The sequence below is a fragment of the Oncorhynchus mykiss genome, chromosome 30 (assembly GCF_057628025.1).
Source record: "Oncorhynchus mykiss isolate SJ-2025 chromosome 30, ASM5762802v1, whole genome shotgun sequence".
Classification (NCBI taxonomy): Eukaryota; Metazoa; Chordata; class Actinopteri; order Salmoniformes; family Salmonidae; genus Oncorhynchus; species Oncorhynchus mykiss.
In genome coordinates, this window is record NC_143051.1 from 39,207,953 (window position 1) to 39,352,131 (window position 144,179).

Here is a 144,179-nt window from a genome sequence, read left to right on the forward strand (position 1 = left end):
AAGTGGCGTTAATGTGTGTGTGGGGGGGAATTATATAATTTTTTAACCCGATGCCTGTTTATTCATAAAAAGCAGAAGATGGAAAATAACAATTGCAATGGCTAGCCTATGCAAAACATTAGGAAAACAAAAGCTTATTAATAGGAATACATTTAGACTAATTGATAACAAATATGATATGGGGAAAAGTCAGGATCCTAGTCAGGGTATTGTTTGTCAAATCCAGAATAAATATAGTTCTTCATGTGTATCAAATTTGTAGGCGATTGTGGGCTAAAGCAGTGACAAACCGCCTGAAATGTTCAGCCTTCATCATGATCTGTGATCAAAACAGGCTGGGTTGTTTTCAGTTCCGTTTAGGCTAAGGTTATGCGTAAGAACGCAACTGCAAATGAACAGCCTGACTCAATGGGACTCTTTTGAATAAATACGTTATAAGCTGTTTGGTCTATGCATAGACCCATACCGATTCTATCTTCTTGGTATTTTGTGGTAGGCATAGCCTACCACTAATTTTCTAAATTGCAGAGAATATAATAAACCAACCACAGATTCCTGTGATGTTGAGGCTGAGCAAGACCTTCGATGGGCTAGTAGGCTATGCAGATATGATTGTTATAGCCTAGATCGCTTTATAAAATCTGGACCGTTGTTTTTTCTAAGGCTAAGCAAACAAGGGGTAGCATATGCTTTATGCCACTCTCTATAACACAGGTTAGGCCTATGTCCTCACATACCACCCTCATTTCAAGCGCTGCTGTTAAACATAAGACATCTCCACGGAAATGTATAGCCTAAGGATTGCATGGTGACAGTGACTGTGTCTGTTAAACCTGGGAACCCAGGGGAAAAAATTAGGTAAAATCATGACATCAGTGATTTTCAGGTTTGAGAAAGATGATTTTCTCTTAAAATGTTTTAATATATTTTTATTTCAGTCTGAGCTCCAAATTTCCAGTTGTCTTGAACTCACCGAAGACGGAAGTCAGAGACCACTTATTTCTACCAGAGACGGTTCTGAATAGGGCTGCCTCCAACAAAGAAGCCCTTGTGTCTGTATTGAAGTGAAAAATAGGCAAATCTACACAGTAATGGTGGCTGGATGCGATATCAACTAGCCTAATAATTTTTGTATTGAAGTGATATGCCTATTTTAGCTAAATCTACAAATGAAATTGATTAGATTACTCTGGCAATGAATTTTTTTTTCAAAATCATGCACATATAGAAATTTGTAAGGCGATCACGGTGGATCTTTAATAATAAACTAAACATGAGACGCGTAACACATGTAGACGTTTTGAAGGCGTCGGTGCTAAGGTCGTTCATAATAAACTTACAAGTGAAGTGTCAGTGCCACGTTACGTGACGTGAACACTACGTGCACGTGTCACGAACGTGACGTGAACGCGTCGGCCTTAGACTGTCAATGGACCAAAGTTTTTTTTCGATGTTAATTCGCAGTATTTTATGGCGCTAGGAAGATGTTAGCTGACTTCGTGAGAGGTATCAGTAGATTTACAAGGCTTAATTCTGGCGCTTATCACCCCCCATACAGGACCTTTGCCTTCCTAGCACACGTGACCTCCCTCCTGAAGCGTTTAACCAGTAACCGCCACACAAAAAACTAGAGGAAGTGGAGACACTTCAAGCTGAGGAGTAAGTTTCATACATCCCCATGTGCTACATTCACCCCTCAAATTGAATCAACAGCGAACCCAGTATTGAGCTTAGCGCAACTGTAGATCCGGCTCACAAGCACCACTGTACGGGTTGTCGGAATTACTAGCTTGTACTGCTAAGACTGCCTCCTTTTGAAGTTGCCATCATGGCCCTTCATTGGGCTGTGCATTGTATAGCTCTGCCCTGCTCCCTTGTGGGGCTTTTTTCAGTTACTGTTTCCTGTGTAAATCAATGGTTAATTTACAGTATAACTGTCATATTGTCAATGTGGCTTACTATTCTAATAGCAGTTTATTATGTTACGTCAATGTAATATTGTTTATTGCTATAACCTGACATTTACTAATTAGAATTCCTCTTCATTCTGTACTTTCAGAAAACCACACAAACACACATTTAGAACCCCCTGTGAATATAATTTCTAATGGACTTTTTCAACATTTTGTTATGTTACTACCTTATTTTAAAATGTAGTCCTTTACTAAATGTAGTCCAGTCCTTTACTGGACTTCCGAGTGGCGCAGTGGTCTATGGCATCACTACATACTCTGGTTCGATTCCAGGCTGTATCACAACCAGCTGTGATTGGGAGTCCCATAGGGCAGTGTCAATGTAAATATTCCAGGTGGCCATTTGATTAATTGTTCAGCAGTCTTATGGCTTGGGGGTAGAAGCTGTTAAGGAGCCTTTTGGACCTAGACTTGAAGCTCCGGTACAGCTTGCCATGTGGTAGCTGAGAGAACTGTCTATGACTTGGGTGACTGGAGTCTTTGGCAATTTTTGGGGGCTTTCCTCTGACACTGCCTAGTATGTACAGTACCAGTCAAAAGTATGGACACACCTGCTCATTCAAAACTATGAAATAACACATTTCAGACATCAACTATGAAATAACACATGGAATAATGTAGTAACCAAAAAAGTGTTAAACAAATCAAAATATATTTCATAAGTAGCTTCAAAGTAGCCACCCTTTGCCTTGATGACAGCTTTGTACACTCTTGGGTAGTCACATGGAATGCATTTCAATTAACAGGTGTGCCTTGTTAAAAGTACATTTGTGGAATTTATTTTCTTCGTAATGCGTTTGAGCCAATCAGTTGCTTTGTGACAAGGTAGGGGTGGTATACAGAAGATGGCCCTATTTGGTAAAAGACCAAGTCCATATTATGGCAAGAACAACTCAAATGAGCAAAGAGAAACGACAGTCCATCATTAATTTAAGACAAGGTCAGTCAATCTGGAAAATTTCAATAACTTTTAAAGTTTCTTCAAGTGCAGTCGCAAAAACCATCAAGCGCTATGATGAAACTGGCTCTCATGAGGACCGCCACAGGAAAGGAAGACCCAGAGTTACCTCTGCTGCAGAGGATAAGTTCATTAGAGTTACCAGCCTCAGAAATTGCAGCCCAAATAAATGCTTCAGAGTTCAAGTAACAGACACATCTCAACATCAACTGTTCAATGTGAATCAGGCCTTCATGGTTGAATTGCTGCAAAGAAACCACTACTAAAGGACACCAATATGAAGTAGAGACTTGCTTGGGCCAAGAAGCATGAGCAATGGACATTAGACCTGTGGAAATGTGTCATTTGGTCTGATGAGTCTAAATTTTATATTTTTGGTTCTAACCGCTGTGTCTTTGTAAGACGCAGAGCAGGTGAACAGATGATCTCCGCATGTGTGTTTCCCACGGTGAAAGATGGAAGAGTTGTGATGGTGTGGGGGTGTCCAAACTTTTGACTGGTACTGTAGGTCCTGGATGGCAGGAAGCTTGGCCCCAGAGATGTACTGGGCGTACGTACTACCCTCTATAGCACCTTAAATTCAGATGTCGAGCAGTTGCCATACCAGGCGGTAATGCAACCGGTCAGGATGCTCTCGATGGTACAGCTGTAGAACTTTTTGAGGATCTGGGGACCCATGCCAAATCTTTTCAGTCTCCTGAGGGGGAAAGGTGTTGTCGTGCCATCTTCGTGAATGTCTTGGTGTGTTTGGAACATCATAGTTTGTTGGTGATGTGGACACCAAGGAACTTGAAACTCTCGACCCGCTCCACTACAGCCCCGTCGATGTAAATGGGGGCCTGTTCGGCCCTCCTTTTCCTGTGGTCCACGATCAACTCCTTTGTCTTGCTCACATTGAGGGAGAGGTTGTTGTCCTTGCACCACACTGCCATGTCTCTGACCTCCTCCCTCTAGGCTCATTGTTGTCAGTGATCAGGCCTACCACTGTTGTGATGTTAGCAAACTTAATGAGGGTGTTAGAGTCGTGCTTGGCTATGCAGCTGTGGGTGAACAGGGAGTACAGGAGGGGACTAAGCACACACCCCTGAGAGGCCCCAGTGTTGAGGATCAGCGTGGCAGATGTGTTGTTGAGTTGATTTTATTTTTACAGGGACAGTGCACATTAATCAACATTTCAGTAAAAGTGCTGGTTTTAGCCAGCCGGCTCATTTTCAACCGCAGTTCCTGGGCAGGTTGCCTACCCTTACCTCCTGGGGGCGGCCTGTCAGGAAGTCTAGGATCCAGTTGTAGAGGGAGGTGTTTAGACCCAGGGTCCTTAGCTTAGTGATGAGCTTCGTGGGCACTATGGTGATGAACGCTGAGTTGTCGTCAATGAACAGCATTCTCATGTAGGTGTTTCTTTTGTACAGGTGGGAAAGGGCAGTGTAGAGCGCGATTGATATTGCTTCATTTGTGTATCTCTTGGGGCGGTATGCGAATTGGAGTGGGATTCAGATTCTAGTTTTAGGAACAGAACACTGTATTGACAGATTCTAGTTTTAGTACAATTGTCATTGATTGATTGACAGATTACACCCGTATTCAATTAAGGTAGATATTTAGCCATTATTATGACTATAATAATGGTGTCCCAGTTTATCTAACCTGCTATCCCGATTTACCAAACACCAACTGAAAATATGGTTTTGGCTTAGTGTACAGATATTACGTCCGTCCTCTCGCCCCAACCTGGGCGCGAACCAGGGACACTCTGCACACATCAACAGTCACCCTCGAAGCATCGTTACCCATCGCTCCACAAAATCCACGGTCCTTGCAGAGCAAGGGGAACCACTACCAGCGCGCACCACCGCTAACTAGCTAGCCATTTTGCATCGGCTACATACACAAATGGGTGTATAATGCCTTCTGTGAATATATCATCAACATTAGTCATTTTTGTGTGATTAGGAAACATCTTGAGGATTTCAGAAATGCCTCATATGTTGATATATTGGATAGATGTAGAAAGAAATTACAGAAGACGGAAATGCAAAGTGTTCCACCACATAGATTTGCTGTTTTAATACATTTTCATATTTAGGGATGTAAACAGAACAATCAGTGTCACAATCACTCATTGTGATCACTCACAATCAGAGCCATGTACTCTCAGTGGAAAGTTTATTAGGTACACCCATCTAGTGGGTCTCCAGAACAGCCTGCATTCTTCATGGCATGGAAACATTGCTCAATTGGTATCAACAGACCTAACGTGTGCCAGGAAAACATTCCACACACCATTACACCACCGCCACTTGCCTGTACTGTAGACACCAGGCAGAATGGGGCCATGGATTCATGCTGCTTACGCCAAATTCTGGCTCTGCCATCAGTATGCTGCTCCAGGAATCAGGATTTGTCGGACCAGGCGATGCTTTTCCACTGCTCAATTGTCCAGTGTTGGTGATTGCATGCCCACTGGAGCCACATCTTGTTTTTAGGTGATAGGAGTTGAACCCAGTGTGGTCATCTGCTACAATAGCCCATCCGTGACTAGGATTGACCCGTTGTGCATTTTGAGATGCCGTTCTGCACACTACTGGCGTACTGCGCCATTATTTGCCTGTTTGTGGCCCGCCTGGTAGCATGCATGATTCTTGCCATTCTCCTTCGACCTCTCATCAATGAGCAGTTTTCGCCCATAGGACTGACACTGACTGGATGTTTTTTATTTGTCACGCCATTCTCGGTAAACCCTAGACACTGTTGTGGATGAAAAACTCAGGAGAGTGGACGTTTCTCAGATGCTGGAACAGGCGCGCCCGACAACAACTATCATACCATGCTCAAAGTCGCTTAGGTCACTCGTTTCTCCCAATCTAACATTCAGTCGAACAGTATCTGAATGCCTCAATGTCTGTCTGGCTGCTTTATATAGCAAGTCACAGCTACATGACTCACTGTCTATAGGAGCAAACCATTTTTGTGGTGTACCTAATAAACTGGCCACTGAGTGTGTATAAAGAGTTAGGCGCATAGCCATTGCTAAGTGATAATTAACGCTTCCGAGTTGTGCTGTTTATATCTGATAGTTTTCTAAACATATGAAGATGTCAGATATACAATTTGTTGACACTACAACACAGTAAAGACTTGGATATAAATCAATAAATTAAATTCACTGCTCTTTTTTGCTTGTTTACAGCGGTTCATTTCATAGGGAACTGTTGGCGGCACTCTATTGTTACTCTATTGTTACATCACCAACATTTCAAGAATAAAGTTGTATATTTATTTATTTCACCTTTATTTAACCAGGTAGGCTAGTTGAGAACAAGTTCTCATTTGCAACTGCGACCTGGCCAAGATAAAGCGTAGCAATTCGACACATACAACAACCTATTTGAACAGTTATTTTATTGCATTGCTTAACATTTTCTTAACATTTGTCAAAACTAATTTAAGAAATCAATTTGTATCCGCTCTCGTTGGATTTCAGCTGCATATTTTCTGCCATTTTCTTCAACTCTGAAAACGTTGTGAAGCCACGCCCACTTCCGAAGAATTGTCTTATGGGCCTTAAAAGTACGGAAATAGTGTCTACCTCGTGTATACTTCGAATTTTTGCGAATTACGTCTGACATCCGGGAACTTTTGGCATACTAACTATATCCATACTACGATCGATAACTATACTAGATACTCAATTCACGTCCGAAAAAGTACGGTTAGTATGAGTATTCGAACACAGTTTACGTGTTTTGACCTTACAAATATGTCCACCAACCTCCTCTAATTCACTCACTTCCTGTCGGTGCACAAAATGAGCGTCAATATGAACCCCCTGTTTCCGGCAATGCCTCCTTTCCGGCAGCGGCTATTTCCTCGCCAACATGCCAGTGAGTACTGGAGCCTGACATAATTGCGATTTTAACCGTTCATATGGGGCTTTAGATGCCAATACTGGAGTCAGTAATGCATAATAATGCGAGTACTGACTGTTGTGTGTTTTAGCTCTGTCGGCCTATTCAGTGCCGATGTGTTGCTATTATAATCATTTTCATACTCGCGCATTGTGATACAAGATGGCGGCCTGCATATCGCAAACATGGAGAAAGAGTCACCTGAAAATGAAACATTGTCTAAATATATACACGTGCAATAGCGGCCGCTGTTAAACATACAGTTGCCTTGTGTACTAGTAGATTTATGTAGTGCCAGTTACTGCTCAAATCCCAAGTGAACATGTTATTATTTTGCCTCGGAACAATGGTCAGCGTTGACGTTACGTAATCCAGTGAGCAAGAGTTGTGGTAGCTATGAGGTTTTGGATCGCAAATTCATTACAGTTCCTTGGCAGTATCACTCGCAGCAATTTTCCTATTTTGATGTCAATTTCAACAAAGCTTGAGTGGTTTATATGTGATTCGATTTCAATGTAATTCAACTGGCTGTGAACCAACACCCATTGTGGGTTGTGTATCTGACATAACTAATGGCTGATACCGCGATGTAGCTTTCTCTGGATAGGGGGGTCTGCTATTGACAAATGTTAAATGCACGGTCTGTCGTTTGTAAACAGAAGTCCTAACTACTCAAACTAAATAATGTTTTAAGCAGTCTTTTGTCCACTCTTCTGCAGCTCGCAAAAGACTTGTTGCACCCATCCCCTGAGGAGGAGAAGAGGAGCCACAAGAAGAAGCGTCTCGTCCAGAGCCCTAACTCCTATTTCATGGATGTTAAGTGCCCAGGTAGATCCAGCTCTTTCCTTCATTGGACTCATGTTTGAAGGGGCCACCTTGTCTATCTGAATGCAGTAGCTAAATGATTCAGTACTTACATTGTATTCATTAGGAAGCAAATGGGGAGGGGCCTATTAGTATTTGTCCAATAAGAAACACTCGTTTTAGTTTCTTTGCTACTATGTACACTATGAATACACCTCCAGGCACTAATGACGTTGATCTTCAGATTGTGTGTTTAATATTTTTTATTTTTCTCTTTCCCTCAGGATGCTACAAGATCACAACTGTGTTCAGCCACGCTCAGACGGTTGTGCTGTGTGTGGGTTGCTCCACAGTTCTGTGTCAGCCCACTGGCGGCAAAGCACGTCTCACAGAGGGTCAGTAGTCTCAGCATTCTGTCACCCCCTGGGTTTTCCAACTCATGTTGGAGAGTGGATAGTCTAATTTAATATCTGTGGAAAAACTCAGTAGTAGCAGTTAAGTACATCATGTCAATATTTATTGATGTAGTTGGTCCTATGTTAATGAATAGTAATTTGACTGGCTGATATTGGCACAGATTAATTCAGACTTGTCACATTCACTGTAGATGTTAATGGCTCATATCTTTATCAAATTACCTAACTGCACTGTCAAGTGACTGGACTGCCACCCCAATGGTTGTACTGTCTCATTCCAGTGCCAGATGATAGATCTCAGTTTGCAGAAGGGTAGGGCTAGACCACTGGCTCTCCCCTTTCGAAGGCTGAGAACAAGATGCAAGTTATGCTATGGTGCTACTTATTATTTAGGTGTTGCAGTACACTGGATTCCAACATTGCTTTAGCAGATCTTAAATTATTGTTTTGGCAGTGAATGCTTTCGTGCCATGTAGACTGTTTAGCACTAGATGCTGTAAATATGCAACCAAATGAATGAACACTGTCCCGCTACTCTCTAATCATTCAGATTGTAGTGGTAATGCCCCCATTGTCTGTGGCCTGACTGTCCTTTTCTCTTTCCATCAGGGTGCTCATTCAGGAGGAAGCAGCATTAGTTGTACCCCCGATGCCCTGGTAGAGATGTAAGGGAGAGGGGTTGGACAGGTTGATTTCAGCGACTCCAGCCTTGACACAGCAGTCCCTGCATCCAAGAAACAGCGGATTGATCTAGAAGTGCTCATGACATCTGGACGCACTCTGTGATAGTCCACTTGGTTGCTGTAACTCAACCCTCCAACCAGTCTCTTAATAAAATATTGTTTTGGCTAAAGAATTGGGGTGGTTTGAACTTTTGTTCCCTTTTCCATTTTTGCCTATGATGGCATGGAAACACTGTTCTATAGCACAGTTGTCTGACTTCATTGCAGACGTATGCCAGAAATTACAACGCCGGGATCCGTATTTAAGATATCTGCTGAACACATGATTAAGCAATCTGATTCCCAACTGTACGACGTGGCACGCAACACCTGCGCATGTAGTTGGGCAGGAACTCGACCACTGGCATGTGTTCATAGCCTGTTACAGTAAAGCGAGTGTTTGTTTTTTCAAGAAAATACATAAGGAACAATATGTAATTAACTGACTCGTGACAAGAAAGATGTAACTTTATTAATGTTTACTGTAAATTATACAATTCAGTAAAACAGATTTGGTTATTACTGGACATGGTTTTATACTGTACACCACATACTACCATGACAATACATTAGTTGTGACGCGCAGAACATTCAGTGCACATGCTGGCTAACAACACATTTTTTGTTTAATTCTGAGAATGTTAAAATCAAGACTAGTATCACCAAGGTTTTTTTTTGGCCAGTATGGGTCACTTATCAGTACTGCATATAGTCTGGATGTTGGCTCATCGTAATTCTAATAAAAAATAAAAATCCATCCCTTATTGCTTTGACACATTCTTTACGTACACTTTGAACAGTTATTCCTATAAAGTATCTTTTGAAGATCCTCATCCCAACTCAGCCCATCAATTTCTTTCTACCTTTCCCTGTAACAATACACATTGCATACCTCTTGCCATCTTACTTATCCTGTCCTGCCATGCTCCATGTCACTGCCTGCTCCTCCCTCTCCCTGAGCAGGTGGCGGATGGAAGCATTTTGTGTGGCGAGGGTGCTAGAGAGGAGGGGCATTAGGGTCCTAAAGCCTTCTCTCAGCTCCTCCACATTCTGCTGCAGACTGTTTGTGTGTTTTTCCAGGTCCCCTCGGCATCCACTCACCTCTGACAGCACGTCATACATCAGATTCTGCATCTACATGGGGGAAAAGGTGCAGAGTGGTCTGAGAATGTGATAATGTTTAGAAGATTGTCGATTGCTCCCTTCTCTAGAATATTGGTCATATTTGGTTATTGCAACAGTAGTGGCCTAGCCTGGACTCAGATCTGTTTGTGCTACCATGTCAACTCCTCGTCACTCATTTGGCATGACAAGGAGTTGACATGATAGCACAAACAGATATGGGTCCAGGCTAGTAGTGGCAACTAGAATATTGGTCATATTTGGTTGTTGCAACAGTAGTGGGTGAACCTAATGGGTAACCGTGCCTGTCTCTCACCTTGCAGAGATCCACCAGCGTGTTGGCCTGGTCAGCTAATTTCCTCCTTTCCATCTTCACATCACGCAGCCTGGGGTGAACACAGAGGAAGATTTCTAACATTCAGACATAATCACAGGACAGGTAAAACAAATTGAAAATATAATTCACGATAAACAGAATGACCATTTCTGTATTACAGTCGAGGCTTTCACAAGTTCTAGAGTTCTAACACCTCTGTGCATGTGGTGTAAAGTGTAACCTCATTGGCTTTTCAGAGGGGAATATCTAAGCTGATTGGTGGGTTACTTGGGGAAGTGTGTTTTGAATGGTGCTTTACCGGTGGATTGCGAGCAGCAGCTTCCTCTGGTGCATGCGCACTCTGCAGTGGTCTCTCTCCCTGGCCAGCTTGGTGTGTTTGTAGATCATCCAGGTCTCTCTCAGTACATTTGCTGCAGCAATTTTTATCTGGAAGAGAACAATTGCTTCCTCATCCAACACTCAGTTTTCAATGTGTGCATCCCAAATGGCACCCTATTACCGGTGCACTATATATGGAATAGGTTGCCATTTGTGAGACAGTCCATGATTCATACAACTTTACAGGTCAACATTGAATGTCTCACATATGTTAAGTCAAGGTTCCAAAGACCACTATTGAATACATTCACATGCTAATTAAGTCAGGTGAGTTTTACCCCTTTTGTAAAGTGGGAATCCATCATGAAGTTGTGGACGTGTTTCTCTGCCCTGGTCAGCTCCAGTTTCCTGGCAACCACGGCAACCACCAGCACTGTGCAACCAGCCCCCTTGTGTGTGTATGACAGAGAGAGAAATAAACAAAACAAAAAAGGTTAAAGGCCCAGCGCAATCAAAATCTAGATGGTCCTGTTTTATTTCCATACTAGGAGTTGGAATAGAACTATGAAATTGTGAAAATTATGATAATGCCCTTTTAGTGTAGGAGCTATTTGAAAAGACCGCCTGAAATTTTAGCCTGTTTTGGTGGGATGGAGTTTTGGCCTACCCGGTGACACCACCAGGCGGTAAATGAGTTAATAGACCAATAAGAAAGAGATTTCCAAACCAATAACAGCTAGTTTTCAGTTTTCCCCTCCCCACTCAGACTACTGCCAGACAGTCCTAGCTAAATTCTTGCTTGGGATATTGGTCTTGCTAAGAAGTCAATTTTGTTAAATTTTCACTATTTTAATTGAGAACAATCACAGTAGGGTACTTAATTGTTAACCAGAAATGATTTGATATTGAGATAAAAATGGCTGCATTGGGTCTTTAAGGAAAAGAAGACAGTATGCTAATGACCACAATTACAATGATTCCCACCACCTTCTCTTTTAAAGATTTCATCAAATTATTCCAAGGCACCGGCAACAAGCCAACTCAGCTGTGCGATTGCCTTTCCTATTTCGCCGAAGCTGCTTACCATGATCCCAGTGAGTAGACAGATGCTGCGGCCACAGTAGGTGTGGGGAACAACATCCCCATAACCAATGGACAAGAAGGTGACCGAGACCATCCACAGGGCCTCCATGTAGTTACTGCTCAGGTCCTTATAGTTGTGGTGTCTAGAGGACAAGGGAGGGATGATGGTTCAGATTTTCCTCTGTCTTGTCCACTCTTACCATATTAACATTTAACAAAAAACTAGTTTCTGTCTAGGAGTGTGATATTTGACTGTATTTTTTATATGACTGACTGAGCTTATGATGGGCCCATCTGATATTAGTCACAGTACAGGTTGGTCCAAGTAATATACAGTGGGGCAAAAAAGTATTTAGTCAGCCAACAATTGTGCAAGTTCTCCCACTTAAAAAGATGAGAGAGGCCTGTAATTTTCATCATAGGTACACTTCAACTATGACAGACAAAATGAGAAAAAAAATCAAAAAAATCACATTGTAGGATTTTTAATGAATTTATTTGCAAATAATGGTGGAAAATAAGTATTTGGTCAATAACAAAAGTTTATCTCAATACTTTGTTATATACCCTTTGTTGGCAATGACAGAGATCAAACGTTTTCTGTAAGTCTTCACACACTGTTGCTGGTATTTTGGCCCATTCCTCCATGCATATCTCCTCTAGAGCAGTGAGGTTTTGGGGCTGTTGCTGGGCAACACGGACTTTCAACTCCCTCCAAAGATTTTCTATGGGGTTGAGATCTGGAGACTGGCTAGGCCACTCCAGGACCTTGAAATGCTTCTTACGAAGCCACTCTTTCGTTGCCCGGGCGGTGTGTTTGGGATCATTGTCATGCTGAAAGACCCAGCCACGTTTCATCTTCAATGCCCTTGCTGATGGAAGGATGTTTTCACTCAAAATCTCACGATACATGGCCCCATTCATTCTTTACACGGATCAGTCGTCCTGGTCCCTTTGCAGAAAAACAGCCCCAAAGCATGATGTTTCCACCCCCATGCTTCACAGTAGGTATGGTTTTCTTTGGATGCAACTCAGCATTCTTTGTCCTCCAAACACGACGAGTTGAGTTTTTACCAAAAAGTTATATTTTGGTTTCATCATGTTACCATATGACATTCTCCCAATCTTCTTCTGGATCATCCAAATGCTCTCTAGCAAACTTCAGACGGGCCTGGACATGTACTGGCTTAAGCAGGGGGACACGTCTGGCACTGCAGGATTTGAGTCCCTGGCGGCGTAGTGTGTTACTGATGGTAGGCTTTGTTACTTTGGTCCCAGCTCTCTGCAGGTCATTCACTAGGTCCCCCTGTGTGGTTCTGGGATTTTTGCTCACTGTTCTTGTGAACATTTTGACCCCACGGGGTGAGATCTTGCGTGGAGCCCCAGATCGAGGGAGATTATCAGTGATCTTGTATGTCTTCCATTTCCTAATAATTGCTCCCACAGTTGATTTCTTCAAACCAAGCTGCTTACCTATTGCAGATTCAGTCTTCCCAGCCTGGTGCAGGTCTACAATTTTGTTTCTGGTGTCCTTTGACAGCTCTTTGGTCTTGGCCATAGTGGAGTTTGGAGTGTGACTGTTTGAGGTTGTGGACAGGTGTCTTTTATACTGATAACAAGTTCAAACAGGTGCCATTAATACAGGTAACGAGTGGAGGACAGAGGAGCCTCTTAAAGAAGAAGTTACAGGTCTGTGAGAGCCAGAAATCTTGCTTGTTTGTAGGTGACCAAATACTTATTTTCCACCATAATTTGCAAATAAATTCATTAAAAATCCTACAATGTGATTTTCTGGATTTTTTTCCTTCTCATTTTGTCTGTCATAGTTGAAGTGTACCTATGATGAAAATTACAGGCCTCTGTCATCTTTTTAAGTTGGAGAACTTGCACAATTGGTGGCTGACTAAATACTTTTTTGCCCCACTGTAGTCACTAAGGCCGGGATTAAATCGAAGGCACGTCCCAGCACTACAGACAATGCGTCTTTTAAAATGCCATTTCCCCGACGTTTGCAATGGTAAATGCTACGGACGTCGGCTGAAGTATCAAATTACCTTTAAAAGGCGCATTATCTGTAGTGTTGGGACGTGCCTTCGATTGTAGTGTAGTGTAGTGTAGTGCCTTTGAATCAGTGTTAATTTTGGCCCTTTTTTTAAATGTAGTCTAGTTTTAGACAAGGATATATTTGTCAAAATTACTTAAGTCACATTTGTCATTTAAATCATGATTTAGCCTAGTTAATCAAAATGAAAAAAACGTTTTAGTCAATTAAATGCCCTTTAATTTTAGTCACATTTTAATACACACATAGGGTATTCAGAAAGTATTCAGACCCCTTTACTTTTCCCATATTTTGTTAAAATGGATTAAAAATATATTCTTAATCAATATGCACACAATACCCCATAATGACAAAGCAAAAACGGGTTTCTAGACTTTTTGTTACATTTATAAAATAAAAAAAGCAGAAATTTTACATTTACATACAGTTTAAACTCAGTTTTTCACAATTCCTGGCATTTAATCCTAGTAAAAATTCCCTGTCTTAGGTAAGTTAGGACCACCACTTTATTTTAAGAATGTGAAATGTCAGAATAATAGTAGACTTTTATTTCTTTCATCACATTCCCAGTGGGTCAGAAGTTTACATACACTCAATTAGTATTTGGTAGCATTGCCTTGAAATTGTTTAACTTGGGTCAACCATTTTGGGTAGCCTTCCAAAAGCTTCCCACAATAAGTTGGATGAATATTGGCCCATTCCTCCTGACAGAGCTGTTGTAACTGAGTCAGGTTTGTAGGCCTCCTTGCTCGCACACACTTTTTCAGTTCTGCGCACACATTTTCTATAGGATTGAGGTCAGGGCTTTGTTATGGCCACCCCAATACCTTGACTTTGTTGTCCTTAAGCCATTTTGCCACAACTTTGGAAGTATGCTTGCGGTCAATGTCCATCTGGAAGACCCATTTGCGACCAAGCTGTAACTTCCTGACTGATGTCTTGAGATGTTGCTTCAATATATCCACATAATTTTCCTTCCTCATGTAGCCATCTATTTTGTGAAGTGCACCAGTCCCTCTTGCAGCAAAGCACCCCCACAACATGATGCTGCCACCCCCGTGCTTCACGGTTGGGATGGTGTTCTTCGGCTTGCAAGCCTCCCCCTTTTTCCTCCAAACATAACGATGGTCATTATGGCCAAACAGTTATATTTTTGTTTCATCAGACCAGAGGACATTTCTCCAAAAAGTAAGATATTTGTCCCCATGTGCAGTTGCAAACTGTGGTCTGGCTTTTTTTTATGGAGGTTTTGGAGCGGTGGCTTCTTCCTTGCCGAGCAGCCTTTCAGGCTCGTTTTACTGTAGATATAGATACTTTTGTACCTGTTTCCTCCAGCCTCTTCACAAGGTCCTTTGCTGTCGTTCTGGAATTTAATTGCACTTTTCGCACCAAAGTACATTAATCTCTGAACCAAACTTCTGGAGGTCTACAATTTTTTTCTGAGGTCTTGGCTGATTTCTTTTGACTTCCCCATGATGTCAAGCAAAGAGGCGCTGAGTTTGAAGGTACGCCTTGAAATACATCCACAGGTACACCTCCAATTGACTCAAATTATGTCAATTAAACTATCAGAAGCTTCTAAAACCATGACATCATTTTCTGGAATTTTCTAAGCTGTTTAAAGGCACAGTCAACTTAGGTTATGTAAACTTCTGACCCACTGGAATTGTGATACCGTGAATTATAAGTGAAATAATCTGTCTGCAAACAATTGTTGGAAGAATTACTTGTGTCACGCACAAAGTAGATGTCCTAACCGTCTTGCCAAAACTATAGTTTGCTAACAAGATATTTGTGGCGTGGTTGAAAAACGAGTTTTAATGACTCCAACCTAAGTGTATGTAAACTTCCAACTTCAACTGTGTGTATTCATTTACTCAGTACTTTGTTGAATTACCTTTGGCAGAAATGACAGCCTTCAGTCTTCTTGGATATGACGCTACAAGCTTGGCGCACCTGTATTTGAGGAGCTTCTCCTATTGTTCTCTGCAGATCCTCTCAAGCTCTGTCCGGTTGGAAGGTGCACAGCTGCACAGCTATTTTCAGGTCTCTCCAGAGATGTTAGATCAGGTTCAAGTCTGGGCTCTGGCTGGGCCACTCAAGGACATTGTCTTGGCTGTGTGCTTAGTGTCGTTGTCCTGTTGGAAGGGGAACCTTCGCCCCAGTCCTAGGTCCTGAGCACTCTGGAGCAGGATTTCATCAAGGATCAATGTACTTTGCTCCGTTCATCTTTCCCTTCGATCCTGACTAGTCTCCCTGCTACTGAAAAACATCCCCACAGCATGATGCTGCCACCACCATGCTTCACCGTAGGGATAGTATTGGGCAGGTGATGAGCCGTGACTGGTTGCCTCCAGATGTGACTCTTATTCCATTTTCTCTACATCTAAAGGCACAACCTAGAATCGAGCCAATGTCTTAAGTAGTTGAACATGTTATTACTCCAACCTCGTGAAAGTGACAAACTAACATGTTTTCATTTTTGTCAAAAACAACTTTATATATACTTTTATAACCTTTGATTTGATGGCCTTTGTGAAATATATTTTCCATAACCACAAATATTGTATTTTCAGCCATTTGAAGCTGGTGTACAAAACCAAAAGAAATAGTGCACATAGAACAGATCTACCGCTTCTTAGACTTGCTTACAATGAGCATGACAGATCTATAACTTACGTTTCTATATGAATTTGTTTGGGTTGCCCAAAAAGTTACATATTGCAGCTTTAACTCAAAATAAAGTTCTTTACCCAGTCAGATATAGTGTAGTGCAAGAGGAATTTAGTCAATAAATAGTTTGCTATCCCTTTTCTTTTCTTTTCTTTCTGTTCTTTCTGTGCCAGCAAATGTATTTATTTACTAGAAATTTATCAGGATGAAATCTCTTGAGATGCACCATCTCGTTTTCAAGAATGTCCAAATCAAAAAACAAACAAACAATAGTTAGTAAGGATGGATCGAAATTTAAGGAATGGTAGCTGGAGGGTCATGCTTTTTCAATTTTGGTCAAGGGGAGGGTTTAGTATTTAATCTAGTCCAGGGGAGGGTCATGTAATTTCTAATTCATGAAAATTAGACATTTCTCAGTGTTTTAGAGTTAGTTGCTTATTAGGCTATACAGTGCATTTGGAGAGTATTCAGACCCCTTGACTTTTTCCAAATTTTGTTACGTTACAGCCTTATTCTAAAATTAATTTGTTTTATTCCCCCACATAAATCTACACACAATATCCCATAATAACAAACCAAAAACAGGTTTTTAGAAATGTTTGCAAATGTGGGGGGAAAAAGTATTTAGTCAGCCACCAATTGTGCAAGTTCTCCCACTTAAAAAGATGAGAGGCCTGTAATTTTCATCATAGGTACACTTCAACTATGACAGACAAAATGAGAAGAAAAAAATCCAGAAAATCACATTGTAGGATTTTTAGTTTATTTATTTGCAAATTATGGTGGAAAATAAGTATTTGGTCACCTACAAACAAGCAAGATTTCTGGCTCTCACAGACCTGTAACTTCTTCTTTAAGAGGCTCCTCTGTCCTCCACTCGTTACCTGTATTAATGGCATCTGTTTGAACTTGTTATCAATTTAAAAGACACCTGTCCACAACCTCAAACAGTCACACTAAAACTCCACTATGGCCAAGACCAAAGAGCTGTCAAAGGACACCAGAAACAAAATTGTAGACCTGCACCAGGCTGGGAAGACTGAATCTGCAATAGGTAAGCAGCTTGGTTTGAAGAAATCAACTGTGGGAGCAATTATTAGGAAATGGAAGACATACAAGATCACAGATAATCTCCCTCGACCTGGGGCTCCACGCAAGATCTCACCCCGTGGGGTCAAAATGTTCACAAGAACGGTGAGCAAAAATCCAAGAACCACACAGGGGGACCTAGTGAATGAACTGCAGAGAGCTGGGACCAAAGTAACAAAGCCTACCATCAGTAACACACTACGCCGCCAGGGACTCAAACCCTGCAGTGCCAGACGTGTCCCCCTGCTTAAGCCAGCACATGTCCAGGCCCGTCTGAAGTTTGCTAGAGAGCATTTGGATGATCCAGAAGAAGATTGGCAGAATGTCATATGGGCAGATGAAACCACAATATAACTTTTTGGTAAAAACTCAATTCGTTGTGTTTGGAGGACAAAGAATGCTGAGTTGCATCCAAAGAACACCATACCTACTGTGAAGCATGGGGGTGGAAACATCATGCTTTGGGGCTGTTTTTCTGCAAAGGGACCAGGACGACTGATCCGTGTAAAGGAAAGAATGAATAGGGCCATGTATCGTGAGATTTTGACTGAAAACCTCCTTCCATCAGCAAGGGCATTGTAGATGAAACGTGGCTGGGTCTTTCAGCATGACAATGATCCCAAACACACCGCCCGGGCGACGAAGGAGTGGCCTAGCTAGTCTCCAGATCTCAACCCCATAGAAAATCTTTGGAGGGAGTTGAAAGTCTGTGTTGCCCAGTAACAGCCCCAAAACATCACTGCTCTAGAGGAGATCTGCATGGAGGAATGGGCCAAAATACCAGCAACAGTGTGTGAAAACCTTGTGAAGACTTACAGAAAACGTTTGATCTCTGTCATTGCCAACAAATGGTATATAACAAAGTATTGAGATGAACTTTTGTTATTGACCAAATACTTATTTTCCACCATAATTTGCAAATAAATTCATTAAAAATCCTACAATGTGATTATCTGGATTGTTTTCTCATTTTGTCTGTCATAGTTGAAGTGTGATGAAAATTACAGGCCTCTCTCATCTTTTTAGGTCGGAGAACTTGCACAATTGGTTGCTGACTAAATACTTTTTTTGCCCCACTGTTTAAAAAAAAAAAAATGAAATATCACATTTACATTCGTTTTCAGACCGTTTACTCAGTACTTTGTTGAAGCACATTTGGCAGCAATTTAGCCTCGAGTCTTCTTGGGTATGATGCTACAAGCTTGGCACACCTGTATTTAGGGAGTTTTTCCCATTCTTTTCTGCAGATCTTCTCAAACTTTTCAGCTTGGATGGGGAGCATCGCAGCGCAGCTATTTTCAGGTCTCTCCAGAGATGTTCGATCTAGTTCAATTCTGGGCTCTGGCTGGGCCACTCAGGGACATTCAGAGACTTGTTTCGAAGCCACAACTGCGTTGTCTTGGCTGTGTGCTTAGTGTCATTGTCCTGTTGGAATGTGAACCTTCACCCAGGTCTGAGTTCCTGAGCGCTCTGGAGCAGGTTTTCATCAAGAAGCTCTCTGCTTCGTTCATCATTCTCTCGATCCTGACTAGTCTCCCAGTCTCTGAAAAACATCCCCACACCATGATGCTGCCACCACCATGCTTCACCGTAGGGATGGTGCCAGGTTTCCTCCAGATGTGACGCTAGGCATTCAGGCCAGACTTCAATCTTGGTTTCATCAGACCAGAGAATCTTGTTTGTCATGGTTTGAGAGTCCTTTAGGTGCCTTTTGGCAAACTCCAAGAGGGCTGTCATGTGCCTTTTACTGAGGAGTGGCTTCCGTCTGGCCACTCTACCATAAAGGCTTGATTGGTGGAGTGCTGCAAAGATGTTTGTCCTTCTGGAAGGTTCTCCCATCTTCACAGAGGAACTCTGGATCTCTGTCAGAATGACCATTCGGTTCTTGGTCACCTCCCTGACCAAGGCCCTTCTCCCCCCGATTGCTCAGTTTGGCCCAGGTGGCCAGCTCTAGGAAGAGTGTTAGTGGTTCCAAACTTCATACATTTAAGAATGATGGAGGCCATTGTGTTCTTGGGGACCTTCAATGCTGCAGAAATGTTTTGATACCCTTCCCCAGATCTGTGCTTCTGTGTCAGAGCTCTACGGACAATTCCTTCGACGTCATTGCTTGGTTGTTGCTCTGACATGCACTGTCAACTGTGGAACCTTAAATAGACAGGTGTGTGCCTTTTCAAATTATTTCCAATCAATTGAATTTACCACAGGTGGACTCCAATCAAGTTGTAGAAACATCTCAAGGATGGGGCGGCAGGGTAGCCTAGTGGCTAATCTCCCAAAAATATTGTCTAGTCCATTTAGTAGTCAGATTTTAGTCACAGGGATAATTTTGTAAACTGAAAATATATATGTATTTGTTTAGTTATATTTTTTTCTGGGTCTATTTAGTCAGTTATAGTCTCATTAATTGACACTGAAAAATAGGTTTTTGAATAATATTTTAGTCACTGTTTTTGTTGATGAAATTAACACCACTGAATGAATCCCGGGAAAAGTCTATTGCATATGTCACTCCTCCTCAATCTCCTCCTTTCCCTTCTTACAGGCTGACTACATCGCTAGCGTTGCAAAATAAATGTAGAAATCTATGTTATTCAATTATTGCATCCACACTGCCCGCGTGCGTGCCAACGATGCATTGCCAAGGGCTAAAATATACAGTGCCTTGCGAAAGTATTCGGCCCCCTTGAACTTTGCGACCTTTTGCCACATTTCAGGCTTCAAACATAAAGATATAAAACTGTATTTTTTTGTGAAGAATCAACAACAAGTGGGACACAATCATGAAGTGGAACGACATTTATTGGATATTTCAAACTTTTTTAACAAATCAAAAACTGAAAAATTGGGCGTGCAAAATTATTCAGCCCCCTTAAGTTAATACTTTGTAGCGCCACCTTTTGCTGCGATTACAGCTGTAAGTCGCTTGGGGTATGTCTCTATCAGTTTTGCACATCGAGAGACTGACATTTTTTTCCCATTCCTCCTTGCAAAACAGCTCGAGCTCAGTGAGGTTGGATGGAGAGCATTTGTGAACAGCAGTTTTCAGTTCTTTCCACAGATTCTCGATTGGATTCAGGTCTGGACTTTGACTTGGCCATTCTAACACCTGGATATGTTTATTTTTGAACCATTCCATTGTAGATTTTGCTTTATGTTTTGGATCATTCTCTTGTTGGAAGACAAATCTCCGTCCCAGTCTCAGGTCTTTTGCAGACTCCAACAGGTTTTCTTCCAGAATGGTCCTGTATTTGGCTCCATCCATCTTCCCATCAATTTTAACCATCTTCCCTGTCCCTGCTGAAGAAAAGCAGGCCCAAACCATGATGCTGCCTCCACCATGTTTGACAGTGGGGATGGTGTGTTCAGGGTGATGAGCTGTGTTGCTTTTACGCCAAACATAACATCTTGCATTGTTGCCAAAAAGTTCAATTTTGGTTTCATCTGACCAGAGCACCTTCTTCCACATGTTTGGTGTGTCTCCCAGGTGGCTTGTGGCAAACTTTAAACAACACTTTTCATGGATATCTTTAAGAAATGGCTTTCTTTTTGCCACTCTTCCATAAAGGCCAGATTTGTGCAATATACGACTGATTGTTGTCCTATGGACAGAGTCTCCCACCTCAGCTATAGATCTCTGCAGTTCATCCAGAGTGATCATGGGCCTCTTGGCTGCATCTATGATCAGTCTTCTTCTTGTATGAGCTGAAAGTTTAGAGGGACGGCCAGGTCTTGGTAGATTTGCAGTGGTCTGATACTCCTTCCATTTCAATATTATCGCTTGCACAGTGCTCCTTGGGATGTTTAAAGCTTGGGAAATCTTTTTGTATCCAAATCCGGCTTTAAACTTCTTCACAACAGTATCTCGGACCTGCCTGGTGTGTTCCTTGTTCTTCATGATGCTCTCTGCGCTTTTAACGGACCTCTGAGACTATCACAGTGCAGGTGCATTTATACGGAGACTTGATTACACACAGGTGGATTGTATTTATCATCATTAGTCATTTAGGTCAACATTGGATCATTCAGAGATCCTCACTGAACTTCTGGAGAGAGTTTGCTGCACTGAAAGTAAAGGGGCTGAATAATTTTGCACGCCCAATTTTTCAGTTTTTGATTTGTTAAAAAAGTTTGAAATATCCAATAAATGTCGTTCCACTTCATGATTGTGTCCCACTTGTTGTTGATTCATCACAAAATAATACAGTTTTATATCTTTATGTTTGAAGCCTGAAATGTGGCAAAAGGTCGCAAAGTTCAAGGGGGCCGAATACTTTCGCAAGGCACTGTAAGTAAGTTCTATTTCTGACGCAGATCGAGCTGCAAGTCCTGCCTCTTCCATCCCCTCATTGGTTTATAGAAGCAGGTACCCACATGCCATCTCCTCATTGGTTATACCCACGTGGGTGACTGAAAGATGAACGAGGTCAGTGGCGAAAAAGCCTGGAAGGAGGAGAGAGAACTAGAAAGGATTTGGTTGACTGTTTTATGTGTGAATTAATTGTCGGAGTAGAGGACCTTATGCATTTCAGGTAAAATAACAACTCAATGTTTATATCCCAGGACAAATTAGCTAGCTAAATAGGACAAATTAGCTAGCAAGTGCAAGCTAGCTAGCTAAATTGCCATACATGTTTAATGCTTTTTCGACCGGTCCCCAAATTAATATAATCGGTTCAGAGTTTGTTTTGATATTTTAACCTGCGTGTCGTGATTGTGTTTGGTGTGGGGGACAAAATACATTTATACACGATGGCGTACGCACGCAGCCGGTTCAGGTTCCATGTTAGTCACTCACCTCTCACAGACATGAAGGCCCCATGCAGCGATGAGCCACAGAGAGACGCTGAAGATCATCAACACAGTGCCAGGGTAGATGGTCATCAGCGCTTTGACCACAAAACGGCTGTTGAAGTGGATCTGGATACAAGTAATAATAATATTCATATCCACAGTAAGAATGGAGAGGTTTGCAAAGCCAAGCGGGAAGTTCAAGGTCATCAGTTTGATCAGTGTTAAAAAAGCAATAACATGGGAAGGAATTACAGTGGGAGGATTTGGTAGAGACTCAGGAGAGTGGGAGAGGGAGGCGGGTTGCGGGACAAAGCAGAATGTAGTGTCACTGTCATAGTAGTGTCCCCAACAAACTCAAGTTGTACAAAAAAAAAGTAAAATAATTACAAAAGCATTGTGGAGATACTGCACAACGGTTGTGTAAACATTTTTGTGCCTACAAAATCTCGACATCAGTAGTAAGTATCTTCTCATTCAAGTGGAATTTGGGATATGGCTTGAAAACGTACAGTATCTCAATCCAAGGATGGAAGGTGTAGCTTTACTTCTAATTATCACATATCGAGAAGATTTAAATACTTTTGGTTGTTATTAAATTGCCTTTTCTGTTAACATGCTCAGCTAGCCAATGCTAAAGCAGACCATTGGATTCCATGAAAATGCAACACCTAGCAATGGGGTGAGTATCTGCTGGAAGTGTTGTGGAATCCAATGGGCAGCTTTAGCATCGTATCATGGTACTTGCTACTGAACTTCAAGTCAAAATCATTTTGGCTAATGTACAAACTGAGTGTGTACAAGTCCATTAAACCAAGTAACTAAGATTTGAGGGAGAGGTTGCACCACTTGCATGGTGACCAATGTTGACCCCTGACCTTGTTGAGGGCGCCAATGCTCCGCGAGGCCGTGTCTGTGTAGAGTCGGCTGTGCAGCATCAAGGCACGACCGAGGAGGTAGAGTCGCAGGAACATGGGCAGAGCCAGCACAATCTCGAGCTCCGTCTCTGACAGCGTGGGGGACATGGCTTGCCATGACAATGGGAGACCCACCGGGAACGGATGCACCACCGCTACAAACAGCTCCAGGGCAATTAGAGTCACTCGTTCCATTGTCATGGCGATTCGCCAGTCCTCTGCTCCGTTATCGTGGATGTAGAGCTTTCAGTGATGAGAGTATGGGTACAAAACCATATCCGAGTTAGAGCATAGACATAGTACAGTGTCACTGAGAGTGTAGTCAAAGTGTAATAAATGATATAACGAGAGGTACCAGACAAGGTTGCCCTCTGTCACCATCTTCTTTCCAGGTTAGCAATAGAGCCTCTACTATACTATAGTCTGGCATATAACAAAAAAATTGAAGAGTAGAATGACTGAAAATAATTAAAGCCAAGGGATCATAGCTTGTTTAAAATAGGGAGATATGGGCAGTATATTTAGTAGTCAGAGAGGTGAAATTACCTGCACCTCACAGATGTGGTAGGCAATGATCAGGCCCAGCAGGATAAGAGAAGACAAGCTGATAATAGACTTCATAGCCACGGAGTATATGGAGCTCTGTAGGGGAACACATGTAGTGGACTCACTCATCTTAACATACATTGGGCAAATATGCCTTCTTTTAACATACAGCTGGGATTCAATCATAGTGCATTGTAGCGCGCTTGACATTTCAGATTGATACAATCTTCGCGAACATGGGAACATTAAAAGGCATGTTGTCCACAGCGCTCTACAGTACAACGCGCCTCAGACTGCATCTTGGCCACAGTAACCTTCATTCAAATATGCCATCTTCAGCAACAAACACTGAAGACCTTCAAATACATTTCTCTGAGTTAGAACTCATTATTTCTCATTAATTACCCAGGTGTCCCCCGTATTTCAAAAATGTGATCTGTGCCTGGTTGAACTTGCCTGGCTTAGTTAACCTACAGAAAAGACCCAAAACTGCAAACCCCTCCCATCTGGCACTCCAGGCAGACTCAAGCAAATGCTCAAAGTATACAGAAAAAAAATTAAGCATTGGAACCCAGATCTGTACCCAAAGACTGACCTTACTGTAGACGCTCCAGGAGAGCTCTGTCTCGGTGACCATGACCACCACTCCAAACATCCCCACAGCGAGCGCACAGTCATTCAGCCTCTGCCTCCTCTCAAACAGCGCCCTTCGCCGGACCAGCCTATGACCGATGCTCTGGGTCTTCTTGTGAGGGCAGTCATGAGGACCATCCTTGGGCTCTGCACCACTGCTCTCCTCACCTCCACCATAGGTGCCCTTGGCCTCAGATTTGGTGTGATTCTTGTCAGAGCTGGATGTTTGATTGGAGTCCTTTGGCTGGTAGTCGTCTTTGGTTGTAATGATAATCTCAGGTAGACTCTGGCGGATTTGCATCTCCATTGATGTGGGCTCTAGCCTTTGACCTCCTTCACTGGGTGGCCCACTTTCTGTCTCCCTTAAGTCCATACGAGACATGCGGACTCTGTTGTAGGGTGACTGAGTGGATTTCATGTCCTGCTGGCGCCTCTGTGGGCTTGCCTTTTTGGTTTTACTACCCCAAATCCGTTCCTTGTGCCCAGCATTCTGTTCATTTCCTGCTGGCTTCTCGCCTCTCTTTTCCTTGCGCACCTCCTTCCCCCTAACCTGTTCCTTATCGTCTCCCCTTCGGGGTGAGGGTGGGACATATTGGCAGCCATTGTAATATTGGAGGGTGGGTGGTGACTGGGTTCCATCGAGCCACACTGAGTGATCTTCCCCTCTTTGACATGAGTGGTTCCTTCTGCACTGGTTGCCAAAAACAGGAGGGAGAGGGACCACTTTTGATTGAAGGAGGGGATGTTGATCCTCCTCATTCTGCATTGTCAAGTTCATAGAGGGAGAGGGCTCCATCTAGGGATTGATACATATTGAAATATTTTATGGGGTTTGGAAAGAGACAAAAGTGAGTTAATGCAGCCAGTCGGAGTGAAAACAGTAAAAATGTATAAGAGGGAAGCATATAAAAACACAAACTCTATTGTAAAAGAAATCTGAGGTGATATGCCTGCGGAATGCTAAGAGATTCACAGAAGACATTCATACCATTCACAGTTCACATGTAAACATGAACACAAATCTTCCTCTGTGATAATGGTTGACAATATATTGACATTTCTCTATGCGGTTTCCATTGAAGATAATATGATAAGACAATGGAAACCTGTTGGAAAAACTTATCTAGAAACACTAGAATTATTGAAGTTATTGCAGCACCTGGTAATCTTACCATGTCAATCATCAATATTCTTGCCAAATTACTATTAAAACCTAGTTGTTTCCGCTCAGTCTTACCTTTCCACGTATTTCAGTTACTTCCAAATAAGTTTTCAATTCCACCGTTGTTGGATAAGAATGCCCCTGTTCTTTTTAAATTCCTTAAATTGTCCTTTAGTCAATATCCTCAAAGTCAACACAAAGGAATTGAAGCATCAGTTAAATATATCCTGGATATTACCTAAGGATAATTAGGTGACAAAACTACAAAAATATATTCAGTTTCTCTAGTCTCTCAGAAATAACTTTCTATCAATCCAGCTCCCCTCCCACAGACACAAGTAAAGGTTATGAACTATAATCCATATAGCAGCATATGAACCATATGTCCATGGATATCAATTGTATTATGACTCCTTTATTTAATTATTTTCCACTTAAGTTATGTCCATCATGACATATTCATTTAAACTAGGCTTATGACTGACTAAGATCCACAGTTTCAGTTGTCCCCCCGGTTGCATGGCAAAGTATATGTCATCTGACAGAATAATTCATCAAGTTTGACAGTTCTTTCTCCTGTTTCTCCTTTTGTGTGTGTGTGTGTGTGTGTGTGTGTGTGTGTGTGTGTGTGTGTGTGTGTGTGTGTGTGTGTGTGTGTGTGTGTGTGTGTGTGTGTGTGTGTGTGTGTGTGTGTGTGTGTGTGTGTGTGTGTGTGTGTGTGTGTGTGTGTGTGTGTGTGTGTGTGTGTGTTGAATAAGGGAAGAATAGTTGACAATTAGTTTTATTGAGTGATAAGAATGACTATTTTATTGGGTTTTATTTTTATTATGGTCATGGGAGCTCGCCAAGCTGGCAATTTGGATCCTTTCCCATTTAATCTAAGAGAGTGCGTGATGGTCCTGTGTATGAATGCAGGGGAGGAGATTATAGAAATATGACAGATTAATCAAATTGGTTTGAGAGTCAGAGATCTGATACTTACGGGCTAATGAAATATGTCACCCTTTAGCCTGACAATGTGGAGAGGGAAATGGTTTTGGAATTAAAGTCATAACAATGACATTCACCAACATTTAATTCCATCTATTAATACTTGACAGATGGGGCTCCAGTTAACAGAGGAAGTCAAGGAGGGTTGGAGAGAGGAGGATAAAGACAGGTATTGTAAAATCAAAATACAACACATTCTCAAATCGAGATAGTAGCCTACTAGAAGTATGCAATGAGACAGGTGAAAGGCATTCGTCAAAAATGTTCTATCAGGAAAAGGCTACTTTGAAAATGCCGTAGATACAGTTGAAGTCAGAAGTTTACATACACCTTAGCCAAATACATTTAAACTCAGTTTTTCACAATTCCTGACATTTAATCCTAGTAAAAATTCCCTGTCTTAGGTCAGTTAGGATCATCACTTTATTTTAAGAATGTGAAATGTCAGAATAATAGTAGAGAGAATGATTCACTTCAGCTTTTATTTCTTTCATCACATTCCCAGTGGGTCAGAAGTTTACATACACTCAATTAGTATTTGGTAGCATTGCCTTTAAATTGTTTCACTTGGGTCAAACATTTTGGGTAGCCTTCCACGGAGCTGGTGTAGCTGAGTCAGGTTTGTAGCCCTTCCTGCTCGCCTTCCTTCTATACGATTGAGATCAGGGCTTTGTTATGGCCACTCCAATACCTTGACTTTGTTGTCCTTAAGCCATTTTGCCACAACTTTGGAAGTATGCTTGGGGTCATTGTCCATTTGGGAGACCCATTTGCGACCAAGCTTTAACTTCCTGACTGATGTGTTGAGCTGTTGCTTCAATATATCCACATAATTGTCCTCCCTCATGATGCCATCTATTTTGTGAAGTGCACCAGTCGCTCTGGCAGCAAAGCACCCCCACAGCATGATGCTGCCACCCCTGTGCTTCACGGTTGGGATGGTGTTCTTCGGCTTGCAAGCCTCCCCCTTTTTCCTCCAAACATAACGATGGTCATTATGGCCAAACAGTTCTATTTTTGTTTCATCAGACCAGAGGACATTTCTCCAAAAAGTACGATCTTTGTCCCTATGTGCTGTTGCAAACTGGAGTCTGGCTTTTTTATTGGTGGTTTTGGAGCGGTGGCTTCTTCCTTGCTGAGCGACCTTTCAGGTTATGTTGATATAGGACTCGTTTTACTGTGGATATAGATACTTTTGTATCTGTTTCCTCCAGGATCTTCACAAGGTCCTTTGCTGTCGTTTTGGGACTGATTTTGCACTTTTCGCACCAAAGTACGTTCATCTCTAGGAGACAGAACACGTCTCCTTCCTTAGACGTATGATGGCTGCGTGGTCCCATGGTGTTTATACTTGCATACTATTGTTTGTACAGATGAACGTGGTACCTTCAGGCGTTTGGAAATTGCTCCCAATGATGAACCAGACTTGTGGAGGTTTACAGTTTATTCCTGAGGTCTTGGCTGACTTCTTTTTATTTTCCATGATCTCAAGCAAAGAGGCACTGAGTTTGAAGGTAGGCCTTGAAATACATCCACAGGTACACCTCCAATTGACTCAAATTATGTCAATTAGCCTATCAGAAGCTTCTAAAGCCATGACATAATTTTCTGGAATTTTCCAAGCTGTTTAAAGGCACAGTCAGCTTAGTGTATGCAAACTTCTGATCCACTGGAATTGTGATACAGTGAATGAATCTGTCTGTAAACAATTGTTGGAAAAATGACTTGTGTCATGCACAAAGTAGATGTCCTAAGAGACTTGTCAGAACTATAGTTTGTTAAAAATAAATTTGTGGAGTGGTTGAAAAACAAGTTTTAATGACTCCAACCTAAGTGTATGTAAACTTCCGACTTCAACTGTATGATTATATACTTGTTATTAATAATACCCTATTAAGTGGGAGTCGTCAGCGTAGTATAATGCCCTAATCCAATCAAGAGAGTAATTAAAAACACACAGCACAATGACTAATTATGTGCGTCCCCAAACGGCACCCTATTCCCTGTATTGTGCACTATTTTGACCAGAGCCCTATGGGCCCTGGTGAAACGTAGTGCACTACATTGGGGAATTGGGGTGCAATTTGAGATGTAGCCATGGTTCCATTGTGAGAGGCCGGGTAGCACTCAGGTATTCAATGGGATTAACTATTCTTCCCTAGTGAAATCATCGCCAGCAGCATCCACGTAATCTTCATAATGAAAATTATTTTATTTATTCAGCTTCCAAATCAATTGTTTTCATGAGCAATTGTTTTACAAAAGCCACTACTCATTGTTTTCATATTCTTTATCATTCTCTTGATCTTCTCCTCCTCATTACCCTCCTCCTCTCCTCTCCCCTCACCTCATTACAGGTTGGTCAGAAATATTTATCTTTACCCTGAATGTAGTTCTTGTACAAACCACCAGATGTCACCCACACCCTAGTGGCTGACACGCATATTTTTATGAGGCATCCTGGTTTTGATTTTGGCACAATACAATAGTGCGTAATAGGACAGGCACCATATTTGACACCATATTTGAATCAGACTTTAGTTAATTCTGTACACATTCTAATGATGGAGGTATGTAGATTCAACATGAATCTTCTTACATAGCCTATTACAGTTTTGCACCATACAGGTAACTGCTAAAATAAAGGAAATACTTGACAACATCAGGGATACAAGGTATATTGAAAGCAGGTGCTTCCACACAGGTGTGGTTCCTAAGTTAATTAAGCAATTCAAATGTAAACATCTCAAAAATGCCCTGTTGCCCATTATTTTTGGATGCCATGGCTAGAAGAAGAGATCTCAGTAACTTTGAAAGAGGGGTCTCAAAAGAGCATAGGGGGTTTAAAGGGTGTGTGTGTGTGTATGTCTCAGTCATCAGATCTCAACCCAATTGAAACACTTACGGGAGATTCTGGAGGGGTGTCTGAGACAGCGTTTTCCACCACCAAAACACCAAATTATGGATTTATTTTGTGGAAGAATGGTGTCGTATGGTTTAAGACACTTGTAGAATCTATGCCAAGGTGCATTGAAGCTGTTCTGGTGGCTCGTCATGGCCCAACGCCCTATTATGTTGCCGTTTCCTTTATTTTGGCAGTTACCTGTATATCCTTGTTGTTTCATGCTTGGTGCAGTTTTCTTTACTTAACCGATACCGATGCTTTCCTCCCCCCATTCTACGGGCCATTCATTATTGTGTGCACCCATGCGTGAATATGTGCCTCTAGGGCACAGGAGAGGCCTGACAACTCCCCATAAGCCATGGATAGCGAAAAGCAGCAGAAGTAATAGGATATTCTATTCTACAGTCCCTATCTTTCTTTCCCCCTCGGTTTCTCTCCTCTTCCCTGCATCAGCACTACATGAGGACGAGTGAGGAGTGGAGTCCAACTATGCACATTACTGGGCCCCCATGCAGAGCCCAGCACTTTCTCAATTATACAAGTCCATCCCTCCTGCTGATTCAACTCCCCCTGTCCCCCTCATTGACAGAGCTACTTCTCCACCACATCACACACAACCCAGCCAAATCACTCACCTATCTATCACCTCGCTCACTCACACAGGATAGTTCTCCTCTCCATCAGTTCTCTGCTCCAGTAGACTGTGTATATCACTGTGCAGCACAGACAAATCTGGAGATTGGACCCAAGAGGAATGTTTGTACACACACACGGAACTAATGGAATAGATACAAATATTCTGTAATGTTGTCAATTAAGATGTTGACACAAATCAATCAGGTCGGACTATTTTTCTCAAAAAGGTCAGTTGAGGCTCCCCCTCTCTTTTTCCACTCTTCCACATCCCTCATTTCCTCTCACGGTTTCCTTCTAGACTCCACCTCCCAGGGAAGCAGAGGGACACGGTAAGGGAGGGGGTATAAGGAGAGAGAGCAACAGAGAAAGAGAGGGGGGGGGGCTGGCTTGTGTAGAATCAGTTGTTTTTTTCCTCCACTCATTCACTGCATTTTTCCAGACGGCGTGTGCAAACTTAGGCTCCGTACCTCACTGCCTGCCACCCATATCTCTGTCTTTCTCTCTCTGATTCAATTATTAATTCCTTCTGATGCTTTGTGGATGCAAATCAGGGATATTCCAGCCTCTGAATCCAACCCTCCTGTCCGTGCCTCTTCTCCTCTTATCCCTGTCTCAGCTGCACTCTTCTCCGATTCCTATCCATTAGAAATGTGGTGCTCTGTGGTTCTGGTTGTCTGTGGATTCTCTGCTTTGGTCCAGGGTAGGTCTGCCTCTCTATCTACTCTCTCTGACTACATTGAAAGAATAGAGTTACAAAGCCAGAGGGAAAGACTAGGAAAATATCACTGTAAAGGAGGAGAGGACGAATGAGAAGTGTCGGTGTATTTTTGTGTGAGTTTGTTGTGTTCGGTCAGTGTTTGTGCTCTTGTTTTATGTTTGTCTGCGTGTACATGCCTACCTGTGTGCATAGTTAATACAGTAGTCTACATCTGTTATTCAGAGCCTGATGTGACGTGGTGCTCAATGTAAAATACATGTTTATCGCAGGGACAGACATAAAAAGAAAGAGAGTCGGTTTATAAATTGAGAGAGATGGGGATAAATGCTTTACTAGGGAAGGATTTTATGCTGCAATCGTAAATGTAAAAACCTTGATCCCTCACTCTCCCCCCTCTATTTTCTCTGTTGACAGAAAGTGCAGTATTTATAGGATTGAACCAGCAGGGAACAGACAACTGTCAGTGGTGTTCACGTCAATTGAATGGTGTCATTTCAATTGAACACCATTATAGATCTGGTTCGATCTTGCTCCCTTGTTATGCTGTTATGGACATGTTTCTGTAGTAGAGAGAGTAGATGCGCTGTAAGCAGAGGAAGAGATAGGTTACTAAGGGAAATTAAAGGTATTACTACAGTATATCAGAGGCTGCTTACCCTGGAATTAGATAAAGAGACAGTGAACTTTCCTCTCAGTGCAAAATCGTAAATAATTTCCAGACCGCAACCTTTTGTAGAGATTCTTGATACTTTCCCGGTGATACCCGATTCTCCTTTGGCTATTGACACACAGTGGTAAAGGATAATAGCGACAGCTAGAAGTACACAGACCACTGAAAGCGCTCTTAACGTCCATTTGTACACCAAATGGATCTGAAACGACACACAACAGCAACACACATATCGGGAGAACATAACAACTACGGTTATGGGCCTATGAGGTTAAAAGCTAACAGCAAATACAGCTGCCAAAACCATTCACAACAGCTAGAAGCTGCCAAAAGATGCTAAGTCGACCTCAAAAAATATTTAATACCCACAGACTTGAGTTAGAAGCATACACAGCAGTAATACATCATAACGCACGTTCTAATGCAGTGCAAGATGGTGGTCCTACAGTAGTTGAATGCACAGGAGGCTACTGAGGGGAGGACGGCTCATAATAATGGCTGGAATGGAGTCAATGGAATCAAACTGATGGAAACCATGTTTGATGTGTTCGATACCATTCCATGAATTCCATTCCCACCATTACGTTCAGCTCGTCCTCCTAATTTGAGTAATAAAACAGAAACGCATCGAAGATATAATCGTCAGTAAAATTCTACATTTCTAAATGAGTCACGCAACACTTTCTTGAAACAAATCCTTAGCCTGCCTTATTTAATGATTCACACTACATACATTTTTAGTGCTTCAGGGGTTTTACACAAAACTGCTTTATTATTCATTAATTAGGTGTGCTTGCTGAAAGCAAAGCACAACTTTAGAAACTGTTCATACTTATTATTATTCTCCTTCCGCTCCCATAAAAGCTACCAATACCAAAACAACTTTACAACGTGCAGGCTGACTGTCCGCAGTGTGCTTGAAAGAAACTTGTTGATACTACCAATACTTTTCACACCACAACAACATTTGCATCCCAATGCATTTCAATGGCCATGCATTTCAATGGCCACAACGTAAAAGTTTGCATCGTTCAAACTTTAAAATGCGCTGACCAGCCTGGAATGGTGTGCTTGTCAACAGCTTTTTGATACAATTTACACTTTTTGAACTATAACTGTTTCAAATGTGCATAAAAGCTCAATAAGCTTGAATGGGAAGTATTTGGATACGCAAACGTTAAAGCTACCAACACCAAAACTACTTTATAGCATGCAGACTGGTCCTGGTACTGTTGCTTGAAAAAAACATTTCGATACTAATGAGACTTTTCCCACTACAATCATATTTGCATAAATCTAAATGCATTTCAGGAGCCATAGACTTGAATGGGAAAAATTCCGGTTCGCTACTACAGTAGTCTTCAACCGTTTAAGCTAGAAATGCCATTCAAACTTTAAAATGTGCAGACCAGTCTGGAATAGGTTACTTGTATGCAGCTTTTTGATACCTTTTATTTCTGTCACCTCTCTTCTGAAATCCCCTGCTCTCCTTTTCCTTCCATCTCCCTCTCCTCCGTTCTTCTCTCAGTGTCGGTGCAGGGCCCTCACCAGAGGACCCTGTTGAAGAACCTACTGAAGGACTACAATCGTATGGAGAGGCCGGTGGGCAACGATTCACACTCCCTCACCGTCTTCTTCTCTATCAGTCTGATGCAGATCATGGATGTGGTAGGGATCAATGTTCAGATTACATTTACGTTATTTTATCGGTCTGCGCCTTCGGCAATACCTGTGCCCACCTGCCTGTCTGTAAAAGTAAATCATCCACTGCACCTATTTATTTTTAAATTTTTTATACACAATTCTTTGAGTTAAGTCTCTCAATATACACTAGGTCCTCAGAATAAGAATTTACTTAAAAAAGGTTCACATCTTACAGGATGAGAAGAATCAGGTCGTCACCACTAACATCTGGCTTCGGATGGTAAGCACGGCACAGCTTCAAGTAAGAGTATACAGCTGTCGAAGTCAGAGTAAATGTATCTCAGGGGACCTTCTGTTATACACTGAGTGAACAAAACATTAAGGACACCTGCTCTTGACATGACATAGACTGACCAGGTGAATCCAGGTGAAATAAGGTGATCCCTTATTGAGGTCACTTGTTAAATCAACTTCAATCAGTGTAGATGAAGGTGAGGAGAGGATTTTTAAGATTTGAGACATGGATTGTGTATGTGTGCCATTCAGACGGTGATTGGGCAAGACACAAGATTTAAGTGCCTTTGAACGTGGTATGGTAGTAAGTGCCAGGCATACTGGTTTGTATCAAGAACTGCAACGCTGCTGTGTTTTTCATGATCAACAGTTTCCCATCAATATCAAGTGGTCCACCACCCAAAGGATGTCCAGCCAACTTGACACAATTGTGGGAAGCATTGGAGTTAACATAGGTCAGCAGCCCTGTGGAATGCTTTCGACACCTTGTAGAGTCCATGCCCCAATGAATTGAGGTTGTTCCGAGGGCAAAAATAGGGGGTGCAACTCAATATTAGAAAGGTGTCCTTAATGTTTTGTACACTCAGTGTATTTTCTGTTCACGTTGAAATCAATTGCCTTGTCCAATATATCCAGTTTGAGTCTGTCTTCCAGAGCTGGTTTGATCATTATCTTCAGTGGAACCAATCTGAATACCCTGGAGTGAAAAACCTTCGGTTTACAACTGACCAGGTGTGGACGCCAGACATCCTCCTCTATAACAGGTAATACACCCACAGTGCCTTGCGAAAGTATTCGGCCCCCTTGAACTTTGCGACCTTTTGCCACATTTCAGGCTTCAAACATAAAGATATAAAACTGTATTTTTTTGTGAAGAATCAACAACAAGTGGGACACAATCATGAAGTGGAACGACATTTATTGGATATTTCAAACTTTTTTAACAAATCAAAAACTGAAAAATTGGGCGTGCAAAATTATTCAGCCCCTTTACTTTCAGTGCAGCAAACTCTCTCCAGAAGTTCAGTGAGGATCTCTGAATGATCCAATGTTGACCTAAATGACTAATGATGATAAATACAATCCACCTGTGTGTAATCAAGTCTCCGTATAAATGCACCTGCACTGTGATAGTCTCAGAGGTCCGTTAAAAGCGCAGAGAGCATCATGAAGAACAAGGAACACACCAGGCAGGTCCGAGATACTGTTGTGAAGAAGTTTAAAGCCGGATTTGGATACAAAAAGATTTCCCAAGCTTTAAACATCCCAAGGAGCACTGTGCAAGCGATAATATTGAAATGGAAGGAGTATCAGACCACTGCAAATCTACCAAGACCTGGCCGTCCCTCTAAACTTTCAACTCGTACAAGGAGAAGACTGATCAGAGATGCAGCCAAGAGGCCCATGATCACTCTGGATGAACTGCAGAGATCTACAGCTGAGGTGGGAGACTCTGTCCATAGGACAACAATCAGTCGTATATTGCACAAATCTGGCCTTTATGGAAGAGTGGCAAGAAGAAAGCCATTTCTTAAAGATATCCATAAAAAGTGTCATTTAAAGTTTGCCACAAGCCACCTGGGAGACACACCAAACATGTGGAAGAAGGTGCTCTGGTCAGATGAAACCAAAATTGAACTTTTTGGCAACAATGCAAAACGTTATGTTTGGCGTAAAAGCAACACAGCTGAACACACCATCCCCACTGTCAAACATGGTGGTGGCAGCATCATGGTTTGGGCCTGCTTTTCTTCAGCAGGGACAGGGAAGATGGTTAAAATTGATGGGAAGATGGATGGAGCCAAATACAGGACCATTCTGGAAGAAAACCTGATGAGTCTGCAAAAGACCTGAGACTGGGACGGAGATTTGTCTTCCAACAAGACAATGATCCAAAACATAAAGCAAATTCTACAATGGAATGGTTCAAAAATAAACATATCCAGGTGTTAGAATGGCCAAGTCAAAGTCCAGACCTGAATCCAATCGAGAATCTGTGGAAAGAACTGAAAACTGCTGTTCACAAATGCTCTCCATCCAACCTCACTGAGCTCGAGCTGATTTGCAAGGAGGAATGGGAAAAAATGTCAGTCTTTCGATGTGCAAAACTGATAGAGACATACCCCAAGCGACTTACAGCTGTAATCGCAGCAAAAGGTGGCGCTACAAAGTATTAACTTAAGGGGGCTGAATAATTTTGCACGCCCAATTTTTCAGTTTTTGATTTGTTAAAAAAGTTTGAAATATCCAATAAATGTCGTTCCACTTCATGATTGTGTCCCACTTGTTGTTGATTCTTCACAAAAAAATACAGTTTTATATCTTTATGTTTGAAGCCTGAAATGTGGCAAAAGGTCGCAAAGTTCAAGGGGGCCGAATACTTTCGCAAGGCACTGTATAGCCATATCACGTCGTCATGCATCACATTTACATGCATGCGTTTTCTGCTTTAAACACTACAGTTTAGAGATCGATCCACCCTTTCCTCTCTCCTTTCTCAGTGCAGACGATGACTTTGACTCTACCTTTAAGACCAATGTGCTGGTTAACTCCAGTGGCTTCGCAGAGTATCTCCCTCCAGGTGAGTCTCTTTTTCTCTTTCCCACTCTGTTTTTTTTTATATATATATATTATGTATATATATATATATATATTATGTGTATATATATATATATATATATATATATATATATATATATATATATATATATATATATATATATATATATATACACACAGTTGAAGTCGGAAGTTTACATACACTTAGGTTGGAGTCATTAAAACTCGTTTTTCAACCACTCCACAAATTTCTTGTTAACAAACTATAGTTTTGGTAAATTGGTTAGGACATCTACTTTGTGCATGACACAAGTAATTTTACCAACAATTGTTTACAGACAGATTCATTCACTTCTAATTCACTGTATCACAATTTCAGTGGGTCAGAAGTTTACATACACTAAGCTGACTGTGCCTTTAAAAAGCTTGGAAAATTCCAGAAAATTATGTCATGGCTTTAAAAGCTTCTGATTGGCTAATTGACATATTTTGAGTCAATTGGAGGTGTACCTGTGGATGTATTTCAAGGCCTACCTTCAAACTCAGTGCCTCTTTCCTTGACATCATGGGGAAATCAAAAGAAATCACCCAAGACCTCAGAAAGAAAATTGTAGACCTCCACAAGTCTGGTTCATCCTTGGGAGCAATTTCCAAATGCCTAAAGGTACCACGTTCATCTGTATAAACAATAGTACGCAAGTATAAACACCATGGGACCACGCAGCCGTCATACCGCTCAGGAAGGACACGCATTCTGTCTCCTAGAGATTAACGTAATTTGGTGCGAAAAGTGCAAATCAATCCCAGAACAACAGCAAAGGATCTTGTGAAGATGCTGGAGGAAACAGGTACAAAAGTATCTATATCCACAGTAAAACGAGTCCTATATCGGCATAACCTGAAAGGCCGCTCAGCAAGGAATAAGTCACTGCTCCAAAACCGCCATAAAAAAAAGCCACTGCACATGGGGACAAAGATCGTACTTTTTGGAGAAATGTCCTCTGGTCTGATGAAACAAAAATATAACTGTTTGGCCATAATGACCATCGTTGTGTTTGGAGAAAAAAGGGGGAGGCTTGCAAGCCGAAGAACACCATCCCAATCGTGAAGCACGGGGGTGGCAGCATCATGTTGTGGGGAAGCTTTGCTGCAAGAGGGACTGGAGCACTTAACAAAATAGATGGCTTCATGAGGGAGGAAAACAATGTGGACATATTGAAGCAACATCTCAAGACATCAGTCAGGAAGTTAAAGCTTGGTCGCAAATGGGTCTTCCAAATGGACAATGACCCCAAGCATACTTCCAAAGTTGTGGCAAAATAGCTTAATGACAACAAAGTCAAGGTAGGCCATCACAAAACCCTGACCTCAATCCCATAGAACATTTGTGGGCAGAACTGAAAAAGCGTGTGCGAGCAAGGAGGCCTACAAACCTGACTCAGTTACACCAGCTCTGTCAGGAGGAATGAGCCAAAATTCACCCAACTTATTGTGGGAAGCTTGTGGAAGGCTACCAAAAACGTTTCACCCAAGTTAAACATTTTAAAGGCAATGCTACCAAATACGAATTAATTGTATGTAAACTTCTGACCAACTGGGAATGTGATGAAAGAAATAGAAGCTGAAATAAATCCTTCTCTCAACAATTATTCTGACATTTCACATTCTTCAAATAAAGTGGTGATCCTAACTGACCTAATACAGTGGATTTTTACTTGGATTAAATGTCAGGAATTGTGAAAAACTGAGTTTAAATGTATTTGGCTAAGGTGTATGTGAACTTCTGATTTCAACTGCCTATATATATATATTCAACTGCCTATATATATATATATATATATATACACTGCTCAAGAAAATAAAGGGAACACTTAAACAACACAATGCAACTCCAAGTCAATCACACTTCTGTGAAATCAAACTGTCCACTTAGGAAGCAACACTGATTGACAATAAATTTCACATGCTGTTGTGCAAATGGAATAGAGGTGGAACAGGTGGAAATTATAGGCAATTAGCAAGACACCCCCAACAAAGGAGTGGTTCTGCAGGTGATAACCACAGACCACTTCTCAGTTCCTATGCTTCCTGGCTGATGTTTTGGTCACTTCTGAATGCTGGCGGTGCTTTCACTCTAGTGATAGCATGAGGCGGAGTCTACAACTCACACAAGTGGCTCAGGTAGTGCAGCTCATCCAGGATGACACATCAATGTGAGCTGTGGCAAGAAGGTTGGCTGTGTCTGTCAGCGTAGTGTCCAGAGCATGGAGGCGCTACCAGGAGACAGGCCAGTACATCAGGAGACATGGAGGAGGCCGCAGGAGGGCAACAACCCAGCAGCAGGACCGCTACCTCCGCCTTTGTGCATGTGTCTGCTCAAACGGTCAGAAACAGACTCCATGAGGGTGGTAGAGGGCCCAACGTCCACAGGTGGGGGTTGTGCTTACAGCCCAACCCCGTGCAGGACGTTTGGCATTTGCCAGAGAACACCAAGATTGGCAAATTCGCCACTGGCGCCCTGTGGTCTATAAAAACGTGGTCAGATGAAGCAAATGCCAAACTACAGGAATGTTTTGCTATCACAGTCTGGAACATGTTCCGGGATTCTTCCGATGGCATTGAGGAGTACACCACATCAGTCACTGGCTTTATCAATAGGTGCATTGAGGACATCGTCCCCACAGTGACTGTACGTACATACCACAACCAGAAGCCATGGATTACAGGCAATATTCGCACTGAGCTAAAGGGTAGAGCTGCCGCTTTCTAGGTGCGAGATTCTAACCCGGAAGCTTACAAGAAATCCTGCTATGCCCTGCGACGAACCATCAAACAGGGCTAAAATTGAATCATACTACACCGGCTCCGACGCTCGTTTTATGTGGCAGGGCTTGCAAACTATTACAGACTACAAATGGAAGCACAGCCACGAGCTGCCCAGTGACACGAGCCTACCAGACGAGCTAAACCATTTCTATGCTCGCTTCGAGGAAAGCAACACTGAGGCATGCATGAGAGCATCAGCTGTTCCGGACGACTGTGCGAACACACTCTCAGTAGCCGACATGAGTAAGACCTTTAAACAGGTCAACATACACAAGGCTGCGGGGCCACACGGATTAGCAGGACGCTCCGGGCATGTGCTGACCAACTGGCAGGTGTCAGGCACATTGGCTAACCGGGCTATCTGCATTGTGTCCCGCCACCCGCCAACCCCTCTTTTACAATACTGCTACTCTCTGTTCATCATATATGCATAGTCACTTTAACCATATCTACATGTACATACCACCTTAATCAGCCTGACTAACTGGTGTCTATGTAGCCTGGCTACTTTTACCGCCTCGCTTCTGTATATAGCCTGTTTTTTTTTACTGTTGTTTTATTTCTTTACTTACCTATTGTTCACCTAATACCTTTTTTTGCACTATTGGTTAGAGCCTGTAAGTAAGCATTTCACTGTAAGGTCTACTACACCTGTTGTATTCGGCGCACGTGACAAATAAACTTTGATTTGATGGCGGCCAGTCAGAAAGTCCAGGACTCAATTGCACAGGGCGGGGTTGAGACCTAGGGTCACCAGCTTGATTATGAGCTTGGAGGGTACTATGGTGTTGAATGTTGAGCTGTAGTCAATGAACAGCATTCTTACATAGGTATTCCTCTTGTCCAGATGGGATAGGGCAGTGTGCAGTGTGATGGCGATTGCATCGTCTGTGGACCTGTCGGTATGCAAACTGAAGTGGGTCTAGGGTGGCCGGTCAGGTGGAGGTGATATGATCCTTGACTAGCCTCTCAAAGCACTTCATGATGACCGAAATGAGTGCTATGGGGAGGTTGTCGTTTAGTTCAGTTATCTTTGCCTTCTTGGGTACAGGAACAATGGTGGCCATCTTGAAGCATGTGGGGACAGCAGACTGGGATAGGGAGCGATTGAATATGTCTGTAAACACACCAGCCAGCTGGTCTGCGCATGGTCTGAGGACACGGTTAGGGATGCTGTCTGGGCCAGCAGCCCTGTGAGGGTTAACACATTTAAATGTTTTACTCACGTTGGCCATGGAGGAGAGGGAGGGGGTGGGGTGCAGTACTTGTAAGCAGGCCGCGACGGTGGCACTGTATTATCCTCAAAGCGGGAAAAGCAGGCGTTCAGTTTGTCTGGAAGCGTGACGTTGGTGTCCGTGACGTGGCTGGTTTTCTTTTTGTAGTCCGTGATTTCCTGTGGCATACATCTTGTGTCTGAGCCGTTGAATTGCAACTCCACTTTGTCCCTGTACCGGCATTTCGCTTGTTTGATTGCCTTGCGGAGGGAATAACTACACTGTTTATATTCAGCCATATTCCCAGACCTCATTCCATGGTGAAATGCGGTGGTTCGCACTTTCAGTTTTGCGCGAATGCCACCATCGATCCACGGTTTCTGGTTAGGGTAGGTTTTAATAGTCACAGTGGGTCCACATCTCCAATATACTTCTTTATAAACTCACTTACTGAGTCAGCATATAGATTGACGTTGTTCTCTGAGGCTGACTGGACTATATCCCAGTCCGCGTGATCAAAACAATCTTGAAGCGTGGATTCTGATTGGTCAGACCAGCACTGAATGGTTCAAGTCACTGGTACATCCTGTTTGAGTTTCTGCCTATAAGACAGTAGAAGCAAGATGACGTAGTGGTGGGATTTGCGCAAGGGAGGGCATGCATCACGGAAGTTAGAGTAGCAGTGATCGAGTGCATTACCTCCGCGAGTAGAGCAATCAATATGCTGATAGAATTTAGGTAGCCTGGTTCTCAAATTTGCTTTGTTAATATCCCCAGCTACAATAAATGCAGTCTCAGGATATATGGTCTCCAGTTTACATAGAGTCCAGTGAAGTTCCTTGAGGGCCGTCTTGGTGTCTGCTTGAGGGGGAATGTACAAAGCTGTGACGATAACTGACGAGAATTCTCTTGGGAGGTAATATGGCCGGCATTTGATTGTAAGGAATTCTAGTTCGGATGAGAAGAAGGACTTGAATTCCTGTATGTTGTTACGATTACACCATGAGACGTTAATTATGACACATACACCCCCACCCTTCCTCTTCCCAGAGAGGTGTTCATTTCTGTTGGTGCGATGCATGGAGAAGCCCGGTGGCTGAACCGATTTCGACAACATATCCCGAGAGCCATGTTTCCGTGAAACATATAATGTTACAATCTCTGATGTCTCTCTGGAAGGCAACCCTTGCTCGAATTTCATCTACCTTGTTGTCAAGAGACTGGACATTGGCGAGTAGTATACTTGGGAGCGGTGGGGGAAGTGCACATCTATGGAATCTGACCAGGAGGCCGCTCTGTCTGCCCCTTTTGCGGTGCTGTTGTTTTGGGTTGGTTTCTGGGATTAGATCCATTGTCCTGGGTGGTGGTCAAACAGAGAATCCGCTTCGGAAAAGTTGTATTCCTGGTTGTAATGTTGGTAAATTGACATCGCTCTTATATCCAATAGTTCTTCCCAGCTCTATGTAATAAGACTTAAAATTTCCTGGAGTAACAATGTAAGAAATAATACATAAAAAAAATAAAAATACTATATAGTTTCCTAAGGACTCGAAGAGAGGCGACCATCTCTGTCGGCGCCATCTTGCGGAGATGGCGCCGACATCACTGTATTTCACTGTAAGGTCTACCTACACCTGCTGTATTTGGCATGTGACAATTACAATTTGATTTGATTTAGTTGGAACAAAAACTTGCAGTACTCTAGTAACAGGGTTGCTTACCCCTGCCCTACATAGTGCACTACTTTTGACCAGACCCCAAAAGTAGTGCACTATAAAGGAAATAGGCTGCCGTTTGGGACAAACACTAAGGGAAAGGAAGGAAATAGGTTTTTGAAGGCTGGGGTGATCCATCTTGTTTCCTGTGTAGAGATTGTTTTTCAAGGGAGTTTTAAGATATATTTTTCGACAAGTTGCAGTTTGAGGATATTTTGTGTCAAGGAATGTTGCTTGTCGGATCAGCTTTTAGAGTAACCTAATTGTTAGCTTAGAGGACCTGTTACAGGGCTGCAGGAGAGCAGTGAATTGAAAATGGAGGTAAGTGTAGCTTTTAGCTAATCAGTTTAGTTTTAGGTTTAATGAATTTAGAGAAAATAATGAGTTATTACAATGGCCTTGCCACAGAGCAAAGAGGTGCAGTTGTAAGTAAATTGCATGAGTTTTGGAGAGTTGTAAGTTGTGTTTTGGACTGTTCATTGTTGACAATTTCCTTGTCACATGCCTTTATGGCTCAGCGGGAAACTATAAATCAAATCAAATTGTATTTGTCACTTGCGCTGAATACAACAAGTGTAGACCTTACCGTGAAATGCTTACTTACAAGCCCTGAACCAACAATGCAGAGGTTTTTTTTGTAAGTAAGAAAATATTTGCTAAAAAAATAAAAAGTTAAATAAACAAAATTACATAAAAAAATAATTAACAATAACAGGGGGTACAGGATCGAGTCAATGTGCGGGGGTGCAGATTAGTCGAGGTAATATGTACATGTAGGTAGGGGTAAAGTGACTATGTATAGATAATAAACAGCGAGTAGCAGCAACAGAATAAAAAAGGGGGTCAATGCAAATAGTCTGGATAGCCAATTGATTAACTGTTCAGCTGTCTTATGGCTTGGGGATAGAAGCTATTAAGGAGCCTTTTGGACCTAGATGTGGTGCTACAGTACCACTTTCTGTGCGGTAGCATAGAGAACAGTCCATGACTTGGGTGGCCAGAGTCTTTGACAATTTTTAGGGCCTTCCTCTGACACCGCTTTGTATAGAGGTCCTGAATGGCAGGAAGCTTTGCCGTACGCACTACCCTCTGTAGCGCCTTGCGGTCGGATGCCGAGCAGTTGCCACACCAAGCGGTGATGCGGTCGGATGCTGAACAGTTGCCATACCAAGCAGAGTATGCAATTGAGATTCTCCCAATGAGTACTGTATAGTTCAGGAGAAAGGGGATATATTGGGAGGCACCCAGAGAGAGCCATATATATTGGTACGCACCCAGAGAGTGCCATCTAACCACTAGGTTACCTGGGGCGACAGGTAGCCTAGTGGTTAGAGCATTGGGCCAGTAACCCAAAGGTTGCTGGATATAATTGCCGAGCTGACAAGGTAAAAAATCTGTCATTTTGCCCCTGAACAAGACAGTTAACCCACTGTTCCCCGGTAGGCCGTCATTGTCATTAAGAATTTGTTCTTAACTGACTTGCCTAGTTAAATTACATTTATTAAAAACATAGAAAGAGAAAATACTGATCTCTACCCTGGAGATGACATTATGTGTGATTTCCCCCCCCAAATAAATCTTGTATTAGACATTTTATGTTTATGTGATGACTACGTTTTATAATCAATACTGGATTTAATTTAGTATTGGTTTGATCGTCAACTTCTGGTTGCATTTTCGGAAAATCAGCTAACCCATTCAAATTGCTTTTCTAACCACCTGGCTGTCCCTTATTTGCATGACTTGTGTCTCATAATTAATGTTTTTGAGTGCTGTTTGGCTACTATGGCATTGTGGTTTTGTGCTCTACTGGAAAACTCAATAGGATTGATTTGTCATTTCAGTAATTGCTTTGCTTAAGTTTGCCAGCAATCTAAACTGTGTAGTACTTGGTGTGTCATCTCTGTGTTTCCCCCTGTGTGCATCAATAATGTAGTACTTTGTGTGTGTTTCTGTATAATGAAAATGTTGACTGCAGAGTAGAGATCAGTGTCACTCTCTATATCGCACTATATTTCCGTTCTCCTGAAGTGTACTCATTGGGAGAATATCGCATCCTCTCTCCTCACCTAATTTTCAAAACCCATTGGATGAGAAAGCCAGAGGTCCCGCCCATCTGACCTTCTCCTCCAATGGGTTTTGAGAAGGAGGCGAGGAGAGAGGACCCGAGGAGTGTGCAATTGAGATTCTCCCCCTCACTACTTCCCAAAAATCTTAAAGTATTAGATTGGTGGAGAAAGTCGAGCAAGCCAGGACCGTCTCCTAAAGTTGATTCAGCTGCGGGATCGGGGCACCACCAGTACAGAGCTTGCTCAGGAATGGCAGCAGGGAGGTGTGAGTGCCTCTGCACGCACAGTGAGGCAAAGTCTTTTGGAGGATGGCCTGGTGTCAAGAAGGGCAGCAAAGAAGCCACTTCTCTCCAGGAAAAACATCAGGGACAGACTGATATTCTGCAAAAGGTACAGGGATTGGACTGCTGAGGACTGGGGTAAAGTAATTTTCTCTGATGAATCCCCTTTCCGATTGCTTGGGGCATCCGGAAAAAAGCTTGTTCGGAGAAGACAAGGTGAGCGCTACCATCAGTCCTGTGTCATGCCAACAGTAAAGCATCCTGAGACCATTCATGTGTGGGGTTGCTTCTCAGCCAAGGGAGTGGGCTCACTCACAATTTTGCCTAAGAACACAGCCATGAATAAAGAATGGTACCAACACATCCTCTGAGAGCAACTTCTCCCAACCATCCAGGAACAGTTTGGGGACTTTTCCAGCATAATGGAGCACTTTGCCATAAGGCAAAAGTGATAACTAAGTGGCCGGGGAACATAACCTCGATATTTTGGGTCCATGGCCAGGAAACTCCCCAGACCTTAATCCCATTGAGAACTTGTGGTCAATCCTCAAGAGGCGGGTGGACAAACAAAAACCCACAAATTCTGACAAACCCATCAGTGTGGCCCAGAAGTTAATTGACAGCATGCCAGGGCGGATTGCAGAGGTCTTGAAGAAGAAGGGTCAACACTGCAAATATTGACTCTTTGCATCAACTTCATTTAATTGTCAATAAAAGCCTTTGACACTTATGAAATGCTTGTAATTATACTTCAGTATTCCATTTTAACATCTAACAAAAATATCTAAAGACACTGAAGCAGCAAACTTTGTGGAAATTAAAATTTGTGCCATTCTCAAAACTTTTGGCCACGACTGTATATGCATAGTACATATTTTCTTAAAGAGTATATGTGGACAAAAAGTAAAATGTCTCTCATTCTCTTCAAATCGCCCTGTGCACGGGAAAGTGTCTATATTTCTTATACTTCACTCTTGCCTCCCTTTTAATCAATCTCTTTCCACGTCTGTTAGGGATTTTCATGAGCACATGTAACGTGGACGTACGTTGGTTCCCCTTCGACATCCAAAAGTGTGAGATGAAGTTTGGCTCGTGGACGTACGATGGCTGGCTGATGGACCTACAAATGAATGAGGCCGACATCTCCGGGTACATGTCCAACGGGGAGTGGGACCTAGTGGGTCAGTGGGGTTGGAATTGCCCTCCTAAATTTCTGTTATCAATTTCTCAACTTCATTGTCAACTCAACTTCAACTTTTATAAAAAAAATATTTATTCTCTCCTTTACTCTTTTTTTACTCTCTCAAGGAGTGCCAGGTACTCGTAGCGAGGTGTTCTATGACTGTTGTAAGGAGCCCTACCCTGACGTGACGTTCGTTGTAACCATCCGCCGGCGCACTCTCTACTACGCTCTAAACTTGCTCATCCCCTGTGTGCTGCTATCCTCCATGACCCTGCTCATCTTCCTACTGCCTGCCGACTCTGGAGAGAAGATCTCTCTGGGTGAGCAGAGAGGAGAACATGATCCAAGAGTGATAGAATAGACTAACCTTATTTTTTCTAGAAGGAACACAGAGAGGAGAGGATGAGAGGATGGTGGACAGCAGCATGGAGAGGAGGAAATGCATTAGAAAGTATAGGGCGGAAATAAGAAAAGGACGTGGGGGAATAATGGTGACGGGGAAGAAAAGATGACAGGAGAGGGAGAGTAGATTGATTCTAGAAAAAAACAACTAAAAAAGTGGAGGAAAACAAAGAAGACCTAGAAGAACTTTGGGGATGTGAAACATTTTAACCTAATTTGAGGCTGCATTACGCTGCATTGTATTACACACCACAGCCAATTAACATATTGATGTAATTAAGCCCAGGAATTGATTAGGGAGTGAGAGCATACACACAGCCTTCTAGGAATTCAGCTTGACACCAGGTTTTAAGGAATTAAGTGCCAAGATACAATATAGCCTGGTATCAGCCAGGCTGTACAACACAAGCTATGTACCGAATACCTATCGTAGTGTGGAGAGGCTGTTTTCTTAACTCTAAATCGAGTCTCATGATAAGGGTAGAAATGCTCCCAGTTTTGTGCTTTGGCACCGATTGGTTATTACCCCCCAAAAAATGACCCGAGGGGCATTAAAAACTCTTGCTATTTGGATTTGAAAACAAGCAGTTGTAAAGCAAGGGGTCAGCGCTCACAGCCTATTTGTGTGTGGGGGTGTTACAGCGAGAGAGATGTAGGAGTGGAACAAACCAGTGTAAAAGCACAGCAACCTTCATTATTGAGGCTCTATCTGCATCCCAAATGGCATCTCATTACCTTTATAGTCTACTACTTTTGACCAGGGCTCTGGTCAAAAGAAGTGCACTGTATGGGGAATAGGGTGGCATTTGAAACGCATTGATTGTGCCAACAACATCAAAGGAGCCTCCCCAGCCGCTCACGTAAGGAAGACTTGGGAGTTTGGTATCAACCAGGCTAGCCAAGATAAGCATATTGCTTAAATGAAAGCCACTGTCCATTTCTTACTTTGACATTCCTAAAAGTGATTTTCTGATTTCCTCTCAACCCTTGAAGGGACATTCGTTTTTTTTATCTATAGAGCGAACAGGACTGACTCACTTGACAGACGTTTGTTTTATCGGCTTGCTTCTGGACGGTACCAGTTATGCCAAGAAAGCACTTGTAAAATGTGGGTTTAAAAAAAAAGTGGGACAGAGGTAATGGGAGGAGATGAAGATTCAATCTGATGAATGAAGATGGAGAAGGGAGGGAGTTGGGGGGGGACAGAGACAGCTGGGGCAGATGGATTGCTAATATAGGGTAAGCATATGTGTGGGTTAGAAGTAAGGCTTTACTAAGGGCAATTGAAGAATAGGAATGTAGTAAAGTAATTTCACTTTGGGTACATTACTCTGTCACACTTTGCAATTTGCATCAGATCGAACCAAATCGAATCATAGTCAATTGAAATGAATAACCATTGGCTTGATTGGTAGAGACCATAAAGTATTTGTCAAACGAGATGCCTATAAGAAAGTTTATCTTTACAAATGTGGATTTCTGTAGGCTTGTCCGGGATCAAAACTGAGGCACTGATGTTAATAAATGTGTGAGAAGCGTGGGGAAGTAGTGTGTGTTATAGTTGCACTGAGTATTTCAAAACCCAAGAGCCTAGTCAGTTATGGAGATGGTGCTCAGCATCCACTCACTGTTTTATACATTTTTAATATCTTCCGCTCTCTTTTCAGGTATCACTGTGCTGCTCTCTCTCACTGTCTTCATGTTGCTGGTGGCAGAGATCATGCCAGCCACTTCAGATTCCATCCCTCTCATAGGTGTGTGTTCTTATATGCGTGTTAGAGTCTAGAATGTGTGTGTACGTGCACTTGAAATAATTGTCCCAAATGTTTGTCAGGCCCTGGTGATCTAACCATCTGGTTGTCCTTAAATGTAATTGGCTAAATAAATCTGAAAAATTCGCTGCTGGAAATTATGTACGGTGAGCTCCCTGTAGCCAGACAGATGGCTACTAAAACACAAATGCAGTCCACTGAAGCCCAAGAAAAATGCCAAGTCATGATCAGCAAGAACCACTGTTAGCATTGTTATTACAAATGGCTTCCTCTCTCTACTCTAATTGTTTTGTCTCGTTCCTCCTTTTTTGCCCACCTTTCAGGACAGTACTTTGCCAGTACTATGATCATTGTTGGGATGTCAGTCATAGCTACAACGGTGGTGCTGCAGTATCATCACCATGACCCAAACGGAGGACAGATGCCCAAATGGGTAAGGCCAGAGCTCATGCAGTCTACTCCAGCCAAAGACAGTTACATTTTAGTCATTTAGCAGACGCTCTTATCCAGAAAAACTTACAGGAGCAATTAGGGTTAAGTGCCTTGCTCAAGGGCAAAGACAGATTTTTTTTACCTAGTCGGCTCAGGGATTCGAACCAGAGACCTTTTGGTTACTGGCCCAACGCTCTTAACCGCTAGCCTACCACCAGTCATTACAAACTATTTAGCATTTCCCGTTGGAAAACACGTCACGCTTCGCTCTATGCGCTCACCTGCCAATCCCTCCGTGGCTGGTCTCCTGGTATATCACAATGCTACAGTTTTTCCCGTTACGGTTAATGCTAACAAGCCAACTATTTTTGTTTGCCACCCTCCTTTGGTATAGCCATTTCCTCTTTGCTGCAGCTAGCAAAACACTTACGGTTCGTTCTTGAATTGCAGTGGCATTTTGGGCATGGCATTTTGGAATAATTTTTCTAGATTTGTATTTTATTTCAAATGTATTTGGGTACATCTTCCCATTGTAAATCAACTAATGTGGTAGCTTAATGACTTTAAATCATTTGTACCACTATAATAACACTACCACCAGTAGGAGTAGTAACAACGATGATGTAACACCATTGACAAATTTGAGGTAATTGAGGATTTTCTTAAATGGAGGCCACAGATGCTCAAATCCAAGGTCATTAACCCTTAAATGTTGTTACCAAAGTAATATGATTAATAATTTTTCTTCATTTAAATTGAGTAACACCAATAACGCTTTGTATTTAGACACACCAAATGATCAATGGAGTCCTCAAATGTAAGACATTAAAGGGAGGGAATGCTTAAGGTCCATTTATATCTTTGTAATGAGTGTTTTACAAGCAGGTAACATTGACATAACATTTTTAAACTTTACGTTTATTTACTTTCTAGCATTCTAAATAATCGATAGATATCTCTAAATCTCAAAAACATGTCACTACAACTATACTCATCACTAGTGGGACAAGCCAATTTGCTTTAAACAATTTGCTTCAAACAATGTATAAACATACATTTTTATGCAGTATAAAGAACTTGCAGTGAGGTTTATCATTGATAAACAGTTCAATTAAAAAACAGAATGATGTGATGTGCAACTATTTGTCATTTTAAAGCGTTTTTCTTTTTATGGTCGCAAAGGTGTAAGGCGCAAATCAAAAATGCCTGATGCAATACCTGCCGCCATGCTACCTTCTACCCCTTAATTGCTACCCTCTTTATCTGCCCTTCACTCCAACTGTAGTAGACTATTCTTTCAATGCCTCTTTCTATAGTTTTCTCCATCTTTTCATCCTTCAATCTCTAATTTTCACATCCCTCTGTATTTGTCCTTCTAAACTACTTATACTAACAAATCACTATACATCTCCTCACTCCTTTGCAGTCTGTCCAAGTTCAGATCAACAGTACCATACCTTTCGGTTGGACCCAATAATACATTGGGTCTGTAGGCTTGTGCCTGACGTAGATTCTAGATCTCAGTCTCTCACTTTGTGCAATACTTTGAAGCTTTTCCAAATGCATCTCTCAGCTTCCCCTGTTTGGCAGCTACAGCATTTACAGATTTATTGATGTCATCAACTCAGAGAATGGGTTTAGTGAAGGAGAATGGATGGGTTGAAGATGCTTTATAGATTGGTGCAATCTGCAAGGTCTTCCCACTGATAAATGGCCCACTTTGGGTAGTCAGCTGGCCAATTAGCAACATAAATGATGGGGGTTCAGAGAAGGGCATCGAACGGCAATGTTAATAATTGCACAACAACAACAGACACTATAGAGGCCCACAGTGGAGGTGTCATAATACCCATAAAACCTAGCGGTCAAATGGGGAAATGATTCCAATCATTTTTCCGCCATTCATTTTTCCAATTGGGAATTTTAGAAACACTTAAAATAAGGGCTGTGTTTCATGTAGGCTTACCCTGGCGTTTTGATAATCATGTAAATCTCTCTCGGAGTTGACTTTTATCAATATATTCACGGCTCTATTTACTCTCAGATTCGAAAATGCTATTTAGCGTCAAAGTACAGTGCATTCGGAAAGTATTCAGACCACTTCACTTTTTCCACATTTTGTTACGTTACAGCCTTATTCTAAAATGGACTAAAATAAAAATCAATCATCAATCTACACACAATACCCCACAATGACAAAGTGAAAACCGGACTCTCAGACCATGAGAAACAAGATTCTCTGGTCTGATGAAACCAAAATGGAAGTCTTTTGCCTGAATGCTAATCTTCACGTCTGGAGGAAACCTAGCACCATCCCTATGATGAAGCATGGTGGTGGCAGACTCATTCTGTGTGGATGTTTTTCCGCAGCAGGGACTGGGAGACTAGTCAGGTTTGAGGGAAAAATGAATCGCAATGTACAGAGAGATCATTGATGAAAACCTGCTCCACAGCGCTTAGGACCTCAGATTGGGGTAAAGGTTCACATTCCAATAGGAGAACTACCCTAAGCACACAGCTAAGACAATGCAAGTGGCTTCAGGACAAGTCTCTGAATGTCCTTGAGTGGCCAAGCCAGAGTCCGGACTTGAACCTGATCGAACATCTCTGGAGAGACCTGAAAAAAGCTGTGCAGCGACCCTCCCCATCCAACCTGACCGAGCTTGAGAGGATCTGCAGAGAAGAATAGGAGAAATTCCCGACATACAGATGTGCCAAGCTTGTAGCGTCATACCCAAGAAGACTTGGGCTGTTATCGCTGCCAGAGGTGCTTCAACAAAGTACTGAGTAAAGGGTCTGAATACATATATTTACCGTTTTTTATTGTCTAAAATCCTGTTTTTACCCTGTCATTATGGGGTATTGTGTGTATACTGATTAAATTGTGTTTTTTCTCATCAATTTTAGAATAACGCTGTAACGTAACAAACTTTGGAAAAAGTGAAGGGGTCTGAATACTTCCCGAATGCACTGTAGACATCATGCAATACTACAAATTCTAACAAGCTCCTGCACATCATCTCAATCCGACACTTTTGCTAACAGGTAGTGTGTCAATTTAAAACTTGCACCAGACAATTCACAGAATTGTCAATTTAAAGAAATGTAGCCAATTGAATCATTATTACATTTAGATAGTTAAACCAAGATAGCAGTGCAGACCAGAAGCAGTGGACTTGTGTGTGTTTGTGTCCTCAAAAGTTGCAGTGGGCAGATGATCTGCTGTAACTCATTCAGAACGAAGATCGTCATTTCGTCTTTTTTTCCCTAGCCTCTCTCCACTTGTGGAAGTATTATATGCACATTGATAGCTTGCTAGAAAACGTCTTCACCAACTGATTTAACATGCGAGGAGAAATTGCTAGTGAAATGATCAAGCGATGAAGAGCAAGTGAATGGAGAGAATTACATGCCAAAGTATTACTTTGAAGTTTTGTGATTGGTTCACCCAAGTGAGCGTCATCCCAAAGCTGGGACTTGTTGAACGTCCCGGTTTTCACAGAGCCGTAGGCAGAATTTTTAAAGAAAATACCTCAACAATGACTATTTCTCTTGGCGGGTTTTAATGTACAACATTTTTGACCCCCTACTGCTTTCAGATATAAAGAAAAGACGGTATAAAGTCAGGTTTTTGTCTAGATATAAAAGGGATAAAAGACACCTAAGGGGGAGACAAATGGCGGTGTCTAACTTTAATTCCATGGTTAGAATTTAAATGAAGCTTTATATAAAGGTTTCCTGCCTTAGGTGATTTTCTCATTCTTGTGCTCATGAAAGTAGCGTTGAATACAAAAGGTCAAGTTGAACATACCAGCATCTGCACACACCACCCACTGAGTCAAACTTTTACCAGCTGAAAGGTTTTCCCCTAGTGTATTGTCAAGTGCACTACCCTTTTTAGGTGTAGGTGTATTCCTCACTAGATGTGTTTACCTCCCTTGCTATGAGTGTACAAAACATTAAGAACACCTTCCTAATATTGAGTTGAAGTGGATTTAACAAGTGACATCAATACCGGATCATAGCTTACACCTGGTCAGTCTGTCATGGAAAGAGCAGGTGTTCTCAATGTTTTGTACACTCAGTGTATATTATAACACCCTTCTCTGATTGATTCTCCTTTCAGGTTAATGTGGTCCTACTGCAGTGGGTAGCATGGTTCCTACGTATGAAGCGCCCAGGGGAGAGTGATGACCCAGAGCGACCACCCTGCGCCCCCCACCTACGGCGCTGCTCCTCAAGCTCCCAGAGCGGTAGCATCGCTAACCCTCCAGACCCCACACTCCACCAACTCCACCCCCAGAACCTGGTCCCTCTCCAGGCTGGCCCCCAGCACTTGGGTCATCCCCATCTTCACACCCAGTCCAGCGCCAACAACAATGGAAACCTGCTCTACATTGGCTTCCAGAATCTGGACGACCCCCCACTGCTCCCAGATCACATCCAGAATTACAGCATCTCGGCCGGGCCTCCTCGAGTAGCAGGCAGTCCCCCTCCCCATCTGCCCCCTCCATTCTGCAGCCCTCCGCCACCCCCCACCCCCAACGCGGACACCGTGGGCTGCCCTAGCACCATTTCCAGTGGCGGAGTTTTCGGAATGGGGGGTGGAGGACAGTACTCAGCAGGGCGTATAGGCGACCCCCAGCTCCAGGCTATTCTGGAGGAAGTGCGTTACATGGCGGACCGCTTCCGTGAGCAGGATGAGACGGAGAGCGTGGCCGACCAGTGGAAGTTTGCGGCAGCAGTCATCGACCGGCTCTGCCTGGTGGCCTTCAGTGTGTTCAACATCATCTGCACCATCGCCATCCTCATGTCCGCTCCCAACTTTGTGGAGGCCGCCTCCAAGGACTTCTTCTGAGGAAGAATAGGATGGGGCAGAGGAGGAGGAGATATTAAGAGTGAGAGGAGAAGTAGGGGAGAAAGAGCAGGATGTGGAATGATTTGGGGCTCAGTCTAAGAGGGCTATTGTCGGGCACAACAGACTCTCGTGTCAAGATGAGGGGGGTTCTTTGGAGATGTCTAAAGTACATCTCAAGATGGTCTATTGAAGTCTATCAAGGACCTCTGATGAAATGGAACAGGATGGGGAGGGATGAGTTTATGGGAGAAGACTAAAAAAAGGCATGGTTCAAGGACTGTAGAGGGTGAAGTCAATTGTATTGAACTATAAGGCTTTCTCAAAGACCTATAAGAAGTGAAGGTGAGCAGGATGGGCAATAAGAAAAGTGGAATATGGGATAATTCAACCTGAGATTGGGAAGATTGCAGTCCCTACAGAGAGAAACAGAGAGGAACATACAGATATATAGGGCTGTTTGATTTACTGGCAGAGAGAAGATAACCCTTCACTCTCAAGTCCCAGAAAAGGCAAAGAAAGACGGCATCATTTACTGAAAGGGGGGACCGGGAAGGAGGGGGAGAGACTGACTTTTACAAGGAGAGACAACAAGGAATGAGTGTGTGAACAGACAGAGGTATTCTATGGTGACAGCGAAGGAGGGAAGGTCCAACAAACTAAACTGGGCAGTGTTAATGTGAACACTTAGATCTCCAGGATAAAACAGAAGAACACATCAGATGAGAGGAATAAAAATAATCTCATCTTTCATTCTGTCTCGTTTGTTTCATGGGCATCAAATTGCAAGGTCTTAAATAACATGGGGTATTTTTCGATCGATTGAAGCACTAAATGAAGCCCCACTTCCTTCCCCAGGCCTGATCTGTCAGTGGGTTGCCAGTGTCTACCAATCTCCTTCAGTGTGCAGGGCTGCTTGTGATTGGGCAACTGCATTAGTGCGTAATCATCAGTGTAATTGTCAGTAATTGTGTTACAGTGGAGGGTTGATCCAATAATGACCCATCAAAAAGTCACTTAATAGAATTTGGCAGGTCCTAATAGAGAAGGCTCATCTCATTGGCTCCAAAGTGAAAGCTTAAAAGGAAAATACCACTCAAAAACTTTTAAGTGGTCTTTTGGTATTATCTTTAATTAGTCTACTGTTGACATATGCAAAACATTTTGAGACTGTCAGCAGTCAAGTTTTGAAGATATAGGATTTTCAAGAAGCAATGTCACATCATCATGATGTGGCAAGTGACACTTTGCTTCTTGAAAGTCCAATATGTTGAAAAGTCGACTGCTGACATGCAAAAACATTCGTTGCTGTATTAACAGTAGAAAACAATACCATAATATAGTTTGAGTATTTTTCCTATAATATACTGTATGTGAGGAACGTGAAGGAAAGAGTGAGCCTCAAACCTCAAGATGAACACACAAATGACTTGATTTAAATGACACAATTGTCATTTTTATATTACACAATATGGTTGATCATTTATAGGAGTTAAACATTTTCAATATTTTAATTCTTTCCAAATTCAACGTATAGCTACTAAAATATATTTCCTACAGTTATTTTTAAGACCACAGAGCTCCTGGAAGATCTCTCACTCCATCTCTTTCTCTCTATAAACTGACAGATCTCCTCCCTTCAGGGAAACTTCAAGTTGGGAGTAGGCGGACTGACTTTCTCCGGCACAAACACAAGTATAGAAATATTTCTCATCCCCAAATAAAATAACATTTTTATTTTTTTATTACTATCCTTGCCTTCCTTTCCTCAATGGACACCGGTGCTGTAATACATAAGAGAAAAATGACAGAGGGGCAGAGAAAGTGCTGACACGCAGCGGACAGGGTTTTAATTGATCACGTCCAGGAAGAGAGGGAAGGGAAGGAAGGTTAACGGAGGAGAGAGGTCATGCTCGGTAATTCTCTGAATTTATGAGAAAGGACCAGGGGGATAGCCGCTCGACAAAGCATAACTCAAGTCACACAATACACTAGTGCTTCCCAACCCTGGTCCTCGAGTAACCCCCCCCCCCCAACAGTACAAATGTTTATTGTAACCCAGGGCAAACACACCTGATTCAACTTGTCAACTAATCATCAAGCCCTCAATGAGTTGAATGAGCTGTGTTTGTCAAGGGCAACAACGAAACTGTGTACTGTTGGGGGTACTCGAGGACCAGGGTTGGGAAACACTGCAATATACCACAATGCAAAATATGTGGTATATTACAGTGCGGGTCACCTAAGCGTTATTTTGGGGTCGCCTAATGCCACACAGGGTAAACTTAAAACGACTAAAACCAGATTTAAAGTATGTAAAGAACATAAGGGACGTATATATTTTTTATAATATAAACTTTGAGAACTAATAAATCACCCAAATAAAAGCTAGACAGTCAGGGAGAATTGAACATTTCAAAACCAATTAATTTAGCAGTATTCATTTTGTTATTGTTTGAGCAAAAGAACAGCATTATCCATGTCAAAAATACATTTTGTTGCAGGAAATTAAACTGAGCAAAAATATAAACGCAACATGCAACAAAATGTCAATGATTTTACTGAGTTACAGTTAATTTAAGGACATCAGTCAATTAAATAAATACATTAGGTCCCGAATCTATGGATTTCACATGACTGGGCAACGGCGCAGCCATGGGTGGGGGAGGGCATAGGCCCACCCAATTAGAATTAGTTTTTCCCCACAAAAGGGCTTTAATACAGACAGAAATACTCCTCAGTTCATTCAGCTGTCCAGGTGGCTGGTCTCAGATGATCCCACAGGTGAAGAAGCTGGATGTGGAGGTCCTGGGCGGGCATGGTTACACGTGGTCTGCGGTTGTGAGGCCGTTCTGCTAAAATCTCAAAAACGATGTTGGAAGTGGCTTATGATAGAGAAATTCAAATTAAATTCTCTGGCAACAGCTCTGGTGAATATATCCTGCTGTCAACATGCCAATTGCACGCTCCCTCAAAACTTGAAGAATCTGTGGCATGGTGTGTGACAAAACTGCACATTTTAGAGTGGCCTTTTATTTCCCCAGCACAAGGTGCACCTGTTCAATCAGCTTCTTGATATTCCACACCTGTCAGGTGGATGGATTATCTTTGGGAAAAGAGAAATGCTCACAAACAGGGATGTAAAAACAGTTGCGTATGGAACATTTCCGGGGTCTTTTATTTCAGCTCATGAAACATGGGACTAACACGTTACAGTTTTATTTTTGTTCGGTATATACAGTTGTGGCCGAAAGTTTTGAGAATGACACAAATATTAATTTCCACAAACTTTGCTACTTCAGTGTCTAGATATTTTTGTCAGATGTTACTATGGAATACTGAAGTATAATCATAAGCATTTAATAAGTGTCAAAGGCTTTTATTGACAATTACATGAAGTTGATGCAAAGAGTCAATATTTGCAGTGTTTTACCCTTCTTTTTCAAGACCTCTGCAATCCGCCCTGGCATGCTGTCAATTAACTTCTGGGCCACCTCCTGACTGATGGCAGCCCATTCTTGCATAATCAATGCTTGGAGTTTGTCAGAATTTGTGGGTTTTTGTTTGTCCACCTGCCTCTTGGGGATTGACCACAAGTTCTCAATGGGATTAAGGTCTGGGGAGTTTCCTGGCCATGGACCCAAAATATTGATGTTTTGTACCGAGCCACTTAGTTATCACTTTTGCCTTATGGCAAGAGGTGCTCCAAGCTGGAAAAGGCATTGTTCGTCACCAAACTGTTCCTGGATGGTTGGGAGAAGTTGCTCTCGGAGGATGTGTTGGTACCATTCATTATTCATGGCTGAGTTCTTAGGCAAAATTGTGAGTGAGCCCACTCCCTTGGCTGAGAGGCAACCCCACACATGAATGGTCTCAGGATGCTTTACTGTTGGCATGACACAGGACTGATGGTAGCGCTCACCTTGTCTTCCCCGGACAAGCTTTTTTCCGGGATGCCCCAAACAATCGGAAAGGGGATTAATCAGAGAAAATTACTTGACACCAGGCCCTCCTCCAAAAGTCTTTGCCTCACTGTGCGTGCAGATGCACTCACACCTGCCTGCTGCCATTCCTGAGCAAGCTCTGTACTGGTGGTGCCCCGATCCCGCAGCTGAAACAACTTTAGGAGACGGTCCTGGCGCTTGCTGGACTTTCTTGGGCGCCCTGAAGCCTTCTTCACAACAATTGAACCGCTGTCCTTAAAGTTCTTGATGATCCGATAAATGGTTGATTTAGGTGCAATCTTACTGGCAGCAATATCCTTGCCGGTGAAGCCCTTTTTTGCAGTTCACTATTATTCTACAATGTAGAAAATTAGTTAAGACATCAAAACTATGACATAACACATATAGAATCATGTAGTAACCAACAAAGCGTTAAACAAATCAAAATATATTTTATATTAGAGATTCTTCAAATAGCCAACCGTTGCCTTGACAGCGTTGCACACTCTTGGCATTATCTCAAACAGCTTCATGAGGTAGTCACCTGGAATGCATTTCAATTAACAGGCGTGCCTTGTTAAAAGTTAATTTGTGGAACTTCTTACCTTAATGAGTTTGAGGCAATCAGTTGTGTAGTGACAAGGGGGGTATACGGAAGATGGTCTTATAGTAATAGGGCTAAATCCATATTATGGCAAGAACAGCTCAAATAAGCAAAAATAAACGACAGTCCATCATTAATTTAAGACATGAAGGTCAGTCAATACGGAAAATTTCAAGAACTTTGAAAGTCTCTTCAAGTGCAGTCGCAAAAACCATCAAGCACTATGATGAAAATCGCTCTCATAAGGACTGCCACAGGAAAGGAAGACCCAGAGTTACCTCTGCTGCAGAGAATAAGTGCATTAGAGTTACCAGCCTCAGAAATTGCAGCCCAAATAAATGCTTCAGAGTTCAAGTAACAGACACATCAACATAAACTGATCAGAGTAGACTGTGAATCAGGCCTTCATGGTCGATTGCTGCAAAGAAACCACTACTGAAGGACACCAATAATAAGAAGAGACTTGCTTGGGCCAAGAAACAGGAGTAATGGACATTAGACCGGACTAAATCTGTCCTTTGGTGGTGACTCCAAATGTGAGATTTTTTGTTACTACCGCCTTGCCTTTGTGAGACGCAGTGTGGGTGAACGGATGATCTCTGCATGTGTGGTTCCCACCGTAATGCATGGAGGTGGTGGTGTTATGTTGTTGGGGTGCTTTGCTGGTGACATGTCTGTGATTTATTTCGAATTCAAGGCACACTTAACCAGCATGGCTACCACAACATTCTGCAGCGATAAGCCATCCCATCTAGTTTGGGCTTAGTGGGACTATCATTTGTTCTTCAACAGGACAATGACCTAACACACCTCCCGGCTGTGTAAGGGTATATTACCAAGAAGGAGAATGAGGGAGTGCTGCATCAGATGACCTGGCCTCCACAATCCCCCGACCTCAACCAAATTGAGATGGTTTGGGGATGAGTCAGACTGCAGGAGAGGAAAGGAAAAGCAGCCAACAAGTGCTCAGCATATGTGGGAACACCTTCAAGATTGTTGGAAATGCATTCCAGCTGGTTGAGAGAATGCCAAGAGTGTGCAAAGCAAAGGGTGGCTATTTGAAGAATCTCAAATCTAAAATATATTTTGATTTGTTTAACACTTTTTTGGTTACTACATGATTCCATGTGTTACTTCATAGTTTTGATGTCGTCAGTATTATTCTACAATGTAGAACATAGTGAAAATAAAGAAAAACCCTGAATGAGAAGGTGTCCTGAAACTTTTGACCGGTAGTGTGTGTGTGTGTACATCTCCCTCTCTCTCAGGGTGTGTGGTCAGTGTTTGAGCTTCAGTGTGTCAGACAGATGGGGGGCTATACTTATAGCAGCTGTTCTTGTACTGTAGGCCTGTCTGACTGGGTAATTCTCTCTTTTCGATCCTCTCACTTTCCCTCTTTCAGAGGCTCTTGGGTTGGCAATGTGCAGTGTTGGCACTCTCAGCTCTCAAATTTACTGGGTTCACTCGGATGGAAAAAGAAGAGAGTAGATAAGGGGAGTGTGTGTGTCCCGTGCTGTTGTTTGTGTGTGTAGAGGAATGCATATGTGCATGCTTCGAATCAACCAGTTCTCGCTCATTCTCTCTCTCTCAGTTAATGAGCAAGTGCGTAGCCAATGCACTCTCCACACCAAGAGACATTTCTCCAGGCGGCCAATTGAAGAGTACCCGGCTGGAAACATTACCCCTCAGACTGTTTGAGTATGTGTGAATGGGCACTGCAATTTTTCATTAAAATCTACATTACTGCAGAGCAAAGGCAGAATGAAAACCTACAGCTCGATTTGAGACAACCACATGCCTGCGGCAGACATACACCTGTTAATACTGAACACACAACAAACACACCATTTACATAGCACAAAAACATCCATTACACACACCGAATAAATACACAAGGCTTGTAGGTCCACATCCTTATTTTTATTTTATTTTTAAATACAGCCTCTCAGAACCCCCCCACCCCTACAGTTTGCTCTGTTGTTTCCCTCGGACCATATTCCCGATGTGCGGATGATCAATACCTTTTAATTACCATTCGGCCGGGAGCGCTGGTCGATAGAGCTGATGTGAAGCAGAGTGAGAGAGACAGAAAGAAAAGAGAGAGAAGAGAAGAGTGAGAGGCAGAGACCTGCTCCGGACTGTGATTGATGCCCGTACTCGCCTGGTCCCACCTGGGGACTGCCTTGATTAAAGATACGTCCCAAATGGTACCCTACATCCTATTTGGGCCCATATGGCTCTGGTCAAAAGCAGTGCACCAGAGAACAGAGTGCCATTCAGGACGTAGACTAAGCCTGCCAAGCCACATTCACTCACCATGCTGACTGTCATTCAGCTGTCCCAAACCTCTGCGGTCACAAGATTAAGTGGTCAGCTGGTTGTGGGCGTTTAGTGGGCCAATGAGGGTATTCTAGTCTGGCCGTAAATCAAGGTTGGACAGTTTGAGGTGGACCGAAACATGGGTCAGCTGACTTTTATACTGGGTCTTTATTGATTAAGTCCGGAACATCATTCTTTGAGTAGAAATGGACTTGGAGATATAGAGAGAGTCACCTGGAACAGCTAGGTTGGTCAGGGTTCAAAGTGCACGTGGGTTGAATTGAATTGTAGCTCAGACTTCCATGATCAATGGGGGAAAAAAAGAGAATTAATTAACATTAATTCATGAACAATGTTGAACTCAGACTAAAGACAAAAGTACCTTTATCACTAGTGCGATTAACTGACATTTTCATTATTAAATAAGTAATTGATGTCTGTTCAATTATTTCAAATCAAATGTATTTATATAGCCCTTCGTACATCAGCTGATATCTCAAAGTGCTGTACAGAAACCCAGCCTAAAACCACAAACAGCAAGCAATGCAGGTGTAGAAGCACGGGAGAGATTAGAGAGATTAGATGATAATATACACAACTGAAATATGTAATCAAAGTAACGTGAATAAATGGTCATAAGTAAGGGGAAGACACTACCATCATGGGACTTTTATTAATTGTTTTATTCTGTGTTACAGCATTCAACCCACATGATGCATAATGATATATATATATATTTTTACAATTGTTTATACCAACCTCAAAAGGCACTAATCGCTCAGCACTATTAATCACTGCTAACCTAAAAATGTACTATCAGGTAAATGGTAGCTATGTAATTCCCTATATAGTGCGCTACTTTTAACGAGGGCCCATTTAGGCTCTGGTCAAAAGTAGTGCAAAATGGCTGTTTAGACACGCAACCCAATTCTGATCTTTTGCCTAATTATTGTCAAAAGATCAGAATTGGCCAGTCTGTGTAAACACAGCCCTTGTAGGGAATAGTTTGCCATTTGGGACTCAGCCGGGGACTTTATTGGGGCCCATTACCACTGGGGTGCCAGGTTTGACATACAGCTGCAGCCTCTCGAAGATTAGAGCAGTCAGAAGTGCAGCTCTAATCAATTGGCCCCTGAGCCCTATATAAATTTACCTGGACAAACCGAATTCCTCTACCATAATGAGAAATCTAAATAAGCCATTTGTTAAGGCTAAGGGGGAGCGAGCGATTAAGGATCACATGAGCAATTCTGGATAATTTGTGTAACTGTTTTTTTTTTTTTTTAGTAACTAACTCCATTTCATCTGTGCTTGTGCTAGGCCTAACAAGCTGCCTTAAGTCATAGTGCCATCACAGAAACATGGTAATGTATGACTGACTGACAGCACAATGACGGTATAATAAAGACCTTTGCAGGGAGTGCCCATCGAAACTTTAATGTTTTGTCAGTGTTCCCTAATACAGTTTTTTTAGGGCACTATTCTGACAGGTTTTATAAATCTGACTTTTTGAAAGAGCGATCAAATCAAATCGTCCCGGGCATTTCTAACACACCAGCCCATTTTTTCTCTTTTGAGGCCCCCACACCGACCCCCAAAACTAGCCAAATAATTACAATTTTGCCCAAAACAAACAAATAAAATAAATATATAAGGCCCACTGGGCTAAAGATGGACCAGCCCATCTGGCATTTTCCAGAATTGCCCTTTGGCCAGTCCATCCCTGCCCAGGAGGGTAATGAAGACTTCACAGAAGCAGAACCAAGACATCAGTGATATCCCTGTGGAGAATAACGGTCCATGCATTGATAAGAACCACCTGAGTACTTTATCAAAATGACAGGAGGAGGTAATGAGTTGTTCCAACAACAAATTGAGCTAATTACCAACTTCACATTCAGCATGCAAGGGTGTGTGACCACAAACAATTATAGTCTTTGCCCTAGGGGTGAAAAGAAAAGTACAGTAAAAACATAGAACACCATTTTTCTTCAATATATAATTTTATTTAAAATAACGTTACAATGTTTCTCTACATGACATTTCCAAACCTGTAATATTTTTTCCATTTTTATATTGGTAATTAAACCTCCATATATTTTATATTTTTAAAAAACTTTCCATTTTGTGTTTCAGTATCAGTTGTTTATTCGTGTTTTTAGTTTTGATAAGTAAATCCAACACTGCTTAACTTCCAAAACTTGACTCAATGTATATTTTAGTTAGGTCTTGCTTCCCCAAATACCCTACAGTAGTACTAGGACACCACACTATGGTTTCCCACAGCTTTAATAATTTGCTGAAATAAATTAAAGTTTTCAATTTTGAGAGAAGAGAGGAAGAGAGAGAGAGAATTTTTATCCTAAGGACATTTTTTAGGAATCATTTACAAGTTATGCTGAAGACAAAATATAAACATGTCTAGGTTTTTAATGTTACCTACTGTACTTGCCATGGAACAAAAGCCCTGCTCATCTGAAACGTAAAATAACAGAAATCCATGTTTTACCTACACAAAGAAGGCTAACAGTCAGAAAACAGCACTTACGTTAGTTAGTCGTTTAGAATGCCTAGCTCAAGTGTTAAGAAGCAGGTGCCATCCTTTAATGCCGGGGTGCATTCAACAGGGCAAAACATTTTGGAACGTTCAGATATAAAAACAGTATGTAGAACAAACACCCCTTTCGACATGTAGAATAAGGAGTTTGGCTACTGAACGTGGCCCCATTTTTTTCAATCTTATGGTAATGTAGTGGTGGCCGAATCTACAACAACAGTGTCAAGCTGCTATCAGAGGACACTGACCTTTTAAATAATACCGCAAACAAAAAGGTAGGGGTGAAAGACCTTTTGAAATACATTCGATCGGGGAGACATGATCACTCTCTTACAACTGACATTATAGAGATGCAGCAAAGTACGCACAGGTGACTAGCGTTATTATAGCTCGGAACAAATGAGTCACAAAGACAACATCTTAGCATCCCCGGCATCTCACTGGCTCCTACTCCCTGTAACCATGACGATGGACCACTGACAACCCACTCCACATACAAGTGTGTGCACCTGTGTATGCGAATTGGTATGCATGCGCCCCTGTATTTCCAGGGTATAAGAGCCAACAGACAGCACCTGCTACAGCCTAGGGACATAGACCGAAGTCTGTCAAAGGCTTTTTTTTCTCTCACAAGAACAGATACCATCGCGACGACATCAAACATTAAAGAACATTAACATGAATACGTTATCAGGGTGGGTGAGTCAGTTTTGTTATGCTGTCTGGGGCGAGACTGGGCATGCTCACACAGCGTAGTGCTGCTAAGGCAACCACATCTAGTCTGATGGCAGACCAACCTGGAGTGGAAGAACGGAACACTGGCACGCAGAACGGATGCGCGCGCGCACACACACACACACACACACACACACCTGCTCATCGTCTCTCTCCCCCCTCTCAAAATCACACACACGTTCTGGTAGAGCATCTGCTATCTTTGTCATCCATCTCTAAGTTGGCTATTACCCTGGCTGTCAAAACAAATAGGCAGCACCTCAATTGCACATCTTTAGCATTTCTTTCAGGATGCAGCTGTGGTGTTTATAACAGAAATGCTAGTGTATCGGTTGTCATTGGTTATTCTCCTTTTGGAAGGCAAACAGTGCAGAACCATTCAATTAAGAATGGTCAAATGTTACACCTGTCAAACTTCAGTAATATCCTTTATTTCAACATAGTTTCTGCTACAGAGAGGGAGGAGCGAGAGGGGCTGAGGCATGGAAGAGGTGTGAGCTAACCTTACACAGCTTGAAAAGGCTGCAAGGAGGGGAAATGCCTCCCATCCATCTATCTGCACAGCTGTCACCCTGCACAACCCGCTCTGTGGTGCGTCCCAAGTGGCACTGTATTGCCTATGTAGTGCACTACTTATGACCGGAGCCATCAAAAGAGGTGCACTACATCAGGTCTGGTCTTTATTTGCTGCCTCAAAACCTAAACCCCCACATATCACATCCTAATCAAGCCTACAGCCTTAACAATACTGAGAGTAACACTGGGGTGTCTTCATTACAGAGACCATTTCCAAACCAAAACAGAGATATATATCTATGTACTAATCTTTCTCTCTATCCACCAAATTCAGGTAGGTCCCACTCAGTTTCATTCCGTGTAAGACAGGTTTTGCAACAGAATTGGCGTAACGAATACGCCCCATGCTCACACCCCCTTAATACTGTGACCGTTTGGTTAGACAAGGTGCAATGAGGGGCAGAGAGACAACATGCATCATAACTGTGGCCATGGTCCCACTTATATGCAGACACACACACGTACACTGGTGCACACACACACGGGTAATGGTCAAACTGTAGAGCAGTACTTAGTGGTTGATTTACAGAGCCCAGCGGAGCAATCTCTGTCACGTCTGTTCAATACTGTCTCAGTAGTACATAGTACTCTACCGCTCTCTGCTGTCTGCAATATGCACTGCACCCAACACACTACTTCCATCCCGGTCTGTTTGTTCATCAATACTCAGAGTGGGGGAAATATTAGCTGGTTTCTAGTTTCTCTGAACGTTTAGTTCACAAGGTCAAACCCCGACGTCCTTCAATAGATGGCAACACTACTTTGATGAAAAACACAATTTTACCTCCGAACTTGGAATTTCTGCTGAATCACCACAAACATTTTAAGGTGATAAAATGTTCAATCTTTTGGTGAACTGCCAACAGACATCATTCTAGACTAGTGTGTTAGCTAGGTTAGAAAATGTGAAAAATAGAGCAAGAATGAGAAGCCAAGAAGGAAGCTTTCCACACGGTTAGAATACGGAATTAGTTGAGCTCTTATATTAATATATCACTTTAGCAGATTTTTCTAAAACATAGCTGTATTGTTTTAATGAACAAAACACAATAACCCCTTGCATCTCCAGTCAGTTACTTTTGTTTCCTATGCTTTTGAAAAGCATAAGCTGGTGCCCAAAAAGTTAGAAGATGTGCTGACTAACGGCGAGTAAACTATAGGCTATAAAAATAGAGTTGCACACACATATTGGATAAGCTGCCAGTAATTTGTTAGGTTAACCACACAACTAATTACTGGGAGTTTTAATTGTGCAACAATTGTTTTTATAGCCTACAGCTTTTGACAGATAACCTTTTGTTTCTTACCCCCCTTATCCAGAAAACCCAATCCATCTAATAATGTCCAGCATCAGGGAAAACCATTGCCAGTGACAATGGTGTCCCGCCCACCCTCCATTTAGTTTCCCAGCATGTCAGCTTGTAGTTCAGTAGACCAGAGGCACATTGAAAGCATTGGCCAAGACCAAACGTGTGGCAGAGCTGGCCGTCACAATCACGTCGCAGATGTCGGCTGGCTTCCTCGCTGGCGTTTCATCGGTTGATCGCATCAAGGAGTTCCCTTCGCCCAATGGTGCCGCAGACTGGTGTGAACCATGACCAATCGAACTGTACTGTTCTGTTTCTTCAACCAGTGGGGTGGCAGAACTCAGCTAGTGTCCCGCCCCATGTCGGAGGGGTGATGCATGGAGGAAAAAGTATATGCTATTCTATGAACATCTAGTAATGACATTAATGTTTTTTTTCCTTCATTGCTCGTCGTCTATCTGAGAATTCCTGGGTTTGTGTGATTTTAAAATCAGTTTCCAGTTGTCATTTGGGGAGTGGATCATCTAAGTTCTTAGTTTTTTTGTTTCTTTTGCAGATGTCAACCTCGGTTGTGGCTGTGATGGCGTGAGTGGACCGATTCTGGTTCTGGGAGTATTTAGGATGTGGCGATCTCGCCCCCTAGATGGCGCCATCCCTTCTGTGTCTCCAGAGCAGGGAGATATTCTAGAATAGAGAGAAGGTTCAAGACACCAAACTCAACCACCCTCCCTTCCTGACAGTGAAGCTGCAGATGTAACAAACAGAGCAGACATAGTGTCCAGTGTCCACGCTACAATTCTGCTTTTGCTGGTGACTTGCTGCCCTTTACCTTTCCTGTTCATTTGCTATTCACATTCCTTTGCTGTTCACTTGTCTTTACTGGTCACTTTGCATTTGCCATTCATATTACTTTCATTTGCCTTTGCTGTATGACAGTCTCCCACAGGGTAAATAGCTGTCAGTTTGGGTTTATTCATCTTTGTGCCTGGGAAGGAAGTGACCTGTATATGTGCTCCTGTACACCTCGCCTCAGGAGATGATCAACTTTGCTCTGTTCTTCACTCATTCTTACCTACTGGGAATATTGGACGGGACGGGGGGGACGGGACGGGGGGTGCTTTAAGCTTTCATTTCACTGAGTATAGTGGACTGTTAAAACTCGTGAAATAAGTAGCCTCTTATCAGCAGCATTGTGACCGGTTCATGTGGTTTATGTTGGACAACAAGGCTTTCCAGAGCACACTTACCGTTGTTACTGCAGTTCTGGTTGTCTTTGTCAGAGGCCTCCTCTTCAACCTAACATGTGGAGAGGGAAAGGAGAAAGAGTTATTTTTTTAGAAAATAACCATTGGCGTAGAGAGAGGGAAATGGACATTTAGAGCACCTAATGTTGTAAAATCCATAGTCTAAAACTCTTACAATGGTGAGGGCGGTAGGTAGCCTAGCAGTTAGAGCGTTGGGCCAGTAACTATGGTTGCTGGTTTGAATACCTGAGTCGACAAGGTTAAAAATCTGTCAACGCCGCCTTGCACTTAACCCTAATTTGCTCCAGGGGCACCATACTACTATGGCTGACCCTGTAAAACAACGCATTTCAATTCACCTATCTGGTGTAAAAACATAAAACATGTATTTTTTTATTTAAACAACATTGTAAGACAATGGAATTGTACTGCCATTGTAATCTTTGGGTGGGTCGCTTAAGTCGAAACAGTAAAAAAAATAACAATTAAAAATATATAAAGTATGTAGAAAAGATAATGGACCAATATATTTTTTTCATACTACAATCTTTAAGAACTAATAATCACCAACAAAAAAGCTAGGCAGTCAGGGAGAAAAATAATAATACTTTATAAAAAAATGAATTGAGCAGTATTAACTTTGTTGTTATGTTTGATCAAAAGAACACTGCATTAGCCATGGCAAAATGCATAGAATTGCAGGAAACTCGCTTTAAAACTAGGGATGTTAATGGTTGACCGGTCATGCTCATCAGTCTATAGGTACATTTGCATAATTTAGTGGAATTAAATTGCTTATCGCCAGCGTGAGAGCACCTCAAAAAGCTGGTAGTGAAACATGCTTTTATAATTTATATTTTTTATTTAATTAGGCAAGTCAGTTAAGAACAAATTCGTATTTACAATGACAGCCTAGGAACAGTGGGTTTACTGCCTTGTTCAGGGGCAGAACGACAGATTTTTACCTTGTCAGCTCGGGGATTTGATCCAGCAACCTTTCATTTACTGGCCCAACGCTCTAACCACTAGGCTACCTGCTGCCCGATCCGATAAAGTTTCAGTTGGTCACATACTTTTACTGTTTGGATAAAATGTAACCATTTGTTGACCGGTTAATAGGGGCTCTTGTCAAATGTTGTGCACTATGAAGAGAATAAGGTGCCATTTGGGATACAGACAATTAGTTGTGTATTGGAGGAGAAGGAAGGGTGTGACTCCTACCCGTTTCCTCCACTTGAGCTCACAGAAGACCCTCTCGAAGCACTCGTGCATGTAGTTGAACTAGGGAGAGACGACAAACACACTTTGTTAGAATGAACTCTTCTACATGCACTTAACAAAAATATAAAAACGCAAGTTACACCATGCCCAAACCTGTGCGTCCACGTGCGCCAATTGATTTTGTTCCCCCACACCAAACGCGATCTCGACACACAGGTTGAAATATCAAAACAAACTCTGAACCATTTATAATCATTTGTGGACAGGTCGAAAAGCATTAAAAATGCACAAGGTCATCTACTCCGACAATTAATCCACACATAAAATGGTCAACTGAATCGTTTCTAGTCATCTCTCCTCCCAGGCTTTTTCTTCTTTGGACTTTATATGACGATTGGCAACTAACTTCCATAATAAAGGTGTATTACCACGACCAACCAACCTCAGTTCATCTTTCAATCACCTACGTGGGTTTAACCAATGAGGAGATGGCAAGTGGGTAATATGCTTGTATAAACCAATGAGGAGATGGGAGAGGCAGGACTTGCACTATGTTCAGCGTCACAAATAGAACTGACTTTAGGGCTATTTTAGTGCTTGGCAATGCAGACGCTCATTGGCGCGCACGAGCAGTGTAGGTGCAATGATTGAATAACATGTATGGGTACATTTATTTTTTAATGCTCGCGCACCTTGACGCAAGCGGTGTGGTCTGCATGTTACAGTTCATAGAAGGAAATCAGTCAATTTAAATAAATAAATTAGGCCCTTATCTATGGATTTCACATTACTGGGAATACAGATACTTATCTGTTGGTCACAGATATCTTAAAAACAATGTTGGGGCGTGGATCAGAAAACCAGTCAGTGTCTGGCGCGACATCTCCTTTGCATAGAGGTGATCAGGCTGTTGATTGGAATGTTGTCCCACCCCTCTTCAATGGCTGTGCAAAGTTGCTGGATATTGGCAGGAACTGGAAAATGCTGTCGTACAGGTCGATCCAGAGCATCCCAAACATGCTCAACGGGTGACATGTCTGGCGTGTATTAAGGCCAAGGAAGACCTGGGACATTGAGCTTCCAGGAATTTCGGACAGATCCTTGCAACATGGGGAGGTGCTTTATGCTGAAACATGAGGTGATGGCGGCGGAAGAATGGCACGACAATGGGCCTCAGGATCTCATCACGGTATCTCTGCATTAAAATTGCCATCGATAAAATACAATTCAGTTTTTTGTCCATAGCTTATGCCTGCCCATACCATAACCCCACCATCGTGCACTCTGTTCACAACGTTGACATCACACTTCTCCAGCGTGCCAGTGGCCATCGAATGTGAGTATTTGCCCACTAAAGTCGGTTATGACGTCGAACTGCAGTCATGTCAAGACCCTGGTGAGGACGACGAGCACGCAGATGAGCTTCCCTGAGATGGTTTCTGACAGTTTGTGCAGAAATACTTTGTTTGTTTGTTCAAACCCACAGTTTCATCAGCTGTCTGGGTGGCTGGTCTCAGACGATCCAGCAGGTAAAGAAGCCGGATGTGGAAATCCTGGGCTGGCGTGGTTACACGTGGTCTGCGGTTGTGACGTACTGACAAATTCTCTAAAACATTGAAGGCGGCTTATGGTAGAGAAGTGAACATTTAATTATCTCGCAACAGCTCTGGTGAACATTCCTTCAGTAAGCATGCCATATGCATTCTCGCTCAAAACTTGAGACAAATGTGGCATTGTGTTGTGTGACAAAACTGCACATTTTAGAGTGGCCTTTTATTGTCCCCAGCACAAGGTGCACCCGTGTAATGATCATGCTGTTTAATCAGCTTCTTGATATGCCACTCCTGTCAGGTGGATGGATTATCTTGGCAAAGGAGAAATGCTCATTGATGGCTGAATATATTAAAGCAGTGATTTATGGGAGATGTCCTAGTGTATTTTGTCTGTGTATTGTAAACTCACGTATGGTGTGAAGATCTTGACCCAGCGAGGTTTCTTCTCTCCCCTGGCGTACTCAAAGCAGAACGCCATGCCCTCCTCGTCAGTGTCCCAGCGCTGCATCTCCACCCACTCAAACGCTATCACCTGGTTCTGATGGGGCGGGAGAGAGAAATACAATTTGATTTGATTTGAGAATGGTAAGTACATACACAGAGTATGAGCCAGAGTATACACAGACATACACTAATGTTTTTCCGTTTGTTCTGTATGGTGAGAGAAGCACGGCACACACAATAAAAGTCAGTGTACACACACACACACACACACACACACTCCAATCTCACTCACTCACCTCAAGCGTGCCGTCCTCTGTGCAGGCGTGCAGTTTGAAGTGGTGCATGCTGATGGCCGTGATGACGTGGCCCTTCCTCCGGGAGTCACAGGCGCAGTGGGGGAACATGACCTCGTTGTAGCCCTCACAGGAGCGCAGCAGACTCAGGTACTGACAGACAAGATAGACTGCCATCAACCACACAGGTAGGCACCAAACAGGCACGTACACATTCAATATACACATTCAATTATTTATTTATCCCTTATTTTACCAGGTAAATTGACTGAGAATAGCCCTCTGTGCCAGACATCTACTACTAAGGAGATGTGAAGTCAATTTTATTTATTTATTTTTTATTTCACCTTTATTTAACCAGGTAGGCAAGTTGAGAACAAGTTCTTATTTACAATTGCGACCTGGCCAAAATAAAGCAAAGCAGTTCGACAGATACAACAACACAGAGTTACACATGGAGTAAAACAAACATACAGTCAATAATACAGTATAAACAAGTCTATATACGATGTGAGCAAATGAGGTGGGAAGGGAGGTAAAGGCAAAAAAAGGCCATGGTGGCAAAGTAAATACAATATAGCAAGTAAAACACTGGAATGGTAGATTTGCAATGGAAGAATGTGCAAAGTAGAAATAAAAATAATGGGGTGCAAAGGAGCAAAATAAATAAATAAATTAAATACAGTAGGGAAAGAGGTAGTTGTTTGGGCTAAATTATATGTACAGGTGCAGTAATCTGTGAGCTGATCTGACAGTTGGTGCTTAAAGCTAGTGAGGGAGATAAGCGTTTCCAGTTTCAGAGATTTTTGTAGTTCGTTCCAGTCATTGGCAGCAGAGAACTGGAAGGAGAGGCGGCCAAAGAAAGAATTGGTTTTGGGGGTGACTAGAGAGATATACCTGCTGGAGCGTGTGCTACAGGTGGGAGATGCTATGGTGACCAGCGAGCTGAGATAAGGGGGGACTTTACCTAGCAGGGTCTTGTAGATCAATGATCAATGATCAGTGAGCCTGAGCCCTTCAGCTTAAGAGCATCTCGGGTGTCCGACACAGACTGGGCTGCTTGCATGTTACACTAGCGCAACATTAAAACACACTGTTTTAAGAATGCAAGTTTGAGTATTGTCAACTTCAATGAGTTTGTGTTACAACTTCTGCTACAAAGTGAGAATTTCTTTGTCTTTAATTGTTCAAACAATTCATGAGATTCAAACATTTAATCTTTTAAATTTAGAATTACATCACATCTGTTGATGTTTTAATATTAGAAATGTGTCTACGCAATGTGGAGATTACGGTCTTTAAAAGATACTGCACAGAAACATCTTACTTTTTCTTAAACTTGTAATATGTCGAATAACACAGTTATGCATTTTTTTTTATTTTTAAACATAGAATTACTCAGCCTCCGACTGCAAGGCACTACAGAGGGTAGTGAGTACGGCCCAGTACATCACTGGAGCCAAGCTTCCTGCCATCCAGGACCTTTAAACCAGGCGGTGTCAGAGGAAGGCCCTAAAAATTGTCAGACTCCAGCCACACTCGTCAGACTGTTCTCTCTGCTACCGCACGGCAAGCGGTACCGGAGCTCCAAGTCTAGGTCCAAAAGGCTTCTTAACAGCTTCCACCCCAAGCCATAAGACTCCTGAACATCTAATCAAATGACTACCCAGGCTACTTACACCCCCCCCAAACCTCTCTTTTACACTGCTGCTGCTCTCTGTTAATTATCTATGCATAGTCACTTCAACTCTACCTACATGTACATATTACCTCAATTAACCTGTGCCTCCGCACATTGACTCTGTACCGGTACCCCCTGTATAAAGCCTCGCTACTGTTATTTTACTGCTGCTCTTAAATTATTTGTTATTTCTAAACTTATCTATTATTTACTTAACATTTGTTTTTCTTAAAACTGCATTTTTGGTTAAGGGCTTGTAAGTAAGAATTTCACTGTAAGGTCGGCGCATGTGACAAATACATTTGATCTGCCTATAAAAAAAAAAATAACACCATCACAAAAATAGTAATGCGGTGCGACCAGTGTTTTTAGTGTTAAAAAACAATTCAATTATGTTATTGTTTAAACAATGCAGAGTCAGGTGAGTCTATAAGAGAAAAAAATGCATTTCTGTAAAATGTTAAATTGTTTTCATTTTTTTAACAGAGGTTGTAGAACAGGGCTGCCCAACCCTCTTCCTGGAGATCTACCGTCCTGTGGGTTTTCAGTCCAACCTTAATTTAACACATCGGATTCTACTAATTAGCTGCTCAACAAGACCTTAACCAGCTGAACCAGATATGCTATATTAGCGTTGGACTGAAAACCTACAGGACAGTAGATCTCCAGAAATAGGGTTGGGCAGCCCTTTTGTAGACAGTCATTCAAAATGAGGGGTCATCCAGCGGCAAGGTAGCCTAGTGGTTAGAGCGTTGGACTAGTAACCGAAAGGTTGCAAGTTCAAATCCCAGAGCTGACAAGGTACAAATCTCTCATTCTGCCCCTGAATTAACCCACTGTTCCTAGGCCGTCATTGAAAGTAAGAATTTGTTCTTAACTGACTTGCCTGGTAAAATAAAAAATAAGTGGATTTTTTAAAATTATACTGTTGTCACATATTACTTAATGTTAAATACTTCTTTACATGAAATAATCGTCAGATTTTATGGTCGCACAGAATTACTTTTTTAGAAGTTCATTTTAACAATCACATAAAAAAAAAACACGTTTCTAACATCAAGTTTTTACGACAAAACCTGAAAGTGCATAGGGAACATTAAGGTTTTCAAATTAAATAGTTTTCCCTTTTCAAATTTTTTCACTTTTGAAAACCTTATACATCAGGTATTCCCAAATTCGGCACTGCGCAATGCCGTCAGGGGTACGCCAAATAAAAATGTAATTCACATTTTATATTTTTTGTAATCTTCACATTTTCAAACATTTATATTTCCCAACGGTGCTATACATTTGGGTGAAGTTTTTCCTCTCGCGACTGAGTAGCCTCATTTCACTGCTAAAAATAAAATGAAACCATCTAGTGTTCAGCAAAATAACAACAATGTCAAATACAGTTAGCCAAATGTAGCTGCTGCTCATTCCGTTTGCTCGAAAATGGATAAATGGTTAAAAAAAAGTAAGGCCCGTGTCCATAGAGACACATAACAGCTCTACTGGTAGTACTGCTACTACCAGCAGTACTACACCTGCACCTGTTGAAGACAAGTTGTTCTGCTTCCACGAGCACATCCAATGCTAGCATCAGTAATTCTAAATGTTGTTAGCCCAGCTAGCATGGACACTGACAGTTGTGAATCTGTTGCAGCCGAAGAGCTACTGCCACCTTACCCAGGAAAGCACCGACCATCGAAGAGGCACAAATAGGATGAGAACTACATTGATTTGGGGTTCACTTACAGTGGGGCAAAAAAGTATTTAGTCAGCCACCAATTGTGCAAGTTCTCCCACTTAAAAAGATGAGGCCTGTCATTTTCATCATAGGTACACTTCAACTATGACACACAAAATGAAAAAACCCCCCCCCAGAAAATCACATTGTAGGATTTTTAATGAATTTATTTGCAAATTATGGTGGAAAATAAGTATTTGGTCACCTACAAAACAAGCAAGATTTCTGGCTCTCACAGACCTGTAACTTCTTTAAGAGGCTCCTCTGTCCTCCACTCGTTACCTGTATTAATGGCACCTGTTTGAACTTGTTATCAGTATAAAAAGACACCTGTCCACAACCTCAAACAGTCACACTCCAGAAGGAGGACACCAGAAACAAAATTGTAGACCTGCACCAGGCTGGGAAGACTGAAATCTGCAATAGGTAAGCAGCTTGGTTTGAAGAAATCAACTGTGGGAGCAATTATTAGGAAATGGAAGACATACAATACCACTGATAATCTCCCTCGATCTGGGGCTCCACGCAAGATCTCACCCCGTGGGGTCAAAATGATCACAAGAACGGTGAGCAAAAATCCCAGAACCACACGGGGGGACCTAGTGAATGACCTGCAGAGAGCTGGGACCAAAGTAACAAAGCCTACCATCAGTAACACACTACGCCACCAGGGACTCAAACCCTGCAGTGTCCCCCTGCTTAAGCCAGTACATGTCCAGGCCTGTCTGAAGTTTGCTACAGAGCATTTGGATGATCCAGAAGAAGATTGGCAGAATGTCATATGGTCAGATGAAACCAAAATAGAGCTTTTTGGTAAAAACTCAACTCGTCGTGTTTGGAGGACAAAGAATGCTGAGTTGCATCCAAAGAATACCATACCTACTGTGAAGCATGGGGGTGGAAACATCATGCTTTGGGGCTGTTTTTCTGCAAAGGGACCAGGACGACTGATCCGTGTAAAGGAAAGAATGAAATGGGGCCATGTATCGTGAGATTTTGAGTGAAAACCTCCATCAGCAAGGGCATTGAAGATGAAACGTGGCTGGGTCTTTCAGCATGACAATGATCCCAAACACACCGCCCGGGCAACGAAGGAGTAGCTTCGTAAGAAGCATTTCAAGGTCCTGGTGTGGCCTAGCCAGTCTCCAGATCTCAACCCCATAGAAAATCTTTGGAGGGAGTTGAAAGTCCGTATTGCCCAGCAACAGCCCCAAAACATCACTGCTCTAGAGGAGATCTGCATGGAGGAATAGGCCAAAATACCAGCAACAGTGTGTGAAAACCTTGTGAAGACTTACAGAAAACATTTGATCTCTGTCATTGCCAAGAAAGGGTATATAACAAAGTATTGGAGATAAACTTTTGTTATTGACCAAATACCTATTTTCGACCATAATTTGAAAATAAATAAATTAAAAATCCTACAATGTGATTTTCTGGATTTTTTTTCTCATTTTGTCTGTCATAGTTGAAGTGTCCCTATGATGAAAATTACAGGCCTCTGTCATCTTTTTAAGTTGGAGAACTTGCACAATTGGTGGCTGACTAAATACTTTTTTGCCCCACTGTATATTGGGAGTAGTGCCTTTCCTCAGCCATAGTGTGTTATATGTGCAAAAGCACTCTCACAACTCAATGAAACCACCCTTGCACAGACATTTAGAAACAAAACATGGCAATTTGAAAAATAAGCCACGGGAGTTTTTTTTAGCGAGAATTAAGACTTTCAAGTAGTAAGACATGTATAAAAGCAACAGATACCATTAACAAGAAGGGGTTAGAAGTGCCTTATATGGTGAGCTACCGAGTGGCTAGGACAGGCAAGCCCCATACTATTGCTGAGGGCTTACTTCTTCCTGGTGCCACAGATATGGCTGGGACAATGCTGGGGGAAAAGGACAAAAACAACTATACAGACAATGCCTTAAACAACACTGTTGCACGACGCATCAGTGATATGGCAGGAGATGTTTTGAAAAAAATACTGCTTCACGTATAAGCCAGTGAATTCTATGCGTTACAGCTGGATGAGTCAATAGACGTGGTGGGCCTGGCACAGCTCCTGGTATATGTCTGTTACGTTTATGGGGGGTCAATTAAGGAACACATCCTTTTCTGCAAACCAGAAGAGGATATTTTTTAAGTACTGGATAGCATTGTGACATAAAATGGACTTTGGAGGTCAAGATGTGTTGGTATTGGTACTGATGGCGTAAAAGCCATGACAGGGAGACATAGTGGAGTGGCAACGTGCATGTAAGCAGTTGCTCCCGATGCCACTTGGGTACACTGCAACATCCACCGAGAGGCTCTTGCTGCCAAGGGAATGCCTGACAGCTTGAAAGATGTTTTGGACACTATAGTGAAAATGGTTAACTTTGTTAAAGCAAAGCCCCTGAACTCTCATGTATTTTCTGCACTATGCAATGATATGGGCAGTGACCATGTAACGCTTTTACAACATACAGAAGTGCGCTGGTTATCAAGGGGCAAAGTATTGACACATTTTTTTGAATTGAGAGATTAGCTTAAAGTTCTCTTTACTGACCATCACTTTCACATGTCTGACCGCTTGCATGAGGACGAGTTTCTCACACGACTGGCCTATCTGGGTGATGTTTTTTCTTGCCTGAATGATCTGAATCTAGGATTACAGGGACTCTCTGCAACTATATTCAATGTGTGGGACAAAATTGAGGCTATGATTAAGAAGTTGGAGCTCTTCTCTGTCTGAATTAACAAGGACAACACACAGATCTTTCCATCATTGTATGATTTTTGTGTGCAAATGAACTCAAGCTTATGGACAATGTCAAATGTGATATAGCGAAGCACCGGAGTGAGTTGGGTGCGCAATTACGCAAATACTTTCCCGAAACCGATGACACAAACAACTGGATTCGTTATCCCTTTCATGTCCTGCTTCCAGTCCACTTACCGATATCTAAACAAGAGAGCCCCATCGAATTTGCAACAAGAGGTTCTGTGAAAATTGAATTCAAAAGCCACTGCCAGATTTCTGGATTGTGCTGCGCTCAGAATATCCTGCCTTGGCAAATCGTGCTGTTAAGACACTGATGCCCTTTGCAACCACGTACCTATGTGAGAGTGGATTCTCAGCCCTCACTAGCATGAAAACTAAATACAGGCACAGACTGTGTGGGGAAAATGATTTAAGACAGACTCTCTCCAATACAACACAACATTGCAGAGTTATGTGCATCCTTTCAAGCACACTCTTCTCATTAACATGTGGTGAGTTATTCACAATTTTTGATGAACAAATAAATTTTTATATGTAAGATGTCTAAATAAAGAGCAAAATTATTGATTATTAATTATTATTTGTGCCCTGGTCCTATAAGAGGTCTTTGACACTTCCCACGAGTTGGGTTGGGACAAAAACTCACATTTAATAAACATAAGAATGAGTGTATCGTATAGTGTGTGGCAGGCTTACAATGATTACATTGACCCACAAATTATCATGCTGTACGTTAAGGTACATATATTATTATAACTCATTATGTGTATGTCATTTTTAGCAGACGCTTTAATCGAAAGCAGACGCTTTAATCGACTTAGTCATGCATGCATACATTTTACGTACGTGTGGTACCAGGAATCAAATCCACTATCCTGGCGTTGCAAGTGCCATGCTCTACCGACTGAGCTACAGAAGACCACTTGCAATGGGAAGAGACTAGAAAAAAGGACTAACCATGGCCATCTTGCGCTGCTCTGCCAGTTTCGTCAGCTGGTAAGAATTGTCTTCTGTTTTGATGAATCCCTTCTTCACGTCATCCAATGCCTTAGCAGAGAGAGAGAGAGAGAGCGAGAAAGGGGCTTTGTTAGAGACCACACTTCATCTAATCTAGCACTGATCTCAGAGCAGTGGCACTGGGAAGCAGTAGTGGCGGTAATATCATTAACACTGACCACGGATCAGTATTATACAGTAGCCTAACACTGACTCAGGACCAGTAATACAGCAAATGAGGATAGATTTAGGTATGAATGCCGTTCACCAGCCACGTGGAGGGTAGTAAACTTGAAGGGCTCTACAGTGCGAGTATTACATTCACATAACAAATAAAGTCAAAAGTCAAGTATGAGCACTTGTGCGAGTTGAGATTTTCTAGCAAGAAAATGCTGCAGTAGATGTTTAAAAAGTAATTCTGCTGTTTTGTTTCATACTGTAGCTGCTAAACGCACAAAGAAATGCAAATCCTATATTCCACCTCCAGCAGCAACACTACCTGGCTGGGTAACTGTGCACAGTGAAGTGCTGATCGATTCCTTTTTGGAGGCGCTACACACAGGAATACAAGTTGGTCTAACTTACTGGAAAGTTTACAAAGCGAGATTATCTTGGCTATTTACAAGCTTGGTTGTATTTCAATGTTAGTTTGAGTCTGTTGCTTCAGCTTAGTCAGATCCCAAATCTCAGACACACACACTTTGACAACTTCGTTGGCCCCGTTACCACGGGAACCTCCTGCCCTTAAAGGGGCAGCTGAATATTTTATCTCAACTGACAGTTTGGTTAAAAGTATTTTGGCTGGGAAAAAAAATCTGAGTGGCTGGTAGATTTTTTTACCTCCATCTACCTGCAACAGTTTTAAAAAAAACATACATACATTTTAGGCCCTGAATACAGTAACCCAGATAATAATAATAATATACAGTACCAGTCGAAAGTTTGGACACACCTATTCATTCAAGGGTTTCTTTATTTTTACTATTTTCTACATTGTATAATAGAATAATAGTGAAGACATCAAAACTATAGAATAACATATGGAATCATGTAGTAACCCAAAAAAAAGTGTTAACCTTTTGTGACTAGGGGGCAGCATTTTCATTTTTGAAGAAAAAAAAAAGTTCCCGTAGTAAACAGGATATTTTGTCAGGACAAGATGCTAGAATATGCATATAATTGACAGCTTAGGATAGAAAACACTAAAGTTTCCAAAACTGTAAAAATATTGTCTGTGAGTATAACAGAACTGATGTTGCAGGCGAAAGCCTGAGAAAAATTCAATCTGGAAGTGCCTCATGTTTTGAAAGCGCTGCGTTCCAATGCATCCCTATTGAGCAGTGACTGGGCTATCAACCAGATTACTCTTCCTCCGTATTCCCGAAGGTGTCTACAGCATTGTGACGTAGTTTTACGCATTTATGTTGAAGAATACCCATAGGCGGCTACATTGCGCAAGTGGTCACCTGATGGCTCCCAGGGTGACTCTCGCGTAAAATACAGAGGTAGCCATTACTCCAATCGGTCCTACTGAAAAACGAATTGTCTCGATGGATATATTATCGAATAGATATTTGAAAAACACCTTGAGGATTGATTATAAACAACGTTTGCCATGTTTCTGTCAATATTATGGAGCTAATTTGGATATTTTTAACCGTTTTCGTGACTGCAATTTCCGGGCGATTTCTCAGCCAAACGTGAAGAACAAACGGAGCTATTTCGCATACAAAAATAATATTTTTGGAAAAAAGGAACATTTGCTATCTAACTGGGAGTCTCGTGAGTGAAAACATCCGAAGCTCATCAAAGGTAAACGATTTAATTTGATTGCTTTTCTGATTTCCGTGACCAAGTTACCTGCTGCTCGCTGGAAAAAATGCTATGCTAGGCTATCGATAAACCTACACAAATGCTTGTCTAGCTTTGGCTGTAAAGCATATTTTGAAAATCTGAGATGACAGGGTGATTAACAAAAGGCTAAGCTGTGTCTCAATATAATTTATTATAATAATATAATATAATAATAATAATAATAATAATAATATAATAATTTTAATTTGTGATCTTCACGAATAGGAATATTTTCTAGGAATATTTATGTCCGTTGCGTTAAGCTAATTAGTGTCAGATGATGACAACGGTCCCGTTCACGGGATGGGGTGTCACTAGAGGTTAAACAAATCAAAATATATTTCAGATGTTAAATTATTCAAAGTAGCCACCCTTTGCCTTGATGACAGCTTTGCACACTCTTGGCATTCTCTTAACCAGCTTCACCTGGAATGCTTTTCAGTCTTGAAGGCGTTCCCACATATGCTGAGCACTTGTTGGCTGCTTTTTCTTCACTCTGCGATACAACTGATCCCAAACCATCTCAAATTGTGGAGGCCAGGTCATCCGATGCAGCACTCCATCGCTCTCCTTCTCTGTGAAATAGCCCATACACAGGCTGGAGGTGTGTTGAGTCATTGTCCTGTTGAAAAACAAATGATAGTCCCACTAAGCCCAAACCAGATGGGATGGCGTATTGCTGCAGAATGCTGTGGTAGACATGCTGGTCAAGAGTGCCTTGAAATGCGAAGAACATCCGTTCACGTACTCTGCGTTTCACAAAGACACGGCGGTTGGAACCAAAAATTCCACCGGTCTAATGTCCATTGCTCGTGTTTCTTGACCCAAGCAAGTCTCTTCTTCTAATTGGTGTCCATTAACAGTGTTTTTTTTGCAGCAATTCGACCATGAAGGCCTGATTCACACAGCCTCCCCTTATCAGTTTATGTTTAGATGTCTGTTACTTGAACTCTATGAAGCATTTATTTGGTAACTCTAATGAACTTACCCTCTGCAGCAGAGGTAACTCTGGATCTTCGTTTCCTGTGGCGGTCCTCATGAGAGCCAGTTTCATCATAGCACTTGATGGTTTTTGCGGCTGCACTTGAAGAAACTTTCAAAGTTCTTGATATTTTCCGCATTGACTAACCTTCATGTCTTAAAGTAATGGACTGTGATTTCTCTTTGCTTATTTGAGCTGTTCTTGCCAAAATATGGACTTTGTCTTTTACCAAATAGGGCCATCTTCTGTATACCAACCCTACCATGTCACAACACAACTGATTGGCTCAAACGCATTGAGGAAAGAAATTCCACTAATTAACTTTTAACAAGACACACCTGTTAATTGAAATGCATTCCAGGTGACTACCTCATGAAGTTGGTTGAGAGAATGCCAAATGTGTGCAAATCTGTCAAAGGCAAAGGGTCGCTACTCTGAAGAAAATTATTTGTTCAAAAACACTTTTTTGATTACTACATGATTCCATGTGTTATTTCATACTTTTCTACAATGTAAAAATATAGTACAAATAAAGAATAACCCTTGAATGAGTAGGTGTGTCCAAACTTTTGACTGGGAGGGGTGTGAGATACACACCCCCACACCCCCACACAAATAATCAAGAGGGAGCCCTTACCTGGTGGAAGCAGTAGTGGACGGCCAGCGGGTTGTCCCTGAGAAGTTCCTCCTCCTGAGAAGTGAAAAGCCACTTGCGGAGGGCCAGACAGGTGCCCGGCACAGCTGACGTGTAGTTCTGCACGTACAGCTTGTGGGGAAACTCGTTGGGGGCCAGTTTTCGCACTAGGGAAAGATGGAGAGGTGGAAAGGGGCAGCCTATTTATTTCCATACCCTTAAAACAATATAGTAGTCTACAAACTGACTGGAGGGTGCATCTCAATAGACTAGAGAGGTTGGGCTTCCTCGTCTCCCGTCGTTTCAGATTGGTGCAGTTAAATGGAAGGAGACAGGGAGAGAGAGGAAGCCACTTTAGACTACTGAGATGCAACTGTACTGATCAGAAGAGTAAAGGTGAAAGGTAAAGGGGTCGGTACATGGAGTAGCTGTGGACTCCAAAAAAATGAATGAATAAACAGATGAATGGTCTTACCAAAGGAGTGGTTGATGACTTCAAAGAGGGCAAAGTAGCTGGCCATGATGCTGTCCATACCAACCTTCATCACTAAAGCCTGGGGAATAGAGAGAGGGAAAGTACAGTGGCGGCCTAACAATTATTGATATTTAAGCACCATTCAGTCGCATAAGAGCCATGTATTGATATTGATCTAGTGTTATACACTCTGGTCCTGGGAGTGCAAGCCTTTGTCCCAGCCCAGCATTAACCCACCTGATGATTCAACTAACCAGGGTCTTGATGATTTGATGAATATCTCCATGGTTAATCAATTCTGTTTAGTGTACTTTTACATACTTCTTTTTATGTGATTTTTATTTTATCCTGCTGATTTCATGGTGTATGTAAAGTGACTTTGGGCATCTTGAAAAGCTCTTGAAACAAAATGTATTATTATTATTATTGATTGGTTAAATCAGGGGTGTATTCAGTGGTGTACTGAATGTTTCAGATATAAATATAATTAATAGAGCGGACATTTCCCTGTCATATCCGACACAGAAATTGTACAAATTACATGATTGCTATCTGAAAGTTCTGTAATGTTACATCCTCCTGAACAGGGCCCATATTTACATAGTGTCTCAGTAGGAGTGCTAATCTAGGATCAGTTTTACATCATTAATAAGATGAGGGGAATGATCCTAGATCAGCACACCTACTTTAAGATGCTTTAAGATGCAGGTATTGCAGCGCTGGGCTGTAACAAAAGCCAGCACACACGGTTGCCCTCTAGGCAGTGCTCTTAAACAACAAAATCATTGGAATCACTGGTGTTAGGAGCACAACATAAAATAAAGGAGCACCAGAAAACATTTATTTTTAATTGATTGACAAATACACTGCTCCAAAAAATAAAGGGAACATGAAAATAACACATCCTAGATCTGAATGAATGAAATATTCTTATTAAATACTTTTTTCTTTACATAGTTGAATGTGCTGACAACAAAATCACACAAAAAATTATCAATGGAAATCAAATGTATCAACCCATGGAGGTCTGGATTTGGAGTGACACTCAAAATTAAAGTGGAAAACCACACTACAGGCTGATCCAACTTTGATGTAATGTCCTTAAAACAAGTCAAAATGAGGCTCAGTAGTGTGTGTGGCCTCCACGTGCCTGTATGACCTCCCTACAATACCTGGGCATGCTCCTGGTGAGGTGGCGGATGGTCTCCTGAGGGATCTCCTCCAAGACCTGGACTAAAGCATCCGCCAACTCCTGGACAGTCTGTGGTGCAACGTGGCGTTGGTGGATGGAGCGAGACATGATGTCCCAGATGTGCTCAATTGGATTCAGGTCTGGGGAACGGGCGGGCCAGTCCAAAGCATCAATTCCTTCCTCTTGCAGGAACTGCTGACACACTCCAGCCACATGAGGTCTAGCATTGTCTTGCATTAGGAGGAACCCAGGGCCAACCGCACCAGCATATGGTCTCACAAGGGGTCTGAGGATCTCATCTCGGTACCTAATGGCATTCAGGCTACCTCTGGCGAGCACATGGAGGGCTGTGCGGCCCCCCATAGAAATGCCACCCCGCACCATGACTGACCCACCGCCAAACCGGTCATGCTGGAGGATGTTTCAGGCAGCAGAACGCTCTCCACGGCATCTCCAGACTCTGTCACGTCTGCTTTCATCTGTGAAGAGCACAGGGCGCCAGTGGCGAATTTGCCAATCTTGGTGTTCTCTGGCAAATGCCAAACGTCCTGCATGGTGTTGGGCTGTAAGCACAACCCCCACCTGTGGACGTCGGGCCCTCATACCACCCTCATGGAGTCTGTTTTTGACCGTTTGAGCAGACACATGCACATTTGTGGCCTGCTTGAGGTCATTTTGCAGGGCTCTGGCAGTGCTCCTCCTGCTCCTCCTTGCACAAAGGCGGAGGTAGCGGTCCTGCTGCTGGGTTGTTGCCCTCCTACGGCCTCCTCCACGTCTCCTGATGTACTGGCCTGTCTCCTGGTAGCGCCTCCATGCTCTGGACACTACGCTGACAGACACAGCAAAACTTCTTGCCACAGCTCGCATTGATGTGCCATCCTGGATGAGCTGCACTACCTGAGCCACTTGTGTGGGTTGTTGACTCCGTCTCATGCTACCACTAGAGTGAAAGCACCGCCAGCATTCAAAAGTGACCAAAACATCAGCCAGGAGGCATAGGAACTGAGAAGTGGTCTGTGGTCATCACCTGCAGAACCACTCCTTTATTGGGGGTGTCTTGCTAATTGCCTATAATTTCCAGCTGTTGTCTATTCCATTTGCACAACAGCATGTGAAATGTATTGTCAATCAGTGTTGCTTCCTAAGTGGACAGTTTGATTTCACAGAAGTGTGATTGACTTGGAGTTACATTGTGTTGTTTAAGTGTTCCCTTTATTTTTTTGAGCAGTGTATATTGGAACTATATAAATTCTAGCTACTTTTGAAACACATGCACCCCAGAAACTAATATGTAACCCTGTAAAGATTTGTTTATTACAAAGCTAAAATCTAATTAGGTTTCTACATTGTGTAAAATCTCTATTTACCTACTGAGATGCATTACATTGAAAATTGTCTCTTTAAAAAGGGTGTATATGAACCGTTTGTAAAGTACTGTAGCATATTAAAAGGTCTTTCTATAAAGAAAATGGGGCCAATGTGTGACATTGTGATCAAAATGTCAAAATGGTTTGAAATAAAAAAAATAAAGGATTTTCATGCAGTTCGACATTTGTACATGCAATTCCAATGTGCAAATTGGCCCACCTATTCAACATACAGTGCATTCGGAAAGTATTCAGACCCCTCGACTTTTTCCAAATTTTGTTACATTACAGCCTTATTCTAAAATTGATTGAGGTAATTTTTCTCGTCATGTTTTTCAGTTTGAAGAAGTTTGTAAACACTAAGACTCTTCCTAGAGCTGACTGCCTGGCCAAACTGAGCAAACGGGGGAGAAGAGCATTGGTCAGGGAGGTGACCAAGAACCCGATGGTCACTCAGAGAGCTCTAGAGTTCCCCTTTGAAGATGGGAAAACCTGCTCCAGAGCACTCAGGCCTCTTATGTCGTGGGTCACCTAGCATCGAGCATGGTGGCAACACAGTAAAGAGGCTCAGAGAGAATGCCACCAAACTGCTTGTTCACAGCCTCTAGTAGAGTACTTTTACAAGTTTTAACCCGTCTGCAGTTCTGTTGAGCAGGCGTTTCAATGCCATGACAGAGGGTATCACGTCTGCTGCAGACGCAGTTGATGAGCTTATTTCTCCAGTCACTTGTTCGAATGGAGCTAGGAGTGTGTTCATGTTTCCAAGTTTCAAACATGTTCTCAAATGCCATTGAAATGCCAGCAGCAGTATTAGAACCAGCACATTCTTGACCAACGCAATAAGACTTTCCTCAGTACGATATCCTTGTCGACCCACTGTACTGCCAGACTCCGCATGCTCACGGGGCTGACGTCGCTGGTCCAAACGTTAGTTGAGAAGCTAATAGCTAGTGACGCCCATAGCAAGTAGCTCATGGATGTGCGTTTCAACAATACTGTAATTCCGGTAGGGCAACACCTGAAAAATAGCGCCTACTTGGTAGTGTGTACCGGGGCTCGAGGTGCTCGACCAGTCGGCAAAAGCCAATATCATCCACGACAGAGAACGGTTGATTGTCAAGGGCAATGAATCCCATTATCGTTGAAATTGTCTTACTCTTTCAAATGACTGCTCGACTTGAACTTGTTGGAAGTGTACACTTAATTTTTTTCTGCTTTTGTTCTAAGTAGTCGCTGAAAGTCTGGGGGTGATGCTCTTTCAAATGAGTAATAACATTTATGGTATTGAAAGATACCACTTTCTCCCCTCTGGAAATAATAGCAGCACAAATTTTGCATATGACCTTCTTGTTATCTTCCTTTGAAACTTCAAAATAGATCCACACAGCAGACATTGTGGGCTAGGTTAGGAATGCTGTGTTGCACGTGTAGCGCAGTATTTGTGTGGCATGCACATCAGCTTTGACATCGGTTTTGCATATCAGGCCGATGCCGACATTGGCATTTTTAGCTAATATGCTTACCGATACATTGTGCATCCCTAAGTAGTTATACTATACAAACATTTTTTTTTTTTTTTTAAAGTGACAGCTACAGTTCAGACCCCTTGACTCAACTTTTTTTTTTTTTTTTTTACGTTATAGCCTTATTCTCATCAGCAATACCTCATAACGACAAACTGAAAACAGTTTTTTTAAATACAGAAATGCCTTACCTACATAAGTATTCCGACCCTTTGTTATAGGACTTGAAATTGACCTCAGGTGCATCCTGTTTCAATTGATCATCCTTGAGATGTTTCTACAACTTGGTGTCCACCTGTGGTAAATTCAATTGATTGGACATGTTTTGGAAAGGCACACACATCTTTCTATGTAAGGTCCCACATTTGACAGTGCAAGTCAGAGCAAAAACCAAGCCATGAGGTCGAAGCAATTGTCTGTTGAGTATCGAGACAGGATTGTTTTCGAGGCACAAATCTGAGGAAGGGTACCAAAGAAAATGGCTGCAGCGTTGAATGTCCCCAAGAACACAGTGGTCTCCATCAATCTTAAATGGAAGAAGTTTGTAAACACTAAGACTCTTCCTAGAGCTGGCTGCCTGGCCAAACAGAGCAAACGGGGGAGAAGAGCATTGGTCAGGGAGGTGACCAAGAACCCGATGGTCACTCAGAGAGCTCTAGAGTTCCCCTTTAAAGATGGGAGAACCTTCCAAAAGGACAACCATCTCTGCAGCACTCCACCAATCAGGTGTTTATGGAAGCCACTCCTCAGTAAAAAGACGACAGCCCGCTTGGAGTTTGCCAAAAGGCACCTATAGACTCTCAGACCATGAGAAACAATATTCTCTGATTTGATGATACTAAGATTGAACTCTTTGGCCTGAATGCCAAGCGTCACATCTGGAAGAAACCTGGCACCATCCCAACTGTGAAGCATGGTGGTGGCAGCATCATCATGCTGTGGGGATGTTATTCAGTGGCAAAAAGGACTGGGAGACTAGTCAGCATAGAGGGAAAGATGAAAGGAACAAAGTAGAGAGATCCTTGATGAAAACCTGCTCCAGAGCACTCAGGACCTCAAACTGGGGTGAATGTTCACCTTCCAACAGTACAACGACCCTAAGCACACAGCCAAGACGATGCAAGAGTGGCTTCGGGACAAGTCTCTGAATATCCTTGAGTGGCCCAGCCAGAGCCAGAGCCCGAACTTGAACCCAACCAAACATCTCTGGAGAGACCCGGAAAATAGCTGTGCAGCAACGCTCCCCATTCAACCTGACAGAGCTTGAGAGGATCTGCAGTACCCCCCCCCCCACCTAAATACAGGTGTGCCAAGCTTGTAGTGTCATACCAAAGTACACTCGAGGCTGTAATCGCTGACAAAGGTGCTTCAACAAAGTACTGAGTAAATGGTCTGAATACTTATGTAAATGTAATATTTCAGTAACATTTTTAATACATTTGCAAAAATAAAAAAAATAACGTTTTGCTTTGTCATTATGGGATATTGTGGGAAGATTGGTGAGAGAATTTTATCAATCAAATTTGATCAAAATTTGATCAATTTTAGAATAAGGCTGTAACATAACAAAATGTGGGAAAAAAGGGTCTGAATACTTCCTGAATGCACTGTAGATGCAATATTCTTACAGAGTTCAACTTCAATGTCTAATTTACTGATTATCACCTTCCTAGTATTGAGTTTGACCCCCTTTTGCCCTCAGAACAGTCTCAATTCGTCAGGGCATGGACTCTACAAGGTGTCAAAATTGTTCCACAGGAATGCTGACCCATGTTGACAATGCTTCCCACAAGTGTCAAGTTGGCTGGTGGACAATTCTTGATACACACAGAGAAAATGTTGAGCGTGAAAAAACCAGCAGCGTTGCAGTTCTTGACACACTCAAACTGGTGTGCCTGGTACCTACTACCATAACCTGTTCAAAGGCACTTCAATCACAGAATGGCACACACACACAATCCATGTCTCAATTTTATCAAGGCTTAAAAATCCTTCCCCTTCATCTACACAGATTGAAGTGGACATCAACAAGGGATCCTAGTTTCACCTGGATTTACCTGGTCAGTCTGTCATGGAAAGAGCAATGTTTTGTACACTCCGTGTAAGTCAAAACTAGGCCACTCAGGAACATTCAATGTCATCTTGGTAAGCATCTCCAGTGTATATTGAGCCTTGTGTTTTAGGTTATTGTCCTGTTGAAAGTGAATTCATCTCCCAGGGTCTGGTGGAAAGCATACTGTTCCAGGTTTTCCTCTAGGATTTTGCCTGTGATTAGCTCCATTCCTTAATATGTTTTACCCTGAAATTCTCCCTAGTTCTTAACAATTACAAGCACACCCATAACATGATGCAGCCACCACTATTCTTGAAAATATAGAGTGCACTACTCAGTAATGTGTTGTAGTGGATTTGCCCCAAACATAACACTTTATATTCAGGACAAAAAGTGAATTGCTTTGTCACATTTTTCACAGTAAGTATTACTTTAGTACCTTGTTGCAAACTGTATGCATGTTTTGGAATATTCTGTACAGGCTTCCTTCTTTTCACTCTGTCAATTAGGTTAGTATTGCAGAGTAACTACAATGTTCTTGATCCTTCCTCAATTTTCTCCTATCACAGCCAATAAACTCTAACTGTTTTAAAGTCACCATTGGCCTCATGGTGAAATCCCTGAGCAGTTTCCTTCCTCTCTGGCAACTGAGTTAGGAAGGACGCCTGTATCTTTGTAGTGAAGGTGTATTGATACGCCATCCAAAGATAAAATAACTTCACCATGCGCAAAGGAATATCCAATGTCTGTTTTTTTTATCCATCTACGAATAAGTGCTCATCTTTGCGAGGCATTGGAAAACATCCCTGGTCTTTGTAGTTGAATCTGTGTTTGAAATTCAATGATCAACTGAGGGACCTTACAGTATGTATGGGGTACAGAGACGAGGTAGTCATTAAAAAATAATAAACACTTATTGCACACAGAGTCCATGCAACTTGTGACTTGTTAATCAAAAGTTTACTCCTGAACTTATTTAGGCTTGCCATAACAAAAGGGGTTGAATACTTATGGACAAAACATTTGGAAAAACATAATTCCACTTATGGGGTATTGTGTATAGGCCAGTGATACAAAATGTCAAATGAATCCATTTTAAATTCAGGCTGTAACAACAAAATGTGGAAAAAGTCGAGGGGTGCAAATACATACTGAAGGCACTGTAGCTATTCATTACAGTAGCTAGCTAAACTAGTTAGTGCTTTGTTAACTTTATTAGCAGTATGTTTTGAGAGGTGGAAAATGCCAGCACCATAGCACCGGTGTCCAGTGGTACCATCGGGGGCTGCCAACTCCTCTCCCTCTCGACCTTGTTCGTGCTTTGTGCTGTCCCTCTAATAATGGCTTGAATAAAAAGGCTAGTTCGAGCAGTTTTCTAGGCAGAGACCAATTTCTAAGGGGCACTCGGTATCAACGGTACAGCGAAACCTAATCATTACAACAATTATCTGGGTGGTTTTTTTTTTGGCGCACAGTTGCTCCCAAAATAACATTTCAGGTCGCACAGCACAATATTTAGGAGCATATGCAACCAAAATGGTTACACATGCTGACCTTACCGCTCGCGTCGCAAAATAAATGTACACATACATGTTATTCAGTCATTGCACCCGCACTGCTTGCGAGCGTCTGCGTGACCAGGCGCTAAAATAGAAATAGGTTCTATTTGTGACACTCAACGCGCTGCAAGGCCTCTCCCATCTTCTCATTGGTTTTTAAGAGCATATACCCACGTGCCATCCCCTCATTGGTGTTTAGGAGCATATACCCACGTGGGTGATTGAAAGATGAACTGACATCCACACTCCACCAGTCGGTTGTAGTAACGCCCCGTAAAGTTGGTTGTCAACCGCCAAAGAAGTAAAAAAGAAGCCTGAGGAAGGAGGAGATGACGAGAAAGGAATTCGGTTTACCGTTTTATCTGTTGTCGGAGTAGAGGACGTTTCAGGTAAAATAACAACCCAATGTTTATCTCCCAGGACAAATTAGCTAGTAACAGCAAGCTAGCTAGCTAAATTGCCATAAATGTTTAATGCTTTTCGACATGTCCCCAAATTAATATAATTGGTTCAGAGTTTGTTTTGATACTTCAACCTGGGTGTCCTGATCACGTCTGGTGTCGGGATACAAAAATCAACATGCGTGCGCGCGCGCCCGGTTTGGTGGTCAGCATATATTTGACTACAAGTGAGGAACTTCTCTATAAAAACAGTTCTATACCTGGTAGACTTGGTCAGTTGTGCTGTTCTTGCGCACCCTGACAGAGATGATGGTCTTGTCTGGCAGGGCTATCCGCAGCTCCACGTCTGAAACGCCATTGTAATTCTGACAGAGAAAGGAAAGGTGAGTATCAGTGTGTGTTTTAAGATGCTCTCCTGGAGCTACGGAAACGGTCTGCACAAACGTACCTCATCTGATTCAGAAAGGAATTCCTGCATGATGTCACTCTCACCAATCACCCGTACTGAACAAACTACAGAAGGAGAAAATAAGAGAAACAGAGAGAGCAAAAGGTCATCTTACCATATTGCATTCACGTGCACACTTGAAGTTGGACACAATGTGCACTGCAGTTATATTACCGGTACATACACATTCCAGGGCATTCCACAAGTATTGCAATGATTTGCCATCTGTCTGCAGGAGATTGAGCTATCTTGGAGTTCGACACACTGCATTACAGCATACGTGGTTTCTCACTTCTCCAAAAACTCAGATTTCTGTGCTACTTGTTCCTCTAATTAACTCACACAGGCATTCCAAAAATAAAGCACGTGCTGTTTTTCATCTCTCCTCAACTGATCTCCAGCACTGACATATGGAAGGGGTGTAATACCACAGAATGAAATAGAACGTAATATATACACATCTCTATGTGTAATACCTGTGGTGTTGGCGCTATAGGCACTATCTGCATGTCCATTACACATCATTGAAGGGAATTAAGTTGCCATCCTTAAGTTTTTTCCTTAACTCTCCTCAATTCTCTACAGGTACACTCTACCTCTTTCTCTACCTTTGCTTCCTTCTCTCTCTCACCTCTCTCCAGGTACTCCTCCAGGCCCCTGCGGCGTGTGTCCAGCTGCTGCTCAGACAGGGAGAAGGGCCACTTCCCTGGGATCTTGGGAAAGGTGTAACTGGCAAACTCCCTCTTCAGGTTCTGGTTCAGGATAGCAAACTCCCGGTAGCGCTTGGAGCACAGCTGCCTGCCCGACATGTACACGTTGTACACCTGTAGGGAACAGACCGAGGTGAGCGGTAAGGTGGCATATGACAGAACACAGGGGAAATTATGCACAGTATTCACTTGGAAAAGATGAGACATGTACACAGGGCTCTAAAGTGTGACCATTTTGGTTGCATATGCTTCTAAATATTTTGTTGTGTGACCTGGACTTAATTTGGGAACACCAATGTGCCTAGAAAAACATTTGTAGTTTTATATTTTTTTAGGTGGTAGATCAGCTTTAATATTGCAGACAGATTGTAGCTTTCATCAATGTAATTGTCTGCATCATTTCCAATCCCCACAACAGACACACACACACACACACGTCAAAAGTTGTACACCACCAACTACCAACCTCATCCCCATATTTGTTTTTCCTGCTCTTTTGTACACCAGTATTTCTACTTGCACATCTGCACATATCACTCCAGTGTAAATTGCTAAATTGTAATTACTTCGCTACTATTGGCCTATTTATTGCCTTACCTCCTTACTTAATTTGCACAAACAGTATACAGATTTTTCTATTGTGTTATTGACTGTGCGTTTGTTTATCCCATGTGTAACTCTGCGTTGTTGTTTTTGTCGCACTGCTTTGCTTTATCTTGGCCAGGTCGCAGTTGTAAATGAGAACTTGTTCTCAACTAGCCTACCTGGTTAAATAAAAAAATAAGTTTGGACACACCTACCCATTCCAGGGATTTTCTTTATTTAGACTTTTTTCTACATTGTAGAATATTAGTGAAGACATCACAAACTAAATAATATGGAATCATGCAGTAACGAAAAAGTGTGAAACAAATCAAAATATATTTCATTTTTGGGATTCATCAAAGTAGCCTTGATGACAGCTTTGCACTCTTGGCATTTTCTCAACCAGCTTCATGAGGTAGTCACCTGGAATGCATTCGAATTAACAGGTGTGCCTATGCCCCCTACCTTAGAGAAGTTAAAAAGTACATTTGTGGAATGTCTTTCCTTAATGGGTTTGAGCCAATCAGTTGCGTTGTGACAAGGTAGGGTTGGTAAACAGAAGATAGCCCTATTTGGTAAAAGACCAAGTCCATATTATGGCAAGAACAGCTCAAATAAACAAAGAGAAACGACAGTCTATTACTTTAAGACATGAAGGTCAGTCAATCTGGAAAATGTCTCAAGTGCAGTCACAAAAACCAAGCGCTGATGAAGAAACTGGCTCTCATGAGGACCGCCACAGGAAAGGAAGACCCAGAGTTACCTCTGCTGCAGAGAAGTTCATTAGAGTTAACAGCCTCAGAAATTGCAGCCCAAATAAATGCTTCAGAGTTCAAGTAAGAGACACATCAACATCAACTGGGCAGAGGAGACTGCGTCAAATCAGGCTTCATGGTCAAATTGCTGAAAAGAAACCAATAAGAAGAGACTTGCTTGGTCCAAGAAACACGAGCAATGGACATTAGACCGGTGGAAATCTGTCCTTTGGTCCAAATTCATTATGTGGGATTGAGAGACTAGTCAGCATTGAGGGAAAGATGAACGAAGCAAAGTACGGAGAGAGATCCTTGATGAAAACTTGCTCCAGAGAGCTCACAACATCAGACTGGGGTGACGGTTCACCTTCCAACAGGACAATGCCCTAAGCACACAGCCAAGACAACGCAGGAGAGGCTTCAGGGACAAGTCTCTGAATGTCCTTGAGTGAACCAGCCAGAGCCAAGCTCCCCACCCAACCTGACAGAGCTTGAGAGGATCTGCAGAGAAGAATGGGAGAAACTCCCCAAATACAGGTGTGCCAAGCTTGTAGCGTCATACCCAAGAAGACTCGAGGCTGTAATCACTGTCAAAGGTGCTTCAACAAAGTACTGAGTAAAGAGTCTAAATACTTACGTAAATGTGATATAAAAATATTGTATTAAATTAGCAACAATTTCTAAAGAACTGTTTATGCTTTGTCATGATTGGGTAGTGTGTAGATTGATGAGGGGGAAAAAATATTTTAATCCATTTTAGAATAAGGCTGTAAGGTAACAAAATGTGGAAAAAGTCAAGGGTTCGGAATACTTTCCAAATGCACTGTACATACACAGTGCATTCAGAAAGTATTCAAACCCCTTGACATCACACACATTTTGTTACGTTACTGCCTTATTCTTATTCTAAAATGGATTAAAAATTGTTGCATGTAGCGTTTATATTTTTAGTAAAAAAAAAGATGAATTTTTAATGGTGAAAATTAGCTTCCCCAAACTTGAAACTCACGTGGCGTCTTTGGAAAGTGGATGAATGTGCTTCATTTTAAGAATTGAGCAATAAATATTGCAGCATATGAAAGCTGGGATCCTCTTAAATAGTGGCCAGTCAAAACTCTGTTTTCACATGCAATTACACAAATCGTGTACTTAAGAAAAATTACTTTAAAGTGCTAATTAGTTTTTTGGGTGGTATCTTTAATGCACATTTAGCAACTTTTACTACTACTTTTTACTCCATACTTTTTCCCTGACAGCTCGTTACATTTCGAATGCTTAGCACTTATTCACTCACTTATCAAGAGAACCTACCTGGTCATCCTTGCTGCCTTTGATCTGGTGGACTCACTAAACAGAAATGCTTTGTTTGTAAATGGTGTTGGAGTGTGCCTCTGGCTATCCGCAAAAAAATAATAATCTACAAATAAATAAAAAGCCAACCGTGCCATCTGGTTTGCTTAATATAAGGAATATTAAATAATATTTACTTTTGATAAATATGTATATTTGAGCAATTACATGTACTTTTACTCAAGAAGTATTTTACTGGGTGACTTTCACTTAAGTCCTTTTCTACTAAGGGTTCTTTACTTTCCACCATTGCGATTGCGTAATGACTGGGCTTATAAGAACATGTTTCACTAAGTTGTGATACACACCGTATCAAAACATAAGACTATGGGCTAGGCTACATAAGCGACTGGCAGGTTGACAGTTTGGTAGAATACTAATGACCATCAGCAGCATCAGAGCGCAGTTTTGGAGAAACCCAGTTATGTGACTAAACGGTCACGTGGAATTTGACTCGTGACCGCTGGTGTGGCGGTAATACTGTCACCGTAACAGCCTTAGTCCACAGGAACCTGCACAGTCATGAAGAGAGCATGGCAGCGCCTCTCCCCCCCCAAAAAAAAATATTTGGCATGGGCCCTCGGATCCTCAAATTTCTACAGCTGCACCATCGAGAGCATTTTGACTGGCTGCATCCCTGCTTGGTTTGACAAATGCACCGCCGTTGATTGCAAAGCGCTACAGAGGGCGGTGCGACAGCTACTACCGCCAAGCCATAAAACTGCTAAATAGTTAGTCCCGGTAACCATTCATTATCTTGCACTGACCCTATGCACACTCACCTTCAGAAAGTATTCACACCACTTCACTTTTTCCACATTTTGTTGGGTTACAGCTTGAATTTAAAATGGATTTAATCTAAATAATGTGTCACTGGCCTACACACAATACTCCATAATGTCAAAGTGGAATTATGTTTTTAGACATTTTTACAAAATAATAAAAAATGAAATCTGAAATGTCTTGAGTCAATAAGTATTCAACCCCTTTGGTATGGCAAGCCTAAATCAGTTCAGGAGTAAGAATTTGTTTCATTATTTTTTGGGGACTCATTCCATGTTCAATAATAGTGGTTAGGGAGGTTTTCCAATGACTCGCAAAGGGCCAATTGGTAGATTGGTTAAAACATTTTATTTTTAAAGATATCCCTTTGAGCATGGTGAAGTTATCAATACACCAGTTACTACAAAGATACAGGTGTCATTCCTAACTCAGTTACCAGAAACGGCTCAAGAAGTGGTGACTTTAAAACAATGGCTGTGATAGGAGAAAATGGAGGATGGATCAACAACATTGTAGTCATATCACAATACTAACCTAAATGACGGCATAAAAAAATTACAGCCTGTACAATAAAAATTATCCAAAACATGCATCCTGTTTGCAATAAGGCCCTGAAGTAAAACTGCAAAGAAATTAACTTTATGTCCTGAATACAAAGCATTATGTATGGGGCAAAACGAACATCAGAGTATTGGTGTGTTTGCCATTCAGAACGGTGAGGTGGAAAGACCAAAAACGTCTGTCTTTGAACAGGGTATGGTAGGTGACAGGTGCACTGGCTTGTGTCAAGAACTACAACGCTGCTGGGTATCACGCTTAACAGTTTCCCATGTGTGTCAAGAATGATCCACCACCCAAAGGACATCCAGCCAACTTGACAACTGTGGGAAGCATTGGAGTCAACATTCCTGTGGAATGCTTTCAACACCTTGTAGAGTCCATTTGCTGACAAATTGAGGAGGTTCTGGCGGCAAAAGGGGGGGGGTGCAACTTAATATTAGGAAGGTGTTCCTAATGTTTGATACACTCAGTGTAGGTCGCATTGTGTACGTGATTACTGACAAAGGCCTACACATTTTGGCATGGCCGAACTTGGCACTGCAAAAGACACATTGGGCTTTTAGAAAAGTTTAGTCATTCTCTAGTAAACAAGGCCAGCCAGAAACCTCCCCATAAACTATGTATTTTTTACTCACCACAAACCTCTCGGCGTGCTGCTCCACGTGCTTGAATGTGGGGATGGAGATGGGCACGGCCTGCTTGTCGCTGTAGTCATAGCTGAGCTGGGCGGCGCTCTCATCCCCGGCCTCAAGACCGTCTGCCTCCTGGGGCGGCACAGACAGCACAGAAAGCACCAGTTCCCTCTCCCCGGCCCGGATCAGATCCACCACCTGCTTGTGGGTGGCCCCCTCCACGCTCACACCATTACTGTGGGACGCAGAGTGAGAGATGGTGGGACGGGATCAGTCGGTGCTCATGTTATGTCCGTTAATAGTGGTAGTGTTTTGGTTAGACCTATCCTCCAACACCTTCTCTGAAATTATACACGTTTGCTTTATTCTGTCTAGCTCTGTAACCTGCCAAACTTTCACCCCTGATATACATCTCTTTCCAATGTTGGCTGAGCAGTGAGTCTCTCGCTATCGATTCCATATATATATATATATATATATAAAAAATAGTAAAAAATAAAATAAAACACAATATATATAGTACCAGTCAAAAGTTTGGACACCTACTCATTAAATGTTTTTTCTTTCTTTTTAATATTTTCTACATTGTAAAATAATAGTGAAGACATCAAAACTATGAAATAACACATATGTAGTCATGTAGTAACCAAAAAGAAAAGTGTTGAATCAAAATATATTTTATATGAGAAACGTTAAAGTAGCCACCCTTTGCCTTGATGACAGCTTTGCACACTCTTGCATTATCTCAACCAGCTTCACCTGGAATGCTTTTTGAACAGTCTTGAAGGAGTTCTCACACATGATGAGCACTTGTTGGCTGCTTTACCTTCACTCTGCGGTCCAACTGATCCAAAACCATCTCAAGTTGATGTTGAGATGTGTCTGTTACTTGGCCTCCACAATCATCCGACCTCAACCCAATTGGTTTGGGATGAGTTGGAACGCAGAGTGAAGGAAAAGCAGCCAACAAGTGCTCAACATATGTGGGAACTCTTTCAAGACTGTTGGAGAAGCATTCCAGGTGAAGCTGGTTGAAAGAATGCCAAGAGTGTGCAAAGCTGTCATCAAGGCAAAGGGTGGCTACTTTGAAGAATCCTAAATATAACATATATTTGGATTTGTTTAACACAATTTAATAGTTTGCCTTCGCTATTATTCTACAATGTATGAAAATAAAATAAAAACCCTTGAATGACTAGGTGTCCAAACTTTTAACTGGTACTGTATATAGACAGTGCATTCAGAAAGTATTCAGACCCCTTCACTTTTTCCACATTTTGTTACATTACAGCCTTATTCTAAAATTGATCAAATGCATGTTTTTCCTCATCAATCTACACACAATACTCCATAATGACAAAGCAAAACGTTTAAATTGTTTGCACATTTATTTAAAAAACAGAAATACCTTATTTTATATAAATATGCTTAAAACTCGAGCTCGGGTACATCCTGTTCCCATTGTTCATCCTTGAGATGTTTCTACAACTTGATTGGAGTCCACCTGTAGTAAATTCAATTGATTGGACATGATTTGGAAAGGCACACACATCTATATAAGATCCCACAGTTGGCAGTGCATGTCAGGGCAAAAACCAAGCCATGAGGTCGAAGGAATTGTCTGTAGAGCTCCGAGACAGGATTGTGTCGAGGCACAGATCTGGGGAAGGGAACCAAAAAATGTCTGCAGCATTGAAGGTCCCCAATACCACCCCGAAGGTGAAACATGGTGGTGGCAGCATCATGCTGTAGGGATATTTTTCAGCGGCAGGGACTGGGAGACTAGTAAGATCGAGGGAAAGATGAACAGAGTAAATGTACAGAGAAATCCACAATGAAAACCTAATCCAGAGTGCTCAGGACCTCAGACTGGGGCGAAGGTTCACCTTCCAACAGGACAACGACTCGAAGCACACAGCCACGACAATGCAGGAGTGGCTTCGGGACAAGTCTCAATGTCCTTGAGTGGCCCAGCCAGAGCCTGGACTTGAACCCGATCAAACATCTCTGGAGAGACCTGAAAATAGCTGTGTAGCGACGCTCCACATCCAACCGGACAGAGTTTGAGAGGATCTGCAGAGAATGGAGAAACTCCAAATACAGGTGGGTTTGACGCTACAAGCTTAGCACAAGAAGACCCGTGGCTGTAAACGCTGCCCAAGGGGCTTCAACAAAGTACTGAGTAAAAGGTCTAAATACTTATGTAAATGTGAAATTTATTTTTAATAAATTAGCAACAATCTCTGCAAACCTGTTTATGCTGTCGTTATGGGGTAGTGTGTAGATTGATGAGTGGATAATTGTTTTTGTTTTTTTTTAATTAGAATAAGGCTGTAACGTAACAAAATGTGGAAAAAGTCAAGGGGTCTGAATACTTTCCGAATGCACTGTGTTTTATTGTCACACACCGGATAGGTGCAGTGAAAATATTTTGTTTTACAGGGTCAGCAATAGTATTACAGCGCCGCTGGAGCAAAATAGGGTTAAGTGCCTTGCTCAAGGGCACAGACAGATTTTTCACCACGTCGGCGTGAGTATTCTAACCAGCGACCTTTCGGTTACTGGACTAGCACGCTAACAGCTAGGCTACCTGACGCCCTACAAGTTTACCTAGTGGTGACAAGCCTCCCTCCTTAACGCACGATGCTGAGGCCAGATGGCAGCAGCATCAGGTGTCTCGGCTAATCTGCCTCTGAGTACCAAGGGGGTTGAGGGAGGGCAGGGGAGCGCCTGCCTGCCTGCCACACACTGTTTCCATCATTACTTATTCATTTTAGTAACCTTTGACACTCCTGGCCTATAAGATCAGGACTATTTTCTATGTAAGAGAACATTAAACCTTTAACACCTCCTCGAGATTAAAGTTTTTACTGCAAGATATGAAACTGTCACAATGATGTTTGTTCTTCAAATTGTGTATTTTATTAAGACAAATTAAATATCCCACATTATCTCGAAAAATGTAAGGTTTTGTTTTAGGTTTCCTTTTTTCACAGGTTTTTGCTCTTAAAAATCAAAAGTCCACAACAACACTTAAACTTGAGAAATGTTGACTTTTAGGTGTAGTTACCCTTTAATTGAAGTGCACACCTAGCAAGAGGCTGTTTAGCTGTGTTTTTGTAGTGCACATTTGATAGTGTTTGCAAAACAAATACCCACTGGATTGATAAATTATCATGATATCATTCTGACAGGTCAGCACAGGCTACTTTGTAGGTAACATTTAATTGAGAAGATTTTTTGGGGAAACCTTATCACCAGCATCATCGCTAACAGCTACACAAAGTATTAGACCCCCCCCACACACATTCTCATTGCCTCTTCAGAAAGTTGCAGGAAATATAATTAATACATTTTCAATACATTTAGTGGATGCACTACTAAAGTCAACACTTCCGTTTTAATGCCTGGATTCGATGAGGGCCCTAATTATCATACATAGATTGTTACGAATTCCCTGCCGGGCTTATCGCCACACTCAGGTCCTTATTCCCTAGGACCATAGCCTGAGAGTCTAGGGAGTACCCTAAACTTGCTTCTCAAACTCTCTGACCTGGGTGACGTGTGCCCTGATAGTAACCTCCCTAGCAACCTAAGGGGGCGGAAATCTGCCCATCCTCGTGACTCTGCAGGTCATACAGGGCACTTTCCATACTGCCTACCTGCAGTCTAGTGGAGTATGGCTCCGGGGTATACAGTGGACTAATACCATGTGGATTATACCCCTTCTATGGAGCCTATGGGAGTGAAGTACAGGAAGAACATATGGTTCGTATGGAGCAGAATAGATCTTTGCATCTTCAAATAGCAGACCAGATCCCGGGCTTCCTCCGGTCAGGGGAGCCCTCTCCAACCCCAGCAACATTACCGACTACGACTGTGACTTTAGTATTCTGCTTCTTTGGCAGCACGGCGAACTCTGGGGGAACCCTCTCCCTGGCTCGGCCTGCATCGCCAAGCGGTAGTAAACCTATTGCTGACCGGACCCTATTCCTCACCGCCTGTCCCTGAACTATGGAATCCTGCAGAAGCACCGGACCCGTCTGCTGCTACCTCCGATGACAGTTCCAGCCCTGACCTGGGCCCATGGAGAGACCCAGCCACCAGTTACTGACAGAACAGCTTCACCTGACCCAGCCATTGCCCTGGTCCCATTCAGCATGTCCAGGATGCACCTGCCCAGCGTGCAACACCCGATCCAGGTTCAGTCCTGCTGCCTCTGGACTCAACTCCAGATGTGACAGTGGGGGACACACCAGACCTCACACTCCCCCCCCAGTGTCCTGTCCCAGGGGCACTACCTATTCCTGCTTCTGGTGTCCGAGCTGATCCACCATCTGCCCTGGGCTCACCAGCACTGCCGCCTGATCTGGCCTCAAGTTTACCGTTGGGGCCTGCTCTGGGTCCTCCTCTGGTTCCTGCACTAGGGGACATTCCTGCCTCAGTTGAGGAACCGCTGCTGCTCCTTGCCTACCTCTGATGGGGGGCCCAGACCTACCTTGGGACCAATAGGCTCTAGACTGACATTCGAGCGTGGAATTACTTATTTTGTATGTTGCTCATATTTAGGGGTGGCTGTTACAAATTCCCTGCCGGTGACTTATCAGCACCTCACAACCCTGAGCTGCACACTCCCATTACCCACGACCGGAGCCTGAGAATCTAGGGAGTACCATAAACATGCTTCTCAAACTCTCTGATGTGTGTGACCTGTGCCTTGATAGTTTGCTAGGGAGGTTACTAGGGGCCGGACAGCTGCCCATCCTCTTGACTCTGCAGGTCACACAATACTTCAAGCAGTCAGAGAGCAGCAAGCTCATCTCTGTCCTGCACAACAACAGCTGGACTCATTCATATCTGGACTTGTGGGATGGTGTGTGTGCCAAAAGTGAGTTGTGTGACATTTGTATATTGTTCTTCATAGTTACTACTATTGCATGTTGCCCCTCTGCGTTAACTGTGTAATACTCTGCAGGTAGCATATGCAATCTATACAGTCCTTTGCATATGTGCCCTGTTGTATTCATTACCTCCGTTTCTGTCCATTACAGAACCACTACCATCCCCATGTTCATCTTTATCAGTTTGTTTAAATAAAGTTTGCGTGAACTCTTGGGCTGCTTTATTCCCATTCTAACCGGGGCAGTGTCGGTGGGTCACAAATCACTAAAATACGTAGAGTGGGGTACCACTCAATTATACACTCCTCGAACCATTATTCCTGCAATGATGATTCACCATCGTCATCAATTATTTTCATAATTTATCTGCAGATAATCGCCAAAATCCTAAGTCTACCTGTAGCCTGTGCAAATTTGGGAGCCAAATAAAAGGCTCTCCCACCGATGCCAATTCAGGAGCTTACACTGAGTGACGAGAGTCACCCACTTCAGCGTCACTGTCTGGCAAGCCCAGACATCCTAGGAAAGGAAACTTAAGAAATCCTTTGGTATACTAGTCCCGATATGATACCATAGACATAACCACGTTTCATGATTCATGAATGGCAAAAGGATATAGGAGATCAACTTTGTTCAGTTAGTTCACCTTTTATAAACTAGTCAACACTTGCTGTTCAGTTGTCAGTCCACACACAATAAATAGCCTACTATGCTCCATGACGCTGCGTAGCTAAGTTGTGGATTTTGACTCATGGTTACCAATTACATTGCATGGGACATACAAATTCACAAGCATCATGCTCTCTCCCCTCCGTGTAAAGAAATTCAACTGCATCTAGAGATCTGTATATAAATTATATGCTCACGTCTCCACCCTAACAATGGGAGTCGTTGTCCCAAAGGCGGGAAGGCAGGAGACAAGCTTAGGTCCAAAATATGCACATAGAAATGCTTCACCTCTTCCTCTCTGCTGTGTTTCCCTGTCATCACTCACTTTGTGACAAAAAGGCACCTATCCTATCAATAGATCGCTATAAGATGTACAGTTGGACAAAAAAGTATTTAGTCAGCCACCCATTGTGCAAGTTCTCCCACTTAAAAAGATGAGAGAGGCCTGTAATTTTCATCATAGGTACACTTCAACTATGACAGACAAAATTAGGAAAAAAAATCCAGAAAATCACATCGTAGGATTTTTAATGAATTTATTTGTAAATTATGGTGGAAAATAAGTATTCGGTCAATAACAAAAGTTTATCTCAATACTTTGTTATATACCCTTTGTTGGCAATGACAGAGGTCAAACGTTTTCTGTAAGTCTTCACAAGGTTTTCACACACTGTTGCTGGTATTTTGGCCCATTCCTCCATGCAGATCTCCTCTAGAGCAGTGATGTTTTGGGGCTGTTGCTGGGCAACACAAACTTTCAACTCCCTCCAAAGATTTTCTATGGGGTTGAGATCTGGAGACTGGCTAGGCCACTCAAGGACCTTGAAATGCTTCTTACAAAGCCACTCCTTCGTTGCCCGGGCGGTGTGTTTGGGATCATTGTCATGCTGAAAGACCCAGCCACATTTCATCTTCAATGCCCTTGCTGATGGAAGGAGGTTTTCACTCAAAATCTCACGATACATGGCCCCATTCATTCTTTCCTTTACACTGATCAGTCGCCCTGGTCCCTTTGCAGAAAAACAGCCCCAAAGCATGATGCTTCCACCCCCATGCTTCACAGTAGGTATGGTGTTCTTTGGATGCAACTCAGCATTCTTTGTCTTCCAAACACGACGAGTTGAGTTTTTACCAAAAAGCTCTATTTTGGTTTCATCTTACCATATGACATTCTCCCAATCTTCATCTGGATCATCCAAATGCTCTCTACCAAACTTCAGACGGGCCTGGACATGTACCGACTTAAGCAGGGGGACACGTCTGGCACTGCAGGAATTGAGTCCCTGGCGGCGTAGTGTGTTACTGATGGTAGGCTTTGTTACTTTGGTCCCAGCTCTCTGCAGGTCATTCACTAGGTCCCCCTGTGTGGTTCTGGGATTTTTGCTCACCGTTCTTGTGATCACTTTGACCCCACGGGGTGGGATCATTTTATGGAGCCCCAGATCGAGGGTGATAGTGGTCTTGTATGTCTTCCATTTCCTAATAATTGCTCCCACAGTTGATTTCTTCAAACCAAGCTGCTTACCTATTGCAGATTCAGTTTTCCCAGCCTGGTGCAGGTCTACAATTTTGTTTCTGGTGTCCTTTGACAGCTCTTTGGTCTTGGCCATAGTGGAGTTTGGAGTGTGACTGTTTGAGGTTGTGGACAGGTGTCTTTTATATTGATAACAAGTTCAAACAGGTGCCATTAATACAGGTAACGAGTGGAGGACAGAGGAGCCTCTTAAAGAAGAAGTTACAGGTCTGTGAGAGCCAGAAATCTTGCTTGTTTGTAGGTGACCAAATACTTATTTTCCACCATAACTTGCAAATAAATTCATTAAAAATCTTCCAATGTGATTTTCTGGATTTTTTTTCTCATTTTGTCTGTCATAGTTGAAGTGTACCTATGATGAAAATTACAGGTTTCTCTCATCTTTTTAAGTGGGAAAACTTGCACAATTGGTGGCTGACTAAATACTTTTTTGCCCCACTGTATATCGTTCATTCTAGCAAGAGAGGGCTAGACAGACTAGCGAATTAAACCTTTTAAATAAAAAGTACCCTATTTAATATGAAGTGGAAAACGTAGCTGGCTGAAAACGAGTCTGTATTGGGAACTTTCCTCAAGCTTATTCAGGGGGACAAAGGAGGGGACCGGGGGATAAAGAGGGGACCGCGGGGGAAAGAAAAGGGATATAGGGAGATGTAGGCTAACCCCTCTCCACATCACAGCTTTGATGGAGCCTTGATCCATCTATCAATCAGAAAAACAGTTCTGTAGCATCTGCCAAATTAATCTCATGAATACCATTCATGGAAACGTGAAGGTAGGTGAACTGAATTGGAATAAGGTTTTAAAAAAAAGAAGAAAAGGGGGGGGCAGTACCAAGAGAGTTGGCCAACTTCTGACTACTTCATGAGAATTTTTCACTCATTGACAAGGGTGGATCTAAATTAATAGAAATTGCAAAATAAAACATTGCATAACTTTTAGGTTTCCCTCAATCAATAAATAAGTAGGGATTGACAACAGCCTAAAGCCATCTAGTAAAACAGCAAGTGTGCATGCGTAAACAAACTAACTAACCTTCAAGCCTGATCCACTGACGTGAGCTAGAGGTGTAGGCACTAGGGGAATAACTTGACTACACACATCAGGTTTATTTCCAATTGCTGGGGAAGCAGTAGTGGCTGATTAATGTGACACATGAGCACTACTTATCATACGACACAGGCAAAGTGGCTAGTTGATGGATAAAAACATACCGTTAGGAAGACAAAGGTTTACGTCCCAATATCACCCTATCCCTTATATAGTGCACTCTTTTTGACCAGGGCCCATAGTGCACTACATAGGGAATAGGGTGCCATTTGGAAGTAGAAATACCCTTTCGATGCCTCAGCAAGTTGTCGATCACGTTCCTCATTCTTTCTCGTTTGTCATTGACCGAGAAAAGCTTGGTATCATTTCCATTTTCTTGTTCCTCAAGAGTAAGGCAAACTAATACGCAAAAGAAAAATCTGTGCCCTGAACAGACTGCACTGCTTCTGCAATTACATAAACTGAGTAATGTATTGAAGGAAGACCGTTTCCTTTGCAACTTTTTTAGGAAGGTATGAGAAGTTAATTCCCTCCTCTGATGTTATGATTAAAATTATATTTTCCTAATTAGAGGTGATGGCCTTGCCCCAAAATGTTTTCAAAACGAGGGTCCGGGTTTTCCTGTATCAACTCCACCCAGGCACACTGACTTGCACACAAATACACTCAGAAATAGGGCAAACAAACACTTCAAAGCATGATTGACTGGCTACATAACCAGGCTACCCCCCCCCCCCCCCCCCCCCACTATGGTAGACTGTCAGACTGAGTAAAACCCCCATTTCACACACAGTTGAGTTGAACTGTCGGTCTACAGATGGTTGAGTGACAATAACTGACCTACTCACTGTATTTATCCTGTCAGTCATGAGTACGCTAGACAGAGAGAGCCCTATATTTTTAATCTCCCATTTCAAAAAATGATTCAAAAGTTACCAAGAAACCAATGACAACTCTGACATTCATGAGAAGTGTTAAAAATCACTCACTGACTGCGCAAACGAACTCAAATTAGCTTGCTAATTAGTTAGCTATTAAGATCATATTGTTTGTGGTGGTGGTGCGATGATTTGAAAACATACTACTCACAAATTTGTGCAATGATTATCGGTCTGGATTTGTTTATTCAAATGCTTGCTAGCTAATTAGCATGGGTGCTAGCTAGCTAATGGGTACTAGCTAGCTACAGATAACGTTTCAGCCAATTACTGCAGTGAGGTTAACTAGCTAGCAACTTGCTAGCTAACGTTAGGTATTTAGCAAAGTGTCTAGTTATTGCAACGTTCAAAACAACTTGGAACTCTCCGACTTCCATGTGTTCAAACCAACCGGGAAATTGGAAGAATTCGATTTGAAATACAACTCGAAATTGCAACTCGGGAACTAGGGCCTCTTTCTAGAGCTCCGAATTCCCGATCTGAAGACCACTGACGTCATGATTTGAACTCGTTCTTTCCGAGTTCTCAGTTGTTTTGAACGCGCGCATGATGCGGATTCCCGAGTTGGATGACCGTTCAAATAGATTTTTCCCAGTCGGAGCTCCTTTTTTCCGAGTTTCCCAGTCGGAGATTTGAGTTCACAGTTGTTTTGAACGCGGCACCAGTCCTCCCCAGAGGTAGCTAGCTAGCCAGCTAACGGCCTCTATTATGGGTAAAGAAATCTGACTTACACCTCCAGAATCCTGTCACCCTTTGATATGCCAGCTCGGTCCGCTGCCCCTCCAGGCAAAACAGCACTGACATGCTGAAGAGGTGCATACAATTCCCCATTGATGCTTCGCAGTTGTCCTCCTTCGCTAACTTGTCCACGAACGTTGAATCCATATCCTGATTCCGACTTTACAATTCTAACCATTCGTGGACCTGACGTCACTTGGGTAGCATTTTGGACTCCGGTACCGACTACCGAACCTGCAGCGGGTCCATTACGGGAAGCCGAAGGGAGAGCCGAATTAATTTCATCGCCTTCAACATCCGCCATCTTCTACTCAATGCCTCCGGTCGGTGTTTAGCGGTTTCAAAACAACAAGTAGAAATACGCTCAGCCTAGCTCCTCGAGACCGACTCAGAGGGAGTTCTATTAACCTGAACCACCGTGCACCGGTCTATGGCCCGTGACGTGAACGGGCAAAAAAAGAAGGAGCACCCTTCTCAAATCCAACAGTAATGCGCTGCTCAGTCATGTTGTAAACAGGACAGCATGGTGCATCTTCCAGAAACATACATTTGTTTTCCACCAAATATATGTTAGTATTTTCTAAGTAGTTTTGATTGGTAAGGCAGATCAAGCGTTTTTATCTAAAGCAATCACTTTTGCATTGGAAAAACACAGAATCCTACTCATTACCAACAATGACGAAACAGCCTACTGGGAGGAGGTGAGGGCCCTGGCAGAGTGGTGCCAGGAAATTAACCTCTCCCTCAACGTCAACAAAACAAAGGAGCTGATCGTGGACTTCAGGAGACAGAGGGAGCAAGCCCCCATCCACACCAATGGGCCGGCAGTGGAGAAGGTGAAAAGCTTCAAGTTTCTCGGCGTACACATCGCTAACAATCCCAAATGGTCCACCTACACAGACAGTTTGGTGTAGACGGCACAAGAGCATCTCTTCAAACTCAGGAGGCTGAAGAAATTCGGCTTGGCCCCTAAGACCCTCACAAACTTTTACAGATGCAAAATTGAGAGCATCCTGTCGGGCTGTATCACCGCCTGGTACGGCAACTGCACCACCCGCAACCGCAGGGCTCTCCAGAGCCCAATTTATCACAGGGGCACACTGCCTGCCTTCCAAGACACCTACAGCGCCTGATGACACAGGAAAGCCAAAAAGACCAAAAAAGGACCACCCGACTGTTAAATAGCCATCACTAGCTGGCCTCCACCCAGTACCCTGCCCTGAACTTAGTCATTGCCACTAGCCGGCTACCACCTTGTTACTCAACCCTGCACCGTAGAGGCTGCTGCCCTATGTACAGTTGAAGTCGGAAGTTTACATACACTTAGGTTGGAGTCATTAAAACTTGTTTTTCAACCACTCCACAAATTTCTTGTTAACAAACTATAGTTTTGGCAAGTCAGTTAGATCTACTTTCTGCATGTGTAACAGTATAACTTTAGACCGTCCCCTCGCCCATACCCGGGCGCAAACCAGGGACCCTCTGCTCATATCAACAACAGTCACCCTCGAAGCATCGTTACCCATCGCTCCACAAAAGCGCGGCCCTTGCAGAGCAAGGGGAACCACTACTTCAAGGTCTCAGAGCAAGTGACGTCACCGATTGAAACGCTATTTAGCGCGCACCACCGCTAACTAGCTAGCCGTTTCACATCCGTTACACATGACACAAGTAATTTTTCCAACAATTGTTTACAGACAGATTATTTAACTTATAATTCACTGTATCACAATTACAGTGGGTCAGAAGTTTACATACACTAAGTTGACTGTGCCTTTAAACAGCTTGGAAAACCCCCAAAAATGTCATGGCTTTAGAAGCTTCTGATAGGCTAATTGACATCATTTGAGTCAATTGGAGGTGTACCTGTGGATGTATTTCAAGGCCTACCTTCAAACTCAGCACCTCACATTATGGGAAAATCAAAAGAAATCAGCCAAGACCTCAGAAAAAAATGTGTAGACCTCAACAAGTCTGGTTCATCCTTGGGAGCAATTTCCATATGCCTGAAGGCACCACATTCATCTGTACAAACAATAGTACGCAAGTATAAACACCATGGGACCACGCAGCCGTCTTACCACTCAGGAAGGAGACGCGTTCTGTTTCCTAGAGATGAATATACTTTGGTGTGCGAAAAGTGCAAATCAATCCCAGAACAACAGCAAAGGACCTTGTGAAGTAGCTGGAGGAAACAAGTACAAAAGTATCTATATCCACAGTAAAACGAGTCCTATATCAACATAACCTGAAAGGCTATGGAAGAAGCCACTGCTCCAAAACCGCCGTAAAAAAAGCCATACTACAGTTTGCAACTGCACATGGGGACAAAGATTGTACTTTTTGGAGAAATGTCCTTTAGTCTGATGAAACAAAAATAGAACTGTTTGTCCATAATGACCATCGTTATGTTTGGAGGAAAAAGGGGAGGCTTGCAAGATGAAGAACACCATCCCAACGGTGAAGCACAGGGGTGGCAGCATCATGTTGTGGGGGTTCTTTGCTGCAGGAGGGACTGGTGCACTTCACGAAATAGATGACATCATGAGGGAGGACAATTATGTGGATATATTGAAGCAACATCTCAAGACATCAGTCAGGAAGTTAAAGCTTGGTCGCAAATGGGTCTTCCAAATAGACAATGACCCCAAGCATACTTCCAAAGTTGTGGCAAAATCGCTTAAGGACAACAAAGTCAAGGTATTAGAGTGACCATCACAAAGCCCAGACCTCAAACCTATAGAAACTTTGTGGGCAGAACTGAAAAAAGTGTGTGCAAGCAAGGAGGTCTACATACCTAACTCAGTTACACCAGCTCTGTCAGGAGGAATGGGCCAAAATACCCCCAACTTATTGTGGGAAGCTTATGGAAGGCTACCCAAAACTTTTGACTCAAGTTACACAATTTAAAGGCAATGCTACCAAATACTAATTGTAAACTTCTGACCCACTGGGAATGTGATGAAAGAAATAAAAGCTGAAATAAATCATTCTCTTCTATTATTCTGACATTTCACATTCTTAAAATAAAGTGGTGACCCTAACTGACCTAATCCATCCATATACTGAGTTTAAATGTATTTGGCTAAGGTGTATGTAAACTTCCGACTTCAACTGTATATACTGTAGACATGGAATCACTGGTCACTTTAATAATGGAACACTGGTCATTTTAATAATGTTTACATACTGTTTTATTAATTTCATATGTACATACTGTATTCTTGTCAATGCCATCCTATTCAACTATTGCTGTTTATATACTAATATATCCTACAGATATACTAAATATTCTATCCACATACTGTCCATAATGTCTATATATCCCATCACACACACATTTAAATATGTGTATGCGACCAATACAATTTAATTTGATTACACCACATGCTTAATCTAGCCTACTTTTGTTTTGAGCAGACTTTGCCACCGTGTCCTTTGAATGGGGCACCTGGCTCATGCCTGGGAGGCAGCCAGGTTACAAAACAAATACAATCACTTTTCTCTCTGAGTAAACTCCTTCACCGAGATATCCCGGGCCAGATAATCGAATCCCCCCAGTCAGCCCGCCCCTTGATCACATCACGAGACCCGCGTTTCACTTTCTCCACTCAGGCAATGCAGGATCTGAGAACTGTCAGTGTATGCAGATGCTTTCTGTTTATTGTATTCCGGTTTAACCTACACAAGCATACGTTTATCACACCCACATGAGACTGCTGAGGGGATGACCACTCCTAACAATGGCTGGAATGGAGTTCATAGAATGGTATCAAACTTGTTTGATGAGTTTGATATCATTCCATGCAGTCCTTTCCAGCCATTGACTCTGTCCTCCCCAATTAAGGTGCCACCAACCTCCTGTGTCACCACCCTATTATGTAAATGGTGCATAAGCCTGCTGATGTAGGTCTACTGTACATATGATAGGTGCAGTCTGGAGTAGCCCTCCAGTCAAAATGTCTAGTTTACATTTTGCGAGAATCTTGAAAATAGAAAGTTACAGGAGGCCACAATCAAAGGCTAAAGTGTACCCTCATGAGGTTATGCTCGTTGAATGCTCTTCCTACACGTAAGTAGGCCAGTAGCTGCTTCAAGTTGGGGACTACCTCACACAATGAGTTTTTATTGTGCATTTTTGTACTGAGGTCTTTACCTATTGAAACCAAGAGAGCTACTAACAGTACGGCTTTTAAGTGAAAATGGATTTGTGTGACTTACATTTGTCTTGTATATCACTGCTTTTTAATGAAATTGATTGTTGTGACTTACATTTATTTATCTTGTATATACCTTGTAAGCATTTGTGTCTGTCATGTGAATGTTGCTTTTTATATGTTTACTTTATGTTTACAGTTTATTAGGTACACCACCCTGTTCACAAAAATGGTTAACTTCTACAGAGTGAGTCACATGGCCGTGGCTTGCCTTATAAAGCAGGCAGACAGGCATCGAGCAATTCAGTTACTGTTTGATTGAACGTTAGAATGGGCAAAACGAATGATCTAAGCAACTTTGATGGTGGTATGATAGTAGGTGCCAGGGGCGCCGGTTCCAGCGTCTCAGAAACGGCCGGCCTCCTGGGCTTTTCACACACGGCAGTGTCAAGGGTTTACTGAGAATGGTGAGACAAACAAAAAACATCCAGTCATCAGCGGGGCGAAAACAGCTTTTCGAAGGAGAATTGCAAGAATCGTGCAAGCTAACAGGCGGGCCACAAACAGGCAAATAACGCACAACTTGTCGGTCCTTGTCACTTATGGGCTATTGCAGCAGACAACCACACTGGGTTCAACTCCTTCAGATAAAAACAGGAAGAAGTGGCTCCAGTGGGCACGAGGTCACCAACACTGGACAATTGAGGAGTGGATAAACATCACCTAGCCTGACGAATCCTGTTTCCTGTTGCATCAATGGTTGTAAAGATGGGGAGAGGTCTCTCCGTAATCAAGAGATGCTCTGCTTTTTTGACACCACACTCCCCAATGCAAGTCCTTCAGGCTCTAATTTGATTTTTATCTTGATTATTGTCCAGTCATATGGCCAAGTGCTGCAAAGAAAGACCTGGTTAAACTGCAGCTGGTCCAGAACAGAGCGGTACATCTTGCTCTTCATTGTAATCAGAGGGCTAATATTAATACTATGCATGCCAGTCTCTCTTGGCTGAGAGTTAAGGAAAGACTGACACCGTCACTTCTTGTTTTTGTAAGAAACTTTAATGCGTTGGAAATTCCAAATTGTTTGCATAGTCAACTTACACTTAAGTGATAATGCCTGAGAATCCGGTGTTTGGAGTATATATTGGTATGGGTGTTGTTAGGCTCTAGACGTAGCCGGGGGCTGGCAAACCGTGCCAGTATATCCCCCAAACACCGGCTATGAGGGTATTATCACATTATTACCAACATATTCAAATTCAAATAATGAAAAACATATTTTCATTAAAAACGTTATTTTGACGAATTTATTCATATTATTACATCCTTCCACAAGATATAGTCATGACAAAAATCTGGGGTTGCTATCCAAACCGGCTGGTCATTCTGCTTTTTGTTCTATATCTATGGACGCAACCCAGTCGCTTGTTGTACATTTTCCATTGCCATCCTGGTTGGCAACGTCCTTATCCCTTGCTTGCTAGCTAGCCAACTACGGCTAACTTACAGTCACGTCAAACAGTGCTGCCAGAATAACAACAGAGTAGCTGCATTTGAATTTGTTTAAGCTGTTTTATAGTAACAATTAGCTAATGAGGCATAGAAAATGGGTTCTCTCGTCAGGACAGAGGAGCTAGCCGACAGCACAGCTAACACAATCAATTCAAACTGAAGCTAGAAAGACTGCAAACTAACTCTTCATTTCATTTCACCTTTTTTCAATTTACATTTCTTTGTATCTATCCATAAAAATTAAGCCAGCTGATTGTCGTGACTTTTCTTTCATTAATCTGATGACTGTTATTTATCTAATCAACTAAATGTGTTTAATTGTTACCCAATTAAATTAGTAGTGTAAAAATTACCTAATTAGGGATTTGGGGCGAATTAAACTCTAAAGGTCTTTACCTATTACATCCATAAACATTTAACTCATTAATCATAATCTTGTATCATATCATCATTCTGAACAGTCGTAACCTCCTGCATCTGCAAAAACCCCAGCCTTATTTATGATTCAGTACTACACAAATTGGTTTAATTATTTATTTACTAGCTAACTAAATGATAACACAGGGTAAACATACACAATTACTAGATTAGAAACAGATCCCTAGAGGACTGACACAATAGAGATGGAGAGGGAGGGAGAGCAAGCGAGAGAAAGAGACACTTATTGTTGGTACATTTTAGAAACTACTCTCACAGTAATCATATACTTTGCACACAAACTGCCGCCCGTTTGGATTAAGAAATCATAAAACTTGGTTCTCCAAGTATTGCTGTCAGAAACAGGCCTTCTTAGAAAGGGTGTTGGGCCTTTCCGTGGCACGCTTGCAAAGCTCTGAATGTCCAAAAGGGGTCCCCACTCGTCTTCTACTGTTGTTCTCTGCCATCGTTCTGTATCCGGTAACTTGTCGTGTAGTCCTGAACAGAACTACGTAGTTTATTCGACTTTCCATTCGCTTCTGAAGCTGCCTCTTTGAAGAAGGGGTCGATGGTTCCCATTGGAGTGATGATAGCTGGTTCCACTGGTCCCACTTAAATTAGTTTTCTAGATACTTTACTTAGGACAGCTAATCAGCCGCACCAGTGATTGTCTGGGAGGTGACTATTGTCTCTACCTCGTGTTAATATTTCAGAGTTCAAACCACTTTGGATGTGAGCTGCAGCTACACGCCTCTCTTGTCTGATATGTTAATTCTTAACCCACCGTTTTATACAGTTTGTTCAAAAGGGGCATATCGTGAGGCTGACACACTCTCTTACTTCACTCAAGGGGGCGGTGACTACTCACTTGTACAAAGTTATTGAAACAATTTCCTCTTATAGTTTCTAAGATCACATCCCTCTCTTAACAAAAACACTTTCATCATTGTTCATATTTCATACATAATGTAGAGGATGGAGACTTCGCACATATAGTGTGTAATCTTTTCAAGTTACGGTATTTCCTTCATAACATTTTTAATGACATAACAAAATAACAACCGCAATGGCATTATAATTCTTTAGATCGCCTCTTACCATTCCCCACATAAATGTTTATTTATTAATAGGGGACAGTGCACATTAATCAACATCAATATTACAATAATGAAACATCCATGTAAATGTGCCGGGGTTAGCCAAAAGCTCATTTGCACCCATAGTCCCAGGGCAGCTAAGGACAATTACACAACCACAATACAAATACTCACCGAAACAATACAAAATACAATACATTACATCCAGTAATAAATCATTCTAACGACAACAACACCATCATCAACTGTCGTCTTACATATGAGGAACCACAGACAACTCATGTGTACAGGTTTGGATAGATTTGAGCCATTTTTCAATTCAAATTTAAAAGTACAATAATCAATGCAGCTTCTCAAGTCCATGGGCATTACATTCCAGTATATTGTAGCTCTAACAGAGAAGGCCGAATGACTGATTTTACTGTGTCGAAAAGGAAAAACGCAATCCCCTCTAGTTACTGCCTTTGTTATCCTGGAGGTGCTTTCCTTGAGCATTATATATTTATTATTATTATTAAACTTTATTTAACCAGGAAGGGCTCATTGAGATTTAAAATCTCTTTTTCAAGAGCGTCCTGGCCAAGATAGGCAGCACCAAGTCATTAGAAAAGTTACAGAAAAACAACATGAAAAACTACAAGTAATTTAGTAAAAACCATAGAATTCACTAGAATATAACAATTGACAGGTCAGGGAATCAATCTCAAAATCATTCATCAGTGTTTTAAAAATACAAATCGGGACAAGTTCTTCCAGTTTAAAAGTATTTTGTAAGGCGTTCCAAGACGATGGTGCAGAGTACATAAAAGCCCTTTTCACCAAATTCAGTTTGGACATTTGGAACAGTTAGCAGGATAAAGTCCAGCGAACGAAGAGAGTACCCACCACATTTCTGAACAATAAAAATGCCCAAATAAAAAGGTAGTAAACCCAAAATGGCATATATTCAGGATCTTAAAGACAAGGCTTGCATCTACATACCGCTTAAAGCTATCCAGACAAAAAAATTATGTTTGTAAATGATATGACAATGGTGGTAACTGTTTGTTTTGTTATCAAAAATCTTAAGTGTTAATTTGCAGAGTGATTCAATTGGTTTCAGAATAGTAGCTCCTGCTTGTGACCAGCATGTGAGGCAATATCTCAAATGTGATAAGATCATAGTATGAATATATAGTTTGGCGGCCTCCAGAGGAAGGAAAGGTCTTATAAACCTAAAGTTGGATAATCCAAACTTAACCGTGTTAACCACCTTCTTCACATGTTTCTTAAATGTCAAGTTGAAGTCCAAAATGACACCAAGATACGTGAAGTTAGACACAACTTTCAGATTCTCCCCATTAGCAAGAACAGCTCATTGGGAATAATCAATACATCTCTTAGAGAAGTGCATACAAACAGTCTTGTCAATATTTAAATGCAGGCAAGAATTAGTCATCCATTTAGAAACATTTACCATAGCTTCTGTTAACATGTTCACAACCAACTGTCTATTGTTTGAGTGTACATACAGAACTGTATCGTCTGCATACTTCTGCAAGTTAACTTGTGGGCAAGCAAATGGGAGATCATTTACATAAATGGTAAACAGAAGGGGGGGGGGGGTAATATTGACCCTTGTGGGACACAGTATCAAAGGCCTTTTTAAGATTCAAAAAGACTGCACCGACTTCACCACCTATGTCCAGTTTAGATTTAATGCACTTCAGCAAATAGGAATTGGCTGTTTCGGTAGAATAGTTAGTTCTAAATTCAAATTGCATTTGATGTATGGAGTTGACCTGAATGAGGTGATCAGTCAGATGATCAGCCACCCATCTTTCAGCTACTTTTGATAGCACTGGAAGAATGCTTATAGGTCAGTAATGTTCCACCAGTGTTGGGTCACCAGATTTTTAAAACAGGTATCACTGCAGCAGACTTCCAAGCACTGGGGAAGAACCCATATTTGATGGACAGATTGACTAGATCTACAATAGGGGCAATCAGATAATATTTGTGTCTCTTCAGGAATACAGTGTCTAGACCAAATACATATTTTGTTCTAGAACTCCTGAAGAAGCTAATAATAGTGTCCACTGCTGACTCTGAGATTTCAGGAATTATGAATATTGGTTTATTATTATACAGTTGAAGGTAGAAGTTTACATACACGTTAGCCAAATACATTTCAACTCTGTTTTTCACAATTCCTGACATTTAATCCTAGCAAAAATGCCCTGTCTTAGGCCAGTTAGGATCACCACGTAATTTTAAGAATGTGAAATGTCAGAATAACAGTAGAGAGAATGATTTATTTCAGCTTTTATTTCTTTCATCTCATTCCCAGTGGGTCTGAAGTTTACACTCAATTAGTATTTAATATCGGCCCATTCCTGTTGACAGAGATGGTGTAGCTGAGTCAGGTTTGTAGGCCTCCTTGCTCACTGTTTCAGTTCTGCCCACAAAGTTTCTATAGGTTTGAGGTCAGGGCTTTGTGATGGCCACTCCAATACCTCGACTTTGTTGTCCTTAAGCCATTTTGCCACAACTTTGGAAGTAGGCTTGGGATCATTGTCCATTTGGAAGACCCATTTGCAACCAAGCTTTAACTTCCTGACTGATGTCTTGAAATGTTGCTTCAATATGTTCACATCATTTTCCTCCCTTATGTTGTCATCTATTTTGTGAAGTGCACCAGTCCCTCCGGCAGCAAAGCACCTCCACAACATGATGCTGCCGACCCCGTGCTTCACGGTTGGGATGGTGTTCTTTGGCTTGCAAGCTTCCCCCTTTTTCCTCCAAACATAGCGATGTTCATTATGGCAGTTCTAACACAGTTCTATTTCTATAACAGTTCTATTTTTGTTTCATCAGACCAGAGGACATTTCTCCAAAAAGTATGATCTTTGTCCCCATGTGCAGTTGCAAACCGTACTGTTTTTTGTATTGCAGTTTTGGAGCAGTGGCTTCTTCGTAGCTGAGAGGCCTTTCAGGTTATGTTGATAAAGGACTCGTTTTACTGTGGATATAGATACTTTTGTACCTGTTTCCTCCACCATCTTCACAAGGTCCTTTGCTGTTGTTCTGGGATTGATTTGCACTTTTCGCACACCAAAGTTCATTCATCTCTAGGAGACAGAGCGCGTCTCCTTCCTGAGCGGTATGACGGCAGAGTGGTCCCATGGTGTTTATACTTGCATACTACTGTTTGTACAGATGAACATGGTACCTTCAGGCATTTGGAAATTGTTCCCAAGGATGAACCAGACTTGTGGATGTCTACAATTTGTTTTCTGAGGTCTTGGCTGGTTTCTTTTGATTTTCCCATGATATCAAGCAAAGAGGCACTGTGTTTGAAGGTGGGCCTTGAAATACATCCACAGGTACACCTCCAATTGATTCAAATTATGTCAATTAGCCTATCAGAAGCTTCTAAAGCCACGATATAATTTTCAGGGATTTTCCAAGCTGTTTAAAGGCACAATCAACTTAGTGTATGTACACTTCTGACCCACTGTAATTGTGATACAGTGAATTATAAGTTAAATATTCTGTCTGTAACAATTGTTGGAAAAATTATTTGTCTCATGCACAAAGTAGATGTCCTAACTGACTTGCCAAAACTATAGTTTGTTAACAAGAATGTATGGAGTGGTTGAGAAACGAGTTTTAATGACTCCAACCTAAGTGTATGTAAACTTCCGACTTCAACTGTAGATGGTAGTGAGAACTGTGGTCTTGGATGAAAATCATTGAGCCAGTTCCCTGACAGAGTCAACAAAAAAATGGTTTTAGGTGGTGGATATGAAATCGGAGTCTTGAAATCCCGTGAACTTTTAATTCAGGATGTTTTTTGGCCTTTTCAGCTCCTCTCCCTGATAGTTTGTTGAGATTATCCTAAATTACTTTGCCATTTCCTTTCGCTTCATTGATCACTCTAAGAAAGACGTCTGCTTATGCTTTGTTTTATATTCCTAACCACCTTATTTCTCAGTGCTGTAAATACACGTCTGTCATCATTCTTTCCAGACTTCAGTGCTTTTTTCAAGGAAAGATCCCGGTCTCTCATCTGCCTCCAGAGGTCCTTGTTGAGCCATGGCAGAGAAGTTTTCCATCTTGGCTTACATTGAAATTTCCTTGTGAAAGAGGTATCCACTTTGTCAAAAGCTGACAGAAAAGTTCGGTATCCAGACTCTGGGTCTTCATAGCTTAACAGATCAGACCAGTCAATTTGACTTAGAACTGCATCGGTGTTACTCTGCTCACTTTTCAGGATTTTTTTATCATACTGTTGCACATTAATATGATTCTTAAATCTATTTTTAGTGAGCTTTCTAGCCACCAATGTAACATTGTGGTCAGATATGCCAGTTGGTAAGTTACTGAACTTAGTTATTCGATCAGGTCTGTTAGTAAAGACCAGATCAATTTGAGTCTGGGATGACTGTGTTACTCTGATTGGACCTTGTATTATTTGAGTCAGGTTGAAATAATCTGTGATCTCATTGAGTTTTTTACTGCGAGTTTTGTTTTCCCAGTTTATATTGAAATCGCCCCTGAAGATGATCTCTTTCTTATGATCACATTCTTTAAGCATGGCATTTACATGGTCATAAAACAAGATATCAGATGTTGGTGATCGATATAATCCAATAATAGTGAGAGACATATGGGGGGAGAGGAAGACATTCAGCCCCATACATTCAAGGTCATTGGCATGTTTCCATATGATACGATTGGAATATCCAGGGACATTAAAGACAGAAATAGGAGAAGATTTCTTCAGCCATGACTCAGAGAAACAGAAGAAAATCTAGATTGCAGTCATTCAATAAATGTTCTACCTGTTCACTCTTAAAATAATGCTATGAATATTCAAATGACCTCCCAATATTCCTCTAGGCTTGGAACCATGGTCCCAAAGCATTTTAGACTGACTAATGGTTTGAAAAAGTTTCATGGTACAATGTTTTCTAATACCTGTGTTAAGGCAACTGAGTTTCTGACTCAAAGGCGGGTTTTGTTTGGGACACGTATCAAGAGTTGGCATTAAAATGACATTATCAGCAGATTGCTCATTCTCTTGGAAAGCCATGTTAGCGACAGAAGTTATGCTCACATACACAGAATATCCTTCTCTGAACCAGATCATTTTTTACTCAGATATATATTATTTCATCAATGATTTTGGTCTGGATGGCTAAGTAGGGGGACTTTTCTCAATTTTCCCCAGAATTACATCCTCCATATCAGCAGGTGACCTAACTCCAGACTCTGATGAGGAGCTTGTCACCCTGGGCCGCTTGGGTGTAAGTTCATTCCGGATTGTTTGAATGAAGGCCAGCGTTGATGTTTGGCTGCCTTCTTTTGTCTTCCTTTCATTCACTCCGTCTTTGCCCCTGGGAGCCGAGGAATTATCCTCTTTAACTTCAGTCTCACGTTCTGTCATTTCAGCTGAGATATGTGATATGCCTGCCCTACTCATGGGGAAAGGATTGTTGTCGGGAAAACGTCTGTGAACCAGGAGAATTTGTGTGAATTTGGAGAGGGAGATAGCTGAATGTTCTTGTTCTTGATTTACAGCAGGGTGTAAGCTGTCTGTGGGTGAGAGAGGGTCTGGTTGAAGTTATCCATTGCCAAACTGATCTGACCTATTTGGATCCTCACAGGACAGTCATGACATGATTCATGATTTCGACTGGCTGAGAAACGCCGCCTGTATGTCTTTAATGTGAAAGAGAACCATGATCAAAAACCATTTTGTTTTTGTTGCAACAATCGTCTGTCTAAATGTCTGGTCTTTTGGTTGTCAATGTGTTGTTTATCACGTGGAGTATTACGTTGTTTTTTACGTGGAGTATTACGTCTCGACACGTTCATTACTATGGGACAGCTGGAGGTCGAAGTGGAATATTGAAACAATGTTTCAAATGTTGAAGAGATAGACAGCAAGGTTTCAGTGGATTGAGACAGTGGATTGCGCAGTCAGATGGAACAGAGTAAATAGGCATTTTAACGTCATAGATTTAGCTGGGGTATTAGACACCGTCTGGAATGTGATTTTAATCAATCAGCATTCAGGGTTAGACCGAGCCATTGTATAAACAGCACTGGCATACACACTTACCCCATGCCACCAGGGGTCTTTTCACAGTCCCCAGGTCCAGGACAAATTAATGTACAAATTCATGTACATGTACAGTATTATACAGAGCCATGAATGAGTGCATGGAACACCCATTCATCTTACATAGCGCAAGTGAACAGCAAACCTGGTTTCAAAAAACAAATAAAGCAACACTTCACGGCACAACGCGCCTCCCCCATGTGACCTACTTGTGTGTGTGTGTGTACTGACATATGTATGTGTAACTGATAGATGCACACACAGTACATGTTAATGTTTTAAATGTATGTCAATTGTAAAGTATTTTTTGTTGTTGTCTGTAATGTCTTTTTCGTTATGTGTCAGACCTCAGTAGGACTAGCTGTTGCCATTGAGGTCGGCTAATAGGGATCCTAATAAATCAAGTCATGCTGATGGCAGAGTCAGGAATAACTGACTCAGGAGTAATTGAATAATTTTCCTGGCAGATGTTAGGTCCCTTGATACAAATTAAGCAACGTTTGAACAACACACCTTGTAGAATTCATGCTCCAAAGAATTCAGGCTGTTCTGCAGGCAAAGGGGGGTCCGACACGGTACTAGATGGATGTACCTAATAAACTGGCCACTGATTGCATACCTTTATCTTTATCTAATCCGACTTGCCACAACTGAAGTTCCTTCTGGAAAAATAATCAAGACACAATTGCTCAACTTTTGGTTGAAGGAACAATTCATTAAATCAATGATCTAATATCTATTGAGTTCATGAGGAATTATAATCACAACTTTAAACAAAACCTCAGTAAGAAACGTATGATATGAAGAAGTGACAGCAGCACACAAAAATGACACCAGACCAGGGTAGGCTGAACATACTCATCTAATTTGTTTATTGATCTAATTTGTTTATCAATGGATTTGCATGACAAGGACACATTCACAGATTCAACCTGACTATTATCTATTACTGTAATATTACTGCTCTACACTGCTTCACTGTGTTTGCATGTCATTGTCCTCCAAGTGTATCTCCCTCCCGTGAAACCTCTGTTTAGTGGAGAGAAAATGGAAGTCTCCTCCTGCAGTTTTGCATGACGGCCGCTAGGTGGCGCTCTTACTTCTTTATGAAGAAGTCATTGCACATCACCGTGAGGCAGGACACCAGAGTGACATATTCCTTGAAGTCGACAGTGTTGTCTTTGTTAGAGTCCAGGTCCTTGAAGATTCTGTCCACTGCTGACTTGTCACTGGCTTTCTGCAAACAGAGAGAATGCAGAAGAAAGAAGCGGGAGGTTAACACAGCAAACAAACGGTCTTGGTTTATCTATCCGTTTATTTTGATCATGGCGACACATTGCTGTATTTCTGGCCAATGGTGAGATAAATCTTTGAGTTTCAATATTTTGGGATGCCATTGCTGGAGTTAGCAAGCATTGTTTATTTGAGCTGTAATTCAAAAATGGACCCCATCTTTCCAGCTTTCCTATTCTGCCCAGCGCAATGGATCTCTGAAGAGAGAGAACTGATCCAGCATCAAATCAAATCAAATGGTATTAGTCACATGAGCCGAATACAACAGTTGTAGACCATACAGTGAAATGCTTACTTACCCTAACGAACAACACTAGATACACAACAGTGCAGTATCTAGTGCAGGGGTGTCAAACTCAATTGCTCGAGGGCCCTCACCTAGTTGTCTAGGTCTTCATTGGACACAAATTGAAAGGAAATAACAAAAATCAGCAGACACACCCCACTGGGCAAAAACTGGTTGAATCAACGTTGTTTCCACGTCCTTTCAACCCCCAAATGAAATGTGATGATGTTGAATCAATGTGGAAAACTGATTGGTTTAAAAATAAAAAAATCAACAAAAGGGAATTTAATATGTATACTTTTAACCCAATGACATGGTAACACTTTTTGTTGATTTCACATTGAATTCACATTAGTTGACAACTCAACCAAATGTATATCAAAACTAAACCGACGTCTGTGCCCAATGGGACGGCCCTCCAGAAATTGACACCCCTGCTGTAGTGCAACAAGAAATCTGATCCCAGATCTTTAGGACTTGCTCAGTCTCACTCACCCCCAGCATCTCCCCTAGTTCAGCCTGGAGCAGCTCTTTCAGCTCAACCTTGCTGAGGGTGAACTTGTCTCCCTCCTTCCCAGAGTACTTGTGGAAGGAGGCGATGAGGAGAGACATGGCCTGCTGGATCCCAGACATGGTAACTATAGTTAAAGGGGAAACAGAGGGACACACAACCTATTAGAAGCACTAAATAAATAGAGTTTCTGGACATCTGTGGGGAATTAAACCATTTCAATGAATTCATTGACAGCATATGGTTTTTGATTTCAATCATACTGTAGCTTTTTCATCATAGCATTTGTTTCTCTGTATTTTCCATGAAGAGGGATAAAAATAAACCCTGTTTTCCACAGAGCCCATGGTAGAACCATATTTCCTACATAGCCCTGGTCAAAACAAAGTAGTGTACTATATAGGGAATAGGGTGCCATTTGGGAGGCAACCATGGTCTCTACCACAGGTTCTATGGTGAAAAACACAGGCACTGTTATGGCAACGATCCTGCTCTCCTGGTAATTCACATGACTCCTGATGAGGAAACAGGTTAAGGTCTGGGCAAATCCCATCGGTGGATTACTAATTTTCCATATGCGGTGTGTTATCCCCAAGAGAGTCACTTCTTTAATGTTGTGTGTGTGTGCCCCTGCTATTTAGGATGTGGCTGAGGGAGGAAAGGGTCGAGCCAAGGTAACGTTAGCCAGATGAGACAGAGAATGAATGAAAGAAGGGAGAGCAAGGAAAAGGGAATGAGAATAGGAGAACCAAAAAACTGTTGATATATTGTTTTTTCCCCCCAGAGATGACGCATTACAACTACTGAGTAGTGAGCACAGTGATATGTTACACCCAACCTCAGTTACAGAATCAATGCATCGTAATAAGACAACCACAACAGGAGCCAAAGAAGGACATTTTGTTTTCAAGTGAGAAAATATCAGGAGAAAAATAAAAAGTGCACAAATCAAAACATACTTAACAGCGATTACATTTAAAAACTCTGCAGTAGCGTTGAAGTTTAAACATCAGACCGCCCAGTTAAGAGAAACAAGATGACATTTTCTACTCACCGAGATGTACGAAGAATGAGAAAGCAAAGTAGAAAGTGAGTGTATTTGGAGAGAGTGAGATAGTGAGAGACTGATGGAGAGAGGGATGTGTTTTATACACATCCTCACCCTCAATCCCTCCCTTTATCTTGGTCCTTAAATTCTCTTCCCCCCCCCTCTTTCTCTGGTACATTAACTATTACTTTCCTCTTCGTTCATTTATCATTCATTTATCATGTTACCCGATAGTGTTAATTGTCTCAATATTTACACCACATTGCATAAGAGTGGATGTTTAGCTTGGTGCACCTGACATGGTCTAAATCCTTGCATTATATCCAACCATTCATTCCCAAGACTTTAGATGCAACACAATACATTTAGAACAATTCACTGCCCTTCTCACACTATAGGTTAAGCAATGCATTTACATCAAGTTTACCTTGAGCTTATGACCAGCAGCCTTTAGTTGTATTGTAGGTTGACCAAAGACGGGATTTGCTTAAGAATGATTTTGATTGCGAAGTATTAAAGCCCAACCTACAACCTCCAACCTCAGCTACTCCAACCTCAGCCAACACAGTGCCATCCGTTTTGTCACTAAAGCACCTTATACATCCCACCACTGCAACTTGTATGCTCTAGTCGGCTGGCCCTCGCTACATATTCGTCGCCAGACCCACTGGCTCCAGGTCATCTACAAGTCCATGCTAGGTAAAGCTCCGCCTTATCTCAGTTCACTGGTCACGATGGCAACACCCATCCGTAGCACGCGCTCCAGCACTGATCATCCCTAAAGCCAACACCTCATTCGGCCGCCTTTCGTTCCAGTTCTCTGCTGCCTGTGACTGGAACGAATTGCAAAAATCGCTGAAGTTGGAGACTTTTATCTCCCTCACCAACTTCAAACATCTGCTATCTGAGCAGTTAACCGATCGCTGCAGCTGTACATAGTCTATCGGTAAATAGCCCACCCATTTTTACCTACCTCATCCCCATACTGTTTTTATTTATTTACTTTTCTGCTCTTTTGCACACCAATATCTCTACCTGTACATGACCATCTGATCATTTATCACTCCAGTGTTATTAGCCTGCAAAATTGTAATTATTCGCCTACCTCCTCATGCCTTTTGCACACAATGTATATAGACTCCCCTTTTTTTTTCTACTGTGTTATTGACTTGTTAATTCTTTACTTACTCCATGTGTAACTTTGTGTTGTCTGTTCACACTGCTATGCTTTATCTTGGCCAGGTCGCAGTTGCAAATGAGAACTTGTTCTCAACTAGCCTACCTGGTTAAATAAAGGTGAAATAAAAAAAAATAAGAAAAGAATGTATTATTGTCTGCCAAACAGGCCTACTTTTGTAACTTGTTCGTAATGCAAATGGGTGACGCTAACATTGAATCTGCCAGCTAGTATGTCTTATTGATACTGTGTTATTGACAACACGTTATTGATACTGTGTTATTGACAACACGTTATTGATACTGTGTTATTGACAACACGTTATTGATACTGTGTTATTGACAACACGTTATTGATACTGTGTTATTGACAACACGTTATTGATACTGTGTTATTGACAACACGTTATTGATACTGTGTTATTGACAACACGTTATTGATACTGTGTTATTGACAACACGTTATTGATACTGTGTTACTGACAACACGTTATTGATACTGTGCACTGGTTGTTTAAAGTTCACATACAGCGTAGTGTCCTACAGACTTGCACTACATGGTACTTATGGATAGGCACAGTCATACTGTAGATACAGTATAATATGAGTTCGATTTGCACAGTAAAAGTAGCCCATTGCAAAGTTGACTATATGAGAACACATTAAACTTATTTAGGTGTGGTAAGACAGCAGATCTAGAATAACATTTCGCTACGGGATTGAGTCCCAAACAGCACCCTATTCCCTACATAGTGCAATACTTCTGATGGGCCCTGGTCAAAAGCACAATAAAGGGAATAGGGTGCCATTTGGGACACAAGCCTATGGCTGGATATGTGTTTAGCAGAGGGAAATGAACATAGCTTCACAGCCCTGCTTGTCTGAGTGAGTCATGCAGTATCATTTATATAATTACAACATGTCCCAAAAGCCTGCGGTTTCCTTGGTCACAATTAACTTCAGTCACCAGTTAGATTCTTAGATGCATTTATAGGAATTGCTTCACAACTTGACCAAACATCTTTCAACTAGGAGGCATGGGCTGTATTCACTGGAGGATAAATAGTTTACAATATGTATAAATAATGTAATTGAGTTACTATACCATAATACTACTGTATTTACTGAGAAGAAAACACTTTTAATCACCAACACATCTTATATCATTTCTGTATTGTAGCGCTTCTTCACATTAATACATTAATATCTGGTTTTACTTGCACTAAAATACTGTATATGCCATTACATCACACACACACACACACACACACACATACACACACACACACACACACACACACACACACACACACACACACACACACACACACACACACACACACACACACAAAACAGGCCTAGGCAGAGTCTCTGTCCCGTGCTCTTCCTTTGTTGCTTTGAGAAATGATAATCAACGTCATCTTGTGACGCTTTTCTAAAGCTTGTAAGAAGAATAATAGAAAGGCAGACCCACACACAGTTGAAAGATTCCAACAGTTTATTGTTTTGAGTCAGAGTAATTTGTCAGGCCTTGGCTCTTTTAATGTAACGCTTGAGTTGGAGACAGAGAAAGACAGTGAGTGCATGCTTTATGTACCACTCCCACAACTCCCTGCGTGCTTTTATTCCTAAAAATGTGCATCTAGATTACCGTGTGGGGCTGGTTCTCCTTCAAATCACTCGTGTGTGTGTGACTCAGTGAGGAAGCTGAATGTGTGTGTGTGTGTGTGTGTGTGTGTGTGTGTGTGTGTGTGTGTGTGTGTGTGTGTGTGTGTGTGTGTGTGTGTGTGTGTGTGTGTGTGTGTGTGTGTGTGTGTGTGTGTGTGTGTGTGTACTAGTTCCAGTTAAGTTCTGCAAATGGAGCTCCTCCTGACTCACTGGTAGTGAGTGGGTCCACTCTTCCTCCACAGCGATTTAATTCCACATTTCTGAGGTTGGGATTGTGACTCACTGACATGACCCTGAGCAAATGAGTCAGACAGACGCCTGACTGAACATAATTATGAACATCTGAGCGTCAGGCCCATCTCTACCATTATTGCAACCAATGCAGTCTCAGTGGTCATCATGTGTGTGCGTGTGTGCATAAATGTGTTTGTGTGCATGGATGTGTGCGTGCGTATGGTCAGTGGTTTAATCAAGGATGCATTATGTGTACTATCTTGGATTTCTGCATTTGTCTGTACATGTATACATTCCTCCTTGGAATTCGTCCTTAATTCAACATGTCTTCAAGATAGCATGAGCATCCGATACAATAGCATCCAATTTAATGGTCTAACTTTCAAGTATCCTTGGTAACTATAAGACTATAAGATTGGGGCGGCATGGAGAGCGTTGGGCCAGTAACCGAAAGGTTGGTGGATCGAATCCCTGAGCTGACAAGGTAAACATCTGTCGTTCTGCCCCTGAACAAAGCAGTTAACCCACTGTTCCTATGCCGTCATTGTAAATAAGAATTTGTTCTTAACTGAATTGCCTAGTTAAAGAAAGAGTGAACAGTCTATGGCTTAGGTGGCTGGGTCCTTTGACAATTTTTGGTGCCTTCCTCTGACACCACCTGGTATAGAGGTCCTGGATGGCTGGGAGCTTGGCCCCAGTGATGCACTGGGCTGTCCGCACCAATCTCTGCAGAGCCTTGTGATCGAGGGTGGTGAAGTTGCCACACCAAGCAGTAATGCAGCCAGCCAAGATACTCTCAATGCTCTATCTGAGGGACCATGCCAAATCTCTGTCACGCCTTCTTCGCAACTGTACTGGGGTGAGAAGACCATGTTAAGTTCTTGGTGATATGGACACCAAGGAACTTGAAGATCTCGACACACTCCACCACAGCCCTGTTGATGTCGTCCACGATCACCTCCTTTGTCTTGCTGACGTTGATGGAGAGGTCTCTGTCAGGTCTCTGACCTCCTCCCCGTAGGCTGCCCCATTGTCGTCAGTGATCACGCCTTCCACCGGCGTGTCATCAGCAAACTTGACGCTGGTGTTGGAGTCGTGCGTGGCCACACAGTCGTGGGTGAACAGGGACTGCAGGAGGGGACTAAGCACACACCACTGATGGGCCCCCGTTTTGAGGTTCAGCGTGGCAGACGTGTTGTTACCAACCCTCACCACCTAGGGTCGGCCCGTCAGAAAGTCCAGGATCCAGTTGCCGTATTCAGTCCCAGGATCCCAAGGGACTGATGTTTCAATTGTGTAAGATTCTGTAGGAAACAACAAGGGTCCCACTGACACACAGGCACACACACACACAACCCAGGCCTTTATTACCCAGTGCTCATAAATAGGAGCAATAGATAAATAAACAGCAGTCGCACATCCACACACATATGACCAAGTTATCACATGAGAACACAAACGTCTTCATCTTCAAATATGTTTGTGTAACCATGATGAGATATAGCTTAGGAGTACATATTTTGTATATAGTCTCATTATTGTTTATTGTGTTACTATTTTCTACTTTTTAACTCTGCATTGTTGGGAAAGGGCTCGTAAAGTAAGCATTTCCCGGTAAAGTGTACACCTGTTGTGTTTGGATCATGTGACAAATACAATTAGATTTTTAATTTGACTTGACTGACCTCCCCTGTGGAACTCCTCTCTGCCTTTCTTTCCCTCTGCTGCCCCCTCCCCAACACCTTCTCCCAATCTAAACGTTTTTGTCTTTGAAGGACAGACAATACAAAAGGAAGAGCACACAGTAGAGGTTAATGTAAGCAGCAGTGTTATGTGGTTGTTTGTGTATGTGAGGGTTGACAGTAACAAATTACCTGGGTCGTATTTATTAAGGCACATCTCAGCAAATCCTTCTGCAACAGAATATGAAAACTGGTTTCTCGTTGCACTCATTCTTGTAGTCCCTCCTTTTTTAAATTAGTTTTTTTCCATACAACAATGCAATAGCTCCGAGTTTAACAGTAGGATTGCCATACTCTCCTGACATCTAATGGTCAAATATGGAACTGTGGCCTGATCGCCATTATTCCAGAATAGAGAAGATAAGAACTTTGGTCAGTGCCAAATCTTGTACTTATTAGACATACAGTACCAGTCAAAAGTTTGGACACACCTGCTCATTCAAGGGTTTTTCTTTATTTTACTATTTTCTACATTGTAAAATAATAGCAAAGACATCAAAACCATGAAACAACACATGGAATAATGAAGTAAACCCAAAAGTGTTAAACAAATATATTGTATATTTAAGATTCTTCCAAGTAGCCACCCTTCGCCTTGACAGCTTTGCACACTCTTGGCATTCTCTCAACCAGCTTCGCCTGGAACGTTTTTCCAACAATTTCCACATATGTTGAGCACTTATTGGCTGCTTTTCCTTCACTCTGCGGTCCAACTCATCCCAAATCATCTCCATTGGGTTGAGGTTGGGTGATTGTGGAGGCCAGGTCACCTAATGCAGTACTCCATCACTCTCCTTCTTGGTCAAATAGCCCTTACACAGCCTGGAGGTGTGTTGGGTCATTGTACTGTTGAAAAAAAATTATAGCCCCACTAAGTGCAAACCAGATGGGATGGTGTATCGCTGCAGAATGCTGTGGTAGCCATGCTAAATCACTGACAGCACTGACAGCATCACCAGCAAAGCACCCCCACACCTCCTCCTTCATGCTTCACGGTGGGAACCACACATGCAGAGATCATCCATTCACCTACTGTGCGTCTCACAAAGACACAGCGGTTGGAACCAAAAATCTCAAATTTGGACTCATCAAAGGACAGATTTCCACCGGTCTAATGTCCATTGCTCGTGTTTCTTGGCCCAAGCAAGTCCCTTCTTCTTATTGGTGTCCTTTAGTAGTGGTTTCTTTGCAGCAATTCGACCATATGAAGGCCTGATTCACACGGTCTCCTCTGAACAGTTGATGTTGAGATGTGTCTGTTACTTGAATTCTTTGAATTCTGAGGCTGGTAACTCTAATGAACTTATCCTCTGCAGCAGAGTTAACTCTGGGTCTTCCTTTCCTGTGCTCATGATGGTTTTTAGTACTGCACTTGAAGAAACTTTCAAAGTTCTTGAAATGTTCCGTACGGACTGACCTTCATGTCTTAAAGTAATGATGGACTGTCATTTCTCTTTGCTTATTTGAGCTGTTCTTGCCATAATATGGACTTGGTCTTCTATATGCCACCCCTACCTTGTCACAACACGACTGCTTGGCTCAAATGCATTAAGGGAAGAAATTCCACAAATGTACTTTTAACTAGGCACACCTTGTTAATTGAAATGCATTCCAGGTGACTATCTTGTGAAGCTGGTTGAGAAAATGCCACGAGTGTGCAAAGATGTCATCAAGGCGAAGGGTGGCTACTTTGAAGAATCTCAAGTATAAAATATATTTAGATTTGTTTAACTTTTTTTAGTTACTATGTGATTCCATATGTGTTTTGCATAGTTTTATTGTCTTCACTATTATTCTACAATGTAGAAAATAATAAAAATAAAGAAAAACCCTTGAATGAGCAGGCGTGTCTAAACCTTTGACTGGTACTGTGCTTTGAGACAGGCATTGTAAATGGAACTACATACGTTAGTTTTATTGAACTATCCAAAATGGAAATTGTATCTAAATAGTTGAAATCTGAGAATTTTCTTCCCGAAAATGTGTTTACATATAGACTCTCAAACCAATGATCAGTGACTTCCAACCCATTGAGGAAAACTGGTTGAAAATATTTAGTTTTAATTGCAAAACTGTAAGAAATTATGTATTTTTAACCAGTTTTGCACCCTGAGAAGTGGGAACGTATCTAGTGTTGTCTCACTTAAATTGAGAATATGTAAATTACTGTAGTTTTGTTGTCTCATTTAACACAGTACATTATGCAGCATTACAATATTCTGTAAAATGCACATAGCACAAAGTGAGTAGAAAGGATGTTATGAAATTATCCTGAGAGAAGTCCCCATTCTCAAACCCTTTTGTGTGTCACATGGGCGTGTAACTCATGTGGATATAGTGTTTATACTGTTTATGCAACCTCCCCCTCAACCCACAGTTACCTAGCAACACCCCTGTTTGCCTTGTAACCAATAACATTGGTTGGCAGCAAAGTAGGCCCTGCTTAAGTATACTCAGAGAACAAGAGAGGGTAGGTCCTGCCAAGAGAGAGAATGAGAGAGGAAATAACAGCTTTTGTTACTCAACTTGTACCAGACCATGACACACGATGAGAAAGGCCTTGTGGGAAAATAATTGTGTGAAAATATAGCCCACCATGTGTCCTATAATTAAACCACCCTACAATTATTTTGTTGGCCTCTATTACATACGGTGCATTCGGAAAGTATTCAGACCCCTTGACTTTCTCCACATTTTGTTACATTACAGACTTATTCTAAAAGCAATTACATTTACATAAGTATTCAGACCCTTTACACAGTACTTTGTTGAAGCACATTTGGCAGTGATTACAGACTCAAGTCTTCTTGGGTATGACGCTACAAGCTTGGCACACCTGTATTTGGGAAATTTCTCCCTTTCTTCTCTGCAGATCCTCTCGAACTCTGTCAGGTTGGATGGACAGCTATTTTCAGGTGTCTCCAGAGATGTTCGATCTGGTTCAAGTCCGAGCCACTCAAGGACATTCAGAGACTTGTCCCTAAACCACTCCTGCGTTGTCTTGGCTGTGTGTTTAGGTCAGCTTCTTGGAAGGTGAACCTTCGCCTCAGTCCTGAGCAGGTTTTCATCAAGGATCTCTCTGTACTTGCTCCGCTTTCCCTCGATCCTGACTAGTCTCCCAGTCCCATGCACTGAAAAACATTCCCACAGCATGATGCTGCCACCACCATGTTCCACTGTAGGGATGGTGCCAGGTTTCTTCCAGACGTGACGCTTGGCATTCAAGAGTTCAATCTTGGTTTCATCAGACCAGAGAATCTTGTTTCTCATGGTCTGAGAGTTCTTTAGGTGCCTTTTGGCAAACTCCAAGTGAGCTGTCATGTGCCTTTTACTGAGGAGTGGCTAAGTACGATAATTTATGGACTCACTACTGTAAGTCGCTCTGGATAAGAGTGTCCGCTAAATGACTAAAATCTAATCTGTACAAGACTGAAATCACAGGTAAATCTGTGAAAGGACATGGTATATGGTGTCTTTATATGGCAGTCTCTCAGACACACATTAATCCTAGTTCTGGACAACAACAAAAACCATCTCAACAGCGATTATCCATTGAAATAGCTTTTTACTCCAGGAGAACGGTTCATAATAATGGCCGGAATGGAGCAAATTGAATGGCATCAAACACCTGGAAACCATGTGTTTGATATATTTGTTACCATTCCATTCATTTCGCGCCAGTCATTACCACAAGCCCATACTCCCCAATTAAGGTGCCACCAATCTCCTGTGGCCTAATCTGTGTCCAAGAAACCTCCCCCAACACTATTATGCATTTTTTTGTAGACAAAGATAAACACACACCTACAGTATTTTGTACTCTAATTGAATTCCAATAGACTAGCTACAGTATAACACATGTACAACCTGCATCTATAACTACTTTCTCTAATGCATGCATGCACACACACAAAATAATGACAACAACTCCTTGGTCTTTGTGTTTAATGGACAGTGTGATCATTACAAAAGTGAAAATTAGAACCCTTCTTTTCTCCACGCCCCTTCCTCCTCTCATCCCTCACTTCCCCATCTTCTTCTTGTGCATCTGGTAGCACTGTTCACAGGCGATGGACAGGCCCACAACTAGAGAAACAAACTCCTCAAAGTCCACCTCTCCATCCCCATTAGAGTCCAGATCCTTCATGATCTTGTCTACTGTGGCTGGGTCCTTCTGAGACTGAAAGGAAGACAGGGATGTTTTAATAATACTAAATGTAAATACTGTAATTTCACAAACAGTACTAGGGGACAACCGTTGACGTACTCTTTATGGGGCAGATACATGACAAGTAGGAACACATTTTTGTTGCGGACCACCTGACCAAGGAAAACTCTGGGCCTTATGACCTGGTCCCCTGAGTTTTTCCTGGTCAAGTCACGTGATCAGGAAAAACTCCAGACCCTAATCATAAATGTGCATGTTTTCTGTATCAAATTAACAGGGAGTGCTTCTACAGCAAAATAGTAATAGAGATAATATACTGTATGTCCCAAATGGCATCCTATTGCCTAAATAGTGCACAACTTTTGACCAGAGCCCTATGGTGCCATATGATACACAGACGTAGTAGAGATAGTAGTAGAGATGGCCACCTTGAGGAAGCCAGAGAGCTCGTTCTCCATCAGGTCCCTTAGCTCACGGCGGCTCAGAGTGTTGCCACTGCCCTCCTTAGCAGCATACTTGTGGAACACAGTGATCATGGACTCCATTGCTCGTTCCAGGTCTGATGGCATGGTTGCAGGTCTAAGTTAGGTTGCACTGAGAGAGAGCGAGAGAGAGAGAAAAATTACATTTGAATGACAGGGTAGCAAAGCATTCATGTGACTAACATGTATCTTTAGTCTGGCATAATGTTTTTTTTACAAATACTGTAGTTTACAAGATGTTGGCTAAAGGAACTGTATTTCATGAGGGAATGTGTGTGTGTGTGTGTGAATGGGCCATGTTGAAGAAAATCAGCACCATGTGCCCTGCCCATTCCAATGAGTAATGCTCACATGAGTAATCCATAAAATCACCAACAAAAGTTGATCACAGATTCATTACTAAGTTATTTTCTCTCAAATACAGAACACAAAATACATTCAAATACACACAAGTCAGATACAAAGAGCACAAAGAGCACACAGATAATTTGACTTAACTTTACCTGGTTGAATTAGATAGAGAAGGGAAACATAAAAGAGAGCCAATGAAAAAGGGTGTGGTATGAGAGAAGAGGAAATGACTGAACTTGGAAAAAATGTAGTCCAAAACTGAGGAAAGTAGGGTAAAAGGAAAGACAAACCAGACTCGAGAAAGAGAGGTTGCACCAACAGTGAGGAAATACGTGTGTACATGTCCACAGTCAGCTCTTAACCCAGTCATTCAAAGTGAGCCACACCCGTATTTCAGTCAATTTCTTTATTGTTAAATAATATTACAAACTCAGATTCTTTTAGACCAAAAAAAGTATAATGCACACAATTATAATGCTCTAATAGTTTAGCAAACATTCTAGGTTCTATATCTATGTGTTGTACATGCTCTTTTGTCCTTATGACAAATGTGATTATTTTAGTTATGAAACTATAAAGTTTTAAAATCCGTCATCAATGCAGAACACCTAAAAAGGTACTACTGTAAGGCTGGACTGTAAAAAGTGACTTATGTTGACTTTTATATTTACAGATGAAAAGTTTGACAACTACCCCATAGAAAACTGCACTTCAAAGCCAAAAATGCACAAGACCAAGAATGAATGAAAGTATTTCAAGTCTGCTGACTAGTTCCTGAGTTGGATGAAGAGATCAGATAGGATTAACAAAACTATTTAGCCTGAAGCGACTTTTTACATTCGTAGACATTTTTTTTTTTACCACCAGTCGGACAAGAACAAGAGTATACATATTATATGCTGAATTCTTACCGTTCACGAGTGTGGAGTTGGCGATTGAGAAGAAGTGAATCGTGCTGAGCTGAGAAAAATATTGCGTCTGAGAATTTATAGACAGGCGCCGCCCTGTAGTCTATGCGCTGCCTTGAGTGAAGTAATGATATATTGAGCAATATAGTAGGTTAAATTGGTAAACCTTGCAAACACAGTCAACGAATAGTTCGCGTTGTGCGTTTAAAATTATTAAAATGACTTGTTCATTTACATGACAAGTAGGGTACATTTTTATTTTAGAAATTATTAATATCCCTACATTTTATTAATCTCCCACTTATATACAGAATAAAGAGAATAATGAAAATTGAGAGTGAGGTAAAGACAAATAGACAGCCTAGTGTAAATGATAATCGATTGTAATGACAATAGGCATGTTTGAGAAAGCACTCTTACCTTCGTCGAAAGGAGCGCAGCGTGCTTAGACCACATACTTTATTACAAATTGAAACTTCACAAAAACAACAAAGAATAAACGAACGTCCAGTACATAGTCACTTAGGCACTAACTGAAAACAATATCCCACAACGCAGGTGGGAACAGTGGACAACTTAAGTATGATCCCCAATTAGAGACGATAATCAGCTGCCTCTAATTGGGGATCATACTTAAACTTAAGTTGTCCATTGTTCCCACCTGCGTTGTGGGATATTGTTTTCAGTTAGTGCCTAAGTGACTATGTACTGGACGTTCGTTTGTTCTTTTTGTGAAGTTTCACTTTGTAAAAAAGTATGTGGAACTCTATGCATGCTGCGCCTTGGTCCGCTCCTTTCCATGAACGTAACAGAATATCCCACCATGCAAGGACCAAACAGCGTGCCTGGGAGATAAAGGAGAGTTGGACATGGGAGGAAATCCTAGGAGGATGCGAGACCTTTCTCCGGAGGGAGTCGCCAAGGAATATAGGAGGACAGCGACGATGCCGGGGTCCACGGCCACAGAAACCCCAAGAGTTTTTGGTGGGGGAGGGCACAAGGGGCAGTCAGTCGAGCAAGGAGCCTGTCTGTGGGTCGATGGAGCAATTTAAGGAGGGATATCGGAGAGAGGTGTTAGCGAGGAGTATGCTGCGCACCAGGCCTCCAGTGCCCCTCCCCAGCCTGGTACGTCCTGTGCCGGCTCCACGCACCAGGCCTCCAGTGCGCCTCCCCAGCCTGGTATGTCCTGTGCCTGCTCCCCGCACTCGCCCTGAAGAGCGTGTCACCGGTCCGGTGCAACCTGTGCTGGCTCCCCGCACCAGGCCTCCAATGCGCCTCCCCAGCCCGGTACATCCTGTGCCAGCTCCACGCACCAGGCCTCCAGTGCGCCTCCCCAGCCCGGTACGTCCTGTGCCGGCTCCCCGCACTCGCCCTGAAGAGCGTGTCACCAGTCCTGTGCAACCTGTGCCGGCTCCACGCACCAGGCCTCCAGTGCGCCTCCCCAGCCCGGTACATCCGGTGCCGGCTCCCCGCACTCGCCCTGAAGAGCGTGTCACCAGTCCAGTGCAACCTGTGCCGCCTCCACGCACCAGGCTTCCAGTGTGCCTCCCCAGCCCGGTACGTCCTGTGCCAGCTCCACGCACCAGGCCTCCAGTGCGCCTCCCCAGCCCGGTACGTCCTGTGCCAGCTCCACGCACCAGGCCTCCAGTGCGCCTCCCCAGCCCGGTATGTCCTGTGCCAGCACCACGCACCAGGCCTCCAGTGCGCCTCCCCAGCCCGGTACATCCTGTGCCGGCTCCCCGCACTCACCCTGAAGAGCGTGTCACCAGTCCAGTGCAACCTGTGCCGCCTCCACGCACCAGGCTTCCAGTGTGCCTCCCCAGGCCGGTATGTCCTGTGCCGGCTCCCCGCACTCGCCCTGAAGAGCGTGTCACCAGTCCTGTGCAACCTGTGCCGGCTCCACGCACCAGGCCTCCAGTGCGCCTCCCCAGCCCGGTACATCCGGTGCCGGCTCCCTGCACTCGCCCTGAAGAGCGTGTCACCAGTCCAGTGCAACCTGTGCCGCCTCCACGCACCAGGCTTCCAGTGTGCCTCCCCAGCCCGGTACATCCTGTGCCAGCTCCACGCACCAGGCCTCCAGTGCGCCTCCCCAGCCCGGTACGTCCTGTGCCAGCTCCACGCACCAGGCCTCCAGTGCGCCTCCCCAGCCCGGTATGTCCTGTGCCAGCACCACGCACCAGGCCTCCAGTGCGCCTCCCCAGCCCGGTACATCCTGTGCCGGCTCCCCGCACTCACCCTGAAGAGCGTGTCACCAGTCCAGTGCAACCTGTGCCGCCTCCACGCACCAGGCTTCCAGTGTGCCTCCCCAGGCCGGTATGTCCTGTGCCGGCTCCCCGCACTCGCCCTGAAGAGCGTGTCACCAATTCGGTGCAACCTGTGCCAGCTCCCCGCACCAGGCCTCCAGTGCGCCTCCCCAGCCCGGTACATCCTGTGCCAGCTCCACGCACCAGGCCTCCAGTGCGCCTCCAGTGCGCCTCCCCAGCCCAGTACGTCCTGTGCCGGCTCCACGCACCAGACCTCCAGTGCGCCTCCAGTGCACCTCCCCAGCCCAGTACGTCCTGTGCCGGCTCCACGCACCAGACCTCCAGTGTGCCTCCCCAGCCCGGTACGTCCTGTGCCAGCTCCACGCACCAGACCTCCAGTGCGCCTCCCCAGCCTGGTATGTCCTGTGCCAGCTCCCCGCACTCGCCCTGAAGAGCATGTCACCAGTCCAGTGCAACCTGTGCCGGCTCCCCGCACCAGGCCTCCAGTGCGCCTCCCCAGCCCGGTACATCCTGTGCCAGCTCCACGCACCAGGCCTCCAGTGCGCCTCCAGTGCGCCTCCCCAGCCCGGTACGTCCTGTGCCGGCTCCACGCACCAGGCCTCCAGTGCGCCTCCCCAGCCCGGTACATCCTGTGCCAGCTCCACGCACCAGGCCTCCAGTGCGCCTCCAGTGCGCCTCCCCAGCCCGGTACGTCCTGTGCCAGCTCCACGCACCAGGCCTCCAGTGCGCCTCCCCAGCCCGGTATGTCCTGTGCCAGCACCACGCACCAGGCCTCCAGTGCGCCTCCCCAGCCCGGTACATCCTGTGCCGGCTCCCCGCACTCACCCTGAAGAGCGTGTCACCAGTCCAGTGCAACCTGTGCCGCCTCCACGCACCAGGCTTCCAGTGTGCCTCCCCAGGCCGGTATGTCCTGTGCCGGCTCCCCGCACTCGCCCTGAAGAGCGTGTCACCAATTCGGTGCAACCTGTGCCAGCTCCCCGCACCAGGCCTCCAGTGCGCCTCCCCAGCCCGGTACATCCTGTGCCAGCTCCACGCACCAGGCCTCCAGTGCGCCTCCAGTGCGCCTCCCCAGCCCAGTACGTCCTGTGCCGGCTCCACGCACCAGACCTCCAGTGCGCCTCCCCAGCCCGGTACGTCCTGTGCCAGCTCCACGCACCAGACCTCCAGTGCGCCTCCCCAGCCTGGTATGTCCTGTGCCAGCTCCCCGCACTCGCCCTGAAGAGCGTGTCACCAGTCCAGTGCAACCTGTGCCGGCTCCCCGCACCAGGCCTCCAGTGCGCCTCCCCAGCCCGGTACATCCTGTGCCAGCTCCATGCACCAGGCCTCCAGTGCGCCTCCAGTGCGCCTCCCCAGCCCGGTACATCCTGTGCCAGCTCCACGCACCAGGCCTCCAGTGCGCCTCCAGTGCGCCTCCCCAGCCCAGTACGTCCTGTGCCGGCTCCACGCACCAGACCTCCAGTGTGCCTCCCCAGCCCGGTACGTCCTGTGCCAGCTCCACGCACCAGACCTCCAGTGCGCCTCCCCAGCCTGGTATGTCCTGTGCCAGCTCCCCGCACTCGCCCTGAAGAGCATGTCACCAGTCCAGTGCAACCTGTGCCGGCTCCCCGCACCAGGCCTCCAGTGCGCCTCCCCAGCCCGGTACATCCTGTGCCAGCTCCACGCACCAGGCCTCCAGTGCGCCTCCAGTGCGCCTCCCCAGCCCGGTACATCCTGTGCCGGCTCCACGCACCAGGCCTCCAGTGCGCCTCCCCAGCCCGGTACATCCTGTGCCAGCTCCACGCACCAGGCCTCCAGTGCGCCTCCAGTGCGCCTCCCCAGCCCGGTACATCCTGTGCCGGCTCTACGCACCAGGCCTCCAGTGCGCCTCCAGTGCGCCTCCCCAGCCCGGTACATCCTGTGCCGGCTCCCCGCACTCGCCCTGAAGAGCGTGTCACCAGTCCAGTGCAACCTGTGCCGGCTCCACGCACCAGGCTTCCAGTGCCCCTCCCCAGCTCGGAGCGTCCTGTGCCGGCTCCACGCACTCGTCCTGAGGACCGTGTCATCAGTCCAATGCAACCTGCACCAATGCCCAGTCCTGGCATGGCGTCCAGTCCCGCTCATTGGCCAGAGCCTTCCTCTGCGCCGGTGCCCAGTCCAGGCACGGCGTCCAGTCACGCTCCATGGCCGGAGCCTTCCTCTGTGCCAGTGCTCAGTCCAGGCACGGCGTCCAGTCTCGATCCATGGCCGGAGGCTTCCTCTGAGCCGGTGTCCATGCCAGGCACGGCGTTCAGCCCGGTTCCATGGCCGGATCCGCGGGTTGAGCGGGTGCTACGTCCTGCACCGGAGCCGCCCCCAACGCTAAGTGCCCACCCTAACCCTCCCCATCCAGGTTCAGGTTTTGTGGTCGGAGTCCGCACCTTTCGGGGGGGGGGGGGGGGGGTTGAGGCAGCTGATTATCGTCTTACTTAAGTTGTCCATTATTCCCACCTGCGTTGTGGGATATTGTTTTCAGGTAGTGTCTAAGTGCACTCTGTACTGGACATTCGTTTATTCTTTGTTGTTTTTGTGAAGTTTCAATTTGTAATACAGTATGTGGAACTCTACGCATGCTGCGCCTTGGTCCGCTCCTTTCGATGAACGTAACACTATCATTATCAAATAAAATGTTATTTGCGCATGTTCTGAATACAATAGGTGGAGACCTTACTGTGAAATGCTTACTTACAAGCCCTTAACCAACAATGCAGTCCAAGAAAGAGTTAATAAAATATTTACTAAATAAACTAAAGTTAACAAAATGACGAGAAATGTACACAACAATAACGAGGCTATGTACAGGGTACCGGTACCGAGTCTGTAAGAGGGTGCGTGCTGGTGGCAGGGAAGTCAGGCGCAGGAGATCGAACTTGGTATAAACGGAGCAGTTTAATAAGTGCTCAAAAAAATCCAAAATATACAAAATAATACTAGTGGGTACAAACCCTTTGCACACCAGAACATAGCTTACAAACAAACAATCCCCGACAAGGACATGAGGGGGAACAGAGGGTTAAATACACAACATGTAATTTATGGGATTGGAACCAGGTGTGATACAAGACAAGACAAAACCAAAGGAAAATTAAAAGAGGATCATCGATTGCTAGAAAGTCGGTGACTTCGACCGCCGAACCCCCGCCCGAACAAGGAGAGGGACCAACGTGACAGTAACCCCCCCCCCCCGACATCGGCCCCAGAGGGCGAGGCGCAGGGCGATCCGGACGAAGGCGGTGGAACTCCTGCAGCATAGATGGGTCCAACACATCCTCGACCGGAACCCAGCTCCTCTCCTCCGGGCCGTACCCCTCCCACTCCAAAATATACTGAAGGCTGGTACCGGCTGGTACCCTAGTACGCACTGGAAGGGAGAGATGTTAGTGGAGGAGTGGCGAAGCGAGTTCTGTGCCATCTCGTCCCAGGGCAAATAGGGTGGTAAATAGACAGCTTCGAAAAATATAGATGAAAACTCTTGGTATAGTGTGGTCTACAGCTTATGAGATACTCTACCTCAGGCGAGCAAAACCTTAGTTAATATTAGATTTCGTGCACCAGCTGTTATTTTCAAATAGACACAGACCGCCACCCCTTGTCTTACCAGAGTTCTATCTCGCCGATGGACCGAAAACCCGCCAGCTGTATGTTATCCATGTCGTCATTCAGCCACGACTCTGTGAAACATAAGATATTACAGTCTTTAATGTCCCATTGGTAGGATTGCACATTGGCTAATAGGACTGATGGTAGAGGGGGTTTACTCACTTGCCTACGAATTCTCAGAAGGCAGCCCAACCTCCGCCCCCTTTTTCTCTGTCTTTTCGTCACACAAATGGTGGGGATTTGGACCACCATTTGTGTACGTGCGCCAAATAGGCCTGCCGACAAGAAAAAGTTAATGCCATCCACAGACATTATCTGAGTTTAATTCAATAAAAGAAAAGCTGCGAAATGGGGAGTTGAAAAGGAAGAGGGAGGGCCAGAAAAGTAATGTTCGTTAATGATTTGGTGAAGTGGTAAAAGAGGATGATAGCAGTGCCTATGTTATGTGTGATGATTGTGAGGCGCCATACAAATTCGACAGTCACAAGATGGGGACTTCAAATAGGCCTACAGCACATCAAGGGAACCATAGCCTACTGTTCAGATCACACAAAATGCAGGCAACATCTTTACTCGAGCGGAGAAATATGAGAGAATGCGAAAGCACAGTCAGATACTGTCAGGAGGGGTGCTATCTTGATCAGCATCATAAAAGCAGGTATTTCAATTCAACCAGATATATGCATCCAATCCAAACTGAAATCTTATCAGAAACATGTTGGGTCATTTTCACAGCTTTCTATTTCCTTGCAACCGGTCAAACTGATGTCATTTGGAAATTTTGCACTGAAAATCTTTTCCACAATGTTTTTTTGTTATTGCATTTTCTCCCCAGTCCATAAATGTCTAAACTTCATGAAAGAAACAGAGATCAGAGAGAACTGTACCGATGTCAACTAGTTTGAAGCATACAATCTATCTATTTGTGACAATCTGGTGAGCAAGGGTTTATTTTGTCTTCTAGGGCAATGACATGACTTTTATTGATGAAATGGACCATCCAAAAGTTATGTTTTTATGCCCTCTAGTGGAATATCTATGTAATGACAGATTACAGTACTAAAAGGGAAAGATTTAAAATAATGTTTTAAATGTGGTTGTTTGGAACTGCAGCGATAAGGGGAACATGATGAAATGTCAGAACTCTCCATCTCTCCCATTTCATTCCTGTCTTGCTTCTCTGCCCTAACCCTCACCCCTCTCTTTCCCCAAACCAGACTCTCCCTCCCTCTCTATCTCTGGTGTGTGTGTACGTGTGTGTGTGTGTACACGTGTGTGTGTGTGTGTGTGTGTGTGCATACACATGTTAGACAATTTGCTGACCAAAAAGACATGGGCATATAAGGAGGGTCACCTAGCGACAACACCCAGCTTCCTAATAAAAAAAAACGCAAGCCTCCCCAAAAATAATTGTATTTATGTGACAAATAACAGTGTCACAGGCCAGGTGCTCTTCTATATAAGCTCCCTCACTCTCCACCCCATCTGCACCTGACAGATTATCCTATTCTACACACGGGTAAGACCGACAGGAAACTCAGGAGAAACAGAATACATTCTTAGACAATCTTAAAAGATAACACAAGGAAGAGGTGAGGGCCCTGGCAGAGTAGTGCCAGGAAAATAACCGCTCCTTCAACATCAACAAAACGAAGGAACTGATCTTGGACATCAGGAGACGGCAGAGAGCATTGCTCGCTCTGATATTTCTTAATGATTTTCTTTACATTTTTGGGATTTTCGTGTATTGTAAGGTATTACTGCACTGCTAGAAGCATACGCATTTAGCAGCACCTGCAATAGCATCTGCAAATACCGTATGTGTACGTGACCACTCAAATTTGATAATAGCGTAGTAGGGTGGAAAGCAGGAACTTGTAAAATCCATTTTTTCAAAAATGCTTTTGGGTTAGACATCGTACATTAATGTAATTTGGAACAGTAATCAACATAAGGTACGGTTGTGTGACTGGAAAGAATCATTAACAAAGGTTACACTGTACATTTATTTACAACACTACTGTGTCCAAATACTTAGAATGTCTCCAACTGTTCATGCATTTACACAAGAGTTCAAGTCAGTAATCTGTGTGATATCATTGGTCTGAGTAAACTGTTATCAATTTAACATGTCTATTCTTCATTTTGTAAGTGCTTACTTACATAGTCCTCTTCATTCCTGTAAAGAACATAAGGCCTTCCACATGTAAGCTACTTGCCAAGTACTTATAATAGTTTCTACCCCCAGGATCACCATCACCCTCAGACACCATGGCACAGCCCACATCTCTGGAAGCCTCCCTGGGAGCTCTCATCATGACATTCCACAAGCACGCTGGTAGAAATCACTTTCAATGAAGAGTATCCATTGCACTAGCTAGCAGATTGTAACGGGCTAATGTGATGCTCGCAGGCCTGAGCAATTCCAGTCCCTGTGGGCTTGATTGGTGTCACACTTTTCCACTATCCCTAGCAAACACACCTGATTGAAACAAATTGCATTTTTAACTGAAGATTTTTAGTTGATTATTGAAGTCAGGTGTGTTAGGGCAAAAGTGTAACACCAATCAGGCCCCTGAGGACTGGAGTGCCCAGGCCTGTGAGAGTACTGTTTGGCGTAGCACAGGGAATATTAAACCAACAATCCTTAACGATACGATCTTTTTTCTCGATTCGGCCAAAAATTTCAGTGTCCAGTTGCAGGTGGTTTGTTTCAATTTAGAAAATGCTCCGTTATTAAAATAAATGTTTTGCTCCATGAAGTAATCTGAATGTGCTTGCTACTATTAAGCCTAGTTTTTATTTTTTAAATCTAGGACTAGGCTTGATCTGTATGACTAGAAGTCTATGGTATCTACTAGCATGCTAGCAGTTCCTATAAGGGCTCAGGGCCAGACCCAGATGCAGACACGGGAGGCAGATGGTTTGAGTGTGTGATATTTATTAGTTCCAAAAGGGGTAGGCAAGCGAATTGTCGTAGACAGGCAAAAGGTCAAAACCAGATCAGAGTCCAGAAAACAGGCAAGGGTCAAAACCGGGAGGACTAGCAAAAGAGAGAATAGCAAAAGCAGGAGTGCGGGAAAAACACGCTGGTTGACTTGAACCAGACAAGACAAACTAGCACAGAGAGACAGGAAACACTGGGATAAATACACTGGAGAAAATAAGCGACACCTGGAGGGGGTGGAGACTCTAACTAGCATTACCGCAATGACTAGAAACCTATGGTATCTACTAGCATACCGCAATGACTAGAAACCTATGGTATCTACTAACCAATAGAAATTGGTTCAACGAGTTCATCTAACTCTGGGTTCTTGATAAAGGGCTTCAAAGCCAGAATCCTGAAGTATTCCTTTAAGTGTGTTGTGATTTGAATAAAAACAATTTAATTATTGGTTTGATTGAACTTTGACGGATTCTATATTGCATGGAGTCTCAACCATTCAGTGCGAAGGACAATTAAATACAGAAATGTTAAGGTATTGTGTCTTTCTTTACTTGTGATCTGACTGCATGAAAAATCTGTCGATGTGCCCTTGAGCAAGGCGCTTAACCCTAATTGCTCCTGTAAATTGCTCTGGATAAGAGCATTTGCTAAATTACTAAAATGTAAATGATCCTATATTACATTTGCATGAGCAGAAGGGTGGTCCTGAAGTGGATGACCTGATGATGATGCTGGACCAGGATGCTGACGACTCCGTGGACTTCAAGGAGTACATTACCCTGATTGGATCCCTTGCCTACGCATGCAACTGTGCCCTGGTGAGGAGTATGTGATTGGATGTAAAGACCTGCCTGCTTCCATCTGCTTTGTACGGTGAATTACATTAATGTACATTTCATGCTACATTAATAAATGTCTGTTTATTTTTTAATTTGGTTGTTCGGGTGTTTATTTTGTGAGTTTTTTGTGTGAACAAGGGTTTTGTGAATAGGTTTTGTAGGATCTTAATTTGATCAACCTGTTGCTGGAGAACTTTCCTGGAATGCAGTGTGTATATTCAGTCAAAATCAGATATACAGGTTTCACATTTTCAGCAAAACATGCACATTATTCTTTGACATTGAGTAACTAACTAGCCAACAAGTTTGTCGAGTAGGCTAGACAGGGTGCTTGTTGAAAAGGTACTCTTATTTGTGCAAGCAGGTTGGGAAGGACTGACAGCCAGGGGATTGAGTACATACCTCCCTCGGAAATTAAAGAATAAATATCTAAATCAGACAAAAAAAATCCTGCACCCCTTTCGAAAAATCTTTCCACCGTCTGTGACTGTAGCCTACAGCACATTTTTTATATTAGCGGGTTAGCCAAACGAAACGTCTCATGAAAATAATTGAAAATAGATTCTCATGCCACATGTTCTTATGTTTTCCTGTACATTTAGATACATTTGAGAAAAGCAGTAATGTATATTTGGCAGCTCCGCATATCAACACTGCGTGGTTAAATAGCAAATAGCAATCTACCTCTACAACCACCATGTAAAGCGATCCTAATGGAGGGGTGCAACAGTTTTATTGTGCGACATTGAAACTTTTGGATGGTTGGGTCCATTTCTTCAATAGAAGTCATGTTGCTATGCCCTCTAGTGAAATATATTCAATGACAGATTACTGTACTATAAGTGAAAGATTTAAAATAGAGTTTTAAATGTGGTTGTGGAACTGCAGCGATGATGGGGAAGCTGATGAAATGGCATAGTTCTCTATATCTCTCCCATTTCATTCCTTTCTTTTTCTCTGTCTTGCTTCTCTGCCCTAACCCATTCTGCCAGTCACATTCTGTTAAAGGTCCCCAAAGCACACACATCCATGGGTCTTTCCTCTTTTCAGTTCGCTGCAGCTAGTGACTGGAACAAGCTGCAACAAACACTCAAACTGGACAGTTTCATCTCAATCTCTTCATTCAAAGAGGGTCACTCTTACTGACAGTTGAGGCTGCTTTGTGTGATGTATTGTTGTCTCTACCTTCTTGCCCTTTGTGCTGTTGTCTGTACCCAATAATGTTTGTATCATGTTTTGTGTTGCTACCATGCTGTGTTGTCATGTGTTGCTGCCTTGCTATGTTGTTGTCTTAGGTCTCTCTTTATGTAGTGTTGGGTTGTCTCTCTTGTCGTGATGTGTGTTTTGTCCTATATTTATATTTCATTTAAAAAATAAAAATGATCCCAGCCCCCATCCCTGCAGGATGTCTTTTACCTTTTGGTAGGCCATCATTGTAAATAAGAATTTGTTCTTAAATGACTTGCCTAGTTAAAAAAATACAAATTACCCTCACCCCTCTCTTTCCCCTAACCAGACTCTCCCTCCCTCTTGATCTCTGGTGTGTGTGTGTGTATGTGTGTGTGTGTGTGTGTATAAATGTGTTTGAAATAATTTGGTGGCCAAAAAGACATGGGCATACAGGGAGGGTCACCTAGCGACAACACCCAGCTTCTTTAAAAAAAACACCCGGTCTACACCCTTTTCCCTCTCAATCTGCTCCAGGCATGAGTGACAGTTGCGGTTGCTTAGGCCCCAAGCTGCTAGGGGGATGCACCCCCCCCCCCCCCCCCCCGAAAGATTTGTATTTGTTTGAAATTTGGTTCTGCATCAGCAATGTTTCTCTTGTTATGTCAGTCACTGACAGCCACTCAATTAGCCATGTCAGCTAACACTTTTTAGATTGGTACACCAGTCTAGCCAGCTATCTAAATTTGTAGTAGGCCAAATCATGGCCGAATACCAACAAGGCACGTGCCCAGGGGCCTGACCTCCAGGGGGCAAAATGAGTGGAATTGCATGTAGTTTGTCACAAAGTCTCGCTTTGGGCCTCCAAATGGCCCTGCTCCTAACTCTTTCCCACTCTTAATTTCTCTATGTGTCATCAGTGTATGACTCCCATATGACATTCAATGGCTCTTTGAGCCTCATTGTGCTCTTCTACCCATGGCTTAACCTTAGATAGAGATCATTTGTGCTGCTTATCATGCATGAGGGTTCTCTATTTGTATAACTCCGATGATATTAAACTAAATGTCACAACCAAACAAGTTCAACTTGAATATCTACAAGGTCAGAGAGAGAGAGACAAACAGCCAAACCAAACTGTCCATACCCAAGATAAATATTTGATACACTAAAACCTGAAGGCACTGTGTTGCCGAAACGCTGGTTATTAGGTTTAGCCAATTGTTGGGAACATACAACTTTCTTTTTATACTACAAAAACCTTCTGCAACTGTCATGATTTCCCTGGTGTTTTGTGCCTTGCAGAAACATTTAATTTGCTGTGAATGGCATTTATAAAATATATTTTGCAACTCACTTTTTGTAAGCAGCTAAAGTTGTGGGAAAGTGGCTTTGTGTAGTGAGCCTAGCGTTCAAATGGAGAATGTCATGAGAAGATGTCAGAAATGCTTCTCACAGGAGGAACCTCACCATTGGCACAATGCCAACAATACATGTGTTGATATTAAAAGGTGTCCCAAATGTAAGATCCATACCATCTTCCTTCTTCTCCTTATCATCATCATCAAATGATCATCATCAAATGAAAAGTGAAATTGGTATCCCATAAAAACATCTGTCAAATTGAAGCATCCACCTGCGAGGATGTCAAGGAGGTATTGACAGTGCGCAACTTCAAATAGGCCTATGGTACATCAAGGGAACCGTAGCCTACTGTTCAGATCCGTTAAATGGAAACTGAAATCTGGAAACTGACTGTTGGTCCAAAACCTCACACATAGCCTTAATATTAATCATTTCTAGCAGTAAAATTAGACGTGTTAGACAATTTGCTGATCAAAAAGACAT

At 42.7% G+C, this 144,179-nt stretch overlaps 6 protein-coding genes, 1 long non-coding RNA gene and 1 other non-coding gene across 11 annotated transcripts; 3 read left to right on the plus strand and 5 right to left on the minus strand.

Moving 5' to 3' along the window:
- Nucleotides 1–6,677: 6,677 nt before the first annotated feature.
- On the plus strand, nt 6,678–8,912 carry rps27.1 (ribosomal protein S27, isoform 1). Its single transcript, XM_021560747.3, has 4 exons — nt 6,678–6,812; nt 7,556–7,664; nt 7,925–8,035; nt 8,666–8,912. Exons 1-4 carry the CDS (start codon nt 6,807–6,809, stop codon nt 8,692–8,694), a joined length of 255 nt encoding a protein of 84 aa, XP_021416422.1. The 5' UTR covers nt 6,678–6,806; the 3' UTR covers nt 8,695–8,912.
- Nucleotides 8,283–8,415, plus strand: LOC118946554 (small nucleolar RNA SNORA35). The gene has a single exon (XR_005041425.1). It is a non-coding gene; the product is annotated as a small nucleolar RNA SNORA35 (small nucleolar RNA).
- A 248-nt stretch (nt 8,913–9,160) lies between the features above and the next one.
- LOC110487680 (small conductance calcium-activated potassium channel protein 2-like) lies at nt 9,161–30,332 on the minus strand. Its single transcript, XM_036971235.2, has 10 exons — nt 30,042–30,332; nt 24,312–25,145; nt 23,717–23,812; nt 23,132–23,413; nt 22,261–22,382; nt 11,640–11,781; nt 10,894–11,004; nt 10,536–10,663; nt 10,217–10,286; nt 9,161–9,912 (listed from the first exon to the last, which is right to left on the minus strand). Exons 2-10 carry the CDS (start codon nt 25,143–25,145, stop codon nt 9,682–9,684), a joined length of 2,016 nt encoding a protein of 671 aa, XP_036827130.2. The 5' UTR covers nt 30,042–30,332; the 3' UTR covers nt 9,161–9,681.
- Nucleotides 30,333–30,362: 30 nt separating this feature from the next.
- LOC110513412 (neuronal acetylcholine receptor subunit alpha-7-like) lies at nt 30,363–53,429 on the plus strand. Of its 2 annotated transcripts, none has more exons than XM_036971524.2 (10): nt 30,363–30,742; nt 32,959–33,098; nt 33,310–33,354; nt 34,023–34,132; nt 35,870–35,949; nt 45,046–45,213; nt 45,341–45,535; nt 47,285–47,371; nt 47,713–47,822; nt 51,948–53,429. In XM_036971524.2, the coding sequence occupies exons 1-10, from the start codon at nt 30,583–30,585 to the stop codon at nt 52,677–52,679; spliced, it is 1,827 nt and encodes a 608-aa protein (XP_036827419.1). In that variant the 5' UTR covers nt 30,363–30,582; the 3' UTR covers nt 52,680–53,429. The 2 variants fall into 2 exon arrangements, with proteins under 2 accessions (XP_036827419.1, XP_090084385.1); XM_090228259.1 differs by having other exon boundaries at nt 30,462–30,742; nt 45,046–45,181.
- An 8,098-nt stretch (nt 53,430–61,527) lies between these two features.
- snx27a (sorting nexin 27a) lies at nt 61,528–105,027 on the minus strand. 2 transcript variants are annotated; one of them, XM_036970607.2, is made up of 13 exons: nt 104,331–105,027; nt 94,511–94,742; nt 89,763–89,955; nt 89,132–89,196; nt 88,944–89,048; nt 80,589–80,667; nt 80,117–80,280; nt 76,605–76,694; nt 69,477–69,626; nt 69,146–69,274; nt 67,184–67,243; nt 65,966–66,014; nt 61,528–65,402 (listed from the first exon to the last, which is right to left on the minus strand). In XM_036970607.2, exons 1-13 carry the CDS (start codon nt 104,639–104,641, stop codon nt 65,335–65,337), a joined length of 1,695 nt encoding a protein of 564 aa, XP_036826502.1. In that variant the 5' UTR covers nt 104,642–105,027; the 3' UTR covers nt 61,528–65,334. The 2 variants fall into 2 exon arrangements, with proteins under 2 accessions (XP_036826502.1, XP_090084386.1); XM_090228260.1 differs by lacking the exons at nt 88,944–89,048; nt 89,132–89,196; nt 89,763–89,955 and having other exon boundaries at nt 104,331–104,742.
- Nucleotides 105,028–118,473: 13,446 nt separating this feature from the next.
- On the minus strand, nt 118,474–120,960 carry LOC110517409 (ictacalcin). Its single transcript, XM_021595485.3, has 3 exons — nt 120,774–120,960; nt 119,704–119,846; nt 118,474–118,866 (listed from the first exon to the last, which is right to left on the minus strand). Exons 1-3 carry the CDS (start codon nt 120,943–120,945, stop codon nt 118,726–118,728), a joined length of 456 nt encoding a protein of 151 aa, XP_021451160.2. The 5' UTR covers nt 120,946–120,960; the 3' UTR covers nt 118,474–118,725.
- A 2,467-nt stretch (nt 120,961–123,427) lies between these two features.
- On the minus strand, nt 123,428–125,817 carry LOC149970301 (uncharacterized). 2 transcript variants are annotated; one of them, XR_016493683.1, is made up of 3 exons: nt 125,720–125,817; nt 125,531–125,612; nt 123,428–125,149 (listed from the first exon to the last, which is right to left on the minus strand). It is a non-coding gene; the product is annotated as an uncharacterized LOC149970301 (long non-coding RNA). The 2 variants fall into 2 exon arrangements; XR_016493684.1 differs by having other exon boundaries at nt 123,428–125,173.
- Nucleotides 125,818–129,515: 3,698 nt separating this feature from the next.
- LOC110510474 (protein S100-A1) lies at nt 129,516–131,656 on the minus strand. Its single transcript, XM_021591839.3, has 3 exons — nt 131,500–131,656; nt 130,184–130,349; nt 129,516–129,767 (listed from the first exon to the last, which is right to left on the minus strand). Exons 2-3 carry the CDS (start codon nt 130,322–130,324, stop codon nt 129,609–129,611), a joined length of 300 nt encoding a protein of 99 aa, XP_021447514.1. The 5' UTR covers nt 130,325–130,349; nt 131,500–131,656; the 3' UTR covers nt 129,516–129,608.
- Nucleotides 131,657–144,179: the final 12,523 nt, after the last annotated feature.

Excerpts from the sequence above, each read along its gene's own strand:
- LOC110517409 (XM_021595485.3), bottom strand. The coding sequence starts at position 120,945 with ATGTACCAGAGAAAGAGGGGGGGGGAAGAGAATTTAAGGACCAAGATA. Across the intron at positions 119,847-120,773 it reads CTCATTCTTCGTACATCTCG|TTACCATGTCTGGGATCCAG; the intron begins GTGAGTAGAAAA and ends CTTTAACTATAG. Across the intron at positions 118,867-119,703 it reads AACTAGGGGAGATGCTGGGG|AAAGCCAGTGACAAGTCAGC; the intron begins GTGAGTGAGACT and ends CTCTGTTTGCAG.
- snx27a (XM_036970607.2), bottom strand. The coding sequence starts at position 104,641 with ATGGCGGATGTTGAAGGCGATGAAATTAATTCGGCTCTCCCTTCGGCT. Across the intron at positions 89,197-89,762 it reads GGAGGAGTACCTGGAGAGAG|TTTGTTCAGTACGGGTGATT; the intron begins GTGAGAGAGAGA and ends CTCCTTCTGTAG. Across the intron at positions 65,403-65,965 it reads CCAGAACTGCAGTAACAACG|AATATCTCCCTGCTCTGGAG; the intron begins GTAAGTGTGCTC and ends TCTCTATTCTAG.
- LOC110513412 (XM_036971524.2), top strand. The coding sequence starts at position 30,583 with ATGCAAATCAGGGATATTCCAGCCTCTGAATCCAACCCTCCTGTCCGT. Across the intron at positions 30,743-32,958 it reads ATTCTCTGCTTTGGTCCAGG|TGTCGGTGCAGGGCCCTCAC; the intron begins GTAGGTCTGCCT and ends TTCTTCTCTCAG. Across the intron at positions 45,536-47,284 it reads TGGAGAGAAGATCTCTCTGG|GTATCACTGTGCTGCTCTCT; the intron begins GTGAGCAGAGAG and ends CTCTCTTTTCAG.
- LOC110487680 (XM_036971235.2), bottom strand. The coding sequence starts at position 25,145 with ATGGAGCCCTCTCCCTCTATGAACTTGACAATGCAGAATGAGGAGGAT. Across the intron at positions 23,813-24,311 it reads CCTGGAGCGTCTACAGTAAG|AGCTCCATATACTCCGTGGC; the intron begins GTCAGTCTTTGG and ends GTTCCCCTACAG. Across the intron at positions 23,414-23,716 it reads ACCACATCTGTGAGGTGCAG|CTCTACATCCACGATAACGG; the intron begins GTAATTTCACCT and ends CATCACTGAAAG.
- LOC110510474 (XM_021591839.3), bottom strand. The coding sequence starts at position 130,324 with ATGCCATCAGACCTGGAACGAGCAATGGAGTCCATGATCACTGTGTTC. Across the intron at positions 129,768-130,183 it reads AGCTCTCTGGCTTCCTCAAG|TCTCAGAAGGACCCAGCCAC; the intron begins GTGGCCATCTCT and ends TCTTCCTTTCAG.
- rps27.1 (XM_021560747.3), top strand. Across the intron at positions 7,665-7,924 it reads CATGGATGTTAAGTGCCCAG|GATGCTACAAGATCACAACT; the intron begins GTAGATCCAGCT and ends TCTTTCCCTCAG. Across the intron at positions 8,036-8,665 it reads CAAAGCACGTCTCACAGAGG|GGTGCTCATTCAGGAGGAAG; the intron begins GTCAGTAGTCTC and ends TCTTTCCATCAG.